The sequence below is a fragment of the Aquila chrysaetos genome, chromosome 9, assembly GCF_900496995.4.
Source record: "Aquila chrysaetos chrysaetos chromosome 9, bAquChr1.4, whole genome shotgun sequence".
NCBI lineage: Eukaryota > Metazoa > Chordata > Aves > Accipitriformes > Accipitridae > Aquila > Aquila chrysaetos.
In genome coordinates this window covers 28,215,281-28,337,176 of record NC_044012.1, presented here as the reverse complement: position 1 = coordinate 28,337,176, position 121,896 = coordinate 28,215,281, and the positions used below count along the sequence as shown (strand labels likewise).

The following is a 121,896-nucleotide window of genomic DNA, read 5'->3' as shown; positions in this document are numbered from 1 at the left end:
ACACTGGTATTCAGACATTTACATAAAACGTAGCTGAAGATTTCTTTCAGAGAATGTAGCATTATTTTAGTCAAAAGGAGGAATTCACAAAAGAAAAGATGAATCTCACAAGAAAGTGGAAACAGCATTATGTGTTGCTGCAATTTGTACAGAAAACACTGAAAGAATTGTTATAGTTACTTCTAACAGTGTGAGGACATGTAAACTGAAAATTTCAGTTTGCTGTTACCTCAGAAATTGGTTCTCAGTGATAACGTATTTTCCATATGTAATCATTCTCAGCATTTTCAGCTGAAATATCATCTAACCTCCACAGCGGACAATCCTGCTGTAATCTGCTGGTGAACTGCAGCAGCTTCTGCCTCCTTTATTCAATGCTTGTCTACACTTCAGCGATACTAGCTGAACTCCTCCTGCAGAAATTCACTATATTTATTTTTTTTATAATTACTACTTACAGACATTTGCTGAATGCAGGATGACCACGTATAAACACAGCACATATTTCAGTGGTGAGTCATTTCAAGTTTGATTTATTCTGTTTTCTTGTGAGTCTTACTTGGTTCATGTGATAGCCTTTGGATTTACAGTAAGCTGTCTTGAGACTGAAATTCAGAATGCCAAATTTCATCCCAAAGCACAGGTGCTCAGTAAAGTTGAGAACGTATGAGTTGCATGAAATATATGTGTGTCAGGTGGTGTGTTGTTATGGGAAAAATTGTATGATCTGAAGGCAATTATATTTTTCACTCTCAAGATCTCAAGGTAGCAGAATAATAAGGTTGTTCATAAATGTCTAGAATAATATTCAGGTGAAACTATCACTGGGCTCTATTTCATTGGAAGATTGTGAAATATCATTGCTGCAAGTTCTTATGAAGTAGTTGGACAAGTATTTGTCAGGAGTTGTTTTTGTAGTTCACCCTTCCTTTAGGCAAAGTGGTGCACTAGAAAAAATCTGTTGGCAGTCCTTCCCACTGCCTGAGAAGGCTTATTAAGCAGAAGATGAAACTGGAATAGCTAGTCATGCTCATTCAGTGGCAGCCAAGTGTCTGTTGATGTGTTTGGCCTGTAGTCATACAGGCTGCAGATTCAGTACAGTTTCCAAGGCTATCAGTAAAAATCTCCCACTTACACTATTGCCAGGGGAGCCTGGAGTACAGAGACTATAATTCTGCAATACCAGTGGGTTGTCTGCATGAGCAATGTGATAAACCTCTTCAATATTGTACTGGCTGTAGAAAATCTGGCAGAAACAAGCCCTAAAAAAAGACAATGTTAATGCTTGATTGAAAAAGCAGATGACATGTTTGATGTTAAAATGGTCCGGAGAGTATATGCACATGAATTTGCAGAATCTGATGAATAGCCTAATACAATTACAAGCTAGAAATGAGATTCAAAGGAGGGAAGTGCATCTTAAAGCAATTGTTTCATCAGCATCTATTCTGCCACAAAACTGAGTCTGAGTTACCCTCTTCTCAGTGCTCTTCTATCATATATATCAATGAATTATCTTTGATTTTTTCTATGGTTACAGTGTATAGAAATTTTATTTTTCCGAGAGTGTAAACTAACATCTTTTCTTCCCATAAAATGTTAGCAAGATACAAGCATAATATGCTGTATTAAATAATGCATTTCCTATACATATATAAATATATATATTACTATGATAACATATCACACATACTTTTAAATAACACAGTCTCTATTTCCCCCCAACATAACAATATTAAGACAAAAGTACATATAAAATCATTTAGTCAACAAACTAAACTAGTTTTAAACGTAGATTTTGAATTAGGGAAGCCACTTGTCCAGCTGACCCCCTTCCACCTGAGGTCCACGTATACTGTCGGCTATTGTAACTGACATGCTTCATAAAGTAAGGAGGCAGTCTCACAAATTGCTACGGTGGCAGTGCCAGCATAAGTACTTACTGCCCCTGCTTCTGGGGCAGACAACTTTTTCCTATGACTTATTGTCCACTTAGCTGTGTTAGTGCACCTCTCTGTGCAACCACCCAATAAACAAGATCAGAGAACTCATGTCTGTTAAAAGTAACTCAGGAAAGAAAAAGCAATGGTAATTTTTAACCTGATCAGTTTATTGCACCACCACACAGCCGGTCATACCAACACAACAGAGTGAGGAAGGGGCCAGAGCAGGGGCTGGAATGTGTGCGTATGAGGAGGCAGCTCCTCATGATGGTTTTGTTGTCAGAACAGTTGCTTTTGAAATTGTGGCCAATGTCACATTTGCAGCCTGTCCAGCCTGTTGAGGGAACTGCTAGGTAGGAGGTCAGAAAGCCATTCAGATACAATTCCAAACAAATGCTGCTTCTGCAGTTATTTTCAATTTGTTGAAGAAAATGCTGTAAACACTAACATCCTGAGGTGTCCGTGCCCTCCAGCTGTCAGTACTCAGCTGCTAGTGTCATAGGGGTGTTTCTGTATGCTGAATCATGGGGGATTACAACAGTTGTGCGTGTCAGACTTCCCTTCTTTCTCTCCCAAACCCTTATAGCAAAGATCATAAAGTGCTATGTTAATGGATACCATATATGTTGGCCATATACCACCATACCAGTGAAGTGTTTGTACTAGGAGTGCGAGTGACCATACCACATTTCGAAAAAATCCACAGTAGAGATATACCTGCTCTTCATGGTCGCTGGCCTGTATATTAAGAAGTGCTATTTAAGGACCCTGTCCATGCATTTCTATCTATTGCTCTGTTTCCTAGTATTAGAGGTATCTAGAATCAGACAATCTGAAAGATCTGGGTGGAACATAACAATTTCCTCTACACTTTTATCAGTGTTTTTACCTGTGCACTGTCCAATACCTTATGTTTAGTCACGTTCATTGTTGCGATGGCCAGTTAATCTGTTATAACTGCTGGTTTTATGGATCTTTTGTACAGAAATTGGATAAATATTCCCTAAGAAAGGCCCATGAAATACAATTTTATTATTTAAAAAATAGTTGAGGACCTAAGGGACCAATGTAAAACCTCAGTTTCTAAATTCTCTAGAATTTGCATTAGTGGCATCAGTCTTTGTTGTTGTTGTTTGTAATGGACTTTCTCTAATTTTACAGTGAAATGAAGAAGAGAAGCTTAACAGTTCTGTATTTTTTCCTTCTGCAGTAGGTAGAAATCAGTCATGGAGTGCTCCTGATGCTTTTTCAGTTTATCAGCATTATCTAACTGCTTTATAAATGTGCCTTTGACTGTATATGTTTAACTGCTCAAGAACGTTTGACAAGGCAAGCAAACAAAGCTTCATCACAATGTGCTCATAACTGAACTCTCAAGGATCTAGCTTTACACTCTGACTCTCTCCTCCATCTGTGAGGTGGACTCTTTCCGTACACAGCATGATGCAAAATCTGACTGTTAAAAAGGCAATTTAAAAATTTTTGTTGAGTCTGAAACAGATAATGTTTTTGGTCCAACCTGATAACATATAAGAGATAACCAGTGTATTTTACAACTTGTCCTCTCTTGATTTTAGGTGATACTGTAATTATCTTTTCCTGTATTCTTTCCAGTAGCTCATGCAAGAAAGTACTAGATGTGCCCATGATATTCCATTTTTTGATATAAACAATTCCGTAATTGCTGGCTTAGTAAAGTCTTGTCTCTGTTAAGCATTTATGGTGGTATTGTTCAGCTGCCTCTGGCACTCATGTACAGTACATAAATGGAGCTGGAATGAATTTGATTCAGGTAAAAGACTAGATCTATGATGGCAAGTAAGGCACAATATTTCATTGTTTAATTCTTAGATGCCCTATTTTTTCAAGGAAGTCTATAGACCTCATGAAAGGGAGGTAGTCATATGTTAAAAACAGAAGGGCAGATACTATAATGAATTTAAACTCAGTGACAATTTTCTTAATTAGTTATCTTTTCAGATGTATTTAATATTTGTTCTCTGACTGCAGGTCTGGTATACACAGACCATTAGTATATGTTTAAACTGATATTTATTCCTTTTGTCTTAACCAGAATTACTGTACTTTAATGGCTCTGACTGAATTTCGTCTAACTTAGTTTGAGGAGCTGCTCACTCAGTAAACTTTGCCAGTTGATTTATCAGACTTCTGTATTGTCAGTTTTTCCTAAATATCTTGCTGGTCTGGACTTGCTGAGGCTGAAAGACTCACTGTTGATCCGCGGTAGCGGGATGAGAAGTATGAGCATTGTGGGTGGACAGATATTCTACCAAAGAGAAAAAATAGTTAATGCTGTCTGTTGCAATCAAAGAGAAATTATTCCACAGATCAGAACCCCACTGATGTTTTAGTTCTTTAACAATTAAGGGCATTAATCTTAAAAATGCAGTTCAGTTTTAATTTTGCAGGCGAGGAGACACTTTTTTTTTCTCACAGATAAGTATCAAGGCAACTGTTGCGTATGTGTTCAGATACACAGCCTGGCATAGTCAGGCTGTTGATAGCAGGCTACATCTTTGTAAATAGTTTAGGCTGCTGAGATCAATATCTTTAACTTCAGAGTAAGAATTTGTGTCAGCCTCACTATTTAAAAATACAGTGGATTTACAATTTCTTTGGACAATCCTTTAAGAAGCCCTAAGCTTACATCCAGAATGAATACAGGACTTCAGACTGGAGTACAATAGTTTTTTAAAGGATCACTGTGAATATGAACAAAATTATTATTATTATTGGTGAATGATGGGTCAGACATAGTCATTTAAAAGTCTTCATTGTTCGTGCGGACCTTGACCTGGTGAGCATTACTCCATCGAAACTCACATTTGCAACTGAAACTCCATAGAGTGTTTGCCTGCTGAATTTGATTTGATTTTTATTTGTACATCTCTGCTTGTAGAAACAGAAAATGTAGAAACAGCAGAGCACTGTGCAACCAGGCTGATAGTTTCTCAAAGTCTTTGACTCCCATTTTACTCTACAGTACCATTTAGACATGTTTACATTAAGCCAATAAGCTTTGCTTGCTGTGGCAGCTGAACAGGTTATCAGTAGCTACCTCTGTCTTCAGCCTTGAGAATAAAGGGACTAAAGTATCCTGATATAATACAGTGATACAGGAAAGCAGGATAGAAGAAGTCCTCAACCTGCAGATACTTGTTCAATTACTTTTGGCAGGTGTACAGGACATTTTGAATTTTACAGGTTTTTACATGTATTTCAAGTGCATTGGTTTAAAGGCAGTAATTAACAGCACTACAGATTTGATGAGCACCAGATGCTTCAAAACTATTGCCACAATTAAATCTGTTGTCACTAGTATACCCAAGAGAACAGCAAATAGGCAAAATCACCCAAAGGGCTTTAGAAATTGTCTTTTTGGAAAACAAGTATGAGATTGGGAGGAAAAGAAAGGATTATTCCCAAGTCACCTGGATTTTAAGAAGATTGATTCTTGTAAAATAAAAGACACTTCAGTTTCCCACTAGTGGGTTGCAATCATCTTGTTGACTTCGAAGCTTTTTCTTGAAGATGGATATCGATGTGGATGGCTGGTAAAATATACTCCAGATCTCACCAGCAGTAGTAACCTCGCTGGAATCTTCTGTTTCAGTTGCAGATGGTATCTGATGGGATCTAGGAAACAAGTGTTCATTCACTGTAAGTGGTAAGGTGCTTGGGAAGCTGCTGTTATTAGTATGTCTGCATTACTGCTACACTGGTAATGCTGGCAGCTTCCACTACATCTGTGACACCTTTTCTTTCTACCTGCTGCACAGTTATGTAGGTTTTGGTTGTTTCTTGACCAAATGAAGAGTTAGCAATTCTGTTGCTGGAATAGTTGCTACCCTAATGAAAGCAGTGACATTAAGCTAAGAAGTCTGTATATATTCTATTACTAATTGTTATTAATATACATTCATTTCCTTGTATATTTAAGCCTGTTTGTGGTACATAAATGCAATATTCAACATTTATGATTTGTTGAGAACTCACCCATCATTTCGTTCAATGAGTGTCCATCTAGAGGACACAAAAATTACTTAGTATAAGTGTAGAGAACTATAGTAATAAAATGTTGGTTTTAATAGGCAAAAAAAAATATACTGCTTAAGTGTCACACCATACTACAGTTTTCATTTTTGGGATTCTTTTTTGAACTATTTTCAATATTTCAGTGAAAGAAAGTAAGAATTAACTAGCCTATATCTAACTTTTTTCCCAGTTCCCCAATCTGGAATAAGGTTTTAATTTTTTTCCCACAAAGTATTATCACAATTTGACCTCTTCCCAGTGCTAGATGTCTGATTACATTTTCCTCTTTGCTATATAACATCACTCAGTATGAGAAACCTTTTTATTCCTTAAAATACAAATCTTGTCAAAACAAGGCCAAAAGACACATTCTAGCAGCAAATGCTATCCTAACAGGCTGGAAAAGTTTAAAAATGTGCTTATTTAGTATCTTTTATGAGGATACAAATATGTAACATGTAACTTGGTTTTGCATATGACTAATCTGACAATATCAGAAGACAGAGAAATTAATTGTACCAGGTTTGGTACAGAGCTGAGATGTCAGTTCTCCAGGGACAGTTTTGCTCCATACTCACCTCATGGTAATGTGGAGAAATATCTTTGCTATTATGGCTGTAATACTTAGGATGAGCAGTGCTGTGAGACTATATATTGTCCACTCTGTAAAAGAGAAGAGAGGGAGATGGAGAGGGGAAGAGAGGAGGGGAGGGGAGAGGGGAGGGAGAGGAGGAGCTCTCAGTACATTCATTTATGTACAGTTTTTAAAGTAAGAATATTGCACAAAGAAACACATAGTCTTCTGATGCTTTATTCAAAACTAATTTGAAGATACCTTAAACCTTTAAGTATGTTCTGCAAAGACTCTTGGAAACTGTGTAACTCTCAGAACTGTTTTTTCCCGTGCAGGACTGCTCCCTATGAAACTGAAAGTTGGGAAAATCCAAAGCATGTACCAGTAAATTAGTATCTAGGAAAGGAATCAAAACTCACTCACAGGAAAAGTTAAAAGCAACTAAACAACATACTAGAATATATGCTACCAGTAGTAACTCTATGCAAGGAGATGGCCTAGTTTTATATCCATAGTTATGTAAGTAATCACTAAGTATGGGGGTTTTTTTCCTTTCTAGAGTCTACTGAGACAGGTGATCAGTATTTGTGGTCTGCTATTTTATTACCTTACATTGAAGGCTCTTGGTCATTGTATTTTATATTTCAATTTAGTTCTGGTTGTACCAGCAAGTCAAGCAGGACTTAAAGAACAGCTTTACACTTGTAACATTTGAGCTATTTAAGAGACTGGGGCTTGAAGGGAGCTGATCTCTAAATGATTAGATCACCTTTTCATTTGGACTTCCATAATCTTGCAGAGGGAGGCTACAACATGTCAAGATGGGAAAAGGGATGGCACTAGAATGTAACTCTGACATACTTAGCACACTGAACAGCCTTGCAAGGACCTTGAATTATTTGAACTGAATAAAGCCCATCACCTCCAGAAGTATTGAAGCTCAAAGGAGCAAAAAAAGGAAGTGTAAGTTCCCTCCCACCCAATGCCCCTTCCTCAAAGCATTGACTGTTCATGATGACTTTTAACAGTTTTTTCATAACTGCATAAAATCCAAGGGTGCAGTTTCACCTTAGGTCAGTATGCCCAAGCTAGTTTAACACTAGGCAGCTTAAATGTAGCTGTGGTAACTCAGGCACTAGCCTGGGCCTAGTGCCAGAATATCTGCCCAGAATCCTAGGCATGTTCTGCAGCCTAGCTAATTTGGGTATATGCAGCTCATGTGCAGTCATGTCCTTAAACACTTCAGGTTTGGAATGCAGACAGCTTCAGGACTACAGAACTATGAGAGTGTCCATAGTGTGATTTGAGGCCCAGCTTCAACAATATGTAAAAGTGAATGCCCAGGGCAGTTTAAAGATAGGAGGGACCAATAGTGATATTCACCAAGACTGCCTTTCCAGTCTTCAGTTATTTACAACTCAACAATTTCTTGAATGAAGTGATGTCTTGAAGGTGAGTTGTAGACACATCACAGTTCTCGGTGTCCTCTCCCCTGCACCCATTAACTTGCTTCATCCTTGTCTATCCCTCTTTGTATTATTGCTGTAGATTTTGTGAATTGGGATAACTGGGATGCATCCAGCATTCAGGTTCTTCAAGACTCTACAAAAGCTTGCTCTTTTTTCAGCACCTTTTGCCACCTCTATGGTATGCACTGGTGACTGAAGCTGATTCTAGTAAGGAAGCTGCTCTGACTCACATCTTATTCTGATGTGCTTTCATTCTCAAGGACTCACCATCTTCACACTACTTCTAACTGATTTATGCTGAGAAGTGAGTCCTGAAAGGTAATCACAGCAGCAGTTAGTGAAAATTCATCTATTAGTAAGAGGCACAGTGGATCAGATAATGTGGAGGAGGAGGCAAAGGAAATAGTGACTCTATATTGTGCCTTGGCAAAATGTTTTTCCTGTTTCCACATTTTCTTGTAATATTACCAGGCATGGAGCTACTAGGATGACTCGGGCTGGTTGTGATGACATAAAGTATCTTTGATGACCGGGCTGCATTGATGCTGAGATTTGCTTGTTCATTTATCTTCTCCGAAAGGGTCTGATTCATTGGAATCTTCTTTTGATGCACATTGTCCTTCACAGCTGAAAACATAATAGTATGATTACAATAACAATTTCTTAACAGGTGTAACTGGACTTTATTTTGTGCTTGTAAACAGACATGTGCTGCTCTCTGGTTTACTTAAGAGAACTCCAATAATCAAATTTTGTCTGATGCCACAAAAAGCCTGTACTTCACCAAGTTGGGGTTCTCAGAATTTTTCTGGAAGCTAATTGTTCATCCTAACAGTAGGTACAACTCAAGGACTAAAATGTTTTCTCCTGATGACTTTTGATCTGAGTGGAATAGACTGTTGGAAATAGCCAAGATTAATTAAGATGCAGAGGGACTACTGGGGTTTTGTTTTGTTTCAGCTTTGTCATTTTCCAATCTGTTTTGACAGGCAGGTATGTATAGGATTGAATTTTTGAAAAATCTAAATTTTGCTGTTTATGACATAGCTGACTGGAATGTTCCAAATTGAGAGAAAGTTTAGCGAAGCTTTTACCCACTGAGCAGTGGCAACAAGATAGGTGAAACACCTGTAGACATGAGAGTTAAATTATTTGCTCTTTTTTTGCCACCTCAGAAATATCCTGTGTGATTTAAATGCTTTAACGGCTCATTGAAAGGTAGAAACAGCAAAGTTAGCCTCTTACCTCTATATCTGATAGCAAATCCCTGGGCTTGATTGATTTCATCTGAGAAAAAGTACAAAATGACAAAATCCAAAGAGATATTAAAGGTGTGTGGAGGCCGATTCTTGCCATTAAAACGAGCTAGAACGTGATAGGTATAGCCATCCAGCAATTCCACCATATCTGTAGCATCTTTGATTTCAAAAAGAGCAAAGCTGAAGTGGATTCGAGATGCCCCTGGAACTTGTATGGTCCAGTAACAGACTTTGCCTGTGCCATATGTGTCAGGAAAATCTGGGGAATAGATCACAGCTGTAGCAGAAGTGTAATTCCCTCCACAGGCACCAATAAGGGCTGTGAAAAGAAGAGGAGAGGGAGAAAATTGAAAAAAAAAAAAGACGTTATACATTCATTATGCACAGCTTTAGCACTCTGTAGATTCTAATACTCAAATGTGACTTGAAGGTACAGGCTTGCTACCCCAGCAGGTTGCACCAATCTCTCAGATTGGTATTCTTTACCTTCCACAGCACTGGGAGCACAGCTATTATGTTGTGTTTGCTTGGGATACACTCATTCTCTCTCATTACTCTGTGACCTATGCATCAATCTTGAATACTGCAACTATCCTTTGTCCTTGTATGTAACCATGTACCCTTTCCCGCATTCCTGCAGGAACAGGATGAAAGCTAAATCACTGATTCAGGGACTTCTACTCCATCCCCAGCAGACAGGCAGGCAAGTGGATTAGTGACTGTAACTCTCACTGTTGAATTGTTGAAGTTCCTTCACAGCCTTATCAAATTGAAAAAAACAAAGCTTCACAAAATAGCTGAGGTTGGAAGGGACCCCTGGAGATTGTCTAGTCCAATCCCCCTGCTCAAAGCAGGAGACATTGTCTTGTTGCTTTTTGAGTCTCCAAGGATGGAGACTCCACAACCTCTCTGGGCAACATGTTCCAGTATCACCCTCACCATAAAAAAAGCTTTTCCTTATGTTTAAATGGATTTTCCTGTATTTCAGTTTGTGCCTGCTGCCTCTTTTCACTAAATAACACTGAGGAGAGTCTGGCTTCATCTTTACACCCTCCCATCAGTTATTTACACAAATTGAAAAGGTCCCCCTGAGCCTTCTTATCTCAAGGCTTAACAGTCCAGGATCCCTCAGCCTCTCCTTGTATGAATGGTGCTGTAATTCCTGAATCACCTTTGTGGCCATTTATATGTGCTTTTTAAGCATCTGGTCTTTTGATCTTGTCCAAATATTGTTTGACCTTACCCTTCACTAAGTAAATTGAAAAAGATCGTGTTATGAAGTCTAAGGAAAATCTTTTAGATTTGGTGCTACCTTTTATATTCAAAACAAGTACACAGCCAGTAAATCTTTGTATTCCTTGACAACTGTCCAGATTCCCAGTGCAAACTTATTTACCAATGAATCCAGAGAGAAACTCAAATGCCAGCCAACTGACTTGATGCATATCTATATGTACACATATATAATTTTAAAAATATATTGTATATAGGTATATATGCATATATATATGTATTTTTATATATCCCCTAAAACCACAATATTTTATATATATTATATAATAATGTATTTCATGACAGAACTGGTTGGATCAGAGTTACTATGCCCCCATGTCATAGGCTGAAGGACTGAAGAATCAAAGTAGAATTATTTTCTCTGAGAGCTTAATTAAAGCCCTGTAATAGAGACCTGTGAGAATGGAAATAAAGGAAGTGAAGTGTTTGGAAGTGTCTCGGTTTTCACAGGCTTCTGAGAAAGAGGTTTAATAAATACAAATTAAGAGGGAGCTGGAGGAATGAAAATAAGAAGTAGCATATGTCTGCCAGAAAAATCACGTGAAAACATTTCTCTCTTTTTCTGGAGCAAGGCCTGATCATAGCCTGAGCAAACCTAACACTTCAGTGCCACATTATAGAGGAACTGAAAGAATATGAAAGAAGAAGAATAGAAAGGTGAAAGACCCCACAGAGGTACTAAGGCCCATAGAGGAATTTGTGTTTGGCATTTACTCCATGCTAACAGAGCTGGTAATCTAATCAAATAGATAGAATTGTTTGAATAGATAGAATAGAATAAATTGATAGAATTGAAATGTGTCATTGAGGTATCAAATTTCCTCTTTGTAAATGGCTTATAGGTACTGTTATATTTGGCTGTGCTGTTTGCAATTACTGAATTGCAAGATATTCTTCAAACCAGCAATATTAACTAAGAATGCCAATGACTATTGCTCCACAGATGCCTAACAAAGTAGAGCATTGCCCCACATGGAATGGAAATGCTCTCCCTCTCTCATTTCCTTCTAGAGCTGGCAGAGTTCTGTGTTGTGGGTCTGAATGTTACACTTTAGGCCATGATAGTAGCACATAAACACATAAAGTTAATGGGGGTCGGTGGGTGGTGGTGGTGTACAGCGATCGGGGTGAAGGTTCTGGAGATATGACAATCTGGAAAAAAGGAATGAGGCGAGCAGGTGTTGCTCATCAGCAAAAGAAAATAGGTGGCAGTTACTAGGATGACCTCTCCTACCTGGCCATAGCTCTCTCCCTTGCTGTTTACCAGAAACAACACTGCAGGTCCTCAGGGTAACATCTTGCTAAGCCCTCAGCCATTCCAGAAGAGGAAAGCTACAAAGGAAGCCTCTACCCATGGAGGATTTGGGAGGCCAAGAGCAGAAGGAACCAGAAGATGCTGCAGTGTGAAGCTACAGGCTATCTCAGCACTGAAAGCAACATGCAGCTCTGGTGCTTCTTTTCATACCTTGGGGAGAATTTGGAAGTGAGCAGACTAATTCCTGTCTCAACTAAAATGTCTTTCTGTCTCACTAGCTGGCCATCAGAGTTTTAGATTAAGGAGATGGGAAGTCTGGTTGTGTGTTCAGAAGGTGGAAGATGATGCTGCCTTTAGTTCCAGAAAGTTTGTAACTCGACTTAAAAGCTAGCTTCTACATCAGGGGCAGTTGAGATCTGAGAAGCAACAATGTATTGGTGCATAGTATGAATTTTTCCAGTACTCTTGGCTATACTGGGAGCCTGTACTGCAGCCAGACAACTGGGTACTCATACCATCAACCTGTGAGGTTACACAGCTGGCACTGGTATGCATACTGAAAAGTTAAGAGTAGAAAGGAGGATTTCTATGTATAAGAAATTACGACATCAGCGATGGTCATAATAGCAACCTAACTTGTTTGTACTTTTGCGGTACACTCCTCTGTCTCAATTCTACTACACTACTTTGTTTTGTGTTAACTGGGTTATAGCAAGTCTTGTCTGGTTTAATAAAAAAACCCAAGCTGGTGTAGATTGAAATCTTATTTGAGGTGCCTCACTTAATCATATATCTACTCTCTGGTAAGATCAGTTCTGAAGGAGTCTTTCTGTGACATGCTGTTTGCGATAGCCAAGTTAGTACCATTTGTGGGGAAGTAAGAGACAATCTCTGGAGCATGAGTCAGTTGCCTGAGCAGGCATCATTTCTTGGAAAAGCTATTTCACATTATTAATGGATGTGAATTTTATGCAGAAATGGAGAGCAGCTTTATTTTATACTGAATTTAGGTGTTTTGCTGTTTTGTGTGCAACACTTCTCATTGCATTTAAACCCTTTTTTCCTAACTTGCTGAATATTTGAGGACTCTCCTTTGGGAAAAACTGAGCCTGTTTCAATACTTACTGTCAAAAAGAATGACTCTGCCATCCCCACCGCAAGGCTGAGTATGGTCTCCAAAGCAAACACTGTTGCATTCTGTACTGGCTGCCTCCCCGTATCTCCAGTAGTCAGGATTATTTCCACAGAAACAAGCATAACCTGATTCCATGCCTGCAAACTTTGACAACAAAGATGCATAAGGAAGGGAGGGATAATATATAAAGGAGTAACAGCGAGAGGGTGTATGAGCAAGAAAGCTGGCAGCAGAATATGTGTGTTTTGGAGAAGAATGATTAGTCAGAGGTCAGAGGTCCCACCACAAACTGTTTTTGTTTAAGCTGTCAGGATGCTACTTAAGATTAGCAAGAAAGATGGAACGGAGGAGGGCAATTAGGGCACCCTATCACTCATAACTGCAGTAAGCAAGCATACTTTCTCCTGGCATCCTGGCATTATTAATTGGTTTGCTCAGATTGCTCTGGATGCAGAGAGAGGGCTAGGTTCCCTGGAGTGGGAGTGAGACCTTAGACCACCTAAAAGTAAAAAAAAGAAGGGGGGGGGGGGGAGGAGAAATATAACAGAGAGCTCTAGGTATATTGCCATCTTTTGTCTCTGAAAACATTTTGTAAATGTATGTCAAAGAAATCACCTTAAATTGTTGACTTCGGCAGGAACTGATGCATGTTTGGATAGTAAGTTTATTGGAGGTCTCGCTGGTGCCAGTCAAAGGTGGCTCTCCATGGTCCTTGTAACACCCTAGATTCCCTGGCACTGGCAAGAACAACAGACAACAGTCATTCCAAAGGTGTGCCTGGAAACACCCAAGACACAGACCACTTTATGCACTACCTGGTTATTAAGCAGGTCTCTATATGTTCTTGTCTTGATTTCACAGTATAGGAAATGTTACTCTATGCTAGATCCTTGTCATATTTTCCAAACATGCCCAGAGATAAATGACAGGTGGTGAAACAGCATCATATCTTCTTAGCAATATACCTGCAATACTCTGTAGTTGGTTTCTGTAATCTGCAGTAATATAGACAAGATAAATACCTGGTTCATTTCTCCTGATAGAGTCAATTAAAAAAAAAAGGCATTAAGTGGGGTCAGAGGTTTTGTGGGTTTTTTTGACTATGATCATGCATAAGCTAACAATGTAAATTAAACAACGTGATTTCTGGCTGATCTTCAAAACAATGATGTTCTGGAAGTTTTCTAAACAGGGTATTTGAAGAAGGGAAACTAAACTGTTTTAGGATGGAGTTTGGCAAGTTTTATGGGAGGGACTATATACTTATATAGGGGAATTTCCTAATATTTAAAACTTGAATTCTGATACGAATTCAAAGTGTCGTATTTTATAGTATGTACAGCGCAATATTACTTTTTTAAAGAACCATCTATTTATACTGTATTAATACAATGTTTCAAGGCTCCTTGTTCACTATGGGAGGTCAGAAAGAGTTTTCCCCCTTCAGTGCATAATTTGTCCTCTGTTTTTGTTTTGGTTTGGTTTTGCACTTTTCATCAAAGTACTGGAATTTAGCCATGACTAGTAGAGAGAGGATGTGGGGTACAATATAGTGCTGTGCTATTGGCATAAAATTATCCCTTGCTTAGTTGTCGTATCTGCTCACATACTTGGAATTAAATTTATTACCAGCTCTGTAGTCAGATAATTTTTATCCCTGTGCCAGATTGACAAGGATTATTTTTTGTCCACCTAACCTCCACAGCTCTGTATAATGTGATGCGGTCAGAGAACTGTATGAGAATTTTACTTACTCAGTCATTTGTTATTTCAGTACCCAGTAAACTCTGAACTCTCTCTTGCTAACATCTTGTGGCACAGCACTGTTTCAGGTTTTTGACTTACCAATAGGTTTTTTGGGGGGGGAAATGCTGGGTTTGGGGTTTTGCAGCCTCTGATGCCTGATAGCATGTGGATTAACTGTTTTGGGGCTCCTTTTGGGGCTCCTTTTGAACTAGACATCTCTTGTGCAGGGGGCCCTTTTCTCTACCAGATAATCTGTGTGTTAGTAAACTGCTTCTATATTATTCTATGTATATTCCTATAAATACAATAGGAATGCAATGATGCTTTTTGTACTGAGCAGTCTTGTACAGTAGTCCTGAAAGTATCTCTTCACTGGATTCTGCAAGGCCCATTTCTGGGATTTCTTATACATGTCCATGTGCAGCAGCCATTGAAATAATGCCTTGAATTCAGAACTTCTATTTTTCTAATTCTAACAAAGATGGTCTCATCCCTATTCCTTTGGAATATTATATACTGAGCTTGTAAACTGATGTCAGCTTACCGTTAAAATCATCCTGACATCTGGAACAGTTAACAGGTCTGTCTGAGAACTTACTCCCAGACTTAGGCTATGTTGCCTATGGCAGCTTCCTTATTTTGAGGAAGAGGGTTAGCGTACCTATTAGTGACCAGCAAATATACTGGCATGTATATGATTATACTCTCAAGGAGGATGATTCTAGCATTATAAAGAAGAACTAATGAAGTTGGGAAGAAAATTCAAGTATGTATATTTTTTTAATAATTAGATAATGTTGCTTGAAATATTGTTCATAAAATAATTTTGTTTTCTAAGAATGATACAATTTCAATTATAAATGCTTGCATGAAGTTATGGCTTTGATATGTCCTGCAGCAACATGCATGTAAGTACTGAGACTTCAAGTTACAGCCTGATTTAACATACCTTTGGAAATCCCCATTTGCAGCCCCACCCCAGCTGAGTACAGCTGGGCAGATAACTCTTGGCGAGCTGAGTTTTTTGTACAGTGCATGATTTCACTGCCCTGAAAAAGCTTCCTAGTTAACTAACCTAGCTCATTTTCCTAGGACACCTGGGATTTCCTAAAAACACTTTTTTTTTTTTTTTTTTAAAGTAGCTGTATTAGTGACATCTTTCAATCTTGTCTCTAGAGGATCAGTACTTCAGTATGTTCCATGCTAAGAAACCAGACTGAGCAATTTGAAAACTTCTTACATTTTGCAACTAAACCAAGCATAGCATTTGGGTATATCCTAAAGCTAGTTAGTCTCTTCGGTGTCCCAGCAGTATTTTAACTCCTCGTTATCTATCTAGCAAACAAAATTAGTGTCATTTGATTGGGAATAAACAGAAGCATCAATCTAGCCCAACAGTGAACAGTAATTTCCATGCCAGTGCCCAGCTCTTCAAATTACTTTGGTATCAAATCAACAAACTACATGAGCCCAAGGATATATGCTCAGCTACAAGCACTTTAGTAGTCCCACAACAAATATATGGTTAAATGCTCTTCTGAACTGGGACAACACACACACAAAAAAATTACTCCTGTACATGCATATATGATTTTGATATGCCAGTTCTTCCCATGGCTACTGATGGGCTGGTCCTAAACCTAAGACACCACTGAGTTGCTACTGAAGGGTAATCAGAGTACATAGTATAAGCATAATAGTAGAAGGGCGATGTTTGTAATCTGAGTTGGAGAAGATCTAACTGGCAAACACTGCTTTTATATCAGATCCACAGTGATCACAAATTACTGCTTTTTCAACAATATTTTTAGTATATTAGAATAATATGCTCCTCATTCGCACTATATTAAACTGAATCAGGATGTGTGCATAGGGAGCCACTCAACAGAAAGCTAAAACAAGACAGTGTACATTTATGTATGTGGAGCAGCTCTGCAGAAAAGGCCCTGGAGGTCCTGATAGACAGGGAGCTGAACATGAGCCAGGAGTGTGCTGGGCAGCAAAGGCAGCCAACAGGCCTGTATTAGATTGTTCCTCTACTCAGCACTTGTTAGGACCACATCAAGACTACTATGTCCAGTTTTGGGCCCACCAGTGCAAGAAAGACATTGACTGACTGGAGCGAGTTTGGCAGAGAGCCACGATGCTCAGAGGAGATGCAGCTTCTGAGAAGAGGCTGAGGGATTTGAGCTTGTTCAGCCTGCAGAAGAGAAGGCCTCAAGGGTACTCCCTAGCAGCTTTGCAACACCGACATGGAGGCTGTCACAATGATGGAGCCAGGGTCTTCACAGTGATGCATTTTGGACAAGAGGTAAGGAGCTTAAGTTGAAACATGAGATGTTCAGACTGGATGTAAGGAAAATCTTTTCACCATGCTGGCAGTCAAGCACAGGAACAAGGGCCCAGAGAGGGAGCGCACTCTGTGTCCCTGGAGGCTGTCATGGCCTGACTGGATAAACTTGGTCTAATCTGACAAACTGAGTAACTTGGTCTGACCTCAGAGCTGGCCCTGCTTTGAGCAGGAGACTGGACTAGATGACAGCCTTCCAACCTAGGGTACCCTACAACCCTATGTGTATGTATAAAACTATATATATATATGTATGTACATATATATATAAAGCAATGAAGAATCAAAAATATTTCTAGATAGGTAGTGACTGTTTAGTTACTCTGACCTTTAAAAATTCCCAACATATTCTTTTGCCTTAATTTGCTCTTAATGTTTAGCCTACTAAAGAAGCTTGGCAAAAATGAGGTAGTCGATATTCTGTGATTACTGTTCATGCTGATCAGTGATGTCTTACTGTTACATTGTCTTCACCCATTTGTATCTATTTGTTCTCTTGTACTTAAAAGGCTATCTCTTTTGTGCAAGCACGCTATTTTTCTTTTAAGCAGCATCTGACATAATGAGGTCCTGGCAAACACCAGAGCTTCTGCATATTACATGTTAAGGTACATATATTAAAACATGGAATTCATCCTTTTGAGCTCAAACCCATGTTCCAGCTATGCTCACCTAGCTGTCCTTCAAAAGCCTCCTAGCTTTTTGCAATGGTAGTATGCAGCAGTATATTTCAGTCAAATTTATTACATGACATACGTGCACACAGGAAATATGATTTCAGTAATGAAATCTGTTTATGGTAAGAGACTCAAGCGGGCCATAAATATGGAGATGCAATTAAGTGGAACAGTAAGACTTTCTTTTACCTTTGGGGAGCGTAAGTTGTTACTTCTTTTGAATTTCAACCTAACCTCATTAACAAAGAGACCAATGTGAGAGACTGAAAGAGTTAATGTCTCAAACATTGTGGTGGGGCAAGTTCTGCTTAAAGACAAACCCTGCACAGCAAGGAACCAAGGTGAAAAGCCCATCAGCTCAGACATCAGCAACAGGAGGGGGAGGGCGTGCTGGAGGGTGCGCAGCTCCCTGTTCTGATAAAGCTGTTCTGATACAAAGATCAAACAATGGCAGTGTCTGCCAGGGAAGGAGAAGTTACTCCACAAATGACCCCCAAACCCAAAGGCTCACAAACTGTTCATTAACCTGACGAGTTTGGGTGCCCGCCCAAAGGAGGGGCAAGGATGATAAAAGGACACCAACTGAAGCCCCGGGTGCGCAAGCCCACAGAGACTGGACCCCACAGCTGACTGGACACCTCGGCTGACTGAACCAACGCTGGACCCAGGACTGGTGAAATCTTTCTCTCTTCCTTTTTCTCTCTCTGTCTTCTTCTCTCTTTCCTTTTCCTTTTTCACAATCCCTACACCTCATCCGTTTCAAGATATAAACTGTTGACCAAGTCTGAGACTAAGAGTGGATCCAGCTGCCCCTAGACCCTTCTCTGAGGAGGAGTCTGGAAAGCAAGGGGGTCTGCTCTGAACCTCGTGACTCAACGGGAGGGCTCTCTTCATTCCCTGAATCAATGTATATGGTTACACAGTTTACAGAAGTAGTCTTATGCCAATTCCTGTTGTGAGAAACCCTGCCACCTACTACCAGACCTCCCCAGTTCAGTTTGCTTCTGTCATGAATAAAATCTTTAACTGATCATTTGGTGTCATTTCACCTTAATTTAGCCCGAGGGAATTTCAAATTAAACATGACTCCCTGGTCTGTCCAGTCTGGGTCGTGACAACCAAAAAAGTCAGGAATAGCTGCAACATTGCAAACAAACCATCTAAAGCATTCAGTTCTGAATTCTCCATGTGAGATGCACATGTTCTTTCAGGACTCCGTGCTGCCTTCTTGCCTTTTATTTTGTTTATGCCCATTCCAGTCTGCTTAGCAGACAAGCCATTAAGAAGAGGAGAGGAAGAAAAGGAAAGACTAAGCTCCTACTGGGGTAACTACCACTGTCTTCTGTGATTATGCCCATCCAGCCTCATCTAACATTGCTAAATTCTGTATAGCATGTCTGCAGAATGCCAGAACACATTTCTGAATGAAACAGTGTTAAATATAAATATTAGTGAATGAGACACATGATTTAATCATGTGAAATCATCACTGTAATAAAAAATTCTTAACTGTAGATTCTTAATTATTGTTACAGTGAATCATTGCATGCAAATCTCTCTAGGCAATCAAGATGCTTCATGTTGTTGGCATTGTAGTGGTATTATGTGGGTATAGTTTATAGGTAAATTATGCTCCAGATACTCGCCTTTTTGAGTAGTAAATATAATTATGGAAAAGAAGCTTATATAAAACAATTTTTTTACTTCTTTAAAAATTTCAAATAGGATTTCTTTACACAATTTTTTCCTGTTCCATCTCAAAACTCAGTTTTGTATTATGCACTTCACAAGTTGGTTTTGATGCTCCTATGATTTAGCATCATGCTTACTGAAAACAGAAAATCTGGTAAAGAATAAAAGTTATTTTATACTTACACAGTTTCATAAACCATGAGGTTTGTATTAAGACTTGGATGGGCTTGCAATGTACAGTTTGTTCTAAATTGCTGCAATTCCTTTTCCTGGTATCCAGTTTCAGTGCAATGCTTGAAGCAGCTGCTACTGGTCAAAAGGACATTTTGCAAATATAAGTCTGGATTATCTGTGCAAGTAAGTGTCCAAGTTTAAATACTCTGCTCCCCACCACAGAGAAAATGAGTGAGGCTGGTTTTAAAAGAATCCTTTGTGTAGAACAAATGGAGTGGAGAGAATTTGCCGTTCAGCTTTTTTACTGGTGCCATATCCAGAGAATTTGTTAACATCTGTGGTCTTTAAAGAAAATGCAAATTCTTTCATTGTAGACCAAGATAAATTTCTTAATTAGGAGGGTCATGTTTCCTAAATAAGACCTGGTATATTAGAAAAATGAGTAAGATGTCCTCTGAACAATGAGTATCAGACCGTTGAATGATTTTGTGTTATTTAAATTAGACTCCTTTATCTGTATCTAAGTCTAGGTAAAAGTCACCTGACTTAAGGTCACACTTATGTATTTGCCTAGGCTGAAGATGTGAATCACTCACTCACATTGATAAAGAAAGAAAACTGTGGACAAAGTAAAGAATCACTTTAGAACAATTTTTCTTTGTTTGGTTTTGTTTTCTTAACCTCAAGTGAGAAATGTATTTCTTCTAATCAAAAGTATGCCTATGTAAGGACAACTGCTCTGATGCTTAACAGTATGCACATAAGTTATCCCTTAGAAATAAGAGAGTACTTGCACAGAAGTTAGGAAAGCAAGTAAAGGCATTAATGATTAGACTTAATAAAATATGTAGTTATGGTTGCTTGTTAACAAGCAAAACTGGAATATCTTTTTAATATTTAGGCATATTTTAAAGAATGTGATTTTTAGGAGTTTATCCTGCAGCATTCAGGAATGAAAATTTTGGAACACATTGACATGAATCATGACAAAACCTCCACATTTTGGACAAGGTAAATAATATATAATACATTAAAAATATTTAATACTGGAAGGAAGCTTCAGGTGAATAGCTTGTGAATTATATGTTAAAAAAAAATCGAACAAAGTCCAGTTTGTGGTTTCACAGCAATGCTAAGTATATGCACCTGCAAGGATAGAATTCTAGCCCAGAGCTCCCATATACCAAACAAATAGCCATGTTTTCTCTATGTCCTCTCATACTGTCTTTATTTCTTCCAAGCAATTCTGTGCATGATGTGTTATACACATTGAACTATTGCCATCCATGTTACAAGCTAATTGCAAATGATGGACACATATGTACCTTGTAAAAAAAGTAATTAATAATTTCCTATTCATTTTTGTCCTCTAGATTTTAATAAATAAATTACATATTTCTATGGATTCAAAAAACTAGCAGTACTTCATAAGTTTTTAGTGATTCTCTGTCTGGTATTATTTGTAAATAATATAATCTGGTAATTCTGAGATGAGATGAGAAGGATAGCAATGGAGGAATGATTCAGTAAGCTTGTCATTAACTCTAGAGACCTGTTTAAAATACTGCTTAGTCTGCAAATGAAAATAAGCTGATTTGCCTTATCCTAGTTTCTGTTTGAAAGTCACTACCCATTGTTGTATAACTGCCAATCCCTGTTCAACAGAGATGCAGGCCTAAAAAACTGCATGGTGCTCTTACTTCGGCAGGATGGAATGTCACAGTATTTCCAATATATTCCATCCTCATGCTCTGCAATGTAGCACCAGGGGCTGACATCTCCATCAGGGTTCCTGAAAGAGAAAAATAGAGAGAGTGAGTGAAAAGTCATCAAATATTTTCAAAAACCACATGAAAATAAATCTTATTAAGCTTAAGTGTCATCATTATTTTTGCTCTAATACCTATTGAATATTTAACCTGTTGGATTTGTATACCAAGAAAAATGCCAAAGTGGCCAGGAAGTTCAGATAACTTTGGTTATTACAGTACACAGCAAGCATAAATTGCTAGTAATGTCTAAAACATAACTTCTTTTTTCTTTAAGTCTAAAAGGTACAGAGGTCCTTCTGGACAGTACTGACAGAGAGGAAGATTTTCAGCCACATATCCTGCATACAGGTTCTTTAGATTCCTGAACTTAATTTTTGCCTTGGTACAAAATAGTCCAGACTCCAACTTTCTGTATGTATGATGACAAAAACATTTATCCGATAAAGTCTTCTGGGAAAGACTGAGGTCTTTTCTTCCCCTTCAGTAAAGCTGAATAAATCTGTTCAAGGGATCTGATATATTGATAGATGCGATAATTCCTTATGTGTCCATGATTATTCTTTGCTGTTGTGTAGCATTATTTACAAATGCATACCTAATTAGTCATTAGGTTATTTAAAGTTTTTTCTATGTACACTTTGAAAAACTATTCACATTGGTAAGAAAATAAACTGTTATTTTGGACAGTCAGGTTGAACTATGACCTTTACTTATAACTAGGGCCAACTGCAATCTTTTTATCATGTACTTTGACATGAATTCTAATAATGACACTCCCCTACACTGAAGTGTCAGTTCAGTTGCACATTGTCATTGGGGCATATTAACAACTCTTTGTGGGAGAACTCTTGGGGATGGTTTTTGGTCAAATAACAGAATGCTGAAGACAACTGGTGAGTTGAGTTCAATTTAGCTGACTAAAATGCTGCTAGTTAGGCTTTCAAACAGGCTAGTAAAAGTAGTGGATGAGGAAAGCCTAAGACTGGTGTGCTAGGAATTTAGGTGTAAAGACAGTGGCTAAAGAAAGTAGAAGACTCAAATCAAGGAAATCTTGTACTCGAAATAACACAATTTTCCTTGTTTTCACAGTTACAGGAAATTTTGGGTTTACACCTGCATGACACAAATCAGGTATCTCTACTTGAATCATGGTAATGGCACTCCAGACATGAATGCCTTAAAATGCAAAGAAATTGCAGACAAATGTGATTAAGGTCTTTAGAAATCTTTGCCTTGAACCTCAAAAGTGCATACAGTTAGAAAACAATTGAGTGTCATTCAAAATCTCCAAAAACTTCAGTCTGCATAATTTTGTTACGGCTGAAATGAGGTTTAGTGGAACATTATGAGGCATTCCCATCTTAACAGGGCATCTTGCAGTAAACAAAATATTCCAAGTAAGGACCACCCATGGAGAGATAACATGCTTCTGATTAATGCTTTAAGTGTAAAATTGGATTATTCAAATGCTGTCCCTAAAATTTACCCTCAAAGTAATGTATTATGCCTTAAAAAAGACTTGTGAGATATGTGTTGCCTCAGAGAATGGAAGATCAACTTGCCCATAGTCACCAAGCAAATGAATGGCAGAGAAGGAGCTAAAACAGCAGTATCTTCACTCACAAGGCCTCAACAAGATTTGCATGCTAAAGATATGCTCTGACATTCTTAAAACAGTGACTTTCCAAGCTTTTTTTCAACTGAATGTGAAGTTAAAAAGCATCCATTTGTTAGGATCATCATTTCATACACCATTGAGAATATTCCTGGGCCAAGTGATATAGCATAAGGAAGGAAATGGCTAGCCTTCCAGTCAAACTCCATCTCAAAGAGGATAATCTAACACCTAGCAGATTGAGATTAAAAAGCCGTATTTGGTAATCAAGTAATTTCTCAGGATTACATACCAGATTATGGGCTTCTTGCTCCTTGTAACACTTACCAAATTCTCATTTGCTAAGTAAAGCGAGACTCTAGTAAGGATGACTTGAATACCTGGATAAACATTCAGTTAGTTATGCACATTTTTGCATAGCTTGTACATGTTTTGCTTTGTATTAACCTAAGTATTAGCCAGAGATGACTACCAAAAGTAAGACCCTGTAGATACAGTCTACTTAGGATATTGCCACACAGCAACAATCAAAACTACGTTCTTGATTCTGCTATTTGTATCAGAGATAATTCAGTGGCCACTAGCTTTTTTATAGCTCCATATTAGTATGCATAATGAGAGACACAGCTCTCTACAAGTCATGAAAATTGTTACACATTTGGTGGTGTTGGGCTGAGGGAGGCTGTGAAGTTGGTGTGAAATGGTTTTGATGGGAAGACAGTCCTTCCACTGTTCACATGCCAATCTGATACTAGACAGCTTGATGGGTTTATTTGGTTTCCAGGCCATTTTCTAAAGAGAATGCTCAACTTCTATGGAGTTTTTCTGGTAGGTGGTGTATTTTTCTTTGCTCCTGTAAGATGCTGAACTGATTCAAAAGAGAGTCAATTCAGAACTTGGCATTCTCCTTCTACAGCTGAAAACAGTCCCCTGGTGCAACACATTGAACAGTGTTATTTTGAAGCACTGCTGCAGCCACTGGAAAACATCCCGAGTAAGTCTTTTTCTTTCCTTCACCCTGTTCTTCACCCTGTTCTTCAATGAGAAATATCCTCCTGAGTCATCAAATACTCCGGAAATGCCACTGACTCCTTTCAATGTGCTCATCTGTCTGCTTCATGTCACAAGACCTCTTTTGTGTGCTTTCTTACTTACTCTCCATTAACTGGCTGTCTCTGTGTGTCATATTTTCTTGAACGACCGTTTCTGATTAAGTATGGAAAAGTTCTTGGATCAAGAACCAGGAGCCTATGTTCGTGACATAGCAGTTGTGCTGAACTCCTGCATATTAATTTTGCCTCATTTACCCTGATTTATATTGCTTACAGTGAAATGATTTCAACATGAAGGTGGCAAGAGTATAAGCTCTACCCTAGAAAGTCTATAACCTGTTAAGTAAAAGCATCTTCCAGGAGAATTGAGGTGTGGTTTGAACCTCCTCACAAAGGAGACATTAGAGCTTTTCTTGCTGTCCCCGTGGTAACTCAATTCTTAATCTCTTGGTTTAAACATCTTTGTCCCCATTACCCAGTGAGTAAGAGACACCACTCAACGTTATATGCATCCTAGATGAGCTGATGATTATCACTGTTCAAGGAATGTATCTACCAGGTTATTCCCTACCTATTTCCATAGCAAGTATAGACGGGCATAAAAACTTAGCTGGTCAGTCCTACAAAGGCAAAAGTGCATGTAACTTCCAGATGCACAACATCAAGCAGTTAAATGTTGCAAGCTGAAAAGAGCCTGCAGAGCCTAAACATCCCTGAACTTAGGTTCTTATGTGGCTCCTAAATTCTGAAGTTCTTATTTAAGTTTTGTTCAAGTTCTATCCATAGATATGGAGGTCTTCTCTAGAAGGCAAGGAAATGAAAGAGGATCTGCCATGGTTTAAGCTGGTATAGTAACCACTGACAGCAGAGCTTCTGAATTCCAATGACAACTCTTAAGTAACTGAACAGCTTATGCTATGCTTACTGAGAATTTTTAGTGACTACATTAACTTTCATTAGCACAAACCTCGGAAACATAGTATATAACAGAACCAGGCTTGTGGGTGAGGATAAAAACCATAATGTTCCAGAGACTCCTACAGTCATTCACTACTGCTTCTGTACTTCTGACTTGGATCAATTTTTTTATCTCCACCTTTTCATTTAAGTAATCTCTAGTCTTTCTCTGTCAGGCCAAATTACAGATTGGATATATGATATGGACTTCAGGTGAGAGCTGGGTTGAAAAAGTTATTCTACTAATGGTGCTTGTAGATCCAGGGTACTGATTTCAGGATAAAACAAAACCTGTCAGATATCCATGGTTCTGACATTCTTCAGTGTATGACAGGAAGTTTCCTAATTTTGTATCAACTGTTTAAAGTAACACTGGGCATATAGGCAATGTTAGTAGCAATGAGATATTGCTTACCTGCAGTAGTTATGCTCTCCAAGCCCTCCCTCCCCATTGGGATATTTCAAAGTATTATAAGGATGCTCAAAGGTCTCATTCCAAAAAAGACAAGGTTTCCCTGCATATTGAGAGGTCTGGTTCTGAGTGCCACGATAGTCAGCCCCATTTGCTGTATAACATTCTGGGAAGAAATGGAAATGGAAAAAGAGAAAGAATGTATGTAGATTTAGTGTTTGGTTGTTCTTCCCTCACCCTCCACCCCATCCCCAAGAGACCATGTTTCCTTTCACTAACATGTTTCCTGCATTGTTTAGGGAACTAAAGATGTTGTATGGGATTTAAGTTTCCTCTCAGAGTCAAGCATCTATGGAAGACATTATGATTTCATTACTTTGCCAAACAATGTATAAGACAGTTAGGTGTGAAGAGCGGTTAATAAAATTAACATGCATTTTCTGAATAAGCATACTACATTTTTTACTGTTTTCCCCATGTTTTTACTCATTAGGATGAGTAAAACATCTGTAACTTGTTCATTTTCCAAAAATTAAATTAGATGATGTTATCAGTCTGCCACTTACAGCATACTACCCAAAATCTCATGCCAGTTTAACTAAAGTTGTGAATATCTGTACTTTATGAAGTGAAAGATTTTGTAGGCATGGATCTTGCAAAATTTACATCCCTATTTAGAAAAATTCCTAGGCATTTTTTTCTCTGGCCTGAATTGTCTTAGAAAGGGACCTCGTTTGGTAGAGTATAATCATAATACTGTGATTTGCTACTAAAGCATTTATGCTTTCAGATTAAAATTTACAGGTCAATATTCTTCTGACTTGCTCATATTTTCTCCCATTTATGTTTGTTTTCCTAGTTTCCTAATACTCAGCAAGTTAGAAATCAAAGCAGAGAATGATTTCTTTAGTCATTAAATACACTATCCCCTTCTCAGCTGAACTACAAATCTCATGCTGCCTGGCTTTGCTGTGTCATATTAATGACATCTTCTGAGCAAATAAATATTCAAACACATGAACAATTTTACCTTTACTAAAAATGCAAATGATTTGTGATTAAATTATGCACTGTGAGGGTGACAGAAATGCAAATGATTTGTGATTAAATTATGCACTGTGAGGGTGACAGAGCATGGGAACAGTTCACCCACAGATGTTGTGGAATCTCCGTCCTTGGAGATATTCAAAAGCCATCTGGACATGGTCCTGGGCAACTTGCTTTAGGTGACCATGCTTGAGCAGAGGGGTTGAACAAGGTGACCTCCAGAGGTCACTTCCAACCTCAACTTCTCTGTGATTCTGTGACCATCTTCCAGAAATAGTCATTATAATAGTGTACCATAAATAAGTCTATCCTGTTTATGATTAATACTTGGTAACATTTATCATCCATGCATTATTTAAAAATAATATTCAAATACAACAGTCCATGACAGAATTAAAACTGCTGCATTACACTGCTGTAAACATTGCTTTGTACCGAGTAGCATTACAGGGGAAAGTCACAAATGCTTCACTGCAGGCTGCGCAACCTTCTGTTTTATCCGATAGTATTCTCTGTAGAAACCATGTAACAGCTGCAGATACGTTCTACTGCCCTGAGGGAAAGGGAGAGTGCTCTGAAGTGGAGTCTGCTGATCTCAGGTGTCCCTCATGAGATGTACCTTACAAAGCAAGGCTAGAAAGACCTGTGTGGCTGCAGTTGGAAGAGGAGAAAAAACCAAAAACCACCCCCCAGCTTAATCCTGATATTAACAGTACACCTTTTTTGTATTTAGAAATAATGTAGGACAAGGGAAACTGTTATTAAAACCATGCCTTTGAAATGAGTTTAGTCTGGGCCCACAAATATCAGAATGGTGCAATTATAACAATTATTTCACAGTTTTATTACACAGCAGATGAAAGCTGATGTTTTTGTGCCTTCACTGCTCATCTTCATGCCTAGGCAAGTTAGGGTTTCTATTAAATGGAATTTTGTTGCTGAAGGCACACAGAAGAGGTGTCTGCACAGCCATCAGTGTATACTGCTATCATCCATGGACAGAAACCTGTCTACTTTAACATAAACAAGCTTCAAGTCAATACTCCTCCTTACTGTAATTTACCTGACTGCCTCAGCCATGCAGGTGAGCCAGATACATTTATTTGAAAATGTAAATCTGAGTTTCCAGTATTCAGGCCACCACAGGTATTTGCATAAACATATGAAAAAAAACCCACTTTAAAGTCACCACAGTGTTGCAACTTTCTTCAATACCTCTCTTGCTTTGCAGTTAATGTAAAAGTTTTGCTATGTCATAGCTGAAAAATATAAGCTGATGAATTTGGCAGAAAAGAGAGGAAAACATAATCAAACTGGATAAACAAAATAACATACAGTATAAAGAAGTAGTTGTAAGAAGTGATAAACACATCCAGAAAAGATGTTTACTTCAGCTTAGTGCTATTACTTTTTTTGCTTCTCACTTCTAAATGAGAAGCAATATGTACTAACATCTACTCAGAAATGCAAGGAATGCTACAATACCTGAATGTAATCTGGCACACAGACTAACTGAAGTTAACATCAGCCCATTTTAGGATCTGCTAAGACTGGCCCATGCTTTAACTTCCAGTAGTGACTGCCGTTCATTTTCATGTCAGCTTTTTTTTTTTAAATAGATTTTCTTCAGACTTCATTGCCCTAGTACTTTAAGGACATTGCACAAAAGGTCAGAGCTTTCTTCATTCCTCTTAGCCGTAGTTTTTTGTTCCCAAGACAATATGCAGCTGTAACAGTGCCTCCTGTGTTCTTCTGCACTACCAAGAGATTTGGGAAAAATGTGCCAGCTGACTTGTAGTGAAGCTCCACTGGCTTTGTTAGCATCTAGATGTGGAAGGGGGAGGCAGTGAGATACCACGTAAAATCATTGATTATCCCAGAAAAAATGGAATGGAAAATTTAAGTTAAGGAAATTAGCAGCTGTTATCAAATTAAATACATACCTTTTTGTGTTACAAGGAATTTGCTAGGAAACTTTCATTTTGTTAAAGATTAATAATAATTTTATCATAGCACTGGAGTGCAATCTTTTCAAGTAAATATTGCCATTTAAAAATCAGGTCCTCAGGCCTACATTCTCTTACCTTGAACAATCAGCTTTGAGATCTGCTGAGATATATTTTGTACAGTTTTATATAAAATTCCTAGTAACATGGATACAGATCTCGGCATATTCAATATCTTGGCAGTAAACAGCTGAATTCTTCTATTTATCACACATAGTGATTTCACCATATTTTGTGGCACAACAGCCAAGACACTACCTTACCAATCTCACTATGAAATTAATATCCCAATGTGTGAAGGTGCAAAGTGAAGGTTTCATCTGCACACAGACCACTGTCCTCTCCATTTCAAATCCATAGGCTGCACTTTAAAGACAAAAGTCCTAAGAGATTCTGGAGAAGAGGAGGCTAGAACCTCCGTTCTTCTTTTCATTTTGCACCACTGGTGCAATAATTCTGTGAAAAGATGAGCTTAAAAAAGGTCACCAGATTTGTCTGCACAAAACTAATTCAGAAGAGGTCATCTAAATAAAAGTCAAACAAGAGTGGACTGAACACTATTGGTAAAACTCTTGGCCTTACTTAAATTACCTGATTTCTCTTTGGTAGATTATGATCATGTAGAAGGGAGGGGAAAAAAAAAACCAAACAAAAACAACCAACAACAACAACCTCTCCTTTACTGTTCTGGCACCCACTGGATCCAACTGCCTTATGTTCCATGTTACTTTAGGCTATGAAGCCCATCGCTTGGAATCTAACTAACAGAACAGTGACTCATGGAAATTAATACCAGTTCTATGAATTTGAGAAGTTGTGGCAGTCTGGTGAAGTTCCCACTGACTGGAAAAGGGGAAACATAACCCCCATTTTTAAAAAGGGAAAAAAAAGGAAGACACGGGCAACTACAGGCCAGTCAGTCTCACCTCTGTGCCCAGCAAGATCATGGAGCAGATCGTCCTCAAAACTAGGATAAGGCACATGGAAAATAAGGAGAAGATTGGTGACAGCCAACACGGCTTCACTAAGGGCAAGTTGTGCCTGACAAATTTGGTGGCCTTCTACAATGGGGTTACAGCATTGGTGGATAAGGAAAGAGCAACTGACGTCATCCACCTGGACTTGAGCAAAGCATTTGACACTGTCCCACATGACATCCTTGTCTCTAAATTGGAGAGACATGGATTTGACGGGTGGACCACTCAGTGGATAAGGAATTGGCTGGATGGTCGCACTCAAAGAGTTGTTGTCAACAGCTCGATGTCCGAGTGGAGACCAGTAATGAGTGGTGTTCCTCAGGGGTCGGTACTGGGAACAGCGCTGTTTAACATCTTTGTCGGCGACATGGACAATGGGATTGAGTGCACCCTCAGCAAGTCTGCCGATGACACCAAGCTGTGTGGTGCGGTCAGTACACTGGAGGGAAGGGATGCCATCCAGAGGGACCTGGACAGGCTAGAAAGGTGGGCCCGTGCAAACCTCATGAAGTTCAACAAGGCCAAATGCAAGGTCCTGCACATGGGTCAAAGCAATCCCAAACATGGATACAGACTGGGTGATGAGTGGATTGAGAGCAGCCCTGCGGAGAAGACTTGGGGGTACTGGTGGATGAAAAACAGACTATGACCTGGCAATGTGTGTTTGCAGCCCAGAAAGCCGATCGCATCCTGGGCTGCATCAAGAGAAGTGTGTCAAGGGAGGTGATTCTCCCCCTCTACTCCTCTCTCGTGAGACCCCACCTGCAGTACTGCATCCAGCTCTGGGGCCCCCAGCATAAGAAGGGCGTGGACCTGAGCAAGCTGGTCCAGAAGAGGGCCACAAAGATGCTCAGGGGACTGGAGCACCTCTCCTATGAAGACAGGCTGAGAGAGTTGGGGTTGTTCAGCCTGGAGAAGAGAAGGCTCCAGGCAGACCTTAGAGCAGCCTTCCAGCACTTAAAGCGGGCCTACAGGAAAGCTGGAGAGGGACTTTTTATAACAGCATGTAGTGATAGGACAAGAGGTAATGGCTTTAAATTGAAAGATGGTATAGATTAGATGGAAGGAAGATGTTCTTCAGTGTGAGGGGTGGTGAGACACTGGAACAGGTTGCCCAGAGAAGTTGTGGATGCCCCATCCCTGGAAGTGTTCAAGGCCAGGTTGGATGGGGCTTTGAGCAACCTGGCCTAGTGGAAGGTGTCCCTGCCCATGGCTGGGGGGTTGCAACTAGATGATCTTTAAGGTCTCTTCCAACCCAAACCATTCTATAATTCCATGAATTTTGGCAAGCCTTATTCGTTATAATAAGTTTTGTAAGACTATGGTATACTATGACAGAACTTGCACTGTATCCAGTCCTCTCCAGGTGGCAAAGACAGCAAGGGAAGAAGCACTTTGTGAAGGCTAAAGCTGACAGCTTCCTAGAAGGCATCAGAGTTCCAATGTGCTTGATAGATTTGTCACGGAGTTTCTGTTCATACACCCAAGGCTGTTTAAACTATCCTGTGAACTATAAACCTCTATTAAATCACTAGGGGTCTAGACAGGACACAGAAAAAGCTGTGACCATTCAAATCTTGAAGTCTCCGACCTCCTCATATTTCTAAGATCTTAGTCAGCTGGGTTTCAGACATAGTCTGAAGTAGAGGCTTGTGTCAAATCCATGATTAAAATCAATTGTCTGTGATGATTTCACTCTATTAACTGCCTAATGACCCCTGCTGCTTCTACTGTTTCATGGGGATGTCCACAAACAGAATTAATCAGAGAGAGAAGCATTGCAGTGGTTCTAGTCATGAAAAGCTGGAAGTTTCCAAAAGGTCCTGTTTGGGATAATGCTTATAAGCCTTAGTGACAAAACAAGGACAGCAGTGTGTTGTCAGGGCTGTTTTGTTTTCAACATATCGGGTGCCACGGTTGACAGAAAATTAACTCTTTTTTTTAAATGAATATGGAGACTAGATAAGTACATATTGAGTGGCAACTGCTAGAAAGAAAAAGCAGAAAATAAGCCTGGGGATGGTTGTCCACTATGAGTGAATGCTCATTGTGTGATACAGGTTCACAATTAGTTTTATTAGAGCCAGATCAACATTTGGAAGATCAAACAGCATCTGTAGTAGAAATTTTTTCCATCTGTCTGAGTTTCTTCTTCGATGTAGTAGGGACCTTACAATGATCATTTATGCCTTTGTTACTTTAGGACTGTATGGCTGCCTGCACTCCACATGGGCGCCACTTTAGGATCATTTGAAAAATTAAGGTAGTGCAGAATATAACAGCCTGACTTTTTTATTGAATGAAGCACTGATGATAAAACACTGACATTTCAGAGTCTGCATTGGTTTCCAATGATTTTCTAAGATGGACTTCCAAATATTGGTTTTAATCTCTGAAGTGCTTAATGGCAAGAGGCCCAGTTACCTGAGGAACTCTCATTTCACACCACTTTACCACAGACAGAAATTATACAACCATTTGAATTTCAACTGCAGTTTTTTCTGTACCAATGAGATGAAAAGCAAAGAAAACAGCTATCTACTTCTCAAAAACTCTTCCTTTTCTGGCTGGCAAGTGGGAAATCTTATAAACCTTCTGAGCATTCTTCAAAGTCTGTATTTTCTCAAAGACATGTATTTAGTGACATTACAAACTGCAGACTGATGGAGGTTTCAGGACAGTTTAAATGACTTCTTAGAGTACTCTTCTAAGTTTGGGGCATGCACGTAGCTTTTGAGGCTGAAAATTCAGAATTACAAACTTGTTACTATTTCACTGAAAAAAAAAGTTACTTGTTTTATTTGTTTGCTTTAAGTTCTGGAAGCTACTTGGAGTGCTGACTAGTGGCCGGAGAGATTAAAGGTTGACAACAATTATCAACCAGAAACTAGCCTACCCAGGCCAGAAATTATCCTACCAGCTACTGCCCAACAAGAAGCAAGGTTTTCCTTTAAAAAACTGCAGATTAATGAAAGGTAAATGAAAGTGGCTGCTATTTAAATTTTGGGTTTCATTACAGTGGTGTGATAGCCAGTATATTAAATGTTCTGTAAGGCTGGAGCAAGAAATAAAGATTCCTTGAATTTACATGCTATAACTGCCTGCTCAGTTCTCCTCTTTCAGAAGAGTCAGAAAAATGCTTAAGCAGAATATAAGGATATGGAACCAAAGGTGCCAGGTCCGATAATAACTAGGTGTCAGTTGTTTGATGCATGTGCTTGTATAGTGTTCTAAGAAGAGTTTTAAGTCATTTCATTCTGCCTAAACTGTCCTCCTAATTCTTGCTAAAGATTGCAATTTAAGCACTCCTCCTTAAATGAAAGCACTGTATCTAGGTGCAGATGGCAACAGTTACAGGCACTAACCAGATGCTGCAGTCTCTAATTTGATTGAAAGGGTATAATTAGACAGCAGAAACACTTCAATGAGAGAGTAATGCACAGAGGAAAGGACAGAAACCACTTAACTGATGCCAAGATACCCCAGCAGTAACAGAGGCAGGGGCCCACAGATGGAAGGGACAGAACACCAAATTACCTTCTTCAGATGAGAACATTTTTGTTCCCCTATGGATGCGAATAGGGATTCTGTTATCATAGGTTGCCACAGTTCTTCATGTGGGAACACTGATTAAAACCAGAAGAAGCTTCAGGAGATCAAAGAGACAAATATGGCTTCTGTGGTCATTATTAAAAATATTTTTAGCAGTGCAATGGTTTTCTTTGAAGATGCAGTTTTATCGATTGACTCAAAGGTTCATTTGCATACTGTCATATAATTGGTCAGAAAAAAATAATCTCATTCAGTATTATGTTATGATGCAAAATAAATGCTTTTGGGAAGTATAAGGCAGTTTTAGACCTACCCAAGTGGAAAATTAGTGTAGTATTTTTACATTTCAATACTTTACTACTCCAATTAATACTAATATAACAAAAGCCTTTACCAAAACTAACAGGCTTGGGTGCCTATACTGTAACAGTAAAAAACACCACAACACAACAGTTGATATGAACTAAAGAAAAAACCTAAGGAAAGAGTGATCTTTGTTTAAAATTGCAATTTTCGAAATTGCTAGAAAATAACTCCCCGTTTGGTAAATCAGCCAGTTTAATTCTGTTGTGATGCTATGAGGGCACTTGGTCAGCTGATCATTTCTCCTTTGCAGTGTAGGGGCACTCCGCATGTAGTTTAAAAATCATCTCTCTCTCGTTCTATGTATCCACACAGACACACAAACACACACACAGAGACAGACACATATAATTTTTTAAGTCCTCAAATGCAATAATTTTTGCTGCTCAGAACTGGAGTCTCATTTAGCATTGGTCTGAACCAGAGAGTAGCCACAGTGAAGACTCACCTGACATTTGATCAAACCTTGACTAAAGCATCTGTCTGTCCTGTAAGAATGTACTTTCCTGGAAAGTACAGACATGTGGAGTTCCATACTTGTGCTCCCCGACAGTGTGTGAGTTGTTACATATGTGAACTTGCTACTCTTGTGAGACTTTGATTACTAACCTTCAATCTAATCACTTTTCATCACTTTTCCTTTATTGTTTTAAAAAAAAAAAAAAAAAAAAAGCTAAATGCTATCTGACTGGCCAGACCATTTCTGGAGTATGTTGGAAGCAGGCAAATTAGGATATGAGCATGAGAGGCAGTTATCATTACTTCTCATGCTTAAAAGTATGTGTTTTGTACCTTTTTTCTTTTTATTCATACAATACAAACATGCTATATTAGACACAGCTTTGCAGCTGCTGGCTGGTCCTCAGCCACAAGATGCAAACATACTTGCTTGTCTTGTGATTCTTTATCACTAGAACTAAGAATGCATGATGTGGCTCCGTAAGAATTTCTGTTCCTTAATACACCCATTTGTTTTCTTTCTTTGTGAAGTTTTAAAACTGTTGTTCCATTGTCAAGCGTGGCAGACTGAATCTCTTCGGAAATTTTACCAGGATAGGCCATAGCCACTGTGTGGATGGAGGGAGTGGTCAATTGCACAACCATTATGGTGTGATATGACAAAGAATGCAAATTTTGCAGCTGGCAGCATGTAATCCCTGCCTCTCTTCTACTTCTTTGGCTACATCCTGCCTAAATCCATTCACATACCTCTGGATTTTGAGATACGCTCTATGCACGTACAAGCATGATAAGCCGAAGTGTCTGACTAACTATTTCATTTTCTATCTGTCTGGTTAGAAATGCTTTTTTGAGTATTTCCATGATGATTGCTTAAGGCATATCAAGTAGAACTGCTTCTCTGAATCAGCAAGATATAGGCAGAAAAGATGACAAGAGATACAAGGTTTGTGAGAGAAGGCTGAAACAGCAGCTCAGGGGAAAGACTCAGCTGGGAAAAAAACCAAGGGCACAGTGACCCAGTATTGCTAAATGGAAAGAAAACAGAGAAAGGAAAAAAAGACTGATCATCATATACATTTCTGATGGGGAAATTAAATGAACACTATAAATACAGAAACTAGAAGTGAGAACTTTTTGCATTGAGTATATAAAATAACTTTTGTTCACTGAAACTAACATTTGCTGAAGGCATTTCCATCTCTTTGGCCTTGTAATACAAACCTCACTAAATTTAGACAGTCCTTTAATGTTAGGCAATCTATTCACCCATCTCTTATTTCTGATTCACTTGAGAAATGTGGTATGACTGAAGTTTGAATGCTGCAAATGTCAGTGTTTGGATTAATAGAAACTGTTAGACATCACACAGCAAAGCAGAAACATTCTGTGAAAAGTAGCACAGTACTATGTGCAAAAAAGATTGTTAACTCACTCTAATTTCTGACAATTCGAGTAATTTTTCATAAGGCAATTCCAGAAGTTAAAGTTTCTCTCCTATCTTAGCAAATGATGGTGTGACACAGTCTGTATTTTGACAGCATTTTACAATAAATTTAAGACATGCATTTGATAAAAAAGGAATAGGCATTAAAAACATACCATATGACAAACTGCCTTACAAAAGAACTATTAATATTTGTCATTTCAGAATTCTGCTAGCTTCAAGTGCAACCTGATCCAGCTGATCCTGTTTTGGTCCTGTGGGATTAAGGGTCAAGAAAAAGATCCTGAGGTATGGTTTGTGCAGATTAGCAACTCTGCAGATTTTGTACATGCCACACAAATTACAGGTCCTTGTTGAAGTGTAGATTTGCACTGTTTCCAGGTTCTTTAGCAGAAGACACATAGGTGGCAGTGCTTTCTAGATCCATTCTCCTTTGCTATCCCTTCACTCAGAGGCATTATATAGTCTCCCCGCCCCCACCCCAGCTGCTTGTGCTCAGGCATCTCTGTCCCCTTCAGTGGCTGCCAGTGCATGCAGTCAGAAGTTGACTAGAGGATGGAAATGCAGGTGTGTAAACAGGTAGAATCCTCTCAATAGGCTATGAACCAAACATTCACACTGGGATATATCCTCCATTTGCTGTCATGCACCCTGCTGTGCGGGACATGGTCACGTATAGAATGTTCTGTCTGCAGTTCTGCTCAGAAATGTTACAAGAATTCTTCAACTTAAGCAAAGGAAGGAGTACCTACTGTGTGTGCTAAACATGTCCTAATGGTACTGGGAACAGACTGTAAGACATGGTCTAGATATATCCCTGTCTAGGCAGCTCTCTACTTGCTTATCTGAAATACTCTCATGTTTTACTCACTTCAGGTAACTTCTGAGAAGTTGTAAAGTTTATCCTGAGTTCTCTTTCTGGTAAAAGGCTTTTTCCCTGAGAAAGTCTATGTAAGTATTTTCCAAATCTAATTAAGTGCATCTACAAAAACTTGTTGAGCAAGTATCTGTTCATGGCAAAAGGAAGTAGAGCAAATTCTACGTTATGAAGAATAACAACGATTAGAATATGCAAAATGTATCCAGGAGGACCATGCATCTAATGGCTGTGACACTGTGATCACCTGGAACAGCCACTTCGGATCTTGCGAAGCAGGGCCAACGTTTATCAGAGGAGAACCGTGGTACTTGACATCGTCAGTAACAACTGAGATAAGGACAAAAGGGTGCAGAGAAATTTTAAGTGAAAAATCAGACTAACAGGTAGCGAAGCTTCAGGCTTCCCAGATTGCTGGCTGAACGACAACCTGAATGGTCAGAGGAATCCGTGCTTGACAGGGAGCTGGGGCAGCACGCTGCAGACAGGCGAGATGGCCACCCTCCAAGCTCTAGCTCCGCGGCCCCGATTCTGCCCTGCTGCTACCGGCTATTTAATTTCCTAGTGAGTAAGTGTACCCACGCCCCACATGCCCCTCTCCCTGCAGATGCCTCTGTTCTGCAAATCTAGCTACCGAACCACTTTGATAGAGAAACGTGCTGCTCTTCCTCCTCTTACCTCATGCTTTCATACAGTTTTCCAAGCTCCCAGCTCAGCGAGCACAGGGAGAACCCTCAAACCCTCACACGCTGCAAACTGCGCACGAAAATACCCCCCGCATGTTTGCAGGAGCAGCTGCGAGCCGTGCACCGACCTGGCGAGCTGGAAGGGACGTCGTCGCGACCTCGAAGAGGTGCTGCCGGGCGGCAGAGCCCTTCCGCGGGAGGCTGCGCGCCGGTTGCAAGTCTGCGGAGCTCGGAGCGAGACTGCCCAGCTCCGTCGCCGCTCAGCCCTGCGAGGAGACCAGGGAGCAGCCCCAAACGCGCCCCCCGCCCGGCTCACTGCGACGCGTCACTCACCGGAGAGAGCGGACTCGCGGCAGCAGCTCAGCGCCAGCCATGAGAAGGCCAGGACGGCGGCGAAGGCGGGGGGCTCCATGAGCAGCGGCCGCCGGGCCGCACCGCGCTCGCAGGCGGCAGCCCCAGGGCTCCGGGGGCAGAGGTGGTCGCGGACGGCCGGGAAGAGCGCAAAGTGCGGGAAGCGGAGGCCCTACAGCATGTGTCCTGTAACTGCGCCCCGGCGAGGTGCCGAGTGGCAGATGAAGGATCCTATTACCAGCCATGTGACAGGAAAGGATAGAGACCAACATCCCAACCTGCTGCAGCGCGGGACCGCAGAACTGCTGCTTTTACGTTTGACACCGGCAGGTTTGGGCTGCGAGTGCTTGCTCCGGGGCCAGCACTGGGGCTCCGCGGAGCCCTCCTCGCAGGCAGGGCCGCCCCGCCGCCAGCGAGGCAGCAGCCCGGCGACTCCCCTCCTCCCCCACCCGGCACACACTCCTCCGCCCCAGCAGCGACCCACGTCTCGCCCTCGTCGCTCCCCTCTGCCCTCTCGCACCCAGTCGCCCGCTGTGGCCGCGGAAGAGGCCGGGCAGGAGCCCGTCAGCCCCGCGGCCTAGCCGTGGGCTCAGCCTGCGGCCAGCCGCTGTCCCGGCCCCGCGCTCGCCCTCCGCCAGGCTGGGGTCCCACGGGGGTTGTCCGCAGCAGATGGGAGAGCGCAGGTGCAGCCCGTCTCTCATCCCTTGAAGCGGGGGGCGGGGGGGAACAGGGAAAGAACGCTACGAACTTCGTACTAGCCCCGTGCAGCTCCCGCCCGCGCACAACCACTCTGCGCGGGCGCGGTGGGGCCGCGGGTGCGCGCCAGAGCGCTGCGCCCGAGCAGCACCGTTCTGAGGGACGCGGTCGCGAGCGGCTCCGCGGGCGCCGTGCGCTGCGATTGAGGGCGTCGTTCCAAAACCGTGAAGAGGCTCCTCCTGCCCAACAGAAGCGACTGGCCGCTGGAGCCGCGTCGGCACGGCCCGCGCACAACGCGCGCTGGGAGAAAGCACCGCGGGCGGAGCCGCTCGGCTGCCTCGCGGCCGGGCTGCCGAGACGCCTCCCTCCCCGCCCCCGCCCCCAGCAGCGCGGGCTGCGTCCCGCCGCGGGGCGGAGCTAGCGGCCGGGCGATCCAGGGGCAGAGACAGCGGCGCGGGGTGTCGCGGGTGCGCGCGGACGCGCACGGACAGACACAGGGGCGCCAACGGAGACACGCGACATTCGCGGACGGACACGGGACGCGCAGGGACAGAAGGACGCGCGCACACATCCAAACACTGGGACACACAGGCGGACGCAAGGACACACACGTACCCCCAGTGACACAAACGTGCAAAGAGCCAAACACAGCAGCAACAGACCGTGGAACCGAAAGAGAAGGAGCAGTGTTGCTTTCTGACACTGGTGAATGCACATGCAGAAAGATAGCTTTTTTTTTTTTTTTTTTTTCCGTCTACATGCAGACAGCAAAGGACCAAAAAAACCCAAAGTCAAGGTGGTACATTATGAAGCTATTGTCTAAACTTTTACAAAGGCTTATTTGCTGACCTTGTGAGATGCTTTAGCAATGGCAGTGCTTCTTTGCTAAAAAACAACCAACCGAAAAAAAACCCACCAACAGCAAAAAAAAAAACCCATACAGAAAGTTACACTTGCTTTGTCAAGAAGAGGAGAGCAAACGTTCTCATTCTTGTAGCACCTTTACCCCTTTGCTATGTAATGGGGTGGCACCTTCAAGCATCTAAAAGGGAGAGCGCAATTTTGCTACTCTGAAAGAGGAAGCAACAAAATAGTTTGCAGGCTTTAACTATTGTATCAAAACGCACTATGGTAGGTCTCACTTTTAGCGTGCAGAAACTTCCCATCATATAAAGCTGTAAGGTTGATTTTGAGGAGAAAAACATGCTTAAATTTATTTTGGCCTTTGCGAATTAGCATGGCTTTACATGTATATTTTAATATCACAGCAAAATAATGTGCCACATTTTTATTTCTTTGGGCTGAATTCCTAGTGAATGTGGATTTTTTAAGCTGATGAAATATTGAAAAGCAATAGCAGTGTTCTGTTAGCTTGGTGTTATGTTTTTGTTTTGTTTTGTTTTGGGTTTTTTTTGTTTTTTTTTAAATGGTAAATGCAGAAATACTTAGTTCCTCCTCACACATACAATATAGAAGTATGTTCAGTTACTTGGCTCACAAAGTCTGCTAAAGTTCCTGATCCTGAACTTTGGTTGCACAAGAGCACTGCGAGCAGATGTGATCTTGTTGCCACTGAATATATGTGTATGTGTGTGTACATGCACACATGTGTGTGTATAACTAGGGAATTGGAGATCGCTGTGGTGGGAGAGTTACCAAGACCATCCAGAAGGAACAGCTTGTGGTGGTGGGTGTTTGTTTTTACCGCTGCTTTGTTTATGATGGGCTAAGCCAAATAATTCTGATTCATAGAAATCAACTGTGTTCTCAGATTAACATACAAATTTTTCAGGAGGACCAGAGTTCTAATTCGTTCCATATATTCCCTTTCCAGTCTGAGCTACTGACATCAAGTGCTGCTAGTATTCCTTTACAAGTTATTGTGTGTGCATGCAGCACTTCCTTGTGGTACATGCTGTCTAATGGCATATGAGACATTACTAATTTGTGATTTAATGACCCACAAAATTCTGCTTTCCAAGGACTGGGACCCCACTGTGTTACCTGTTCACTGAATTTAGATTCCATTTTGTCTGGCATTCTGTTCCTTAAGGACACTGGAACAGAGGAAGCTTACAAATTTTTAACACAAATTTTTAACACAACTTTTAACACAAATGTTTTAATTATTGATGACAAAGTTCACAAAATCAAGCTTATGTATCTCCAAAAGGCCAGTTCAGTCTTCCAGCACCCCTAGGCAGAATCACCTTCATTCATTCTACTGCCCACTTTCTCCACTAATCAGTTGCACACACAGTTGATATGCGTGTATAATCAGTTGCACTTTTTTTTTTTATTTGAACTGTAGCACACTGGCAATGGACAGCCAGTTTGTTGCCAATGATCATTCCCCAGTCTTCTTTCAAAGTTCTTTTTTTTACAAGATTTTTTTCTTTCTGTTGTACAGAATTGTTTGTATTTCAACTTATTGTATCCAAGATCACTTGTTCTCATTTCGTAATTTTCTGCTTGTGGTTTGTGGTCTCTGTTTACAAACAAAAACAATGGCAACAGGAACGGCAGCTAATAAGTAATGAATGATTTTATACTTGATACTACATGGTCTGAGACATTTCTTTCAATTTGTCCTGTTCCCATTATAATATAAAATCTGTACTGCTTCACTCATTTAGTTTTCCTGCACATTTGGTACATAGTTTGTCCTTGCTTTTTGAAACCACCATAATTTTCCAGTAGTTTATGAATTTAAGACCTTAGAAAACCAGACCAAACAACCTGCAAAAGTTAGTAATTCTTTCACTATTGAAAAGAATTGCATAATACAGAACTGACTTCACAAACCCTTTGGGATGTAGCCAAATGCAAATGGTGATTTTTTTTTGGTAAAAGGATTCTGTACAAGGTAGTAGTTCAGAAATAACTGTTTAATGAAGATAGTGAAACACACTGTAGTACAGCTAGATATTAAAAGAGAAACAGTTTGCATGTTGCAGTTATTCAAGGAAAACAATGCAAGTTTTGCAGAACATTTCCAGTGCAGGTAGCAGATTTTTTGTTTCAAAAGTGGACTCTAATTGGGCAGTTGAATAACGATGGATGTAAAAAATTCATTAGAAGTTAACCTGGAAGGAAAGTTTCATTTTCTGAGTACTTCCCCTCCCTGTCCCTCACCCCCAATTATATCCTTTTAAAATTAGGTCAGAACTGAATAAAAAATGCCACTTTGAGTTTGTATTCAGATACTTGCCAAAATGTAGGAATGCAGTGTTTAAATATCTTCAGTATGTCTCCCTCCCAAATAAAAAATCCCCATCAATCTGCAAATTCAACCTGACTTGCCAGTAGTCCATCTGACTGTGCATCTACTTTCATGTCTATCTAAATCAGCCTTACATGGCCTCAGAGAAGGCAAAGGTTTCTCTGATGATGGCTAGCATAGTAAGCTAGGATTCTTTTCATTTTACCGGCTTTCAAGTAAAAGAAAAGTGCAGAGAAACCATGAACTCTTTTGATTTTTTCAGAACTCTGGTTCTGCTGGTAGAGATGTGACTGTTAGAAGAAACCAATGCCCATAACTTTGAGACTGATGCTTTCAGAAGCATTATCCTTTACTTGTGATAGAGACTAGGCTGAGCCTGCCATGATACAATCCCCGGAAGCTGGTCAGCATTTCCCATACAATTCAACACTCATTATATTGAAAGCAGAAATCAAATTATAGCATACTATATAAAACCATTGTTTGTGTTTGGAAAGTCTATCTTTGTTGCTGTGGACGATTTAATCCTCTGCTATGCTTTTTCTGTATTTCATTAAAAACTCCTCTGGAATTTCATTGTTTCTTGTTCAGATACAACTGGAACCTCTGAAACAAGTTTCTGGTTGCCTTTGTGTCTTTGGAAGAAAAGACAAAGAAAAAGTTTAGGAAAAAACCCCAAAGGCTAGAGATGACTGTTGAAGTAGTTGCCATAATGTCATTACTTAGATCAAGGTAAGAATATTGGGTTAGGTGGAATAGTAATGTTACACCAATTTTTTAAGTACCAGTTCTGTGTAATGCCAGTGCATACCTCCCCCAAGGAACAAAATCCCTTCCCTGTCATAGACTACTGAAGATTAAAAATATTTAAATTACCAAAAGTAGTGACTGAAGGATATGTAGCACTCCTTCTATTTGAGCAACATTTGATGAAATTAGAGAATACTGAAGGTCTACCATTATTCCTGTGCAACAATCGATTTCTGTTTTCTAGTACGATGGTCTAAATTATAGGAGCAAAAGGAGAAACTGAGCAAATGTCACTGGTTTGAAAACACTGATAATGAAGGGTCTGGAAAGAAGGTTGGCTTTTGAGTACAAAAAAGAGGAAAAAAGTCTGAGTGAGCAGGGAACTTGGGATTCAGTGGTAAATTCTGGACCTTTTTTTTTTTTCCTAAGAGAAACATATCACCAAAATATTAATAGATACATTTGCGACTACCTAGCAACACTCACAACTGACTGAGAGGGAAAAGCATAAACCAATTTACTGAGCACCTTGGTATTTTGATTTCCTGCAATTTTTATTCTAAATACTGTGATTCTGCACACCCCACCCCAGCCCCCCACCCAATCTCTGCTCATAGAATCATGTGATTGTCTGAGACACTTATCTTTCACTTTTAGGATAGAAAGGTGGCTGGGGAAAGCTTGAAAATAAAGCCCCTACTTGTTTTTCTGTTTGTTTGTTAAAGGAGAAAGAAATCTACAAGCATATAGCATTCAATGATTAGGATTTTTGTATATTTCTATTGGCCGTGCTGCTTTTTAAGATACTTCACTCTACCTTACTATGTAATTATAGTCCTAGCTGTGAACACTGAGAGCAGGTCCTTTTCTGGATGATTGTCAGAGTTGGGTGCAGAGGCAGAAGTTTTCGAAGACCTACAGTATGTAGGACTACTTCTTTCCCTTCTTATATAAAACATATGACTTGTCATAGAGTTATATTTACCCTGAGATCCAGAAGAGTATACTGTAGATGACAGACTTTCCTGATTCAATAATTGTCTAATAAGCCTTCCCTAGTTAAAATTTATCTGTTCAAAATTTGTTACTGCTATACAAAGGACTGCATCCTCTATTGCTATCCAAATATACAGCCCCGCTGAGTGCTATGGACCTTATTGAACTCTCTCAAATTTTTTTTCATAAATTAAAAGCTTTTGATAGCCTATGAAAATTACCTACAGATTTGCAAAATATACAAGAGTTTAGGAGGGTTGGTGGCTTCATTCTCTTTTTTTAATTGGTTTTTGATGTACAATGATGGGTTCAGAGTAGCAGTTCTGTAAGCTGCTCCCAAATGTGAGAAGTCTATGCAGCTGTAATAGTAGTGTTTTAAACCAGTTGGTTTTATATGTGGGAATCTGGTGTGTGTAAAATTTGGCAAATATAGGAGGTATCCTTTGCCTATGCATTTTTATGTATGCAAAAAACACTAATTGCTGCAGTTATCTACCCTGTGTTGAGTATCCTTTTTTTTTTTGTACAGGGGAGGAAGAAAAAGTGTTTTGGATATGAGTGTTCTCTGTGAAGTGTAGAAAACAATGCTTATGTGATTTAAAGGGAAGGGGCAAAATTTAGCAGTGTCTCTGACCCTCTGATAGACACAGGTAATTGATGTTTGAGCTTAGAATCAATGGGCTGTATTTTTAGTTATGGACACAGCTATCATACTGGGTTCTGTTCCAAGAGTCTCTGCAATGACGAACTTGCTAGAAAAGCACAGAGGCAAAAATTTATATATTTTTTTAAATGTCTTGTTAGCACTGGCTAACAGAATGAATTATATACAGAATATATGAAATCATAACAACCTTTTAAACAAAGGACTAAAACCTCAAAGAAGTAATTTACTAGCCACATAACATTTTGTAGAGATTTCTTTTGAAAATGTAATAGTGAGTTTATTTCCGTGTGGAAGAAAGGTTCTGAGAATGGGCAGCAAACTGATATATCTTTACAATTCTATTCGCCTCTTTAACACAAGAGACATATAAGCATTCTCTAGGCAAATTCATGCATGCCTTAAAGTGGGAATATGTTCAAACATATGTGGAAAGTTACAGTATCAGGCAATGCATTCCTTAGATGATACATCAAATTTACCTATTGGTATCATGAGCACACCTGTTCTGAAACTGAACACTTTTAATCAGGTAGCCTTATCACTCAACAAATAAATTATTTTGACCAAAGAGTCCTGTTCCTTCTCAATCAATCAATCAATCAATCAGTCACATGTTTGTGTGTCCTGACAATACAATTCCAACTTTGCTTCATAGTCTTCCAGCAGGACGCAAGGACTATCCAGACTTGGTGTTTTTCATAAAAGATCGTAGCATGAAAATATCATTTTTTATTTCTTTGTCATTGAGAAAAATTATTTAAAAGGTCATAATACTTGTTATTTCTTTAGCAGGTTCATTTGCATTTTCAGTTCAATTGAGTTTTACCTCTCCTTTCTACATAAGAAAGTTAGACGTGCCAGGACTGCAAGACCGACTATTCCAAATACACAGCCAAGAAGAATTACTTGTTTGATATCTGAAAAACAGAAACCAACCACAATAAAACAGGAAGACATTGATACATTTCTTCATATCTGTTTGAATATAGTCACATGTGACAATTTTTTTAATTGTCCTTCATCCAGTAACTTTTGTACAAGGCTCAAAAACTTCTGTTTGGCTTACACCCTACAGGCGAGTACCCTGTCTCTGCCAAGTGATGAGAACCCACCATTGGCCTCAGCAGTTTGGTCCAGTGGTGATTTGCCTCTATTGTGAAATCTTTGTATTGAATTTATAATCTCGGCTTATATTTCTTGATTTTAATATGTTTTGCAGCCTGTGTCCTGGAAACGATAGACAGACAACAATTCCATAATAAGAAGATCTAAAGTTTTTTGGCATCCTCATCTGAAAAAAAGTGCAGAAGACTAATGAGATTTCTGACAACTTTCCAAAAAGAACTGTATTTACACAGAGCCTAAGCCTGAAAAATGAAACCTAAAAGGGAGGGTGGAAGGAAGAAAAAAACAAAAGACAGACAAAACCAGGTTGCGCTTAAAACCACCAAATTATTGTCTGTCACAAACAGACTATATGTATATATATCGCTAATGCTTTATAATTTTTAGCTGCATTTTACTTCTGATTTTACTAGATTCTCCTTTTTGCTTTTGCTGGATGGTTTCTTTTTCTTCCTCTATGTGATATTCCGTGAAGGGAGGTTGCTGTGGTACTGGCAAAACTTGCAGTGGGATTGTAATTAGAAGCATAGCAAAATAATTATTAGCAGAGGATTTCCATGGAAACTTTAATTGAAGGAAGCAAAACTCAAAAGCAACAATATGCAGGCCCAACAGCATAATTTGCATTTGAAATTTCAAATACAGAAATGGATTTTGCAAAATAACTAACGTTCAATTTTCTTGTTTCTGTCTCTCTTCCTATCCAGTTTTCATAATCCTCATGCTTTTATTTTAACTATTCTAGCTTTTGAGAAACAGAAGCAAACAGCAACTAAAAAACCTTGGTGATTTGCAATACAGAGCTTGAATTTGATGTGCCACAAAACTGCAGCAAGTGTAATGGGCACTGCACTGTAAAGAAGTACCCCTGGAAGCTGAGAATAATAGAGGGCTGGGCCCTGTGTTCTTGACCAGCATGAAAGAAATCATTTGAAAATGTGTGTTTTAATAGTTCATGCTGGAAGTAAAAATGTGACCACTAATCACAGTGGCTAGGTCAGTGGTCACCCATTCAGGCGCCCAGAAGTTTGGAAGTGCTGTCCATTAATTTTGTCAGCATTTTCCTGGCATCAAGAAGGCCTCCTGTCATGGGGCTTGATAAAATGGATCTTGGTGAAACAGCAGCAAGCTGCTGTGTAAAGAGGAAAATGGTGAAGAAAACTGACCTCAGTAACAACAGATTTTGACAACATGAAGACCTTTTCTGTACATATGCTGAATTCAGAATCAACACAAGGAAAACCAGCACTGAATTTGAACTGTGTCTTAGACCAGAGGTGGAAATGTATTTAGTAGAAAGCAAGTACTATCTGTCAACGCTATAAAAATACTAGAGGTTTAGACATAAATGAGAAGAACTTTGGACTGTTTTGCCTATCTTCTCTGGAGAGACTTGGACATCTCAATAAAATAACCTTCTCAGACAGAGACTGATATCCAGCAGCATATCTTACGATGCAAAAGGAGAAACAAGGCTAGATACAAATGCCATTATTAGGGCACGGCAGTAAAAAAATGAATGTAGAACCGTGTATCTAATTTTTATGTTATATTGCCTCAATCAGTTGTCCGTATTGTCAGTATCCTGCTGCTGTGGACAGCAATGCCACACTCCATCTTCCTGAGGCTGATAAAAATAACAATTTTTGGCTCACATTACAAATGAACTACAACCTCAAATATCAAATAGTAAGGAAGGTCATTGTTACGATCAGATTGATAAAGTTCTTTCACACCTTGTTGTTCTTTGTCATCTATCAGGAAACTATGTGCTGGAAAACATTGGGGTTTTTGTTTGCTTCTCCATAAAGCTGTGGCATGTCCCCATCATTCTGAATGCAGTTAATCTCTGCGTATCTTCTAGCTCCTTCCCTCTGATCTCTCAGCGTTGGCTTTTTGCCCACCTTTCTCTAGTGTAAATGTCAGCATCCGGTTTGCTTATTGAGACTGACTGGCTCCTATCCAGTATGTATGTGGTTGATGGCAGCAATGGAAAAATGTTCTTAGCTTTCAGCTTGGCAAAATGTTTTGCCACTGGCTTTTTAAGATCTGGCCTTACTTTGTAAAGATTGCATTCTTCTCAGACTTTTGACAGACAATCTATTCTTACTGTGAACTATGAAGCATGCTAAATTACCTGCTAAACTTCTGAATCTCTCATATTTTCAACAGTAAACTAAAGTAATCCAGATGCTCTGGCCTATCATATGAAACAGAAATGTTTTGAAATACCTCTAGATTCACTCTTTCATTACTGAAGTTGGCCCCTGTGAACACGATCAGTTGCATACTGATTACTAACAATGGCTGGTCCAAGAAAACATTCCATAAATGTTCACTCATCTATTTAAAATTAAGCAAGGCTCCCTGTTTTGTATGTGGAAATGTTCAATAATTATTTTTTATGCTAAAGTCCACAGTTTGCTGTCCAAACTCACTGCAGTTCATCTCACAAATATCACTAAATGTGCAGAACTGAGTTGGAAATGAACAAGCAATTGGTGCAGGCCTGCAGAAGCTGATGAAATGCGTCAGCTGGCCAAGAATTCATTGCTGATGTGTCGTGCACTTTCCACATTTCTTTAGAAGGTGCTCAGAATGGAGAATCTGTTGATATGAATTATTTGATGAGTACTTTTGGGGACAATTAACTCAGCATTAAAAGTGCTTCAACATGCCATGTGGCCTTGCATCACCCTAGTGCTTTGAAATATTGCCATCTTGAGGACATTTGGAGTGTACATGGTGTATGAATAAAACAAAGTTGAAACTGTTAGAAAATATTGGGCAGTTTCCTGTAAATCATAGAGACAGCCTAGCTGCTACTAAATTCAACAATCCCAGGCTAATTGATAATCTAATGGTAGTGACACAAGAGGGGTAATAAATTTGTGTTATTTATACTAAAAACTATTACATCATTCACAATAATTTTACGGCTATAGAATAATACATTATGTTTTGAGATAACATAATCCTTTAGAACAAAGGAGTGGAAGCCTTCAACAAGTGTGGGCTGTGTCTGCTCTTGAATCACAGAATTGCAGAACGGTTGAGGTGGGAAGGGACCTCTGGAGGTCATCTTGTCTAACTCCCCTGTTCAAGCAGGGCCACCCAGAGTCAGTTACCCAGGACCATGTCCTGACAGCTTTTGAATACCTCCAGTGAGGGAGACTCTACAACCTCTCTGGGCAACCTGTCTGCCAGTGCTCGATCACACTCACAGTATAAAGTGCTTCCTGATGTTCAGAGGGAACCTGCTGTGTTTCAGTTTGTGCCCATTGCCTCTGGTCCTGTCCCTGGGCACCACTGAAAAGAGCCTGGCTCCATCCTCTTTGCACCCTCCCTTCAGGTATTTGTACACATTGATAAGATCCCCCACCGAGCCTTCTCTTCTACAGGCTGAACAGCCCCCAGCTCTCTCAGCCTTTTCTCGTAGGAGAGATGCACCAGTTCCCTAATCATCTTCATGGCCCTTCGTTGGATTCTCTCCAGCATGTACACGTCTCTCTTGTGCTGAGGAACGCAGCACTGGGAACACTGCAGGTGTGGCCTCACCAGTGCTGAGCAGAGGGGAAGGATCACCTCCCTTGACCTGCTTGCAATACTTTGCATAATGCAGCTCGGGACACCATGAACCTTCTTTGCCGCAAGGACACACTGTTGGCTTGTGTACAACTAGGTGTCCACAGGCCCCCCAGGTCCTTTTCTGCAAAGTTTCTCTTCAGGCACTGATTTTATAATGTGTAACTTTATAACCCACCCCTCAGAAGGCTCAGACTGGATATATGTTTGCCCCAGTTAGTTGCAAAGAAAGTTAAAACTGTATTAGTGATGACAGAATGAAGGATGACAATAAGTGGCTGGGGGTTATGCCATCATTTAGACTTGAAAAATAGCTCAAATTATGTATATACTAAAGGATTTGAATAATGTCTAGTTCTCTATGTGTATGCATGTATGCATAGATTATATATTTATAAAGCTGCTAAAAGAACATTACATTTACATAAGAAAATTACCTGAAAATAATGCTGTAAATAAGGATTCTTTTCGTAGTCTTTGTATTTTTGTGTTACGGAATCATTTTTAGCTAAGTAAGTACTATGCTTTCCTGTTTTTCTAAGACTGAGTTTGAAATTTATTTTAGGTCATCCACTCAAGAAGCATGCCTATGAGTTCCTTTCAGCCAAACCTAGAGAAAGGGAAGCATGTAGCCCTAAATCCTTAGAAAGAGTAGATACATGAAATAAAAAAACAAACAAAAACCCCACCATAAACTACCTGTTACTTAGATCTGAATATTAGTCTTCTAGAAACCCAGAGATCTTATGTCCAATGTCTTCCCAAGTAAGAGAAGTTGCTTTTGTCAAGGGCCATCATCATATACGGAGATCGCCTTGTTCATGATAATGATTTTTTAATGTCAATTTGTAACATTTAAAAGGAAACAGACCTGTTCTCAGGATGCAACTGGGTGTGTCTCCAGACCAGGCCCCCGTCACTTGGCAAATTCTTTCCTTTGACCCAGTGAGTTCATAGCCCTGATTGCAGATGAAACTGATGGTTGAGCCCAGCAGGTAGGTAGTTCCATTCTTTCTTCCATTGGTTGGATGATCCAGCCAACCACAAGAGATCACTAGTAAAAGAGACATAACTGGTTAAAGTATTTTGGTTTTGGACTAGCAAATCTCCATCACAATGATTCAAATGGCATTTTAGGGGCAACTCATGGAAAGACAAAGATCTTTAGGCTAACTGGAAGACAATACTTTCTGGTTTATTTTTTTTTTTAATTTTTAATTTTTAAGTCTGAGGAAGGCAGGTGAAGGCATAGAAAATGAAGATAAGGATTCTACACAGTGGTGTAGTAGTGGAAGAAGTGGAAAGAAATTTATTTTGTATTTGTCTAACTATCCTACCAGTGCAGAGTTTTTCTGGTACAAGGACAATTCCTCCCAATAAGAATGTTTACAGGTGCATGAACCTACAGTTGAGCAAAGCCTCCTCGAACAGTGTTAACTATTTAGATGCCCTCTAGAAAGAACTGTAGCGATGGATGCTTTGTGGAATGTTGTATCACCTGGCTCTAGATTTTCTACCAGCAGCTTGTGATTCTGATGAGATAGTCTTGTGGAACTTCCCACTTGAAGGCTTCTTGTTGTCAGGACATCGAATCTGCAGAACGGGTCAGAGCCACACAGCAAGACCATCTCTTTCACCAGGGGATCAGCAGGGTCTTCATAAGGAAAGAACACGGGCTGAAAGGAAGCATTGTGCTTTTCCCCATAAAAGAAGTTGTTCAGTAAGAACTCTGTGTCGTAAGTAAAGAGAGAAGTTCCATTTTCAAGAGCCCCTTGGGAGATGGAGAAAGAAAGAGAGAGAGATTCATATGTAACACTGCCTACAGACCTATACCACCTTCTGCTAGTAATCCAAGTGCTTCTTTACATAAATGTAGCTAGAGCTGTAAGAGATCTATGAATCCCTACAGCTACCTTGCAGCTCAAAATTATTTTCCTTTTCATATGCAGCATCTTAACTTAGCACTAAACATAGTGTTTGGTTAACCTGGTGTTTGATCGACTACTTAAAATCCGATCCAAATAATTGTGTAACTATGATTTTACATAAAGATGGTTTTAGATGCCCGCTGGCAAAATGGTGATAAAGAAGTACCTCAGGCAGAGCTAGCTAGCTAAATGAAACATTACAAGCAACACAAATCCTGACCTGCATGTCCCCAAATTTATCACGTCTGCCATGGCCCTGCTTTTTGTTTTCATCCTGCTAGATCAGAAACTTCCTGAAGTAGGAGCAGTGACACTTTTCAGTATGATCTGAATCCTGGAGTACGGCTACACTGTGCTTGATACAGAGATCAACTGGTAGCCAGAGAGTATTTTGCATCATGTTTCTGGCCCACCTCCTAACATCATGTCAGGAGGAATGCTGCAGGCTAGATATACCAGCCTAATCACTTTCATTAAATGAAAGGCAGCCATTCTTTTACACACACACCCTACCACCCCCCTCTTTTTTAAAGGGACAATTATTAAATTGCGATTTAATAAATGATTTTTCAGATTGTCAGTGTGGTACTTGATGGAAACATTGATAATATTCTGGAAAAAGATAGCTGACCCTGGCTATTGCTATACTTCTGTAACACTTTAGTCTCGTGATGCTGTGTTTGACTGACCATAGTAGATGGAATTCTGAAAGTGTATGCTGTGCAATATGAGCTCTGACTCTCAGTGGAACAAAGTGCAGGACACTCCATCACGGTTCTATCTTCAATCATTTGGCTAGGTACATTGCCCACTTGGGTAGAGGAGGGCATACTTCTCTTACTCCCTTATCTTCCCCCAGTATAGGTTGCTTAGCACAGACTTCATTTGCTGGTCTGTAAATCACAAACTGTTTTGAATTTGTAAAGAAAATGTAATAATAGACTAGAGAAATGACTTACAGTTAGCTCCAAACTCAAACAGCTGGTGGGGACTTGCATGAACTGACATGGTGGTTTTATTCTTGAAGGTATACTCATCCTCTGTATTGCCATTCATTACCCCAAAGAGACCCTGGGTGTGATTCATAAACTTCTCTGGGAGCAGAACTGTCAGGGTCAGAAATCCTCCACTTCCCCTTATTTCTACTCCAGACCCAGAAGAGAACATCACTGTGATGTTCTGATCAGCTGTAGAATGGAGAAAGAGACCTATAACAATGAGAGGAAGAGGACAAAAGAGATAGTCATACATAGTGAACAGATTGTTGTGTCATGAGTTTTAACCATTTTTCATAAAGCTTTTCCTCCCTTCCACTCTGGGCTTCATTCTGAGAAGCATTTAAAGGGAGGCCACACCTTCATACCTACAACTGTGGTAAAATGGCTACTACAGAGTAGTAGCAGAAAAAGACCCACAGTTGATACAAGCTGCACTGCCTTCTGCCAGTGTCCCAGAGCAGAAGCTTTAAGATATGAGATGATTACATCAAAGAGTGGCTGTGAGCTGGAAGCACTGGTCTCAGTGGTCACGGGTTTCCTCTGCTTCTTGACTGTCTTGCCAAGACCTCCCTAATGTCGCTTCTTCTCAAAGCCCCATCACTGTCCTTTCCATTATTTTTTTCCTTCCTGCATCTCTTGGCTTCTGCAGCTCCTTGTCAATGTAGCCTACCCTCTGCTCTTCATTACACTTTCCAGCCATTTCAGGAATACTAGTTGCTAGCCACAGAAAACTTCCTCCGCTGAATAGGAGGCTTACTGTTAAAATTCTAGTAATGTTTAGAGTGTTTTTCAAATTATTATAAAGACTAATCAAATGATCACACCCTTGGAGGAAAAAAAGTCAACTTTTCTTAGTCTTTTGGGCAGAAGAATAGAGGAATAACATCTGACCGATCGAGAGAGCTCCTGATAGGTGAATGTGAAATTCAGTTATATTTTAGTATATATTTTGGTTATATTTCACTATATTTCATTTTGCTTTGTAGGTTTCATTGCATTAGATGCAGTAAGTTCAAGGCAGAATGTGGAGTAAGGAGGTTTTAATTCCATCCACGCTCCATGCGATGAGAAGGAAAACCATTGCTCTACAAGCCACTGAAAGAGGACATAGAAGATGTGGGCATTGAAGCCACCTGTTAAAACACTTCACTGTCATTGCCAGGATTGCATGCCATCCCTTTGTAATACGCTCACATCCCAGAAAGTTCAGGCAAGCACCAGGTGTTGGTAAAGGTTGTCATTTATGTTATTTGGACATTTTGGGAGAGGAGAATGTGCCACCATCCAGCCTACTGGCAAATCAGATGACTCTGCCTCCTCCTGGACACAGCATAGGTGCTTCCAGTTACAGCTAGGCTAACTGCCAGCAACGCTGATGAGAAGCAGGAAGGTTGCAGGTGGTGATGTGCTCACATGAACCATGACTCCCTGCTACACCTCTCCTTGAGAACACAGATAGCCACGATGTGCTTCTCTGTAGCACACTTGATCCGTGGCTATTTGGAAGGAGGTGTGTAGCCCATAATTCTGGTGGCTATATTCCTACCCATATTGTAGCTGTCATCAGTCTCAAAGGCCAGAAGAATCCATGCACTGGGCTAGCATAAACACAGGGCCGGGTGGGCAGATTGGATGAAAATGGCATTCTCCCCCATGCTTTCAATTTTATTTCTTTCACCAAGAAATGGTATGCCATGCCAGCTGTGCACTACCACTGATTCTGCCTCAATCTGGCAGCAACTGAACTGAAGGAAGTAATGTAATAAAATAAATTCTAATGAGCTGGAGCATTGCCTGTCCCTTGTTTCACTCCTTACATAATTTTTGGAGTGACCTGCAGCCTGTTTCGCAAAAGGACACTGAAAAGAGAGTCGAAACATGTGCCTCTAGAGATATTTTTAACTATACATGGGCTCCATCGGAATACAATAGCTTACAAGGCTGATATTTGTAACTAACCTTTCAGGTCCATCCAACTTTGCTCAGAGAAGCTGACAATCTTCTGGTTCAACAGGACCTCCAGATTCAAATCCTCCGAGTAGCGTACTTCAATCACATCAGAGTTGTTCTCCTGCATGGCCACTGCAGACAAGCCTGTCACCTGAGCCCCAGTTCCTTCCAAATAAAAAAACCCAACCCCCAAAATACCCAACATGATATAAAGTAAATATGGAAGGTTATAATGATACAAGCAAAAAAACCCCTAAGGTATTTCCTAAAAATAATTAAATATGATTATTTATATTTGAGGGAATTGCTAAGCATATAGGTCACATAAAAACCCACAGTATAAGTCTCCTACCGGTGTAGTATATTGAAAGCAGAATGCTTAATGCTAAAAAAGTCTGGAAATTCTAAATTCTTTATCCCAATGGCAGTGGCTGAGCTATGTAAGAAGACTGGTTGATCTCCTTCTTGCACATTCGGTCCTGTGAGTAAGGCCTGGGAGAATCGAAGATAATTTCAGGGAGGCCATGGCAGAAAAAGGAAACAGAGTGAACAAAAATTTAAGAAACTGATCTTCAGAATGAATTGCTCAGTGACTCATGCCACTACTACCACAAACACAGTAAAATCTTTCAAGGGCAAAATATTTCCTTGAAAATTTCCATCCTATCCAATGTGATATTCAGTGTAAGCATTCACATCTACATGGGTGCTGAAGTGCACAGACAATTTTTAGTCCATCCTTATAATTCTACCAGAAGTACCAAATCCTTGAAGTGCATCCCTGAGGCCAGCTGGAATATTCTTTCCTGAAGCAAGCCTGCTATTTTACACACCGCAGCAGGCACAGGAAAAGCATAGACTAAAGTACCTGACATAAGGCTTTTCAGGTTGTTGTGAAAAACACAATCCCATTCTGCTGTTTCATACTCTATTTTCCCCTCATTTTAAAGTGCAGATATATGACAATCTCCTCCTTACAGGCTGGTTTGCAAACTACCCATTCAAATGATGAAGGCCACAGGTACCTGCAGAAAGCTTCTTCTGCCCTAGGTTTCGTTTTACAACAAGCCAAAAGACCAGGACAACCGGGCCCTTTGAATAAAAAAATGACCCCCTTAACGAACTTCTCACCAAACATTCTGTGCTTTTCTGCTAGCTTGAGGTGCTTAGAAAGAATTTTTTCCCCATCCAAAGTATGTTTTCTCAGCTCCTTCTGGGACATTTTTGCTCTGTCAACACATGCATGCATATACACCTAACACAGAAAGAAAATAAAGCAGGGCATACACTTACCTGCTTTCTATTAATTTTCAGCTACAGTACTATCAAAATGCATCAGCTGGGAGCTATGCCTATTGACTGATTCCTAGAACTGACCTTATGTTTCCTTACAGATGGAAATGGACATGGAGAGAAATGAGAATTGTTTCCTTGAGCTCTTGAACACAACAGAAATCCTTACACTCCCATTACTCATACGCAATAAAACTAGCAAATAATCTTTGATTAGGAAGTTATTTTTTTCCTGAACATTTTGTCTGCCTTCTGATTAGCTTCAAAACATTGACCTTTCACAAATGGCCAAAAAAGAAGAATATGAGAGAAGATAGGAGGAATTCTGTAAAGTGCAAATCAAGCAACCTCAGAAGTTATTTGTCATCACTGCTTCCTCTCTTACCAACTCACCATTGGGAAAGTGTGCCTGCTGTGTCCTCCCTTGCACTCTTAGGGATGTGAGATCAGACTCTACCAACGTGTATTCTCCTTGGCCTTTGAAGGTGAAGTTCAGACCATCAAATGTAAAGAAGTGAGGATCCCCAAAAGCAGATGCTGTTTTTCAAAGCGAAAAGAGAAATAAGAACAAGCAAAACCCACAAATCATCACTCCTCATCTTAGGTTCACAAGAAAAAGAAAATCTCATTGTGGTGATCCAAAGAATGGCATTTAAACAAGGGAAAAAATGCAAGGCCATTCCATGGTAAATGTGACATGAGGAACAGCCATGGCAACCTTGAACAGCACTGTGCGAACAATGAGAAATGTCATTCCAGTTACTCTCATCTTCACTGGCCAACATTTAGGGCTGCACTTTAAAAGGCTGTTATGGGCAGCAATGCTTACCTGGTAGACCCCCTACCAGGGCACTTACAAATGTAGCTGGAAGTAGTCTTTGTAGTCAAAGAAATGGGATGGGATTTTGAAGTCTCCTCTGGCCTGAACAGAGAGAGATGGCAGTGATCCTCAGCCCCAAAACCTCCCTGGAGTTCAGCAGATATCCTTGGTTTTGCCTTTTAGATCATTAAGAGGTCAGAAGGCCCCTCTCCGCTCCAGCAAAAAAAGTTGAAGTTATGTCATCTTATCTGAGATATGACTTTCAACAACTAAGGACATCTATGTGACAGGTAGGTCCTTATCTGCCTGATTATTAAGTGTTTTGGGATCGTTGCCTCTCTCAATCTTTCCCCAGAGAAAGAGTCCCCTCCATAAATCAGGTTCATTAGACCAAGGGAAAGAAGGCCATTTTTTTCTTCTCCTCAGCAGTCAGTGCATTCACTTTGGATTTTCAGACCAAAATGCATGTAGCAAATGAACACTCACAACAGAAAATCACAGCAAAGAAGGCCTGCCCTGAGTGATATGTTCAAGTAATTTCTCCATATCAGGAAGTTGAGGTGTTTAAGCCCAGCATCCCGTGTTCCAGGAGAGTTCTATAAGTACCAAGGTAGGTGACTTTTTTTGCTTGAGCTGATTTTGCACCGCATCCGTCTTTGGCATGCTCTGAGAAGCATTTAGCATTAAGATCTTTGCAGAGGCTTCTGTGGCATTTGAGGGTTTGTTTTCTCAGATGCTTAGACTTGCACAAGGTTAATGAACACTCTCCTGGCTGTGCTGTAGCACAGGCAGTTTGGCATATACTTTCTAGGAGAAAGACGAGCATCTGCAGTGCTTAGTGAGAGCTGCATGATGGATTTTTGTCATGTTTGAGATATGGACGTAATGGCATAAGTATGTTTGGGAATCTTTTTGCAAGACCGTGTGCTTCACATCCCTCATCAACATGTCCTTGCTTAAGAGAGGCCTTTCTGTCCCGTAGTAGAACTGTCAGGGCCCTGAGCACACTCACAGGCCTTAATTGCATTGCCCAGTCTCGCTGGGCCCTCTACCTACATGCTCTGTCCATGGGCTCTGTCTAAGCTCGGGCCTGGGCCTTCAGTCCCTGCCTGAGCTATGTCATAGGTGTACCTATTTCCATCTTCAACACAGCCACGCCTGTGCCTGGCCATGAACCCTGATGATCTGCACACAGACCTGCGACTGAGTTTCTGGCTTGACATGCCTCGTCACTATGGACTTGCCTGACAATTGCTGGACTGTGTCTTGCTCTGGTTACCATTACTGGACCAGATCTTTGACCCTGTCCATCAGACTGACTTTTTAGCTTTCCTTCGGACCTGCCTCGTCACCACAAACTCAACTGGAGATCTGGACTCTTGACTGACTGCTGCTGCCATCACTGTATCCATCCTGCTTGCCTCGCTCGGGACTGGGCCATGGGCTGGCAAGGACCTTGCCCTTCCAACCTTATCACTCTTGGCTCCCAGCTCCCTATTCCTTTGTTGCTTCCAGACAGGCAAATTTGATGGGGGAAATCAGGAAAGACTTTCACTATCTGCTATTGCTACTCCTGGGAAAGTCTCGTGTTGTGTCACGTCACGTCCTAGTTAGCTCCTTCAGTGCCCTCTGCAGTTTTCTCCTTTTTGCCTGAAGCAAACCACTGCCTCTTTCCCTCTTTACAGGAGGCCACAATCCTGCTGGACACCTCAGCACCCCAGCAGCACAGAAGAAGGCAACACATGTAGCAGCAATAGAGATATGGCAAGACTTGAGGACTACTACTTAAAAGCAAGGGGCAGGGACAGTAGACACGCTTGTAAATGGTAAGACTTCCATAATTGATATGAGTAGCATTTTTCAGCATGTCAGCTTTTCTAGCTACTGCCAAGTTGTCATTAACCATCCCTAACCATCTTCTTTCTGAGAAAGTGCCACTGATTATAGGAAGTCATGGACATTGACTACTAAACTTTGGCTATTTAGGTTGCAGGCGTTAATGAGATACACAACGGCAGAAAAATCTGGCAGGACAATTAAAAACCGCATACAGATTTTGCCACTGATAGATCAATAGAAACCTTCCCTGGAAATTTGCCATGGGACATTGTATTGTCACCTGACATACATACATATACAAATATTCTAAAAGCCAACACTGTATCAAAAAGCTACACTCGGTAATGGAATTCTGAAGCCCTTACCAGCTCGAGGCGGATGATACATCCTGCAGTCGCTGGAGGGCCGCTTTTTCATATAGAAATGACAATTATCAGACCACAGGCAGCAGTAATAGAAGCTGATGACATCATAAAGCCAATGGGAAAAGCCAGGTATCCGGGGAGGCTTCATGAAAGGTGGTGAACCCCAGTCATGGCCTCTATCAGGTGTGCTGCCTGCTGTGGAGTCATGCGTGAGGATTTGGCTCCCTGTCGAGTCATAGCAACACTGCTGTCCTGCCGCATACTGGGGACTGGTTGAGAAGAACAGTGAGAAGAAAGTCATTGTTCAGCTCTGTGAAGTCCATTCATATTTAGAGATCACCTATTGCCTTTTTATGGATATAGCTAAATGTTTTGGTTGCCAAGTTTTATATGATGTCCAGAGATGATACCTCCCAGTTAAACATCCCCCTTTGCCCCCACTCTGTTCTTATAAATTAGACCAGATTAGGGATAGGGAGGGAGGGATTTTTAACCAAGGCATTTTGGAAGTTCTGTAGGCATCATAGCTATACGGACATAGCACTCTTTAAAATTGTTCTGATAGAAAGAGTGCAAAGAATAACTTGTTGAACTTAAGGAGACCAATACAGGAAAGGCTTAATTAGGCCTAATCAAATCCCTTTTAGACATTAGCACTTGTTTAGGTATCCTAAATTTTAGCACAGTGCAATTAATTGTTTATTAAATCTAAGGCCTTAACTTCATCTCAGCAATGAGGACCAATACATAAATAAGAGGGAAGCAATGGCTGCTATGACCCTGAGAGTTGAGAGTCAAGAGACCTTTTTGATTTCTGTGACACTGCTATCTCTAAGGTGGAACAAGTAATAAAAAAAATGTAGTTTTAAAAAATTTTCTTTACCTGGCTTGAATGGCTCTTACACAATGCACAGCACCAGGGTGATAAGTACACACACTCCCCTTTTCAATGTCACAGCCATAATCTGTCTGAAAAAGATCAATGCTCATGCTTAATGGGGCTATTTCCCCATTGTCCTTTCTATTTTTAGGTCCTCTCCCCACCCTTTGTCTCCAACGTATGTGTAAAGTCTAAATGAACTGTTTGCGGCTGTGTGTTGAGTAGCACGGCATGATAGGAAAAACAGTGAATTTAATACTGAAGTGATTGGAGCAACATGTTAATCTAACCTGAGCATTTTGTAGTCTATTACACAGACCTTGAAGAACAGATGCAGCTAGATGGGGAATTCATATTTGCATAGCAAATATGGATCATACCAGACGAAACTTAACTTTTGTCCTATGTTCTTAGACAGAGGCAGTGCAGTAGATCTATTTTTTTTTTTCATGTGCTTTTAAATGTATCATATAAAATACACATCATGTTTGGAGCTTCATAACCAGGAAAGGATAGTAACAAAAATTACCTAACCTTTTTTTTTTTTTTTTTTTTTTAAATATGTATAAACACACCGCCACCCTTTGGTATCGTAAATAGGAGATTAAGTTACCCTATCTGGTCCTCAGATCAGCATTGTAAGTGGAAGCATAGACTAAATGGCAATTGATTTCTTAGCTTTTGTCAGTTGCTTGTTAACAGTGAAGCTGAGAAGGAGGAAGGAAGCAGGGGACAGGAAATAATAATGGATTACGGCTGTGGACCTGAGCTCTGAAGTACAAGGCGGAAGTGTTTGCAGCAAATTATGATATACTAGGCAGAAACATGGCCTGCTTCTTCCAGCATGGGATATTGCCTACAAACACAAGCTGCCATCTTGTAGGATCTCAGAGAAGTCATCCCTGCTCCTAGCTCCACAGAGTTCACTGCCCTCCCTGAGTGTTTTCTGTCTGCCACTGGAACTACTGTCTTAATTCCCTGTTGGAAGGTGATTTCCATCTGCTGTCCTACAGGCACTTTTTTTATTCATACTACCTGGATAAGCTATATCTGCCTCTGCCATTTGACATGTTACTTGTGCAAATTTAAATGTAATTTCATTTCCTTGTAATGACTTTTAGAGAGGCAACAGGGGTGTGTAGGGAGTATGGCATTCCCTAAGCTTCTACTCGGAACCGTAATAAGCCAGACGGATTGATTAATAACTTACATGGAATCTGCCAGTGTCAGCTCTTGCCTGTGCCAAGGTGCAAGGGCAATCTATAATTTCTTCCATGAAGTTTGGAAGCTTCTCTTCCTTTCTGTCCCATTCCATACATTTTGCAGTTGCCCATGCATTTGGGTCATTTCTGAAGTCTTTACCAAGGTGCCAAGCCAATGCATGCTCTCTGCTCCAGACTGATGGAATGTTGCTGGAAAAAAAAAAAGCCAAAAAATAGATCTGATAGCTGAACAAGCACTGTTTTGACAGTAACACTGTGTCTTAATCACTAACTATAATTACGAAGAATCTTTTAACTTGCAAGTTGTTATTTCATTACAAAGGCCACTGCTTTTGTTTTCCTGCAAAAAGTTACAGCAATACAAAATTTTCCTAATTTAGAAGGTGACATGACATCATGCAGCAAGTATGCAATAATCAGAATACATTTTAGCATTTGTGATTCTGACTTACGTGGATCTTCTTACACACAGGTTTTCTATTCATGCCTTATCACATCGTAGTTCCATTTAGGCCAGAATGAAGAAAGTCTGGATTCTCTAACAAAACCTAAACCTGTGCCCCAGTAGTATCAGGCCCGATGGCAATAGATGGGGAGAAACCATTCAGAATCCTTGAAATGTTCTAAGGCTACTCTGCTTTCCACCCGTGAAAAAATAACATACATGAAGTGTAATAAAAAAACCCTCTAGAAAGTGAAAAGTTTAGCCTTCCATGGGTAGTGACTCCTAAATGCTGAAAAAGGTTCTGATGTATTAATAATATGTTCTAACGCTGAAGAGGTGGCATTTATATATTCACAAGGGCTACACCATCTACATCAAAAATTGCAGACATGTGGAAGCATTATAAAGGAATGTCTATGCAAGCTATGGGGCACTCACAGAGGTAAATCACCAAAAATCATGGGGAAATATGCAGTGAAATAAAAGGAAGTGGGCATAAAATTTGTAGGAATGCAAAGGCCTGCATAAAAATTAGAAAAAAAACTAAATTCAGAGGAAGGGCTGTGGCTGTAGTGACAAAAGTCCCACAATCAGGCCCTCCTTTACAGTTGTGACAGAAGAAATCAGCAGGTCCTAGTTTGCCGAGGGTACTGGGTTTTGCTGGGGTGGAGTAATTTTTTTCATAACAGCCTGTATGGTGCCATGTTTTAGATTTGTGACCAAAACAGTGCTGATAACACACCAATGTTTTAGCTATTGCCGAACAGTGCTTGCACAGTGTCAAGGCCGCCTCTGATTCTCATGCCAGCCCCAGGGAGCAGGATAGGGTTTGGCAAGAGGCTAGGAGGCAACACAGCCATGACAGCTGACCCAAATTGACCAAAGGTATGTTCCATGCCATAGACCATCATGCTTAGCGATAATACTGTGGGGGAATTTTTGCAAAGCAGCCCTTACTGGGTGACTGACTGGGCATTGGTCTGCTTGTGGCAGGTGGTGAACAATTGCCTTTGCATCACTTCCTCTGTGCCCATGCCCTTCTTCATAAATGGTCTTTATCTGGACCCATGAGTTTTTCTCACTTTTGCCCTTCCAATTTTCTCCCCATTTGTTCATGTGAAATGGAGCCTGAGTCCCTGTTTTAAATGTCAAAGGAGACAGCAGCTTTAATACAGGAAGCAATAATAAGGTACCTATGATCAATGAATGTTGTGATGTACTTGCCTTTGCCCATCAGAATAGCTGCTGGGTGTAATTCTCAAAATTCCAAAGTCCCATGTACTGTAATTTCCTTTAGCAGGTACAGGAATGAAAGAAAATTTCCCAATATTGGGGATTTCTCTTGCCAAAGTATAAAGATATTTCCATTCGGCCAACCAGTTTTCAGAGTAACTGTCACCTGTCATACAGAGGAGGAAGAAAATAGTTTTGGATGCTGGAAAAGAACAATTACCACAAGATTGAAATTAGATGTCTCCACCCATATGTAAACAAAGAGGACAAGCTGACATTATTGTCATGAGTTATTTATACTTGCAGATGTCTTCTTGAGGCCTCAGTGAAAGTGATCGCATGCTGTACAGAGCTCTGCATGTAGGTTACATCTGTGATGACTGCTTGTGTGCAGGTAGAGGAAGTCTCACTTCACCTGTTTCCTGGTATCCCCAGACTTCTATGTTGATGCGGGTTGCTGCAAGTGCCTGGTGTGTCCAGGTAAGAGTTAAGTTTCCATCAGTGTTGGGGGTGCCATAGTATTGCCATTTTGTCTCATTTACCAATGTGCATTTTTCTCCATCTGAAATTTTGCTGTGATGTACTGTATTACAGAACAGAAAAAAAGGATTAATGACATTTCTGCTTTGCATAGCTCTGAAGAGGTGCCACTATATTATTTAAGATTTAGCAGTATTTCCCCTGTGTATGTTTTCTAACAGGATGCATGATATAAAAAGAGTAAGCTGAAGCTGAGAGAACTCAACCCTTACTAATGTCTGTAGTCCTTAGATTACAACACCACGATGCAGTTATTTTTTGATAGAAGTAGCTACAAAAAGGGAACTGTTTTGGTCAACCTCATTTTTAAGCAGGACTTTTTATGACTTAATGACTGTATAGCAGCAGAACTCAATTCCTGTGGAAGTTCATCTCTCAAAATACAAATTAACATGAGGGCAGCAAGTATGAGTTGTCTGAGGCCAAACAGCCTGTTAAGGAAGAAGAAAAGTGATCAAAAGGGAAAGGCTTATATAAACTTGCATCCATGGAGGAAGAATATAGAAAGAAGAGGGATACTGTAGATTTAAGTAAATAACCTGATAACCAAGTTCCAGAGTATGGAAAAGTCAGCCCATCATCTGTAGAAACTTCAAAAGGGATGAAACCAGTCTCATACAGCAATGGGGAGATGCAGTGGGCTTTTCCATCCTTAGCAACATAGCCACTGGTTTTGATTTTCTGCTTGAACCTGTTGATGTTGAAAACACTTTTCAGTGTTGCCATCGAGAGCAGGAAAATTCTGAATGTCTCAGTTGTGTTTCATTAAGCAGCCTTGTGTCATGTGTAGATCATTCCAAGTCCCGTGGCTGTTTCGCTTGTAGCAGTGAATATAAACTGGAAAAATTTGTGTGTACTTTGTGCTTATTACACCAGTGTGGATTCTGCTGTGCACTGCACAAATACACAGCAATCTGCAAGCCTTAGATTTACTATTTAATCACTGCGGGAGGGGGGTGCGATAAATTAGCAACAAATAACAAAGGGACAGCAGGAAGGCAAGGGTGATGCTATAACATTGATAGGATTACAGGGTGGCTAACATTGACAATGATATGCAGGCATTGCAAATTTCTGGTTTTGTGGGGTTTTTTTTGCTGGTAAGTCCTGTGAATACAACACAAGTTATTTCATGCTGTTCTAGAATTTCTGTCGCAAAGATTAACTCAGAATTCATTGCTCATTATTTAACCATCTGCTTCCAGTTAGGGCTCTTGCCCAGTGCGCTGAAGTATAATCCCACCCGTGACTCTTCAGGATTGATGTATGGTGACTGCATAGCTACTCCAAGTACTGTAGGGAGTTGGGGCCTGCCAGGAAGTAGTACCTTTGCTTGTCTGCACCAAAGTTTGTATTGGCTATGATAATGCAACTATGCAGGTAATTCAAAGTACACAGTTGTGTTCTACAGAATGAATGCCTGGGTCAAGGGTTTTCCCAATGAAGAACTAAAAACCTTTTCAGGTGCTGCTATCCAGATGGGAAGGACTCCAAAATCTCACTCAGAACCTTCTGTGGAAAGAATGTCAGGATATCGGGGTCAGTAAAATTCAGTGTACCATATGGATTGCATGTGTGACACAGGTACCTAAGTGTGATACAGGCTGACATGCTTAGGATCCACAGCTTTGTCTTACAGGAAAAAGACAAGGTGTCCTACATACATTTCTTTCTCATTGCTTTCTCATTCAGATTAAGAAATGAATACTTCTTTTTCACAAAATGGAAATGCTAAAAAGATATTGACAATAAAGAGCCCCAAAAGGAAACTCTTTTAGAAAAGTCACTGTTTTGATATGTTAAGGGAAGAACTAGCAGAGTAATGATTGCATTACACATTAACTCCACCAAAATGAAATGATCCTGTACAGAAATACAGACAACATGTATACTTGAAGGCGAGGGTTAGCAGAACATTTCCATGTTTCAGGATTCGGACAACTTTACAAATTAAGTTTTCACTCCTGTGTAGACTAGTCTAGTTTTGTGGTAATTACGTACTGTCAGAAAGTGAGATTAGAAGTTCACCTCCTTGGCAGAGAAATATAAAATTATGGCCCACCTGCACGTTAGCACAGAAGAGGCATTAAGAGCTGTATTTTCAATCAAAAAGACTTTTCCTCCCATCAGAGATCCTGAGTATGGAGAAATTTGAAGACAAAATTCTTTATAATCAGGACAGCAAATCCCCAAGGACTGGCACGTCACCTGGCAAGAACAGGTACCAAGCAGCTCCCCACATTGGTGTGAGCAAGAGTCTTGACCTCCTTGTTAAAGGAAATAAAAAACATAGTCAGGAATGTTCTTGAACTCTTCTGGATGTTCTCTGAAACAGAAGTACACCATCTAAAGGACTACTGTAAATAAATGAAGTAGGCTGGTTATCTCAGTTTAGGAATGTATTTAGCTGAAGGCTGTAATCACCTGCATATTAAGGTTGCTCCGTTTTGAATAGAAAAATACACTTATTTACCTCCCAGCCAGTACATAATTTCACTGACTCCATAGGTATTTTTACATCTAAAGGAAAGATAAATCTCCAGAGCAGCCCCTCGGTGAGTGTCACTAATTGCATTTATTTCTGAGAGCAGGTCTTAAGCAAACCAAAATGGGGTCCCGTCACTGTCAACCCTGCATGGGAATCAACGAGAATAGAAGGCTAGCACTCTTGGATGAATGGAAAGCTAACATTAGTGACAAAGTGCGCTCCAACATGAGATTATGAAAAGCTACTGAAATTTCTTTCTTTTGTGCATTTTATTTGAGTCTAGCCTTAACAAGGTAGCTGTTGAGATGACTAGGTACACAGACAGATGACTAGGCCCTTGTTGAGATGACTAGGTCTAGCTGAACAGACCACGAGTAATTACTGGACATGACATGAAAAATTGCTCAACAAATAAAACAGTGAGAAGTTGACAGATGTTACAGTAACACCGTGACGAACAGCTGGATTTCACAAACAGTTAAGGGGGAGTGAAGTGAGACGGACAAGTTGCACAGACAACTGGGAGCACCGAGAACCTTTTGAGGGGTGTAATCCTGCAAGAGCAACACTGCTTGGCTAACTCTATCAGTAATACCGTGCAATGCTGAGATGACCTAGGTAAGTATCAGAAATTCTAAATTTGGACATGGATGTAGCAAAATTGGGACCAATGATGAAGAAGTAATTAGAGGACAGTTGCTTATTTGGGAGGTCACAAGCAAAAAAAAACAGAGGGGTCAAGGTGGACTGTGAAGAACAAGCATGGGAAAATGGAGAGAAGGGAACATAAAAGGAGCCATAAACAAGCTGTTGGTCAGCACTTTCTTTGCCTGAGCCCTGCAGCACCTGATCACCATAGCCATTTTATTAAATCCTGCTATTTTCTGTATCACCTCGCTGTCTTGTGTGTGCACATGCACGCGCACATGTTGTAATCCTAAGTGAACTTCAGGATGAACTAGACAGTCAGTAGGAGACCCACACTTGGAAAGACCCAAGGTCTGAGCTGTTGACCATGGGCTTATCCAATATAGGCAAATTTAAAGCCTGTGCTAGCATGCAAGGTATCTGTGAATGTGGTGGGTCTGTGAATCTGGAGAGAAAGGGTGTGTTTGTGTTTTTGCTAGTGACCTTCCATTGTGATCAGCTGGAGAGGAGGAACAGAACTGGGTGGTGTGCAGGTTTATGGGAGTGCTGTCTGTGTTTATCTGGATGCCAGTAAAAGCACTGCTCTGTGTTAGCCCGTGTGGCTGGCTGTGTTAATGGGGTGGGTGTAGTATGTGTATCTGCCTCTTGGCAATAGAGGCTCAGCCTCCATACTGGCTGTACTTACAAACGGGAGCAGCAGTATCCACATCTGTGGGACTGATACAGGAGGAATTTCCTGAATCTGAGAGTACAGCAGATCTGACTCTAGTGGTTTAGGAAGGAGAAATCTACTGCGTCCCAAAAGCTGCCGGATTCACCTACTCCTCAAAGGCCGTTAACAATGTATGAGCAAGACTAGGGGAGGAAGAATTTACAGTCACCACTTGTGGGACTGAAGAGGAATTGCTTGCAGTTCCAGGTATGTCAGCTTCTGTCAAAATGAGCAGAAAATGTCGCTGAGTGTTGTTTTGTGTATGGGGTGGGGGGCGACAGGGAGGGCTGTTTGTTTTTTTTGGTAGGATGGAGAGACCAAGAAAAGGAAAAGTTAGTAAAACCTCTATTTTTCTCTCTCTGCTGGCCTTCCTCCTTTATCCTGGGATAATATGTGGGTGTGTGGCAGGAAAGAACAGGAACAGTAGGGAGTCAGAAATAAAAGTCAGCCTTCACTCTATACCAGAAAACCTACTTATGATGGAGGTAGAAATGCTTGTTCAATATAAGGAACTAGAAAGTTGTTATGTGTCTTTAAAAATATTTACTGCGTTCTCCAGACTGCTTACTTACAGAAAAGATCCACTGTCCTACTGGAAATTACAGAGGAAGCGGTTGAAAATGACACCATGTCGGCAAAAGCCAGCTTGTGTGCCTTTGCTTTAGCTTGTACAAATGGTGTCAGTAATTTGTTACTGAGGTGTGTATCCTGAAGTTCAGAAGTCAAAAAAGTTTGTTGTTAAAAGCAGCAAAATTTTTGAAAGTCACTCACCTGCATTCCAAAGACCAGTGAGGGTGAAGAGAATGAAGAAAGAAACATCTATGCCAATGAATTTCATAATTTGTCCAGATGATTCAGGATGGCTGATTGTAATAGCCTTTGAGCCTGTCTGGGAAAAGCCTTTTATAGAAACATGTGTCCAGAAATAAACAAGATTCTCTGTTCAAAGGTTTGTTGTAAATTACTGAAGCAAAACAAATTGAAGGAGATGCTCCTTTTCAGAGGTCATCTCTGATTCAGGAAAAGATGGAGGGGGTGGGGGAGGTAGTCAGTAGAACTCCTACACATTATTTTAATAGTTACGTTTTTCAGAAATGGAAGGAGATGTGTGTTGTTTTTGCAAACATTTCTGCTCCAAAGTTCAAGACCATGGGGTCATTGGCACAATGGGTATGTTTTAATTTTATTGGAGGAATTAAAACCAGTTATCAGTAAGGAGAACAATAAAGAATACATGCTGACAGTACAGTTTTGTTCAGGAGATAATAAGACATTGAGAAAGCATGTTTACTGCATAGTATGTGCCAGCATGAGGGCTGTAAATGAGAGCGGTAAAAAGAGATTCTGAGGAACGTATAATTGAAAACGGTGGCATGATGTTAGAGCAATGAAATGGACTACAGAAGCCTGCCGACACAAGCACAAGGGTCTTCTGAGAGGGAAGTAGGGCAAAGCTGATGTGGTAACAGCCGCAGTGTAACTATCTGTTCCAATAGCAGAACAGGAACTTTATGATGGCGGGTTTTAAGGGATACTGAAAGAATGCAAGGTGTACTCCACTGATCTCGTACGTAAAATATCAGTGCATAAGATAAGAACCTCCTTGCACCTGATTATAGCTGGGTAGAAGAATCAAGGACAGAGTAGTGTCCGGAATAATGACAGGGGAGTTTTGGGAAGCAAGGCTATTCAGACCTAGATAACCGTATCAGTAGGATCATGTAAGGCTGCGATTGCCTACAATTTTGGTATAGATGTGGCAAAACTAGGACCAGCAGTCAAAAAATAATTAGGGGCATATTGCTTATTTGAAAGGCATTCAGGTAAAGAAAAGGATGTGCGATGGCAGCAGTGGGCCCAGCTTCAGAAAAAATGGAGTATAAGATATAGGATCACAGAATAATTCAGGTCAGAAGAGACTTCAGGAGGTTGTTCTTGTCCAACATCCTGCTCAAAGCAGTTTTAGCTATGAGGTCAGACCAGGTATCTCAGGGTTTTATCCAGTCTGGCCTTGAAAACCTCCAAGGATGAAGATGAAGACTACATGATTTCTCTGGTTCCTCTGTTTCAATGCTCAGCTCTCCTTATCATGAAAAATTTTCTTCTTATATCAGATCTGAACCTCTTTTGTTCCTCTTTACACCCATTGCTCCTTGTCCTCCCACCGTGCACCACTGTGCCCAATTCTGTCTTCTCAATAATCACCATGCAGATACTGGAAGGCTGCTATTAGCTTCCTCCCCCTCCCACTCACCTTTTCTCCATGCTGGGAAGGCCGTGTTCTCCTTCCCTCAGCCTCTCCTTACACTGTGAATGTTCCAGCCCTCTCAGCATTGTGGTGGCTCTCTGTTGAACTCGCTGTAGTTGGTCAAGGTCTTGTATTTGCAGAGGTCCAGAACTGGATGTAGTAGTCTAGATGTGGCCTGATGAGTCCTGCATAAAGATGATAATCACTTCCCTCAACATCTGGCTGTGCTCCTCATAATACAGCCGAGGATGCTGTTGGCCCTTTTTGCTGCCAGGGCACAGTGATGGCTCATGTTCGGCCTGCTGTCTGCCAGGACCTTCAGGTCGTTTTCTGCAGAGCTGCTCCTCAGTCAGTCAGTTCCCAGTCTGTATTGTCATGAGGGCTTTTTCCTTCCTGGGCTCATTTGTCCTTGTTGAATTTCTTAAGGTCCCTGCCAGCCCATTCCTGCAGCCTGTCCAAGTCTAGTAAAACTATAGAGGACACCTCTATGACGGTAGGAATGCAAGGTACCTACTATAGATGATAGTAAAGCTGATCAGTGAATCCCGAGTCCACCGGGATAGTGGAGGAAGACCCCTGGGACAATCCACAGGCAATATTTGTGATTTGTTAGATTTAAGGCCGATAATTAAAAGCTTTATAGTTGTATGGAATAGTTTGCATAATCATACAATTATGAATTAATATGTGTTATTTATCTAGCTAATTATTATTTTCTTTTTTTGCTTTCCCAAACTCCTTATAACGGGTTCACTAATCGATAGATATCGTAATCATTTTATCAGTTACTTCCTAAGTCTCCCAACTAAGAGCATGAGCATCAAACCTCAGAAGTAGCAGTACCCCAAGGCCCTTCATTTGTCCTTTTTTGCCCCAACGTGCATAAATTGCTTTTCGGTGTCCCTGAGCCCTCTGTTCGCTCTCTGGTCCCCTCGTGACGACCCTTTCCTTTTTGAGCAGTCCAGCACTCTCCAGTCAGCTTTCAGCAAGCTGCTCTCAAGCACTGGATTACACCTCTGCTGCCCTTGCAGGCCCCAATTATCTCTTACAGTCTGATGGCTGTGCCCACCCTGCCCCACTCCCACATGCACAGGCTGCAGCTGTGGGTAATGAGGCTGATGATGGCTGGGCAAAGCCGGCAAGCACAGGTGCTCCATTAGTACTAATGGCCTCTTTTTCTCTAAGGGGCTGCAGTTATGGGGTATTACTCTGCTTTAGGTTTGGGTAAAAGCCATGGGTGGGGCACTGTGCCACCTGCAGCTACCGTGAGCTGAGGTCAGGCAGGTAGAAGGGAGCCTCTGCCAAGACCTACCTACAGAGGAGTACTGAGTTGTGTGAAGAAGGTAAGCTGGAAGTAAGGGGAGTGGGGGTGGAGGAGTTTGTGGGGCGGTCTGGAAGCAGCAGGTCTGTGCTTGGAGCTGCACATCCTGCATAAGATGAGGCTCTGTGTGCCCAGGACCATCCTGGGCAACCTGGGAGAGATGGTGAGGGTGCCATAGGCAGGCCATGGGAAACTAGCCAAAGGGGCAGCTGAGGTGGCTGCAGGTAGCCACTGAACCATGGTCAGATTACTGCTGTGCGGGGCAGACCTGCCAGCGTTAAGGCAGCTCTGCTCGGTGGTGGCGCTCAGCAGAATGAGGCGTGCTGGCACGCAACAGCCATAAGTGTAAGATGCCCCTCTGTCCCAAGGCATGCTGGGAGTTGTAGTCTCCTGGCACGGGGCTGCTGGTTGACCACATTGGCCTGTGGGGCACGATGGGAGTAGTAGCCCTTCAGCACTGGGTTAGGGGTTAGCATTAGGTTAGGGTAGGGTTTAGGGGCATGAAACGGAGCCAGAGAAGGGGACCAAAGCAGCATAGAGACAGTCATCACTGTAGGTGAAATAATAGTCTCTGAACTAGGGGATAGTTTTGGGAGGGCTGTGCAGTTGCCTGGCTGCTCACTAACTGTTCAAGCCTTTTGCAGGTGCTGAGGTGTAGCCTGGCAGCTGAAGGAGCATCACAGTTGGAAACTCTGCAGAGAGCTCAGGCCGGCCACAGAGGATGAGCTCTGACTTGCAGCTTGGGCATAGCTAAGTCCTGGGGCTGCATTGCATACCGGGGAGGCTGGGTGGGTGGCAAGTGGTTGTGCCCTGGTTGGGGATGGGGGAGACTGTGTGGTAGTCTGCATGCTGCTGGGTAGACAGAGCTGGAGTTTTGTTTCTGAGACTGAAGGTGACTGTGGACACTGTGCACGACACGTGTTTGCTGAGCAGTGGGAATTTGAGTGATGTGCCAAGTGGTTAAGTAGCTTGAACCACAGATGTTCATTATGTGAGTAACAGGCTAAAACAATGTCTAGCTTTACATCATAAGAAACATTTCCCCAGCTGTAGTATTTTACCTTTGTTCTGTGAGGCATTTTCTGGTTAGTCTTTAGGGTGGGATTTACTGGCCAGAGGAAAAGGTTTTTGAGGCGCTGTTAGTGACAGCAAGAGGAATATGACCAGTTATCACAAATGCTTCTCTCTCTCAGGAGGTTCCGCTTTCCTTACAGGAAGGCTGGTTGGTAATAATAAGTGTCACTGGCTCTGGACGTTTGCTTGTGGACCTGAGAAAACAAACAAACAAAAAGGTAATTGGCTGTGATGCAGATGAATTGGTGCTTATGGTGTTGAAGGTAGATATATCAGAAGTGCATTCTGGTGTGTATCTTCTTGTTCTGCTGCACTTCCAAATGAAAGGCCAACTTTTAAAACTGTGGGCAAAAATTTGTCTGGTTCTCTACTGTTTTCCTGCTCATATGTGCTTTGGTATTTCTTACTTAAAACTGAGGGTTCAAAGTCTTCCGTTTATGGTTTGTTGTTGAGAATTTGTTGCTGAGGGTTTCTTACTCTGGGGTTATAGTTTATTACTTTATTTTGTGGGGGGTCATTATTTGTCAGGATTTAAAATGTAACATCCTCCATAAACTTTAAATCCCCAACAACCATTTTGGTTCCAAGATTTCCAGTTTGTAACTTAGATTCAGGACTGATGACTTACAGAAATGGTGATGTCTAAATCCTAAGATAGTCAACTGCAAGTCCTGAACCCTAAATGCTAGGCTGTGGACACTTCTGTGGGGTATTTAACCTTCTTCTGTGCCAACCAGGGTTCACCTGTCTGCTCTGATCTAAGGTCTGGGTTTGATATGATGCAGCCGCTTCACACTGCATCAGACTGCTAAGGTGATGAGTCAGCTGAGAGCTGTGAAAATTGTGGGGGCTCTATTCGAGAGGTGCCCCATGTGCACGTTGCTGGTGGGTGCTCGGCACACAGAGTGCGGAACTGCAGTGCCGGTGCTGCACCGGTGTGCAGCGGTGCTGCTGCTGGCTCCCGGCTCTCTGTCTTGCAGCCCATCGCTGTTTTTACATTTTCCATCTCTTTGTCCTGATCTGCATCCATCTCTTTTTTTCCCCACAATTTCTCTGGCTTGTTCCCTGGCGTTCTTTTCCCCTCTGCACCTATATGTGCTGCTCTGTGTCCCTGCCTTCCTGTCTTTCTCCCTTCTTCCTCTTCTTTCTCTCTCCCTTTGTATTGCTCACTGTTATTTTTCATTCTGCATCTCACTGTCCCCATCCTCCTTCCTGTTCATCTCTTATTCTTTCTGACCCTTTGTGTTGCTCCCTGTCCCTCTTATTTATTGCTTCACCTCTCTGTCCCATGCTCTGTCCATGTTTTCTCTCATGCTCTACCTCTCTGTCATTCTTTCGGTTGCTCTCTTTGGCTCTCTATCCCAGCGTACTGCTCCCTGTTCCTGGCTCTTTCACAGTATCCAGCTTTCTGGATCCCTGTCCCTCACCTGTTTTCTACATCCCTCTGTCCTTCCTCCTGTCTTTCCTTGTCCTTCTGGCCTGCTATGCATCACTGTCTTTTTTTTCTTTTTTTTTTTCCTTCCTTCTCCATCTCTGCCTCGGTCCTGTCACTCTCTTACTCTCACTGTCTCTAATGTTTCTTTCTCAATCTCTGCCCCTCTCCCTGTCCCTTTTCTCTTATTCTCTCTGTCCTCCATCCTCCCCCTAACTTTTTGTCTATATATCTCCACACCACTGCCTGTTCCATTGTTTCTTGCTATATCCCTGTGCCCAGCTCGCTGTCCCATTATTCCCCTTTGTCCTGTTCCTGTGGACACATATTTAGCTAACGGTCGCAAGAGCATTCCAGACGCCTTTAGAAGACCTTGAACAGAATAAACAAGAAGACAAAAAAAGAAAGATGCCAATTAGAACAACACAGGTGTGCATTCCACGATAAAGGGAACTTGGCACAAAGAACCTCAATTCGGCAGTTTATCTTGACCAATTAGACTGAGACAAGTTTTGCATGTTTTAGTTGGTATAACCAATTATGTCTTATGTTTATGCGCGTGTACAGTGTTGATATAACCAATCATATTTTATGCCTCTGTGTGTGTACAGTGACTTTGCAGAATATGTGACTATAAGTATGTGTGTGTTTTAGCAATAAAGGGTCGTCTGTTGTCTGCTCTCAAGATTACAGGCGTCCATCTACTTCAATCTCCTCATGTTCCCTGACTTTTTTTCTCATCCTGCAGTCCATCAGACCATCTTCGATAATGGGATCATCTACATGGCACCGGGCCTGCTGGTGTCCGATGGGATTCACCTTTCTCAAAGGGGGAAGAGGGTCTTTGCTCATGAACTAGTGGGGCTCATTGACAGAGCTTTAAACTAGACTTGAAGGGGGAGGGTGATAATACTTGCCCATGACAAGCTGTGGGATGCCTTGCCAAGGTTAGAGGGATGGGGTACTAGCAAGGGCCCTCAGCCTGTTTCTCTGAGATGTGCTGGGTACACTGGAGCACACTTGAAGTCTTATGCAGATGAGCCAGGGGCTCCCAAGGTAATAGGAGCCAACAGGGAAACACCGGTGAAGTACCTACCTTTGAGGTACCTACGCACCTTAGAGGTGTGTTCTTCTAAGAAGGTGACATGGCCAACAGCCCAGATCATGTGCCTTTACACCAACGCATGCAACATGGGCAACAGGAGGAGTTGGAAGCCACCATGCTGCTAAAAAGCTATGGCCTAGTTGCCATTACTGAAATTTGGTGGGATGAATCCCATGACTGGAGTGTGGCCATCGACACCTACAGGCTGTTCAGAAGGGACAGATGAGGAAGGAGGGGTGGAGGGGTTGCCCTTTATGTCAAGAAATGGATAGATTGTGAAGAGCTGTCTCCTGAATAATAGCCACGAGCAGGTTGAAAGCTTATGGGTAAGAATTAGAGACAGAGGCAACAAAGGGAACCTTGTAGTTAGTGTTTATTACAGGCTGCTGGATGGAGGGGAGCCTATTGACAAAGCCTTCTTACTCCAGCTACAGCAGGCATTGTGCTCGCAGGCTCTCATTCTGCTGGGGGACTTCAACCACCCTGACATCTGCTGGAAACGTAGCATGGTGAGCTGTAGGCAATCCAGAAGACTCCTGGACTGCATGGAGGATAGCTTCTTAAGCCAGGTAATAGACAGCCTTACCAGAGGAGATGCGATACTGGACCTGACGGTGACCAAAGCAAGTGAGCTAGTCAGTGACATCAAGACTGGAGGCAGCCTGGGCTGCAGTGATCATTTGCTGGTGGAGTGCACAGCCCTGAGGGGTATGGGACAGGTGAAGAGCAGGACCCTGAATTTTAGGAAAGCAAACTTCCAGCTGTTCAAGGAGTTAGTCAACAGGACCTTCTAGGAAACTGCCCTCAGGGACAAGGGAGCAGAACAGAGCTGGCAGATCTTTAAGGATGCTTTCTATATGGTGCAAGAGCTCTTGATATCCAGGTGTAAGAAATCGGGAAAGAAAGGCAAGAGACCGCATGGATGAATTGAGACCTGCTGGTCAAACTAAAGGGCAAGAAGGAAATGCACAGGCAGTGGAAGCAGGGACAGGTATCCTGGGAAGACTATGGGGATGCTGCCTGATTGTGTAGGGATGGGGTCAGGAAGGGCAAGGCACGGCTGGAGCTGAACTTGGCAAGGGATGCAAAGAATAATAACGGCTTCTATAGGTATGTCATTCAAAAAAGGAAGGTCAAAGAAAGTGTACCCCTGTGATGAACATGACTGGCAAGCTGGTAACAATGGATGAGGAGAAGGCTGATGTGCCCAACAACTCTTTTGTCTCAGTCTTCACTGGCAACCTCTCTTCCCACACCTCATGTGGATGGACTGCAAGACAGGGACTTGGGGAGCAAAGTCCCTCCCACTGCAAGAGAAGATCAGGTTTGTGACCACCTGAGGACCCTGAACATACAGAAGTCTATGGGACCTGATGAGATGCATCCTAGAGTCCTGAGGGTATTAGTTGATGTAGTTGCCAAGCCACTCCATGGTATTTGAAAAGTCATGGCAGTCAGGTAAAGTCCCTGGTGACTGGAAAAAGGGAAACATTACACCCATTTTTAGAAGGGTAGAAAGGACTACCCTGGAAACTACTGACCTGTCAGCCTCACCTCTGTGCCTGGGAAGATCATGGAACAGATCTTCCTAGAACCTACGCTGAGGACAGGGAGGTTCTCTGAAACAGTCAGCATGGCTTTGCCAAGGGCAAGTCCTGCCTGACCAACCTAGTGGCCTTCTGTGATGGAGTGACTATATCAGTTGACAAGGGAAGAGCTACGGATGTCATCTATCTGGACTTCTGTAAGGTCTTTGACATTGTCCCCCACAACATCCTTCTCTCTAAATTAGATATGGATTAGATGGATGGACTATTCAATGGATAAGGAATTGGCTGGATGGTCACATCCAGAGAGGAGTGGTCAACGGCTCAATGTCTGGTGACGAGTGGTGTCCCTCAGGGGTCCATTTTGGGACCAGTACTTTTTAATATCTTCATCAATGACAGTGGGATCAAGGGCACCCTAGGCAAGTTTGCAGGTGACACCCAGCTGAGTGGTGCAGCTGACATGCCTGAGGGACAGGATGCCATTCAGAGGGACCTGGACAAGCTCAAGAAGTGGGCCCATGTGAACTTCACGAGGCCAAGTGCAAGGTCCTGTACTTGGCTCAGGGCAACCCCCAGTATCAATACAGGCTGGGGGATGAAGGGATTGAGAGCAGCCCTGCAGAGAAGGACTTGGGCGTACTGGTGGATGGAAAGCTGGACAAGAGCCGGCAATGGGCGCTCACAGTCCAGAAAGCCAACCGTATCCTGGGCTGCATCACCAGCAGCGTGGCCAGCAGGTCAAGGGAGGGCATTCTGCCCCTCTACTCCGCTCTGGTGAGACCCCACCTGGAGTACTGCATCCAGCTCTGGAGTCATCAGCACAGGAAAGACATGGACCTATTGGAACAGGTCCAGAGGAAGGCCAGAAAAATGATCAGAGGGAAGGAACACCTTTCCTGTGAGGAAAGGCTGGGAGACTTGGGGTTGTTCAGCCTGGAGAGCAGAAGGATCTGGGGAGAACTTATTGTGGCCTTTCAATACTTAAAGGGGGCTTAAAAGAACAATGGGGACAGACTTTTTAATAGGGCCTGTTGCGATAGAAGAAGGAGTGATGGTTGTAAACTAAAAGAGGGTAGATTCAGACTAGATATAAGGAAGAAATTTTTTACCATGAGGGTGGTGAGACACTGGAACAGGTTGCCCAGAGAGGTTGTGGATGCCCCATCCCTGGAAATGTTCAAGGTCAGGTTGGATGGGGCTCTGAGCAACCTGATCTAGTTGAAGATGTCCCTGATTATTGCAGGGGGGGTGGACTAGATGACCTTTAAAGGTCCCTTCCAACCCAAACTATTCTATGACTCTATGATCACTGTTTTTTCTTTCTCCATTTCTTTGTCCTGATTTTTCTCTCTTTTTTCTGCATTCTCTCTCACTTGTTCCCCTATCTCTTTTTCTCTCTCTGTCCTTCCTTATTCCTCTCATTCAATTTCTCTTGATCCATCTGTTCCGCTCCCTGCTCATCATTTTCTCTCTCTTTCCCCCTGTCCTGCTCCCCGATCCTGTTTTTCTTCCACCATGTCCCTGCAGGGCTTCTCATCCTTTTATTGATTTCTTTTTTTTTTTTTTTTTTTTAAAGTCACTGTCCTTTCCCCTCTACCTTTCTTTCTCTGCTCCTCAGTCCTTCTCCCTCATCATATTTTTCTCTTTCTGTTCCTCTGCCCTGCTCCCCATTGCTGTATTTTCATTCTCTATATCTGCTGCTCCAGCAATGACTGCTGAGTTGTCCCAGGGGAAGGGTGAGTGTACAGGCACCAAGCCCCAGAGCAGACTTCCTCCTGGGACTTACACACATTAATGAATAAACACTTGCTGCTCCTTTGCACTCATGGCTGTGTTTGTAGCCCTTTGTGCTTGGTGAGTGGCTGTCAGGGTCCAGGGGAGCAGGTTACATAGTGGGTGTAAGGGGCCATGGCTGTAGCTGTGGGCTGGGACTGGAGGAGCCCCAGGTGGGGCCAGCGAGGCTGATGGTGATGGCCTCTGTGTGTAAAAGGGCTGCAGCCCCAGGGGATGGTACTGGTGGGGCATGCCTGCCTGAGAGTGCCGATGAGCTGCAAGGATGTTTCCAACTGACCAGTTGTGCCGGTTTTTGCTGGGACAGAGTTAATTTTCTTCATACTAGCTACTGTGAGGCTATGTTTTGGATTTGTGCTGAAAACAGTATTGATAACTGTCGTGGTTTAACCCCAGCCAGCAACTAAGCACCACACAGCCGCTCACTCACTCCCCGCTCCCCCCAGTGGGATGGGGGAGAAAGTCAGGAAAAGAAGCAAAACCTGTGGGTTGAGATAAGAACGGTTTAATAGAACAGAAAAGAAGAAACTAATAATGATAACACTAATAAAATGACAACAGCAATAATGAAAGGATTGGAATGTACAAATGATGCACAGTGCAATTGCTCGCCAACCGGCACCCAGCTAGTCCCTGAGTGGCGATTCCCTGACCCCACTTCCCAGTTCCTATACTAGCTGTGATGTCACATGGTATGGAAAATACCCTGTTGGCCACTTTGGATCAGGTGCCCTGGCTGTGTCCTGTGCCAACTTCTTGTGCCCCTCCAGCTTTCTCGCTGGCTGGGCACGAGAAGCTGAAAAATCCTTGACATTAGTCTAAACACTACTTAGCAACAACTGAAAACATCAGTGTTATCAACATTCTTCACATACTGAACTCAAAACATAGCACTGTACCAGCTACTAGGAAGACAGTTAACTCTATCCCAGCTGAAACTAGGACAATAACACAGGGATGTTTTTGTTTTTGCTGAGCAGTGCTTGCACAGAGTCAAGGGCTGTTCTGCTTCTCACCCTGCCCCACTAGGAAGCAGGCTGGGGCTGAACAAGGAGCTGGGACAGCTGACCAGAGCTGACCCAAGGGCTATTCCAGACCATGTGATGTCATGCTCAGCATGTAAATCTAGGGGAAGAAGAAAGAAGGGTGGGATGTTTTGAGTGATGGTGTTTGTCTTCACCAGTAATTGTTACGTGTGGTAGAGCTCTGCTTTGCTGGAGATGGCTGAACACCTGCCTGCCGATGGGAAGTGGTGAATGAATTCCTTATTTTGCTTTGCTTGTGCGCATGGCTTTTGCTTTACCTATTCAACTGTCTTTATCTCAATGCATGAGTTTTCTCACTTTTACTTTTCTCATTCTCTTCCCCATCCCACTGGGGGGGAGTGAGCAAGCAGCTGTATGGTGCTTAGTTACCAGCTGGGGTTAAACCATGACACCAGTGCAACAGATTGAAGGTCAGTGGGAGTCAGGCCCCATTGGGGCAGCTTCCAGGGATTTTCTGAGAGCTGGTGGAGTGGAAGCAGGAAGAGGGGCAGGAGATGGCTGCCCCCACCCCTCTGGGTACCTGGAGGACCCCCACGCCCTGGAAAAGGCATTGGGTGCCTCCCCAACTCAGCAAAACTCTTCCAGCCCTGCCTACCCCATGCAGCTGCCCCCGGCTCTAGCACCTCCCCTGAAGCCTGTCCCATAGCCACCAACTGCCCCCAAATCCTGTCCCCATGCCAGCAAGCTGGCCCTTTGTCCTGGTTTTGGCTGGAATAAAGTTAATTTTCTTCCTAGTAGTTGGTATAGTGCTGTGTTTTGGATTTAGGATGAGAATAATGTTGATAACACACGGCTGCTTTAGTTGCTGTTAAGCAGTATTTATACTAAGTCAAGGACTTTTCAGCTTCTCATACTGCCCTGCCAGTGGAGGCTATGGGTGCACAAGAAACTGGGAGGGGTCACAGCGAGGACAGCTGACCCAAACAAGCCAAAAGGGTATTCCACACCATATTACATCATGCCCAGTATATAAACTGGGGGGAGTGGGCCAGAGGGCACTGCAGCTCAGGGATTGGCTGGGCACCAGTCAGCAGGTGGTGAGCAATTGTATTGTGCATCAACTTGTTTTGTATATTCTATTATTATTAGTGTTTTCCCTTCCTTTTCTATCCAGTGAAACTGTCTTTAGGTCAATGCATGAGTTTTACTTTCCACCCCGCCCTGATTCTCTCCCCCATCCCACTGGGGGGGTGGGGGGGAGAGACTGAACTGCATAGTGCTTAGCTGCCAGCTGGGGTTAAATCATAACACCCTTGAATATGCTTTATTTTCCATAAATGCAGGTGCCATTAGCATCAGTTTGGGGAAAGAATGGTGTCTCCAGAAGCTCCTACAGCAGGAGGGGTTCTTGTCTGAGGAGAGCTATAGTAATTGCTGTGGGTAACAGTTGCTTGTTGTTCTTTCCTTCTCCCAGAGGCAGCACTGAGGACTCAGTTGTCGGTTCCTCTCTGGGGATGTTGTTGACTGCCTCTGGCTCAGGTTTGTGTGGGTTGCCTTTGGCCTCATTCTCCTAGTGGCAGGGGTGAAAAGGGACAGCGGGCCACTTACTGGCTGTGGATGGGAGCTGCTGCAGCTGTAGCTGGAGAGACTAGAAAAAGGTAAAGCTGCTGAAGAATAAAATAAAGGGGATCCAGCCAGCAGCTGCTTCCAGCTGCAGACAGGAGACAGCCTGCCTCTCCAGATGAGGAAGGATCCCTCTTAGTGTAGTCCTCAGCAGATCCGATCACTAACATGCATGGCAGGGTCTGTATGCACAACCAAAAGCACAGTACAGCCATGCAGTGTGTGTGCTTGTGAGGCTGTGTTTCTAGGAAGCCTCATATTGTAAGAGCTGCAAGACACCAATCTATTCTCTTGGGTGGATGACAGTCAAGTGACCAGAGCTACAGAGGAGGAAGGGAGAGGGGGGGAGAGAGAGAGAGAGATGTGTCTGAACTGTCAAATTCTCCCAGCAGCTCCAAGAGTGGGAGGTCCAGTGAGTCCTGGACCCCTGGGGCTGTGTCACCCCTCTTCTGCATCCCAGTCCCTCCCTGCCCCCACCTTCTCTTTCTCTCACTGCTGTCAGGGTTTTTTTTTGTTTCCTGCACCTCTCCCTCTCTTGTTCTCCAAGTGCCCCTCTTTCTCTGTTGTTCTGCCTCTCTCTTTTCTTTTTCTCTCTGCATTTCTGTCCTGTTCCCTGTCCCTCTTTTTTTCATCCTCTCTCTCTGCCCTGCAGCCCATCACTACTTTTATCTTTTTCCATCTGTCTGTCTTCTTATCTCAGTCTTGTTAATTCCTCCCTGTCTGCCCTTTAGCCCTTCACCATTCCCGCTGCTCTGATCTGTCTGACACTGTGTCTCTATTTTTAAATTCCTTTCTCTGCCCTGTATTCTAGATACACTTTCTTAGATTCTCTTGTTCCAGGTCCCTGTCCCTATGTTTTAACTTCTTCCCTTGCTGTCCCATAGCCCATTTTTGTCTTTATCATTCTCCCCTTTAGATCATCAATGTTTTTGGTATTTCTCAGTCTTTCTCTTGTCCACCTCACTGTCCCCTTTTTTAATTCCTCCTCCTGCCCTGTGGCCCATCACCAATCTTTGTTTTTCTCCATCTCTCTCAGTCTGGTACCCTCTCCCTTTTAATTAGTTCCTCCTTTCTGTCCTGTAGCCCATTGCTATTTCTCTCCCTCCCTACCCCGCCGCCTCTCTCTCTGTCTCCCTTTTCCCACTTTTCAACCCCCCCTCTCTGCCCTGTAGCTGATCACTGTTGTAGTGGGTTTGCGTGGCAAGGTTTTGGTAGTTGGGGTGGGGGAGTGGGCAGGGGCTGCAGGGATGGGTTCTGTGAGAAGACACCAGGACTTGCCCCCGTATTGGGCACAGCCAGTTCCAGCTCCAAGATGGATCTGCTACTGGTCAAAGCTGAGCCAACCAGCAATGCTGGTAGCACCTCTGTGATATTTAGGAAGGGCTAAAAAAATGCTGTGCAGAAGCTGTCAGCCCTGCAGACACCAAGGTCAGTGAAGAAGGAGAGGGAGGAGGTGATCCAGGTGCTAAAGCAGAGATTCCCCTGCAGCCCGTGGTAAAGACCATGGTGACACAGGTTGTCCCCCTGCAGCCCATGGAGGTCCATGGTGGAGCAGATATGCACCCTGCAGCTGATGGAGGACCCCACGCCAGAGCAGGCGGGTGCACCCAAAGGAGGCTGTGATGCTGTAGAGAGGAGCCCACGCTGGAGCAGGTTTTCTGGCAGGACCTGCAGCCCCATGGGAGTGACCCCACACTGGAACAGAAGAAGAGCGTGAAGGAGGAAGGAGCAGCAGAGACAACTTGTGATGAACTGACTGCAACCCCCCCGCTCCCTCTCCCCCTGTGCTGCTCGACAGGATGAGGTAGAGAAGTCAGGAGTGAAGATGAGCCCAGGAAAAAAGAGAGCAGTGGAGGGAAGGTGGTTTTCAGATTTGTTTGTATTTCTCATTATCCTACTCTGATTTTGATTGACATTAAATTAATTTCCCCAAGTCAAGTCTGTTTTGCCAGTGACAGTAATTGGTGAGTGATCTCTTTGTCCTTATCTTGACCCACAAGCTTTTCTGTCATATTTTCTACCCCGCTGTCTTGCTGAGGAGGGGGAGAGAGAGAGAATGGCTTGGTGGGTACCTGGCAGCTAGCCAACATCAACCCACCAGAGTTTCCTCTATAAGGCTCTGTGTCCCTATTTTTTAAATTCTTGCCTATGTTTCTTGTATGCCATTGCTTTTGAAACCTTCTTTCTACCTCTCTATCCCTATTTTGTAATTTCTTGCATATGTTTCTTGAACCCAGTCACTTTTTAAATTTTCTTGCTACCTTTCCCTCTCTCGGTCTCCCTGACCTAATTTTAATTTCTTGCCTGTGTTTCTTGTACGCTGTTGCTTTTCAAATTTCATTCTTACGTCTCCCTCTATGCAGCTCCGTGTACCTATTTTTTGATTCTTGTATCCTGTTGCTTTCAAAATTTTCTTTCTGTCTCACTCTATCCACCTCCCCGTCTCTAATTCTTAACTCTTCCCTCTGTCCTGCACCCTGTCACTTCTTAAATTTTCTTTCTATCTCCCTGTCCCTATTTGTTACTTCTTGCCTGTTTCTTTTACCCTGTTGCTTTTCAAAAATTTTCTTTCTACATCTACCTCTATCCAGCTCCCTCTTTCTATTTTTTACTTCTTGCTATGTTTCTTACCCCCTATCACTTTATAATTTTTCCCTGTCCCTTGTCTTATCTCTATCCTGTTGTCCTGCCAGTCCCTTCCCCCTCTCTCCCCTGCTTTTGGTCTTTCTTATTTATTCCTCCATCTCTCCACTACCCTTTCTCTACTCCCTTGTCCTCCTGCTCCTTGCCCCTCTCTTGTTCGCAGCACCCTGTTTTCTGGCCAGATGTCGCTCCCAATTATGTAACACACACAAAATCCCCCTAGTTAAATTATAACTTTGTATTTTGGAGATAGATAATCTAATGGCATCAATTCACAGCTGTGCAAGTTAATGCAAAAGGAAAATCAAATATTTTTTATAGTATAAGTATTTTTATTGGATGTATATAAACACGGGCACACCTTTTTAGTATAAAGTGAATTACTGATATTTGTTCTTTATTTTTCATTTTGCTCTGTGAAGTTTTACACTTCATTTTCACCTTTATTGACCAAGCAAGCAAGACGTACAGCAGCAGCAGCGCAAGGGCTGTAGCTGTTGCGGTGGATCTGTAAGTGTAGATTCTGATGATGGTACAACCTTGTCCCGCAGCCTCCCAGGGTTATCTCCCTGCAGCAGTGTTGTAAGGAAGGGACGAGATGTTTTCCAACATGGGTTTACTTTTATGCTAAGAATGTGTTCAAAATTGTATCAATTACTCTTAATACTGATTTTAAGTGTTCAAATCACTCTAGCTTTTAAAGGATGTGTTGTATTTTGAATTACCTGTTTACCTAGAATCCTCCTTTAGCTCAGCTACTGTCCCTTATTCTGATGGAATTCCCCTACTTTCTTCTGTGCTATTTTTTTAATATGCTGAAAAACAATTTGGGATTTTTTGTTTTTCAGATTTCTTGTTGTAAGCATCTCGTGATGCTCAGCAGATGCCGCCTGGCCCAGGCTTGCCTGCTGGTCATTAAGCATAGTGACGGTATGGGGCCAGCCCTGTGTCTGGAGGCTCCTGGCTCTGTCTCCAGTGGGTGCCCTGCAGGTGCTGCAGCAACGACTGTCCGGTGGGGAGACTGCAGGGCCAAGAGGGACTGGGGATGTTTGTGCCCTGGGGAGCCAGCACAGGAACGGAGGGGGAACAGGGTGGAGCAGAGTCTGAGCAAGAGATGTGGTGCCATCCTCTGGCATGCTCCCCCTTTCCATGGGGCAGCTGGTGGGGATTATCTGGTGTGGGTTATCCCAGGTGAGTTACCTGCTGTGGATACCTGTGGTGGACACCCTGGTGTAGGTTATCCTATGCATGTCCCCCCAGGCATTATTCTACCCACACATACCTCTCTGTCCATCTGTGTCTGCCTCCCCTTAGATGTCTCTCTGCCCCAAATGCTTTCAATGTGAGTTTTTCCCTGCAAGTGTTTCACCACACGAGTTTTTCCCCATGTGAGTTTATCTTTTTTTTTTTTTTTTTCCTGTATGACACCCCTCTCCATCTGCTGCCCTTCTGTCTTGTGCCACCCTCCCCTCTATATTCCGCACTCCCCCCCCAACCGCTCTGCCTCCGGACCCCCAGGGTGCTGCCTGCACCTCTCCACCTGCCCATTGACCGCACCCACCCATTGCCCCCCCCCCCCAAACTCCCCCCCCCCCTTCCCTGCACCCCACCCCACTCCACCAGCGAGGCGGCTGGGGGTGCACAGAAAGTTAGGAGGGGACCCAGCTGGGACATCTGACCCCAGCTGACCCAAGGGATGTTTCAGACCATACGACATCATGTTCAGTAATAAAACTAGAGGGGAGGTTGGTGGGGGGGCTGTTCAACCCATGAGTTTTCTCACTTTCACCCTTCTGATTGTCTCCCCCATCCCACTGGGGGTGGGGGAGCAAGTGAGCGGTTGTGTGGGGCTTTGTTGCTGGCTGGCATTAAACCATGACACAAGGTTAGTTGCAAGCCCTGCCTGGCTAATGGTTGAGGCTCTCCATGTTGCTCCTGCCTTCGTGACAGACCATCCTTGTTCTTTGTTGCTGCTTTATAGTGAGTGCCTCTTGTTCCGTAAGCAGCAGTATTCAGGCTGTGCAGGTATTGCATGTTGCGGGCAGCAAAGTGCAATTGTGACACTTACTGGCGGGAGCGGCAAGGAGTGCAGAGCCATGCTCCTGTACGGAGCAAAGATGGAACCCCCAGGGCTCTAGGGTCATCTGCTGAGGACATCTAATATCCCAACATGCCTCTTTGCTTTCCCTGCTCCATGTCTAATTACTTTGCATGCTGGAGGGCAGGGTGGTAAGTAACACCATGCAGTGTGTCTTATCTAAGTGACAAGCCCTGCACGAGAAGCCTTGTGTGTGTACAGGATTAGGTGATATAGAGAACGAACTGCTTATTGCTTAATGATTGTCTCTCTGTAACTTTACATACCAAGGACTGGTGTTTGTCAAGGATTAAGCCTGTCAGAGACTGGTACTTGGGAGTGATGAGCAAGAAGGAGCCATGAGCAATCACAAAACTTAATTAAATGTTTGATGAATTTACAATCTTGTTGAGAAGGCACAAGCAGAGGCCTTGCTTGAATACATAGGGCCGGAAAAGATAAGAACTCCTGCCTTTGTTCTTGTCCTTGTAGATAATTTAGCTTAAACTAGCCATATGGTTTTACACCACTAATGAAAACTTAGATAGTAAGAGCACTAGCAAGCATTGATGTATCAAAACATGTAAAGGACCATACTGCGCAGAATCACCTCAGGAGGGTCAAGTAGCGGACAAGTGAGGAAGACTATGGAAGATCACCAGAGGACTCCTGAAGACCACCAGAGACCTTCAATGTGCTTCCATAAAGGACATTTGCATATGCTAATAGTTTCCCAGAAAACTAATGAATATGTAAAACATTTCTCGGAAATCTAGTGAATATGTATGTAGAACATGTACTTAACCTGCACAATTAGGCCCGATGGTGTGCACGATAGGTGGAGTGATCCCCCGTGCATCCAGCGCTGCCAATAAAGAATACCTACTTAATAGTTAATCAAACTATTGTGTTAGTTTCTTTGAATCATAGGAGAGCAGTGTTCTGATAGCACAGAGGTGAGGAAAGGTGCGCACACCACAACAGAGCCCCGGGATCACCAGGTTTTTGCTCATTTGCAGATCAGCCGCTTGCATCTTGTCTGCTTGGACGCGCTGTTTCCTGCTTGTCCTGGGTTCAGCTGGGATAGAGTTAATTTTTACAGGAACCTGGGAGGTGGGGGGGCATAGCCGGGGCAGCTGACCTGAACTAGCCAAGGAGCTATTCCATACCATGTGACATCATGCCCAGTATATATATGGGGAGTGGGCCGGGGGGAGGGCTCTGCTGCTCTCTCTCGACTTTCGGTGGGGGAAGTGGCGGAGCGTCGGGTCCCGGGTGGTGAGCAGTTGCACTGTGCATCACTCTTTTCTGTATACTCTTTCATTAGTACCGTCGTTGTTGTTGTAACTTTTTTTGCGTTGTCCCAGTAAACTGCCCTTATCTCAACCCTCGAGGTTCCAGGTTTTTTTTCTTTTCTCTCCTCCGTCTCCCCCCTATCCCACCGGAGGGGGGCGGGAGGAGTGAGCGAGCGGCTGTGTGGTCCTTTGTTACCGGCTGGGCTGAAACCACGACACTGCTGAACAGAGCTGCCCCTCTGGCACAAAGTAGCTTGGGGTCTCTTGTGGCCTGCCTTCAGGGTGTCACCTGTGTTGCCTTACTTTTTTAAAATCTCTTGCCAGCATCTGTTGACTGGCTGCTGTCACTCTCACAATCCTGATGCCACATGCAGACCAATACAGCAGTCCCTGGGGCTTGCTCCAAGGCAAAAACCCTCCTGTTCACATGTTCCCTGTGCTGCTTCTCCTTCCCAGGTAATGGGGGAGGGAGGCAGGGACAGAAGCAACCACCAGCCTTTTAAAGCAGTCAAATGTAAAGGACAGGATGCTTTTTGGTACGGAGGTGATGAATATTACTGCCTGGGCTGCGAGTGCCGAAAGGGCAGGGAAAATGTAGCCCCAGTAAGTAGCTACCGTCTTTTAAACTGGGCTGAGGTGCCAGTCATTTCTCATCCAGCTGATGCTCAGAAAAGGATCGTTATGGTGATACTACCGCCTGGCGACCAAAATTCGGTACTGCAGCCCCGGAGCTGCGCATGCGCAGTGGCGCATATCGCCAGCCTCGCTGCTGTTGCCTGGCAACCAAAATGCGGCACTGCAGCTCTGCAGCCGCGCATGCGCGGTGGCGCGTTTTGAGGTGCTCACTGCTGCCGCCTGGCGACTAAAATGGGTACTGAATCTCGGAGCTGCGCATGCGCATTGTCGCATTTTGCCGGCCTCACTGCTGCCGTCTGGCGTCCAGAATTGGGTACTGCAGCTCGGTAGCCGCGCATGTGCGGTGGTGCGTTTTGCAGCGCACTCGCTGCTGCCTCCTGGCGACCAAGATTCGGTACTACAGCTTGGAGGCTGCGAATGCCGCTGGTGCCCCCGTACTCCACGTGCCGTCCAACTGTAATGAACGGGTTAACTTTGTTCATGAAATCGCATGTGGAGGTAGGGATATTCTTCACTTATCTAAGACCATGAGTACCGATGATTAGCATATGTAGAGAAACGTTTACAGAGCATGAATGGGACTTGAGTCACCTAAAGAACAGCTGAGGAAGACTTCGGCCTTCATCCCAACAACCACCAGAAGGCAAATTACGACCACTTAACACCTGATGGCACAAGATACCAAAGATACCAGCCAGCCTTCACGTATCAGGGACTAAAAAGACTGTATAAATAAAGAGGCTCTTCCCCTGTTTGGGTGCGAGCTTGTGGCGGAGCACTGTCTCCCCGGCCGCCCAGCGCTGTTTTGCTCTTTTATCGCTTGCTAATAAATTCGATCTTTTATTTAATACAAATTGGCTCCTCCAATTTGTCACGAGCGTCTATAACACAACGGTAACGGCAATGCGGGATGGTGCCGCCGCGCTCGCTGGTGCCTCCCGGTAAGGAAACGTTTCTGCCGCCCCACATGCGCGGTGCCAGCTAGCTCTCGGCGCGCAAAGCGCGGAACTGCAGCGCCAGTCCCGCCCCTGGGCACGCGCAGCCCGCCGCTGCTGCCACCTGGCGGCCGAAGTGCGGTACTTGCGGTACTGCAGCCCGGCGTTCGCGCGCCGGCTCTAGCCTCTCTTGCGCGCCCTCGGCGGCCGGCGCATGCGCGGTCCCCGGGAGCAGCGTCACGACGGCAAGGGCGGGGGTCTCGGCGGCAGCGGGTGAGCGCCAGGACCACCGGTGAGGCGAGCGATCCCCTTCGGCGGGGGTGGGGGGTGTCTCCTGCCCTCCGGTCGCCCGGGGGTGGCGGGACGGGAAGCTTCAAAGCTGCCGGTGCGGCAGGCTCCCGGTCTGCTGGAGGCGAGCCGGGCCAGGGCAGCCCCAGGGAGTTCCCCGAGAGCTGACAGAAGGCAAGAGCGGACGGAGGCGGGCACACCCCAGGCGCAGCCACTGGGCACCTCCCCAACTCGCCAGAGCTCCCCCGGAGCCTCCCTCGGCCCCGCTCGCCCCGTGCAGCTGCCCCCAGCTCCAGCCCCTCCCCTGATGCCTGTCCTGTAGCCCCAGGCAGCCCCCAAGCCCTGTCGTGAGGGCAGCAGGCTGGCCCGCAGTGCACCTCGAGAAGCCTCTGCAGAAGGAGGGGCTCTGGCCAGGGGCGATCTGTGGTAATAAGTCGATGCTGCTTCATTCGGAGAGGCTGCGCTGAGGGCATGGTTGTCTGTTCCTCCCTTGGGGATACCGTTGACTGCACCTGCCTCAGGCTTGTATGGGTTGTCTGTGCCTGGCCTCGTGCTCCTCGTGGCGTGGGAGCAAAAAGGGACAGGCAGAGCACTTACTGGCTGTGGATGGGAGCTGCTGCAGCTGTAGCTGGAGAGACTAGAAAAAGGTAAAGCTGCTGAAGAATAAAATAAAGGGGATCCAGCCAGCAGCTGCTTCCAGCTGCAGACAGGAGACAGCCTGCCTCTCCAGATGAGGAAGGATCCCTCTTAGTGTAGTCCTCAGCAGATCCGATCACTAACATGCATGGCAGGGTCTGTATGCACAACCAAAAGCACAGTACAGCCATGCAGTGTGTGTGCTTGTGAGGCTGTGTTTCTAGGAAGCCTCATATTGTAAGAGCTGCAAGACACCAATCTATTCTCTTGGGTGGATGACAGTCAAGTGACCAGAGCTACAGAGGAGGAAGGGAGAGGGGGGGAGAGAGAGAGAGAGATGTGTCTGAACTGTCAAATTCTCCCAGCAGCTCCAAGAGTGGGAGGTCCAGTGAGTCCTGGACCCCTGGGGCTGTGTCACCCCTCTTCTGCATCCCAGTCCCTCCCTGCCCCCACCTTCTCTTTCTCTCACTGCTGTCAGGGTTTTTTTTTTGTTTCCTGCACCTCTCCCTCTCTTGTTCTCCAAGTGCCCCTCTTTCTCTGTTGTTCTGCCTCTCTCTTTTCTTTTTCTCTCTGCATTTCTGTCCTGTTCCCTGTCCCTCTTTTTTTCATCCTCTCTCTCTGCCCTGCAGCCCATCACTACTTTTATCTTTTTCCATCTGTCTGTCTTCTTATCTCAGTCTTGTTAATTCCTCCCTGTCTGCCCTTTAGCCCTTCACCATTCCCGCTGCTCTGATCTGTCTGACACTGTGTCTCTATTTTTAAATTCCTTTCTCTGCCCTGTATTCTAGATACACTTTCTTAGATTCTCTTGTTCCAGGTCCCTGTCCCTATGTTTTAACTTCTTCCCTTGCTGTCCCATAGCCCATTTTTGTCTTATCATTCTCCCCTTTAGATCATCAATGTTTTTGGTATTTCTCAGTCTTTCTCTTGTCCACCTCACTGTCCCCTTTTTTAATTCCTCCTCCTGCCCTGTGGCCCATCACCAATCTTTGTTTTTCTCCATCTCTCTCAGTCTGGTACCCTCTCCCTTTTAATTAGTTCCTCCTTTCTGTCCTGTAGCCCATTGCTATTTCTCTCCCTCCCTACCCCGCCGCCTCTCTCTCTGTCTCCCTTTTCCCACTTTTCAACCCCCCCTCTCTGCCCTGTAGCTGATCACTGTTGTAGTGGGTTTGCGTGGCAAGGTTTTGGTAGTTGGGGTGGGGGGAGTGGGCAGGGGCTGCAGGGATGGGTTCTGTGAGAAGACACCAGGACTTGCCCCCCGTATTGGGCACAGCCAGTTCCAGCTCCAAGATGGATCTGCTACTGGTCAAAGCTGAGCCAACCAGCAATGCTGGTAGCACCTCTGTGATATTTAGGAAGGGCTAAAAAAATGCTGTGCAGAAGCTGTCAGCCCTGCAGACACCAAGGTCAGTGAAGAAGGAGAGGGAGGAGGTGATCCAGGTGCTAAAGCAGAGATTCCCCTGCAGCCCGTGGTAAAGACCATGGTGACACAGGTTGTCCCCCTGCAGCCCATGGAGGTCCATGGTGGAGCAGATATGCACCCTGCAGCTGATGGAGGACCCCACGCCAGAGCAGGCGGGTGCACCCAAAGGAGGCTGTGATGCTGTAGAGAGGAGCCCACGCTGGAGCAGGTTTTCTGGCAGGACCTGCAGCCCCATGGGAGTGACCCCACACTGGAACAGAAGAAGAGCGTGAAGGAGGAAGGAGCAGCAGAGACAACTTGTGATGAACTGACTGCAACCCCCCCGCTCCCTCTCCCCCTGTGCTGCTCGACAGGATGAGGTAGAGAAGTCAGGAGTGAAGATGAGCCCAGGAAAAAAGAGAGCGGTGGAGGGAAGGTGGTTTTCAGATTTGTTTGTATTTCTCATTATCCTACTCTGATTTTGATTGACATTAAATTAATTTCCCCAAGTCAAGTCTGTTTTGCCAGTGACAGTAATTGGTGAGTGATCTCTTTGTCCTTATCTTGACCCACAAGCTTTTCTGTTGTACTTTCTACCCTCCTGTCTTGTTGAGGAGGCGGAGTGATAGAGCTTGGTGGATACCCGGCAGCCAGCCAAGGTCAACCCACCACAGTTTCCTTCTGTCAGGCTCCCTGTCCCTATTTTTTAAATCTTGCCTATGTTTCTTCTATGCTGTCAGTTTTGAAACTTTCTACCTCTCCATCCCTATTTAAATTCTTGCATGTTTCTTAAACCCAATTGCTTTTTAAATTTTCTTGCTACCTTTCCCTCTCTCGGTCTCCCTGACCTAATTTTAATTTCTTGCCTGTGTTTCTTGTACGCTGTTGCTTTTCAAATTTCATTCTTACGTCTCCCTCTATGCAGCTCCGTGTACCTACTTTTTGATTCTTGTATCCTGTTGCTTTTAAAATTTTTTAGGTTTCCCTCTCTCCATCTCCCCGTCTCTAGTTCTTAACTCTTCCCTCTCTGTCCTGTACCCTGTCACTAATTAAATTTTCTTTCTACATCTCCCTCTTTCTATCTCCCTGTGCCTATTTGTTAGTTCTTGCTTATGTTTCTTGTATGCTGTTGCTTTTTGAAATTTTTCTATGTCTACCTGGCTCCCTGCTTCTGTTTTCTAGTTCTTGCTGTTTCTTCTCCCCTATCACTTTAGAATTTTTCCCTGTCCTTTGTCCTGTCTCTATTTTGTTGTCCTGCCAGTCCCTTCCCCTACTCTCCCCAGCTTTCTATTATTTATTCCTCCATCTCCATCCCGGTTGTTTTGCTCAGTCTCTCTGCTCTTCTCTCTCTACACCCTTTTCCTGCTCCTTGTCCCTCTCTTGTTCCCAGCATCCCGTTTTCTGGCTCCCTGTCTCACACCTCCATGTCCCTCTATCCTTCCTTCTGCTTTTCTCTTCCCTTTTATCCCCCCGTCCTCCTGCCTTTGGGCACTGAGCCTTGTAGCCAACTCACTGCCAGGATTTCTTATGTGCATTAATGAGTAAATTTTCCCTGCCTCCTCTGTGTCCCTGGATGTGGGTAGGTGCAGGGGAGGGGGTGGTGTGCTGTGGGGCTTTGGCAAAGACCTCTGTTTCCGATGGGCTCCAGCTGGGGCTGGGGCAGCCCCAGGTGTGGCCAGTGAGGCTGAGGATGGGGCTGGCCCTGGTGTGTGAAGGGGCTCCAGCTGTAAAGGGCAAGCCTGTCTGAGGAAGCTGATGAAGGGGAACTGGCTGAGGAGGGAGTCTTAGGGGGTCCTGCTGGCAGGTGCCTCCAGCAAGGAATGTCTAGTCCCTGTGGCAGAGAAGGATCTCTCTGAGCTGTCCCTGGCCTCTCTGTTGGCTACATGTATGAGCCACCGTGTATCAAGGAAGCCTTGTGGATGAGGAGCATCAAGGTGTCCACTGTGTGCTGCAGAGTGGGTGAGGGTCGGGCAGCTGGCACTGGGGAGGAGGAAGGGGCAGAGGCAGAGAGAGAAGCACTGGGGCAGTGAACATCTCCTGCTGGCACCAGGAGCTGTGGTGAGTCGCACATCCTCTCCTCTACATCCTGGCCCACCCTTCTTTAGATGTCTGCCTGCTTCCCTTCCTAGGTCTCCCTCTCTGCCTGCCCACCTATGTGTGTGGCTCCTCAAAACTTGTTATTCTTCTGCCAACTCTGCCCAGTACCCTGTTGCCTTTTAAATTTTTAATATGCCTCTCTCTAACCAGCTTCTTCTCCCTGTTTTTTATTTTTTCTGCACTGCCTTGTACCCCGTTACTTTTTAAATTTAATTTCTATGTCTTCCCCTATTTGTCTCCCTGACCCTGTATTTAATTCCTCCCTCTCTGTCCTGTACCCAGTTGCTTGGGACTGGCTGGGCATCGGTCAGTTGGTGGTGAGCAATTGTTTTCATTTGCATTGCTTGTTTTTCTCGGGTTTTCTTTTCTTCTCTCTCTGTTTTTTTTCTCTTACAACTTTTTAAAAAAATGTCTTTTTAATTATTAAACTTTTTATATCAACCCATGAGTTTCTCACATTTACTCTCCCGATTCTCCCCCCTCCCACTGTGGGGGAGTAAGTGAGCAGCTGTATGGTACTTAGTTGCCAGCCAGGGCAACCACGATGCTACATCTACTTTTACGAAGCTGCCTATTGCTATTTTTTAATTATTTCCTGTCTGTCATGTACCCTGTTGCTTTTAAAATTTGCTTTCTATGTCTACTTTCATCCAGTTCACTGTCTTTACTTTTTAATTTTTTCCTCTCTGTCCTGTGCCCCATCACTTTTATATTTCTCAGTTTTAGTTCACTGTGGCTATTTTTTAAATTTTTTTGTCCTTTACCCATAATTTCTTAAATTTTCCTTCCATGTCTACTTTTATCAAGCTGTGTATCACTGTTTTTTAATTCTTTCCTTGCTATTGTGTACCCTGTTGCTTTTTACTTTTTCTTTCTATGTCTACTTTAACCTATTCACTGTCATTAAGTTATTCCTGTCTGTCATGTAGCCCATTGCCTTTTAAATTTTCTTCCTATGTCTGTTTGTTTAGTTAGCTGTCCCCTTTTTTAATTCTTTTGTCTCTGTCATTGTACCCTGTTGTGCTGGTTTTGGCTGGGATAGAGTTAATTTTCTTCCCAGTAGCTACTATGGGGCTAGGTTTTGGATTTGTGTTGAAAACAGTGTTGATAACACAGGGATGTTTTTGTTATTGCTGAGCAGTGCTTGCACAGAGGCAAGGGCTGTTCTGCTTCTCACCCTGCCCCACCAGCAAGCAGGCTGGGGCTGAACAAGGAGCTGGGACAGCTGACCCAAGGGCTATTCCAGACCATGTGATGTCATGCTCAGCATATAAAGCTAGGGGAAGGAGAAGGAAGAGGGGACATTCAGAGTGATGGCATTTGTCTTCTCACATAACCATTACACGTGATGGAGCCCTGCTTTCCTAGAGATGGCTGAACACCTGCCTGCTGATGGGAAGTGGGGAATGAATTCCTTGTCTTGCTTTGCTTGTGCATGCAGCTTTTGCTTTACCTATTAAACTGTCTTTACCTCAACCCATGAGTCTTACTTTTTTTCTGATTTCCCCCCCCCCCATCCGGCTGCAGGGGGGAAGTGAGCAAGCGGCTGGGTGGTGCTTAGTTGCCAGCTGGGGTTAAACCATGACACCTGTCACTTTTTTCAAATTTGCTTTCTATGCCTACTTTTTATGTCTACTACTATTTACTGTCTTTGTGTTTTAATTTTATCCTCTGTCCTATACTGTCTTGCTTTTAAAATTTTATTTCTGTGTCTGTTTATTTGTTTGCTGTCCCTATTTTTTAATTCTTTCCTGTATGTCCTGTAACCAGTTGCTTTTTAAATTTGCTTTCTGTGGCTACTTTTATACAGTTCACTGTCTATATATTTTTAGTTTTTTCATCTGTCTTGCACGCCATTGTTTTTTAAATCATCTTTCCATATATCTGTTTATCTAGTTTTCTCTCCCTATTTTTAAATTTTTTTCCTGTTGTGTATGCCATCATTTTTAAGATTTTCCTTCTATGTCTACTTTTATCAAGCAGTGTATCACAGCTTTTTGATTCTTTCCTGGCTGTCGTGTACCCTGTCACTTCTTACTTTTTTTTTCTATGTGTCTTACTATTATTCACCCTATCCTTATTTTTTGGTTTTTTTCTAGCCTTTCTTTAATGCTGTCACTGTTAAAATTTTCCTTCCATGTCACCTTTTATCCAGTTCACTTTGTTTTTTAATTTTTTCCTCTGTCTTGCACTCCACTTTTAAATTTCCTTTCTATTTCTCTGTTTATTTAATTTGCTGTCACTATTTTTAATACTTTCTTGTCTGTTCTGTAGCCCGTTGCTTTTAAGATTTGTTTCTACATTTTCATTTCTTTAGTTTGCTGTCCCTATTTTTCGTTTTTTTTTCCATTTTTTCCTTATTCCCATCACTTTAAAAAATTTTCTTTCTATCTGTTAACCAGTTCTCTGTCCCTATTTTTTAATTCTTTCCTGTCCTGTAGCCCATCACTTTTAAAATTTTCCTTCTATGTCTACTTTTATGAAGCTGCATATTACTGGGTTTTAATTCTTTCCTGTCTGTCCTATACCACATCACTTTTAAAATTTACTTTCTATGTATCTCTCTCTTTTTCAGCCTATCAATATTTTTTAATTTTTTCCTTTGTCTTGCACTCCATTGCTTTAAAAATTTTCTTTCTATGTCTCTGTTTAATTTGCTGTCCCTATTTTTTAATTCTTTTGTCTCTGTCATGTAGCCTGTCGCTTTTAAAAATTTACTTTATGTGTCTCTATTTTTCACCCTATCCTTAGTTTGCAATTTTTTCTTGCCTTTCTTTAATGGTATCACTTAAAATTTTGTTTCTGTGTCAACTTTTATTGTGTTGCTGTCCCTACTTCTTAATGTTTTCCTGTCTTCTGCCCTGTTGCTTTTAAAATATTCTGTCTACTTTTACCTAGTTCACTGTCTCTGTTTTTTAATTTTTTCCTCTCTGTCCTGTACCACATAGCTTTTTAAATTTCCTTTCTATTTCTCAGTTTTAGTTCACTATGTTTATTTTTTTAATTCTTTCCTGTCTGTCCTGTACCCTATAGCTTTTTACAGTTTCTTTCTATGTCTACTTTAACCTATCCACTTTCTTTATATTTGAAACTTTTCCTGTCATGTAGCCTCATTTTAGTTTGCTGTGGGTAGTTTCTTAATTTTTTCCTTATTTCCTTAATCCCCTATTGCTTTTAAATTTTTCTGACTACTTTTATTCTGTTCACTGTCTTTATTTTTTAATTATTTCTTGTCTTTCCTTAGTGCCCTTGCTTTTAAAATTTTGTGTCTATGTCTGTGTTTTAGTTTGCTGATGCTATTTTTTTAGTTCTTTCCGCTCTTAATACCTTGGCTTTTAAAATTTTTTACTTTTAACTCATTTCACAGTCTTTATTTCCCCCCCTCCCCCCTCCTTGGTTTTCCTTAGTGCCATTGCTTTTTAAACTTTGTTTTCTACTTTTTATTTCTATTATTTAATTTTTCTCCTTATTTCCCTAATGCCTACTGCTTTTTATATGTTCTTGCTATGCCTATGTTTATTCCCTTTGCTGTCTTTTTTTAATTATATTTTGTCTTTCCATAGTGCTGTTGCTTTTTAAATGTTCTTTCTATGTCTCTGGTTTAGTTCGCTGTTCCTGTTTTTTTAATTTTTCCCTAATCCCCCTTGCTTTTTAAATTTTCTCCTCCTATTCCATTCACTGTCTTTTATTTCACTGTTTTAATTATTTCTTGTCTGTCCTTAGTGCCCTTGCTTTTAAAATTTTTGTTCTACATCTGTTTTAGTTCACCATGGCTATTTAATTTTTTCCTTATTTCCTTAAGCCCTGTTGCTTTTTAAGTCTTTTTTTTCCTACATTTACCCTGTTTGCTGTTTTTTCTTCTTGCCTTTCCTTAGTGGCCTCGCTTTTAAAATTTTCTTTCTATTTCTGCATTTTCATTTGCTATAAATATTGTTTAATTCTTTCCTTTCTTAATCCTTTGGTTTTTAAAATGTTGCTTCTATGTGTACTTTTATCTAGTTGGCTGTCCCTATTTTTAGTTCTTTCCTGTCTGTACCTCATCGCTTTTTAAATTTTCCTTCTATGCCTACTTTTGTCAAGCTCCCTCTCCCTATTTTTTAATTCTTTCCTGCCTGACACGTAGCCCATTGCTTTGAAAAATGTCCTTTGTATGTCTCTGTTTATTTAGTTTGTTGTCCCTATTTTTAATTTTTTTTTACTTCTCCTAGTCCTTGTTTATTTTAAAATGTTCTGTGTGTGCTTTTATCCTGTTTGATGTCTTTAGTTCTAAATTATTTCTTGTCCTTCCTTAGTGCTGTATTTTTTTTTTAAGATTTTATTTCTATGTCTCTGTTCTAGTTTGCTGTCCCTTTTTTTTTTTAATGTTTTCATCTCTTAATCCCTTGGCCTTTAAAATTTTGTTTCTATATCTACTTTTACCTACTTTGGTGTCCCTATTTTAATTTTTCTCCTGTCTGTACTGTACCTCATTGCTTTTATAGTTTTCTTTCCGTGACCACTTTTATCAACATACCTATCCTTATTTTTTAATTCTTTCCTGGCTGTCGTTTAGCATGTCACTTTTAAATTTTCTTCCTATGTCTGCTTTTATCCAGTTCACTATCTCTATTTTTTATTATTTCATGCATTTCTTTAGTGCCCTCACTTTTAAAATTTTTTGTCTATGTCTTTGTGTATTTAGTTCACTGCACCTATTTTTTAATTCTTTCCTCCAATTCTTAATCCCTTGGATTTTCAATTATTTTTAGTCTACTTTTATCTAGTTTCCTGTCTCTATTTTTTAAAATCTTTTCCTCTCTTAATGCCCATCACTTTTAAAATTTACTTTCTATGTTTCTGTTTATTTAGTTTGTTGTTCTTATTTTTATTTTATTTTATTTGTTTCCCTAAACCCCATCACTTTAGTATTTTCTGTCTCCTTTTATCCAGGTCACTGTCTGTATTTTTTTCATTTTTTCTTATCTGTCCTTTACACCTTTGCTTTTAAATTTTTCTTTCTATGTCTACGGTTTAGTTTGCTGTCCTTGTTTTTCAGTTTTTTCTCTTTATTTTCTTAATCTTTTTTTTAAAAAATGCCCTTTCTATGTCTACTTTTATCCCATTCACTGTCTTAATTTTTTAATTTTTTTTCTTGTCTTTCTTTAGCGCTGTTGCTTTTAAAATACTCCTCCTATGTCTGCTTTTATCAAGCTCTGATGCCTAATTTTTAAACTCTTTCTTGTCTGTTGTGTACCCTGTTGGTTTTTAAATTTACTTTGTATGTCTCCGTTTTAGTTCGTTGTCCCCATTTTTAATTTTTTTCCCTTTATTTCCTTAATGCTGTGCTTTTAAAATGGTCTTTCTATGTCATCTTTTATCCAGTAACTGTTTCTGTTTTTTAATTTTCCTGTCTGTCATGAACTGCATTGCTTTTAAAATTTTCTCTCTATGTATATTTTATGTAGTTCACTGTCCCTATTTTTCGATTTTTTTTTTCTCTCATAATTCTTTTACTTTTGAAATCTTTTTTCTAGGTGTACTTTCATCTTGTTTTCTGTCCCTATTTTTAATTTTTTTCCTGTTTACTGTATCTTGTTGCTTTTAAAATTTGTTCTATGTCTTTTATCAAGATGTCACTCCCTGTTTTTTAATTTTCCTGTCTGTCCTGTACCCCATCTCTTAAATTTTCTTTCATCATCTATTTTTAGCCAGTTTGCTGTCTTTATTTTTTTAATCCATTCTAGTATGTCCTGTACCCAGTTGCTTTTAAAATTTTCTTTCCATGTCTCTGTCATGTCTCAATTTCTCAGGATGATGACTCAGGTTTGCCGATTCCCAGGTCAGGATTAAGGTGAAATGACACCAGGGATCCTTTAACTCACAAAACTCAACTTTATTTGCTCACTACAAAAATTGGCATGAAACTACATCAGTAAACTGTGTAACCTGTGCTAACCATACATCACCAAACATATACTACAGGTGACGTGCGGAAACAGACTCCGCAATCAGTGAGATTGTAAAGTAGGTATGTTCATTCAGTGCTGGGCAGCACGGGGGGGGTAGTCCCACCAAAGTCATGCGCGCCTGACTCGGCAGTTCGCTTCAAATTTATACAGTCAAGTGTTACATATAGAGTTTCGCAATACGCCTATACATAGGCATGATCTATCCCCGCTTCATATTAAAATTAGTTCCAAAAAGTCACAAGGCTGGTCTTGGCTGGTTCTTGGGGTTGACTGCTGCTTCTTATCAGGGACTATCTCCTGCCCCAGCCAGCCTCAACAATGCAAATGTTAGGCATCACTTCTCATCCTCTTGGGCCAACAATGCAAACATTAAGTGTCACTTCTCATCCCCTTGGGCCAACAATGCAAACATTAAGTGTCACTTCTCATCCCCTTGGGCCAACAATGCAAACGTTAAGCATCACTTCTCATCCTCTTGGGCCATGTCTACCTCTATTGAAATTTCTTTAACTTCATTACAAGCTAGATAATTATTAAACAATTCCTATCTACATCCATATATCTACTATATCTACTAAGGTTCCTTTGGCTCCCTGTCTCGTTTAGACATGAACTGCTGACCAAGTTTGGGACTAGGGAGTGGATCCAGCCACCCCTGGGCTCCTCTCAGAGAAGGAGTCTAGAAAGCAAGGGGGTCTGCTCTGAACCTTGTGACTCAACGGGAGGGCTCTCCTTATTGTCTTCCCTGAACTGATCCAAAAATAAGCAAGGCCTGTGAGACGGGGAGCCAAAGGAACCTTAGTAGATATGGTAGATATATGGATGTAGGTAGGAACTGTTTAATAATTATCTAGCTTGTAATGAAGTTAAAGGAATTTCAATAGAGGTAGACATGGCCCAAGGGGATGAGAGGTGATGTTTAACGTTTGCATTGTTGAGGCTGGCTGGGGCAAGAGATAGTCCCTGATAAGAAGCAGCAGTCGACCCCAAGAACCAGCCAAGACCAGCCTTGTGATTTGGATAAACGCCAAGGAGCGACTGAGTCTGCCCAGGGACAGAAGGTTCAGAGTTCACTGCGAAGAAGACATACAGCCTTCATCTTCACAACCCCCGACGACCATCGCAAGGAGGCACTGCACAGGCACGGTTGGGAAGAACTTAGGGAAATGACTTCTTGGAACTAGTTTTAATATGAAGCAGGGATAGGTCATGCCTATGTATAGGCGTATTGTGAAACTCTATGTATATGTAACACTTGATTGTATAAATTTAAAGCGAGCTGCCGAGCCAGGTGCGCACAACTTTGGTGGGACTACCCCCCGTGCTGCCCAGCGCTGAATGAACATACCTACTTTACAATCTCACTGATTGTGGAGTCTGTTTTCTGCGTGTCAGTTTGGCGAACCAGACAGGAGACTCTCTGCTCGGCTGCGGGACTGACTGTGGAGCGGACACCCCTAGGCGCACCCCGAGCACTTTCCTCAGAGGAGCCTCTGCTGCCAGCCACTCACCGCGGGAGCAGACAACAACCTCCTGAAGCCGCGGACCAAACGGTATGTTTCACAAAGGGAGCCTGTAAAAGGTACGGGCCGGGGCAGCTGGTAAATCACACAGAGATGTCTGATGTGCAGTGTAGTCCCCGTATGGGAGGAGGGTACCCTGTATGGTAACAAGGGGGGATTTGCTGACCGATAGAGCAGCCGCCAGTGATCTTGGAGGTAGATCGAGCAAACCCGGGGTGACCGCTGCATCCTAGTATCGGGACCCAGGACGGACCTGTCGATGACTGGTATATAAGAGGCAGGAGAAGGGTAAGCACACCCCCTCACAATTGCGCTTGGTACATTTTTGGGGTAAGCGGACCCCCTTGCAATTGTGCTTGGTACATTTTTGCAGTTGCTGAAAGGTGGTCAACTGGAGCGATGATTGTATGATGTGAATGATTGGAAATTTAATGTTAAAGATTTTGTATAAGTATGTGGAAATGTTATGTTGAGATTTATATGTGTGTATATGCTTGTTAATGTGTAAATGCCTAAAACTGTGGATTGAATGTTTGAGTAAAAGAGACACAGCTCAGCTGCGGAGCGTGTGTGGAGTTTTGATCCGCAGTTTTGTAACTCCACAAGGGTTACGGCCGGAGACGAACGAAGTGTGACTCACTGATGATTTGGAACTTGAATTTATACGTTAATGTTGTAATTGTAAGTTTGAGTTTGATTATCTTAATCATTTTGTGGTGTTGGTATAAGAAAGTCCCTGTATGGTGCATCGCATAAATGTGGGTATTTGAATGGTGTCCTTTACATCCAGGAAATGAGTGTATGCCCTCATATGTCCTGGAATGTGTGTGGTGTAAACAGAGGTTGCAAATAGATTGTGGAGGGGATATTGAATGCCCTGAGTGTTGGGTTTGGACTCCCTGGGATAAGAGGAGACGGGCTATGTATACAGTTGAGATTGTTTGTGGTTGGAAAGGTAGCCGAAATAGTGAAATCGGTGTGTGGAAAATTTAATCCTGGAAATTCGGGACGTGTGGGAGGAAGACAGGGAGAAGACTATAAAGAGGTGTAAGAAATGATTTGCATGGAAGCTTATTAAAAGGAGAAGTTATAAAATGGGAAACAATCAAGGGGGAATATTGAGGAAGAGTCCTCTGGGTTGTGTAATTGCCCACTGGAAAGATATTGTTGGGACCGGAGGTACGGAAAATAAAAAGTATTGCAATCAATGGTCGCCGTTGTATAAGTTAGAAGGTGATGCGAAGTGGCCACTTAATGAGTCAATAGATTAGTTGTAATAGAGTATTATAATGCTGTTTTTAAGGAGAGAAGGAAAATGGGATGAGGTTTCGTATGCAGACATGTTTTTCACCCTCCGAAACCATCCAGAGTGGCAAAGGGACTGTGGAATGGTACCCTCACAGGACCCCATGGTGCTTGCACTTGAGCAAGAAAACAACAAGGAGCTTAGAGGTAAACTGAGGCGGTGTCGTTCGGCATGTAGTATTGGACAAAGAGGTACAAAGACAAATAAAATCCATCAGGCACCAGAACAAGGTCTAACTGATTTGTTTAAGCCTTCCCCTCAACCACAGGAACAGGATGCAGACTCAGATAGAACTCCGCCCCCCCCCAGACAGCCCTGTATCTTCCTGTACTAGGAAGAAGACTACCTCAATAGCTTTACAAGCACCTCTCTGAGAGGCGGTGGGGCCGGATGGTGGGATGATGTTAATCAAAGTACCCTTTTCTACTGCTGACCTAGGGGAATGGAAAAAGGTTGCAAAAGATTATAGGAGTGATCCGGTAAGTGTAACTAAGCATTTCTGATTTATTGTAAAACAGCATAACCCTGATTGGAAGTATATACAGCTATTATTGGAATATATGACTGAGACAGAGAGACAGCTGATTTTAAAAACAGCAGGGTACCTAGCTGAAGATCATTATAAGATCACAGGAGGGGACATTAAGGAATAGTTCCCTCTCCAAGACCCAAAGTGGGATGTTAATAGATCTGCACATATGGAAGGATTGCAGGGGTATCAGGAGCGGATTACAAAAGGAATGGAGAGGGCAATCCCCAAAACTATAAGTTGGTCAGCTTTATATGCAGTCAAACAGAGTCCTTCCGAGTCTCCATCTGAATTCCTGGATTGATTGAGGGAGGTAATGCACCACAGCACACCGCTGGATCCTGGGTCAGAGGTAGGAATACAACAATTGGTCTCCCTGGTTTTGGGTCAATCTACAGGGGATATAACGCGCAAACTTCAGAAATTACGCCCTGCAGAGGGTAGAAATTTAGAAATATTATTGGATGAAGCATGGAGAATATTTAGTAACAGAGAAGAAGGATATAGGCAAGGGCAAAGGAAATTAATGGCTGTTATCCAGGAAGAAAGAGGAAGAGGGCCTAGACGAGACTTGCCCCGACTGGGCAAGGATCAATGTGCTTTGTGTAAGAAATTTGGTCATTGGAGAAAGAAATGCCCAAGAACAAGAAGGAGGATCAGAGGGCTCAAACAGGAAGAACGGTAGCCCAGGTGAAGGGAGATTGACGGGAACCTGGGGAATCTACCCTAGTGGATCCACTGGTTATAATTAAGCTAGGGAAAACACAAGAGGTAGATTTTTTGGTAGATACGGGGGCAACATACTCAGTTCTGAATCAAGCTTTGATGCCCCTGGGAGATGATTATGTCATGGTGAAAGGAGCGACTGGCCAAAGTGAAAAGGCATATTTTTGTAAACCTTTAGAATATAAATTAGGAAAACAGTGGGGCATTCATAAATTTTTATATATGCCCAACTCCCCAAAGGCACTTTTGGGAAGGGACTTGTTGGAACAATGGGGAGCAAAAATTGTATTTGAAAAGGGAGAAATTACTCTGGAGGTAAAAGATCAGCAACATATTCAAATATTGAGCCTAACCTTAACCAGTCTCCCCCTAGAAGGAAGCATTAACGAGGATATCTTAAACCAAGTGTACCCGGGGGTATGGGCTACTGATGCACCTGGAAGAGCGAAAAGTGCTCCACCTGTTGAAGTTAGGATCAAGGAACGCCGAAAGCCAGTAAGAATTAAACAATATCCCCTAAAGAAGGAAGACAGAGAAGGAATCCGGCCGGTGATAGAAAAATTTTTGCAGTTGGGATTATTAAAAGAGTGTGAGCCTGAATTCAGTACCCCTATATTACCTGTTCAGAAGCCTGATGGATCATGTCGGGTGGTCTAAGACTTACGGGCGGTGAATAAGATAACTGAAGATCTTTACCCAGTAGTGGCAAACCCATATACCCTGTTGACCGTATTAACACCTGAATTGACTTGGTTTACTGTTTTAGATTTGAAGGATGCTTTCTTTTGCCTCCCTCTCCATGAGACCAGCCAAAAATTATTTGCATTTGAATGGGAAAACCCCAAGAGTGGTCAAAAGACCCAGCTCACTTGGATGGTGTTGCCACAAGGATTTAAAAATAGTCCTACCATTTTCAGAAATCAGCTTGTGAAAGACTTAGAATCCTGGGAAACCCCGACTGAGGAGGGAAAGCTGTTGCAGTATGTGGATGATACCCTGATCGCCACCAAGACAGAGAAAGATTGTATAATAGGGACACCACTGAGCAGAAACACCTTGAGTGGAACAAGGAGACCGAACGAGCCTTTGAGCTACTGAAAAAGGCTTTGATGTCAGCCCCGGCCTTAGGACTCCCAGATCTTCTTTTCTCAGTGGGAACACAGGAGAACCGGTACATCACGACTGTTTGGAAACCATCGAAGCAACATACGCAAGCCACCCAGACCTGAAAGACAGCCCCATGGAAAATGGGGAAACTTGGTTCACAGACAGAAGCAGTTACATCCTAAATGGTAATCGACATGCAGGATACGCCATCACCACCAGCCGAGAGTCTCTTACAGAAAAAACCCTGGAGCCACAGTGGGAAGGACCATTCCAAGTACTACTCACCTCCTTTACTGCAATCAGAATCAAGGAACAGAACGCTTGGATTCATCACACGAGAGTGAAAAAGAGACCCAAAACTCCATGGAAAGTCACCACAAAACCCGATGGACATTTAGTTTTTACACGGTAATATAGGGAGTTGTGGGGACTCTGTGTAAGGCGTGGGATTAAAACCTGTTTGTCAGATATAACCAGGAGCTAGCAAAGGATATTAATGTATCAAGCTGTTGGATGTGTACCTTAATACCCAGACAAGGAGAAACCTTCCCGTTTATTGGTGTCCCCCTCAGAACAAACAGCACTAAAACGCTATTGAATAGAACTGCCAACTATACTTGTTTATATGGAAATGGTTCCAGAACTATAGTGAAGTATAAATTTGATCTGGATAGCAGAGACCCACATAATAATGATCGATACAATTGGTCTTGGAGATTAAAAGACATGGGAAGAGGCAGAGGGGGAGACCCTGTAATGATGCGCCCCCATTATGCCAACACTTCTAGTTTTCTTGGGACACTGAATGGAACTTGCTTTTGATGTAATGAATCACACTCTACAGGGATAGCTAATACAGGATGGGGAAATCTAACAGGGAGTCGTTATCTTCCTCCTCCTCGGGAGCCGTCCAATTGTAATCTCCCTGACGGGCGTTGGTACCTTTGTGCAAATGGGGAGGCACATAAGAGTTTACCTATCGATTGGTGGGGAGAATGCACAGAGGGAATAATAATCCCACAAACACTCCCTATCTTAGGAAAATTACAGGGAATATTCCGATCCCCATGGCATCACACGAGGACTAAAAGAACCTCTAACCCTCTTATAGAACGAGGTACCACATTCCACAGTGTGGTACGATGGCTTTTCCCAATGCTTGGAGTATCTGAATTGGAAAAAGCAATAGTCAATGTATCAGCGGTGGTCGAGATTTTAGCCAATACTACTGCTGACGCTCTAGGAAAATTACAAGCCGAAATTGATTCCTTGGCAAAGATAATGATACAAAACCGCCTTGCATTAGATATGTTAACCGCAAAGGAAGGGGGTGTGCATATTTATAAATCAAAGCTGTTGTGCTTATTTAAATGAAAGACAGCAAGTAGAGACAGATATTGGAAAGATTTGGGAAATTTCTAAGGAGTTACATCTTATCACTATGGATGACAAATCATGGGGATTTTCTGAGATATGGGAAAAACTAACTTCCTCCTTGTCAAATTTAACATGGCCAAAACAACTGTTTGTGACAGCAAAAGTAATCATTTTTGCTGCTCATAATCCTTTGTACAACAATTCGATGCAGCTTATGGTGTTTCCAAAGCACAGGAGATTCCTACAGCGAATGGAAAAAGAATCAGTTGCGACGAAAACTCGAGTCCAATAAATATTTTGAGAGAATGCTAGGTAGGGAAACAATGCATTAGAAGTACTAGAATTGGATATAGTAAAAGAATTTACTATTTTCTAGAAAAGGGGGGACTGAGACGGGGAGCCAAAGGAACCTTAGTAGATATAGTAGATATATGGATGTAGATAGGAACTGTTTAATAATTATCTAGCTTGTAATGAAGTTAAAGAAATTTCAATAGAGGTAGACATGGCCCAAGAGGATGAGAAGTGATGCTTAACATTTGCATTGTTGGCCCAAGGGGATGAGAAATGATGCTTAACGTTTGCATTGTTGGCCCAAGAGGATGAGAAGTGATGCTTAATGTTTGCATTGTTGAAGCTGGCTGGGGCAGGAGATAGTCCCTAATAAGAAGCAGCAGTTGACCCCAAGAACCAGCCAAGACCGGCCTTGTGACTTTTTGGAACTAATTTTAATATGAAGCGGGGATAGATCATGCCTATGTATAGGCGTATTGCGAAACTCTATGTATATGTAACACTTGACTGTATAAATTTGAAGCGAACTGCCGAGTCAGGCGCGCCTGACTTTGGTGGGACTACCCCCCCGTGCTGCCCAGCGCTGAATGAACTTACCTACTTTACAATCTCACTGATTGTGGAGTCTGTTTCCGGATGTCAATGCCACGTTGCTGTTTGAAACCTATTTTGAGTATCGGTGGTATTCAAGAAATTGCCAAGATTTAGAGGGTGAATCTGTATCTTTATGTGTACTGAGCAGAAGAGTACAATGGATCTTTTTAGTTGCCAGGTAGCTTTCTTTACCCAGGTGGTCAATTTATCAAGATTATGCTGCAGTGTGGCTAATTTATTTGTTAGTTCCAACAACTGTCATCTTAATGTACAGATTTATGTCAGTTCTGTAATCAAAACTGAATTGTTGTCCATGGTTATGTGTGGGAACATATTTAGCTAACAGTCGCAAGAGCATTCCAGATGCCTTTAGAAGGCCTTGAACAGAATAAACAAGAAGACAAAAAAAGAAAGATACCAATTAGAAGAACACAGGTGCGCATTCCACGATAAAGGGAACTTGGCACAAAGAACCTCAATTCGGCAGTTTATCTTGACCAATTAGATTGAGACAAGTCTCGCATGTTTTAGTTGATATAACCAATTATGTCCTATGTTTATGCGCATGTACAGAGTTAGTATAACCAATTATATCTTATGTTTATGCGCGTGGACACTATATGCTTGCATGCAGCAACCAATCAGAGCTTTTAAGGAACTTAGAGAATAGTATAAGAATAATCAGCTATGACTAATAAACTGGTGACTTTGATCATCATATTGGTGTCCCGTCGTCCGTCCCCACATGGAATTTCTCTACATCTGGTGACCCCGACGTGATCCGGTAAGGAACAAGAGGGGAACGCTAACAACTGAAAAGGCAGGGGAGATTGTCGCGGATGCCGGTGGGCTTATAAGAAAGCGCCGGGCTGCTCAAGAGAGGCAGGAATCGTAAGCTTACCTGATAAAAGGCGACATGGGTATCGCAGCATCTGCGATGGAAAAGGCAGCTGTAAAGACATTTATGAGGCTGGTTGAAAAAACAGAGACGGATATTAAAAAGGACCAGTTAGGCTGGTGTGCCCGTAGAGGCAGGAAGACAGTGCTGTTGTTTTTTCGCCCATTCAGGTGAGAACTCACCTGTAAAGGAGGTGAGTGGTCGGGGGAGGAGATTGGGTCTACGCTTTCCAAAGAAGAAGAAGCAGTAGTTAAGCTCCTCCATATGCTCTCAAGGAGAGGCATAAAATATGATGAAGCTTGTTTAAAGCGGCCTTTACAATGGAACAAGGACAGAAACTTTTTAATTAGTGTGGGTACAGCTTTTAAGCTTAGTACCTGGGAAGCTATCGGAACCTCCCTATGGGATGAAATTAGTGACGGGTCTAAAGAAGTTAAAGGTCTTGCAACTTTATGGAAATTAATTAAGACAACTCCACAAGAAATGAAAGCAGATCGTAAAGCGTCTGTGTCTGCTTTTGCTGCTCTCTCTCCAACCGCAAGCAAAGGGGAAATGCGGGGAGAAAAACATAATGCAGCGAGAGAAACTTTTGGCTTTCCTGGAGCTTGTCTGCCTGCTCCTGTGCCCTTGACTTCTGCTCTACTCCCTGGGGCTGCCGATATTAATCAGCCATCTGACAGCTCCCAAGCCTCCCTAACTGTACGCTTAAAGGAAACCCTACAGAATCAGGAAGCGAGTAAAAATCTGCCTAGGAAAAAACAGCCCCCAGATATCGCCGCTCAACATGAACAAATTATACCTAGCATATACCCTCCATTGCCTTCGTCTACGCCTGGGTCGCCTCAAGAGCACGAAGAGGGGCCGGAGCTCACTTCGCAGCAGTTGCAGTCAGTAATAGAAAAGCTGGCACAACTGGAGGCTGCTATGAAGTGAGAAAAACCGCCAGCCGTATCCTTTGATGCACCCCCTTTAACTGCGCGGGGAATTATTCGCGATGCCTTAATTGAGGGAGAAATCATAGCAGGTCCCACAGCGTTTCTGGTTATTGCTGGGGCTGGGGGTGGACCTAATCAATGGGTTCCATTTGACTGGAAAAACCATAAAAGAAGCAAAAGTTGCAATTGCTCAGTATGGTTTAAAATCTCCTTTTATGCAGGCAGTTTTGTCCCATATATTTTCTGGGTCAACCTTAACTCCACATGACTCGCGAATGCGTGCTAAAACCTTGTTGTCGACATGGAAATTTATTTATGCTGTGCTGGTGCATTTACAGCCGGCAGAGAAAATCATATCAATGCAACCTGATACTGCTTTTGAGGAGACAGTTTGTAAGCAGGCCGCTAACAAGCAGGATTCTGATTCCGATAATAATTCTTTTGTATCAGGCAGGGTGGACTCTGAAAAAGAGCCGGATTTATATCCCTCATTAGCTCCACCGCCGCCTGCCGCGGCCGCCCCGCCGCTGCCTCCCGCAGCCTCTGCGCGGCTGCGGCCACTGCCGTGCCGCCACCGTCCCCCACCCCCCCACCCCAATCGCCTGGTACTCCCTCTCCAGGATCTGCAGAACTTACAACGGAACCTGGCTTTGCTGCACTGCCTGTATCTCCTTCTCCTGCTAATCCCTCTAACTCTATGCCTCTGTCTAATCCGTGACGATTCACTTAATGATTTGGGAAAAAATACACATAGCTTGATGCAACGCTGTCGAGAAAAAGCTCTACAGCAAGGAGATACCATGTTTACTTTTCTTGTTGTATGCACACCTGCCTCAAGTAATGCAAGAACCTCAAGAGTTAGAGTTGTTAGGATCAGTCATCGTGAATGCCTGTGTGATGTTTAATTACACCTATAACACCACTCGAAAGGGTCAGAATGTAAATGCTATTTTCCCTGTATATAGAAATGCTACAGCTTGGTGTAACTGTATCTATTCCAGAATATCACGCTCTTTTTTCTATTCCAGCTGCTTTACCTACAGGGATGTTTTTAATTTGTGGAGATAGAGCGTGGGAGAGGAATTCCATTGAAACTTAACGGGAGGCCATGTAGCCTCGGACGACTTACGTTACTAACACCCGATATCAATATGATTCACAGTAAAAGGCTCACGATAACTGACACAGGTTTAAATGGATGGCTAGCAAGTTTTGGAATTATGGGATGGTTGAAAGATTTACTTATGCATGGCTTAGTTATTTTAATTGTAATATTAGCAGTTGTAATGATTGTACCATGTATCATAAAATAGTTGAACATATGATTGCAAAAGCATTTCATGTAACTTGGCTTGCACAAAAAACAAAAAGGGGGAATTGTGGGAGATTTCATAGAAAATGGGGGACATTTCTTTGAGCCTGATTATTTAGAGTTAGCATAAGTAGGCCGCAGTTAGCATGAGTGGGCCGGAGTACGTGACAGCTGCAGTATGAAAGGACTTTGAACCAACAGAAGAATAGCAGACATGAGGAACTTGGACAGTAGAGCAATTAATAAACAAGATAACAGAACTGCAGAGGCAAGAAGGAGCTGCAAGAGCTTTAACGCAATTAAGAAAGCTGTCGTTTCGGCTTAGAGCATTTAGCTGCGGGATGGGGACTTAGGAGTTGGTTTGTATCTTTGTTAAAAATCGGGGGTTTTTTTATTCTTGTGTATTTTATTAGGTATAATGTTGCTTTTACTGTGTTTAATTAATTGTGTTCATAAATCTTGTAGGTCACCTTGGCCAACATAACAGGTCAAGATTCTCTGTGCATTGCAGCCGCATCACAAAGCTCATGAACCAATAGACAGGATGGCTATGACTCGTGCAGCGCGCCTGGCCAGCGAATGCATGCGTCATAGGCTCCCCATGTTGCAACCAAGGCGAATTTTGGCACCCGCTGGCCACGTGTGCTGAAGTCCGTTCCTCTGCAAATGTATAAATACTGGGATTTTCCAAAGAGCATCGGGCTGGTGTACGGCAAGGCCATTGTTGCCTCCGTGTGGACGCCCACGTAAAGCTGGCACCTACTGATTGCTGGGCTGAGTTCGTGGAACAAGACAACACAAGAATGTACGGATGGTCCATCTTCCTCACAGTCCTCAGATGGATGTAGTCATGGATACCCCCGCAAGCCAAAGAAAACATCTGGATGACCCTGGCTGACATGACCGGATAAGATTGCTTATGCCTCCGTACAGCAGCACCAAGCAATCCCTTTTTCACAGGTTTAATAGGGGGTTCCACTGGCATCAACAAAGTTTAAGAACTTATTGATGGAGACCCCTGTGCAGCAGGTCATGGACTCAATGGATGGGAATGCCTGTTTTCCATGGATCGGGCATTCACCCTCATTGCCACCCCAGGAATCACAAATTCTGGGATCCCTGAATACAGATTGGTTAGTATTATCTGATTTGCTGTTAGATGTAGATAGTATTAGACACACAACCTTGCAAAATAGAGCTGCTCTTAAATCATTGGTTAAGATAGTTTTGATTTATCTCTTAGTGGGGTTTTTTGTATTTTAATTTGTGTGCCTTGTATGTTGCAATGTGTTTAGGAATTAATTGATGGATCAAGTAAGGCTGTGTTGATTGACAAAAAACAAAAAAGGGGGAATTGTGGGAACATATTTAGCTAACGGTCGCAAGAGCATTCCAGACGCCTTTAGAAGGCCTTGAACAGAATAAACAAGAAGACAAAAAAAGAAAGATACCAATTAGAAGAACACAGGTGCGCATTCCACGATAAAGGGAACTTGGCACAAAGAACCTCAATTCGGCAGTTTATCTTGACCAATTAGATTGAGACAAGTCTCGCATGTTTTAGTTGATATAACCAATTATGTCCTATGTTTATGCGCGTGTACAGAGTTAGTATAACCAATTATATCTTATGTTTATGCGCGTGGACACTATATGCTTGCATGCAGCAACCAATCAGAGCTTTTAAGGAACTTAGAGAATAGTATAAGAATAATCAGCTATGACTAATAAACTGGTGACTTTGATCATCATATTGGTGTCCCGTCGTCCGTCCCCACATGGAATTTCTCTACAGTTATGTGTTTTTACTTTTTCTAATGCTGCTTCAGTGAGATTACACCTGAGTGCAGAGTATCACAAAGCTAGACCAGATTTTGCTAAATGGAAATAACATAACAATGTTAAGTCATTGTTGTTAAAATGCTGCATGCATTTATTTTCTGTACCTGTAAATTGATCAGTAATTGAGTTCAACTACTTTAAAGCTGAGCTTTCCAGACAATTTCATTACACAAGGTACTTTCAAGTAGCTTCCCGGGGCATATGTGTGTATGAATGATGCTGGAAAAGTGATCTCGCTGTCTTAGTTCGTACATGTTACAGTTTAAAAAAAAAAAAAAAAAGCATGGCCCTAACTTTATTTTGGTGAATGTTTTTCTGGTCTTCAGGTGTGCAAGGGAATCACTGGCTTTGTTAAGCACTCTGTAGGCTGGTTCATACAGCGGCTTTTAACTTATGAGTGTTTGCCTGCATAAGTGTGTAGGTGGAATGCATCTACATTTTATCCATTATTGTATGTATAACTGTGTTTGCAGCAGTTTGGATGTTTACAAGCTCATCAAGTCATTTGGCAGTTATGATAACCATGTGATGCCCAGAGAGCTGTACCTTTACGTGCTCTGAAAAAAATCCGGAGGTCTGTTGGATTATACCAGATCAGAAGCACTATGATTTTTAGTTTATCATCTGCTGATCTATGTAGATCAGTACTGAAACAGTAATTAAATACTGTGATTATGCATCCCTAAGCTGAATTCTACAACTTCCTAAATACCACAAAAGCACACCCAGAGTAGTTTTTTGCTTGTCCACATAGGTGGCTACAAAGTCTGGACTTCCTACATAAGGGCATTCCTAATTTTGTGGGAAGAGGAGAGGAAGACCAACTTGAGTTGAAGTCAGCCCTGTGTGAATGAGGAATAATTCTCCATTTTGTTGTCTTACCTACCTTGCACCTCCTCACTGTGTGTCTGAGCAAGTGCCATCTTGACTTAATTTCTAAGCCTTTTTCTGCTTTGGTTATTGTTCTGCCTCCTTAAAGGATAGTGCATGTTCTGACTTCTTGTATGGGGTAAAATTACTACCATCCAATTAAGCTGGTGGTATACTGCCCTTGAAGCAGAAGCTGGTGATTCTTAGAGTGCAATTTTCAGCGAGACGTAGGTACGTTTCTGTATCAGATCTTGTGTCTCTTTTGCGGACACATCTTCCCACATCAGGAGGACTATGCTTTAGACTTTTTCTTACTTTGGTCCTGAAAGCAGTGAAGCTCTTCATCTTTAGAAGTGCTCAGCTAATTATTAAGAGTGTACCAGTAAAAGCAATGGTTATCCTCTTCTATTTTCCCTTACTCATGTTTTTCCTTTTGTATTTCTTTTTCTGTTGTTCAGTTCTTTACTTTCTTCCCAGGAAAATTACTCCCTGCTGCCTGTAGGAGGGTTCAGGCTCTTTATTAGTTTTGGGGCTCTGCTTAGCAATAGAAGTTGGAAAGAGGAACCCAACTTCCCTGTATAGTCACAGTTGGGGGAGGAATCAGCAATTGGAGAAATTCTTCACAAAAGGAAGGATGTTCTTTGTCCTTTTAAAACTGAGCTGTAGTGTTTCTAGACAGAATCATCTCCTTGAGGTGAATACCAAAGACAAAAACCAAAATGTGTGTTATCTAAGAACTCCTTTGTGTTTTGTCAAACGTGCTTTGTATTTTGGAGATTCTTTCTGGCATGTACTTTTCTGCCAGTAACTGACTTCCTCTGTTGGGAGAGGAAGATAATATTGAATCTAAAACCCACTTTTGTGGTCTACCAGTGAAGTTTCCATCTGCTAAAATGTTGTAAAGCAAGAACCATCACGTATGGGTTTGAAAACTCATATCTATGGCACTAACACAAAATTGTCATCTTCTTTTATAGCTGGTTCCTGGAGGAGAAGGACCTGAAGTATAAATTGATACAGTTGTCATCTGTAAAGACATTTTTATATATATATATATGTAATCTAAATAGAGCTTTTGGGGTATGGGTGTGGGTGTGTTTTGGTGTAGGTTGTTTATTTTGTTTACAGACTCTTGCAGTTGACATTTGATAAAAGAGAAGGATTTCCCCTTCAGGAAAGGTGCATCGCTAATGGTAATGCTGATTTTGTAAGTTGAAATCCTGACTTTCTTGTAAAGACGCACTAATTTGTTCTGAATAAAAGGCTTTCTTTTTGTTAGTTACTGTGTTCTGTTATGTAAGTGCATGAGTTAGATAGTTTTATAACTGGTTGATGGAGTGGAAAAATAATAGTTATGTTCCAGTTGCTGTCACTCTTCAGTTTTTCTACATCTGTTGCATTTGCTTATGGCCCAAGTCTATGTAAAACCCAAGTTGTGAGCGAAGAGATTGCTATTCTTTGCGGTACAGGCAGATACTAAGCTGGATCATCTGTTTAAATACTGCTTCAGGCTGTGTCACCAGAAACCATGTGGTAGAGTGCTGTAGAATTCTGAAAGCTCTTCAAAGTGGATGCATCTGTTTGATGCTCGGCAGCCTTTGGTTCTGCTGGCCTTGAGGTTCAGCTCTCTTGGACTTCTTTTGCTTGTCAGATGTACTTTCTTATAGTAAAAGCACTGTAGTGGTATTTGGTGAGTGAGGACACACAGACCAGACCTCGTTCGTGTCCAGGGAGGCAGGGTGGGAAGGTTGGTGTTAAAACTTCTCATTCCTGTCAGTGGTGACTCCACTTGCAAGTGGTGCTGTGTCTATATACTTAATTAAATTGGGACCTGCCCGTGCCTGCCTGCCTGTGTAGTTCGGAGTAGTCATTTTAGAGAAAACATTCTTTTGGCTGCATTTGTTCTCCTGTGATACAAAAACTTGACAGCTATTGGGGGCAACTACTACTTTAGGAGAATTTCTATAAAGTAAGAAATTGCTGGTTTTATTTTGTCATGATGGACAACCCCCCCCCCCCCCCCCCGATTCTAAATCATGTCCACTGCAGCTTATGTGTCTGTAACACACTACTCAACTGATTTCTATGTGTAAATGTCTTTGGAGAGGAATCACAGGTGCCTGCTGTTACTATAGGGACAAGCAGTATGGGCTCACAGGAACAGAACATGCTTTACCTTCCCATCACTAGAAGAAGAAAGAAGAGTTGAAGAAGGGCGCTCAGGAGCAAGAGACTGCAAGGAAGTTGCTGTACTTGATCCTTTTGCCTTGCTTTATCTGACAGAAAAGCTGCCTTCTGCTAGCTGGGTCTTGGCTTGAAATACAGTGAGAACTTCTTACTTGAGCCTATTAAAGGGGAAAGAGACTCCCTCCCCTCTCCCAGGGCGTGTGCTACTTTTGACTCACTTGTTCTGACTACATGATCTGCAATTATAATATTTAGATTGCATGGTGACAGTCTATACCACTGAGTCCCTGAATGGTTTTTCATTTCTGTCCCCATTTCCTTCTCTAGCTTTTTTCAATACATCAATTAAATATTTTTTTTTTAACCTTACATGAACATCATGTGTTGGCTTTGGCCCCAAACGCTTTATTTCCTAGAAATAAATTGAGTCTTTTCATCAGAATACTTAAAAGATTTCTAGCTACTGTAGTCCTATTGTGTTGGTTGGGTTTTTTTTTTAATAAGTTTCTATACAGGTTCCAGTGTGTGCACTAAATTTCTACTGCATTCAGTATTTTGAAAACAGTCTTAAGCTGAAGAGAGGTTTCATGCTTGGGAGAGAAAAAGAGCAGATCTTGACTCAAAAGCAACTTTTCAAAGGGAAGGGTAAACAATTTTGTTTCTTTGGGGATTTTTATTCTGACAGCACAAACATCTTGTTCTCTCAGGATTTTGTTATCTCTGGAAAAAAACCTTGGTACTGCCTCACTTTCTCCTTCCCTGGTTGTGGATTTTTCACTCCTTTCCGAGGAAGTGCTAAGACTGTTCTATTTTAGGAAGAGATTTTAACTCATGACTCAGAGGTCTGCAGACATCACTGTAAAGACAGTTTCTGTGCATCCAAATGCTGTTATCTGTTAAAATACGAAAGGAAAGATGTGTAACTTGGAGCTGAGAAGTCAAAGTATTCCAGATGGGTCTGGTTTACTTTGCATTCAGTATTCCTGTAGCCTTTTGCTTTGGAAGTGCTGGTAATAAGCTTTTTAATTGAATAAATGAGTGGTGGTGGTTTTTGTTTTTCCTCCCCTAGAAATCTAGTGCTTAATCATACTGCACTGTCCTGTAGAAGTTGTGGACACTGTGGTGTTCTCCAGAATGCTACTTAGGCTGCCACTACAAGTAAGTCATATAAAATAATAACCTTAGACTTTAAAAATACATAAAACTTAATAATGCAGGATAGTCATCAGGTTAAAATAACTCCATGCTTATGACATGCACAGTGATGGTTCCTTTCAGGTTTTTTGGTTGTTTGTTTTCTTCTTTAAGATGGCACTGGTTGCAGTGATCTTCAGTTTTCCGACACGGCTAACTGTCTTAGTATGGATATGGTTCCTTTCTGCCTACTATTTCAGTTTACTTGCAGACATAGTTAAGATAGCTCTTTGGAGTTGTGGAGTGTGTGTGTATATAGATACATGTGTGTATGAAAATAATAAGACCTAAAGTGCCCTCCCCACATCATTAGTTTTTGCTGACCTGTATTTCAGTGTTACCAAGATTCTAGAGTGACCCGAGTATTGCTGTTGCAAATGTTTCCATGTTTGTCTAACTATTCTGATGACATAAATAAAAAAAGAAATCAAAACACTAAAAGTTTTATTACTTGCCCTATAACTATATAGGCTTTCCCTGTCTAATATCTATTTCTTTCTTCAGGATTCACTGTGGTTTTTTTACCATATGAAATGGAAAGAGATTTCTAGCTTACTGTTGGCTTTTAATAGATGTTTTATTCTTGGGGAATTGCCCAGCAATTAATTCATAGAGTTTGGAATTTAACTGAAGGGACATTTTGCATGCCTGTGTTCAAATATTGATGCTAATGAGCCACCATACAGTTCATGTTCATAGCTTTATGGATACTTAAAGATAGGCAATAGTCTTATTTTTTAATAATGCTTAACCTTTTTCTCTTTGGCAAGAGCAAGCAAGTCTGCCTGGTTTTGTAGTACTTGCAGCTTTTCCTTATCATCAGATTTTAAAAAGGGGAGAACCAGTATCAAGTACACAGTTAGGAAGGTGATTTTTAAAATACTAAGTTGCATAAAAGTCTCAGGAAGAACATGTGTGACTGGGTGTGAGAGACTGTGGTGCAGCATTACTAACATTTGCTAAAAAAAGTTTTGAAGAATGAAGCTTTTGCTTTATGAATGATACTTGAGGATGAATTCTGATGCTGCTAAAGTTTATTGAAAAATACGCAATTATTTCAGTGATTATGCAGGTTTGATTTCTGCTCATGCCTTAAATCTGAATAGAAACCTACATTTGAAGGAGGATTTTGTGTGAAGGGTAATCAAACCAGTAACCTACTTTAAGAATGACTTTAAAATATTTGGAGCATTGGTTAAAGGCGAATAAGTAAAGTTTATCATATGCTCCTACATCAGCTGTGACTATTGAATACAGTCAGCAGTCCACCTCAGAACTTTTTGGCGTGCAACTGAAACATGTAAGACTTCACAGCCATGAGCTGATGGGCCACAGTTCTCTCAAAGCATAAACTGCTGTAAGTTTAGTTTCTTGCACAGCAGTGACTCTTTTCAACATTAGTAACTATACAACAGGGTAAAAGGCAAATTTAGTGAATAATAATGTGTCGTTATCAGAGTAGCTGTTTGCATTTCATCATGATGCAGATCCTTTCTATAGCAGTTGTGTTGGCAAATGTCTTACAATTCGGCTAATCATCTCCTGAACTCAAACTTTTGGCCTCCACTACATACCTGACAATATGTTTCACAATGGAAAAATTATCTCCTTTTAAAAAAAAGGGGGGGTGGAGAAAGAAGAAGAATGGGTGGAGGAAGTGGGGATAAAAAGTCTGTTGTCTGCCAATGCTGTGGGTTTCTCACTTATTTTTCCGTAGAACTCCTGGGTTTTTTTTTATTTTTCTACCTTAGCCTATTAGCCTATGCTCTGCACCTTTGGTCATTTCCTGAAGTTTGTCTGTAGTTTCCTACATTAGTAGGTAAATGTATCTGTTTTATTTTACAGAACTTTGGTAGTCTTTAAATTATACAGGTAATTTAAATCTTGGAACAAATGTATTTGCTTATTGATTTTTGTGAGTAGCTACGAAAATCTTATTTATTAGTTGCCCCTTTTTAAATTAAAATAAAAATTAATGTTATGCAAGAAATATATTGAAAGTAAATGTTAGGGTCTTACTACTGCTCTATGTCGAGAGATCATGGGAAATGCAGAGAATTTGTGTTAGAAGTTATGGACATTTTTCAAGATAGTTTTCCAGGTCTGAGGCACACTGAAAGATTTCTTTCATATGGTAGTGTGTTTGGTTTCATTGACTGCAGCAGAATACATTGACTTAAACTAGCTGAGAATCTGCTGATAAGATTTTATACTCTACCTAACATAGTGTTGTGATGACTTGTCATCTGAAATCAAAATTGTATTTGATCATCTTAACAGGAGGCTGGATCTTTGATCTGGAAATTATGCTGATAGTGACATTAAAGAATCCATGCTCGTAACTTCACTGGTTTCTTGCAGCCCCTCAACTTTATTAAGGACAATAAAGACCCATTCTTTTTTGTTACGGTGCTGTCATCAGTGACAGAAGTATTACATTGTCAGTTGTAAGACGTGGTTTAACTGCTGTTGGATTCTGCTTTTATGCCTGAAAAACCTGTTGATTTAAATGGGTTTGCACAGCTTATGCTAATGATATGGCTGGAATGAAACAGGGTCTTGTGTAGTCGGCAAGGACTGTATATGGTCATGGTTTGTAGCTGGGTGGGAGGGATTGGTTAAAGTTACTTCTTATTTGCACTATTTAATATCTTAAATACGAGTGAACAGTGTAATTGGAACAGTTTCATTTTTACAAGAGGAAACTTATAAATTGGTTTTTATCCTGTGTTAGAATTAAGATACGTGTTTACTGGAGACAATGAGTCGAGCCTGAACACTGAAACACCTCAGTTTTGGGTACACTATTAGAACTTCTATAAAATTTTCAAATCATAACGGTCTGTCAGTTTATGCTTGTTGAGTCTGAGACATTACATGATGCCCTTTGAACAGGTAAATATTGCTAATAATTGATATTTGGTTTGTAGACTATACCTTTTGTATGCTCTAAAGTCATATATAACTAACTTCTATTGTTTCCTTTTCATTTATAAAAGTTCTGTTCATCAAACCATATAAGCATGTACCTAAATTCCACTAAATTCAATGTTAAACTTCCTGAATTGCTATAAACTATTGTGTTGCTGTAAACTATTTTGGCTGATAAACCTAAGTGGTCAGCTTGGTATTCCTACGTATATGTGTGATTAAAATACAGTAGCTCAGAACAAGTTACCAGGCAACTGCATGCTCCGGCTGCATAGGAGGCACAAAGCACCTGGCCCGTTCCTTTTAATCAGTGGAAAAGTACAGATTCTCCTGTGACCTTGGTTACTCTGTCTAACATATAGATAAGGGTATTTTTATACTCCTGTCACAGTGGGAGAAATGCTGTGCGTGTCTGTGCAGTGTGTAAGAATCACTTCACCAAGATTCTTTTATTTCTAAAATACTTGGAAAAAAACCCAAAACAAAATGCAATTTTAAAACTTATTTAACCCAAGGCAGACTTCAGGATTCTCATTCTCCCAAGTTATTTTACAATTGTGTAACCTTGTAGACTGTACTGAGAATGAGTATCTTGTATGTGACGTATTTAAAAGTTTCATTTTTGGTGTCGTACACATTGCTGCTGATCATAATGCCTTTGTTTGCTAATGGCAACTGGTAACAGACAATGCATATTGGTTTCAAGGCACTGTGGAACAGAGAAGGTAGTTTGCCAATGTTCTTACTGCTGTTGCAGACATTGTTTCAGTGGATTGCAAGTGACACGTTCCAAGTACCTTTTTCTACCATTGCTGCATATTTTTTTTTAATCCAGAAGAATGTTTCTGTACTTCTCTGTAGATGCATGTTGATCTACATTGCATGCTATTGCAGAGTTCTTAGTCTACCAGTTACAGATTACTCCTTTCAGTTCTTGTGCATTTATGAATGTGTATCTTCCTATATACCTACTAAACTAACATATATTCAGATGTAATATGCAACTGCTACAGAAGTCAGCTATTTTGCTAGTTATGGTGTTTGCCCCCAGTCAGTTTTACTACCTAATAAGTACCTGATGATAGAGAAGGGGAATGTCAGAAAATAGACGAGTTAGGCTTTATATTAGAAATGGTTTTCGTAAGATTTAAGAGACCACAGTTTTGGAATAAGGATTTACATACCGCTCCCGGTGTTCTGTTGGGTTAATGTTTTGCAATAAGCTCAGGTGTTTAACTTTCAAATGCTGTTTATGTAAATTGGCTTACCTATGAGTAATCTCCTTCAACTGTGTATAACAAAGAAATACATTTGCATATGTAGACGTGCATATGCATATATAAGTGCACAGCTGGGGACGATGCTTGTGTTTGGTGAGGGTGGACATACACAGAGGGACAGCAATGGGGAAAGAAGAACTGCGGAGGCACAGGACAGCACACACAGACCAATGTGATCAGGTGAAGTCCACTTTACTAGAGCATCAGACATCATTTTATACATTAGTTACATCTGTACATGCGTTTAGCTATTTTACTATTGGTTGCACGCATTATTCACGCACTGTCCACGCGCCCAGTTGCACTTAATGATTGGTTATATCAACACTGTACACGCGCATAAACATAAAACATAATTGGTTATACTAACTAAAACATACAAGACTTGTCTCAGTCTAATTGGTCAAGATAAACTGCCGAAGTGAGGTTGTTTGTGCCAAGTTCTCTTTATCGTGGAATGCGCACCTGTGTTTTTCTAATTGGTATCTTTCTTATTTTTGTCTTCTGTTTATTCTGTTCAAGGCCTTCTAAAGGCGTCTGGAATGCTCTTGTGACCATTAGCTAAAAATGTTCCACAACATTTCCCCCTTTTTCTTTAAAAAGAGCATTAACAGATCTAGACGCCACCATCCGCGAACTCAGCCCAGCAATCGGTAGGTGTCAGCTTTACGTGGGCGTCCCCACAGAGGCAACGATGGCCTTGCCGTACACCAACCCGATGCTCTTCGGAAAATCCCGGTATTTATACATTTGCAGAGGAACAGATTTCAGCACACGTGGCCAGCGGGTGCTAAAATTTGCCTCAGTTGAAACATAGGGAGCCTATGGCACATGCGGTCGCTGGCCAGGCGCGCCGCGCGAGTCATGGCCATCCTGTCTATTGGTTCATGGGCTTTGTGATGCGGTTGCAGTGCACAGAGAATCTTGACCTGTTATGTTGGTCAAGGTGACCTACACGTTAGTTTTTGGCTGAGGTGGTATTCACATTGTCGCACCATCTAGGGTGTTCCAGATGATGATGGTCGTACAAATTGAGCGGGAGTCCATCGTGGGCCTGTGAACTCAGCCCTTTGCAAAGACCTATGAATACAATTATTTAAAACACAGTAAAAGCAACATTATACCTAATAAAATACACAAGAATAAAAGAAACCCCTATTTTTAACAAAGATACAAACCAACTCCTAAGTCCCCATCCCGTAGCTAAATGTTCTAAGCCAAAATGGCAGCTTTCTTAATTGCGTTGAAACCCTTGCAGCTCCTTCTTGCCTCTGCAGTTCTGTTATCTTGTTTATTAATTGCTCCACTGTCCAAGTTCCTCATGTCCGTTGTTTCTCTGGTGGTTCAAAGGTCCGTTCATATTGTAGCTGTCACGTACTCCGGTCCACTCACGTTGACTGCGGCGTACTTAACTCTAAATAATTGGGTTCAAAGAAATGTCCCCTGCTTTCCATGAAATCTCCCACAATTCCCTTCTTTTGTTTATGAGCAATCCAGACTTGACTAATAACTTGGGATGCCATTTTCCTCAACAAGCTAACCAAACAAGGTAAAATTATTACAATAGCTTAAAATCACGATAACTACAACAATACCCATGCGACATAATTCTTTAAACCAACCTGTTATCCCTAATGACCCAAACGATTCATCCAAGGGGTTCTTCTCTACTACCACTTTATTCATGTTATCTTTCAACTGCTGCAACTTTTCATGTATAGACTTCGAATGACCTAATATGTTCATACAGCACATTCCTTCAAAATCCTCACAGCCATGTCCTTGTGCTAACAATAAAAAATCTATAGCCGCCCTATTTTGTAAAATAGCATGCCTTATGTTTTCTGTGTCTTCTAAGAGATCATTTCTAACACTAGATGTAAGATTTAATTGCTTCGACGTCCAACATGCTAAACGTTGCAACTCCCGTAACGCATTACCCGCTGCAGCCCCTGGTGTAAAAAGAGATAGCAGCACTCTTGTGGCCTTGCCCAACAGTCGTACGTTATCGTTACAATCAGGCCCAAGATTTTCTATAGATCCCTTGTGTCTTTGATTGTCTGTTAAATTCAGTAACTGAATAATAGAGGGTGCAAACAATGTAAGCTTACCCAAGTAACATGGTCCGCCAAAAGATCTCACTAGGATGCCGTGCCAAGCACGATCACCGCATATCAAAAAATATCCGCTTGGTAAAGCCTTGGCGGTATAATTAGTACCTATAAATATCTTACTCCCCTGGGTTTCTGCTCCCACGGCTCCTACACAATAATCCCTACTATCTATAAACTTATACCAAGAGCTTGGACTAGATACATTTGTCCACCCCGACATATTGTGTTGCCAATAATAATTAATTCCTGTGCTAAACCCTCCTGCCAAATATACACGACTTATTACCATATGTTGATCCTACTAAATCAAGCTCTTGCGGATCCCAGGGCAATGTAACATTAAGAGAATTGATAATCTTTGCAGTTGCTACCCCTGTAAGATTTTGACAATGCTGCTGTGGGATGTGCGACGAATACAAGCTGTAACAGGTCTCATTGATCTTTGTTTCATTCAAAGCACTGCCATCAGAAACCCATGCTCGAAAATCTGGCAGATACAAATATGGCACTCCCACCAAACATGTTCGAAATGGATCTGAGGGTGTACTCATTGAGAGGCAAAAAGACTGTTGTCCTGTCTGGGTGGCCCAGGTTATCCACATATTTTGCCTTGGGTTAATTCGGTGTAATGGTTATGCTGGCTGTACCACCGCACATATTGCGATGAGGCAGCAAAGTGTTTCCACCAACGGTGGCGCACCTAATACCTTCTTGTGTCGTTCCATGTCTTGTCAATAATCTGATAACTTCTGGGCATCTGGACGTTTACCCCACACTGTTTCCCCACTTTTTTTTTTTTTTTTTTTTTGCAAGATTCCCCTTTATTTCACAAAAGAATCCAACTTATATATGTTTCAACAAAGATCCAGAAAGTACTAACGACTCACAGCCAATACTACTAGCACAGGAGGGCATATATGACCCAGCTGGGATGTTTGCCAGTCCTCAGAACAGTTAAAAATAAAAACACTCCATAGACATACTCGTGACTGTCTTCAGCCACATCTTCCCAGGCCTACACAAGGCCATCCTCCAACCTGACCTTGTAAAACTAGTTCTTCAAGGCTTGGCAAACATGGAGCACGACAAATTCTAACGGTCACTCTTGAAAACAAATGCCAGGTGTTCCGAGCTGCTCCCACATCTCCCCCTTTTTTGTTTAGGAACATCAGATTCACGAGGAAGGCAGCGAGGACTCTAGCTTCGAACTGACGCAATCCTCGTACTGCTCCTCAGGTGATTCTGATTGCTGCAAACGCACAAATGATTAATAATTCTCCAATAGCAATATAAATTCAGATACACAAATTTAAACCTTCAAATCATATTTTTGGATTTAAGCATTCAACAGTATTAGACAATTCTTTGAAAAACACTTTATTCTGCTAATTTCATATATACACTTTCATTCCCTTGTAAAGGAGTTACACAGAGCCCTTTTTTTTGAATTTTGAAATTCCCAATTGCAATGTAATTTCATTCTATGTTATAATGCATTTTGTCTATGTGATGGGTTGATCCTGGCTGGACACCAGTCACCTACCATAGCTATCCTATCACTCTCTTCTCCACAGCTGGACAGGGGAACGGGAAATGAGGTTTTGCTGTTAGTTCATCACACATTATCTCTGTCACTTCATCCTCCTCAGTGGCAGCACTCATCGCACTCTTCCCCTGTTCCAGCGTGGGATCTCTCCCACGGGAGACAGTCCTCCACGAAGATCTTCAGCATGGGTCCCCTCCCCAGCGTGCAGTCCTTCAGGAGCACACTGCTCCAGTGTGGACCTCCATAGACCGCAGGGGAACGACCTGTCTCACCATGGTCTTCACCACGGGCTGCAGGGGAATCTCTGCTCCGGCGCCTGGAGCATCTCCTCCCCCTCCTTCTGCACTGACCTTGGTGTCTGCAGGGTTATTTCTCTTAGATGTTCTCACTCTTCAGCTGCCATGTCTGTGTGTTCCGCAACCGCATCTCTCTTCCCCCTCTCCAGCCATTTGTTTTCATTAATTTTTGTTTTTCTTTCTGTCTCTTTCTCCCTCTCTTTTTTTTTTTTTTTTTAATTATTTTTATGCAAGCCAAGTTACATGAAATGCTTTTGCAATCATACGTTCAACTATTTTATGATACGTGGTACAATCATTACAACTGCTAATATTACAATTAAAATAACTAAGTTATGTATAAGCAAA

At 42.1% G+C, this 121,896-nt stretch overlaps 2 protein-coding genes and 2 long non-coding RNA genes across 7 annotated transcripts in view; 1 reads left to right on the top strand and 3 right to left on the bottom strand.

The window, feature by feature from the left end:
• Positions 1 to 2,089: 2,089 nt before the first annotated feature.
• Positions 2,090 to 38,196, bottom strand: KREMEN1 (kringle containing transmembrane protein 1). Of its 3 annotated transcripts, none has more exons than XM_030026020.2 (10): positions 37,717 to 38,196; positions 37,179 to 37,388; positions 25,435 to 25,597; positions 21,324 to 21,415; positions 13,600 to 13,721; positions 12,975 to 13,128; positions 9,288 to 9,620; positions 8,511 to 8,669; positions 6,578 to 6,662; positions 2,090 to 5,600 (listed from the first exon to the last, which is right to left on the bottom strand). In XM_030026020.2, exons 2-10 carry the CDS (start codon positions 37,255 to 37,257, stop codon positions 5,438 to 5,440), a joined length of 1,350 nt encoding a protein of 449 aa, XP_029881880.1. In that variant the 5' UTR covers positions 37,258 to 37,388; positions 37,717 to 38,196; the 3' UTR covers positions 2,090 to 5,437. The 3 variants fall into 3 exon arrangements, with proteins under 3 accessions (XP_029881880.1, XP_029881881.1, XP_029881879.1); XM_030026021.2 differs by lacking the exon at positions 37,717 to 38,196 and having other exon boundaries at positions 2,090 to 4,230; positions 5,396 to 5,600; positions 37,179 to 37,618; XM_030026019.2 differs by lacking the exon at positions 37,717 to 38,196 and having other exon boundaries at positions 37,179 to 37,618.
• A 1,860-nt stretch (positions 38,197 to 40,056) lies between these two features.
• SUSD2 (sushi domain containing 2) lies at positions 40,057 to 66,491 on the bottom strand. 2 transcript variants are annotated; one of them, XM_030026397.2, is made up of 15 exons: positions 66,372 to 66,491; positions 63,815 to 64,019; positions 62,292 to 62,443; positions 61,628 to 61,795; positions 61,204 to 61,378; positions 59,522 to 59,723; positions 58,315 to 58,400; positions 57,432 to 57,700; positions 54,801 to 54,944; positions 53,124 to 53,279; positions 51,126 to 51,374; positions 49,737 to 50,009; positions 49,110 to 49,292; positions 44,355 to 44,445; positions 40,057 to 41,750 (listed from the first exon to the last, which is right to left on the bottom strand). In XM_030026397.2, the coding sequence occupies exons 1-15, from the start codon at positions 66,436 to 66,438 to the stop codon at positions 41,669 to 41,671; spliced, it is 2,502 nt and encodes an 833-aa protein (XP_029882257.2). In that variant the 5' UTR covers positions 66,439 to 66,491; the 3' UTR covers positions 40,057 to 41,668. The 2 variants fall into 2 exon arrangements, with proteins under 2 accessions (XP_029882257.2, XP_040981880.1); XM_041125946.1 differs by lacking the exon at positions 44,355 to 44,445 and having other exon boundaries at positions 66,372 to 66,481.
• A 7,838-nt stretch (positions 66,492 to 74,329) lies between these two features.
• LOC121233531 lies at positions 74,330 to 81,364 on the bottom strand. The gene is made up of 3 exons (XR_005933173.1): positions 81,306 to 81,364; positions 81,050 to 81,151; positions 74,330 to 74,342 (listed from the first exon to the last, which is right to left on the bottom strand). It is a non-coding gene; the product is annotated as an uncharacterized LOC121233531 (long non-coding RNA).
• A 31,326-nt stretch (positions 81,365 to 112,690) lies between these two features.
• The window catches only part of LOC121233530, a 14,948-nt gene continuing 5,742 nt past the window's right edge, over positions 112,691 to 121,896 (top strand). Inside the window, exon 1 of the long non-coding RNA XR_005933170.1 lies at positions 112,691 to 113,345. This is a non-coding gene — a long non-coding RNA (uncharacterized LOC121233530). The remainder of the gene's footprint in view (positions 113,346 to 121,896) is intronic.

What these genes read in the sequence shown, in the direction of transcription:
- SUSD2 (XM_030026397.2), bottom strand. Translation starts at nt 66,438, where the DNA reads ATGAAATTCATTGGCATAGATGTTTCTTTCTTCATTCTCTTCACCCTC. An exon ending in CACTGGTCTTTGGAATGCAG is followed by an intron (nt 64,020 to 66,371) that starts GTGAGTGACTTT and finishes TCCTTTAACAAG; the next exon opens with GAGGTCAAGACTCTTGCTCA. An exon ending in GTAAGAGCCATTCAAGCCAG is followed by an intron (nt 57,701 to 58,314) that starts GTAAAGAAAATT and finishes CTTCTCAACCAG; the next exon opens with TCCCCAGTATGCGGCAGGAC.
- KREMEN1 (XM_030026020.2), bottom strand. Translation starts at nt 37,257, where the DNA reads ATGGAGCCCCCCGCCTTCGCCGCCGTCCTGGCCTTCTCATGGCTGGCG. An exon ending in GGAGAGCATAACTACTGCAG is followed by an intron (nt 21,416 to 25,434) that starts GTAAGCAATATC and finishes TTTCTCTTTCAG; the next exon opens with GAACCCTGATGGAGATGTCA. An exon ending in TTTCTCCACATTACCATGAG is followed by an intron (nt 5,601 to 6,577) that starts GTGAGTATGGAG and finishes CTTGTTTCCTAG; the next exon opens with ATCCCATCAGATACCATCTG.